The sequence below is a fragment of the Thermobia domestica genome, chromosome 4 (genome assembly GCF_964235325.1).
Source record: "Thermobia domestica chromosome 4, izTheDome1.hap1.1, whole genome shotgun sequence".
Classification (NCBI taxonomy): Eukaryota; Metazoa; Arthropoda; class Insecta; order Zygentoma; family Lepismatidae; genus Thermobia; species Thermobia domestica.
The window spans coordinates 5,183,759-5,297,480 of NC_137457.1; the positions used below are offsets into that span (position 1 = coordinate 5,183,759).

At 36.5% G+C, this 113,722-nt stretch overlaps 2 protein-coding genes across 5 annotated transcripts; both read left to right on the top strand.

Annotated features, from left to right (window-relative positions):
* Window positions 1–6,721: 6,721 nt before the first annotated feature.
* On the top strand, window positions 6,722–19,476 carry LOC145683682 (uncharacterized). 2 transcript variants are annotated; one of them, XM_081755036.1, is made up of 4 exons: window positions 6,722–6,919; window positions 11,173–11,577; window positions 15,192–15,632; window positions 19,152–19,476. In XM_081755036.1, the coding sequence occupies exons 1-4, from the start codon at window positions 6,832–6,834 to the stop codon at window positions 19,196–19,198; spliced, it is 981 nt and encodes a 326-aa protein (XP_081611162.1). In that variant the 5' UTR covers window positions 6,722–6,831; the 3' UTR covers window positions 19,199–19,476. The 2 variants fall into 2 exon arrangements, with proteins under 2 accessions (XP_081611162.1, XP_081611160.1); XM_081755034.1 differs by having other exon boundaries at window positions 6,727–6,919; window positions 19,149–19,476.
* Window positions 19,477–51,516: 32,040 nt separating this feature from the next.
* Window positions 51,517–103,233, top strand: LOC145683683 (uncharacterized). 3 transcript variants are annotated; one of them, XM_081755037.1, is made up of 5 exons: window positions 51,517–51,632; window positions 70,493–70,897; window positions 93,631–94,035; window positions 98,758–99,198; window positions 102,891–103,233. In XM_081755037.1, exons 1-5 carry the CDS (start codon window positions 51,563–51,565, stop codon window positions 102,938–102,940), a joined length of 1,371 nt encoding a protein of 456 aa, XP_081611163.1. In that variant the 5' UTR covers window positions 51,517–51,562; the 3' UTR covers window positions 102,941–103,233. The 3 variants fall into 3 exon arrangements, with proteins under 3 accessions (XP_081611163.1, XP_081611165.1, XP_081611164.1); XM_081755039.1 differs by lacking the exon at window positions 70,493–70,897 and having other exon boundaries at window positions 51,548–51,632; XM_081755038.1 differs by lacking the exons at window positions 51,517–51,632; window positions 70,493–70,897 and adding an exon at window positions 87,193–87,362.
* The last annotated feature ends 10,489 nt before the right edge of the window (window positions 103,234–113,722 follow it).

Consider the following 113,722-nt stretch of genomic DNA (forward strand, 5'->3'; position numbering starts at 1 on the left):
AAAAGGAAATTGTACATGATAAGCAGGGTGACATTAGAAGTTGCAGAACTACTGCAAGTGCGATGTCATATGTAAATGATGTGACGCAATATTTGTAAGACGTTTCGATTGTATAATATCATTAGGTCTGGAAATATTAAGTGTAGTTTTACTTACTTTTAGGATAACAATTAAGATAAATACAATAAAGAGCACATTAAAGGAGACTTTATGTATTCAATTCTTTTATCCTGTCCGTAAGATATTTTTGCCCCGTCCATAAGATTAGTTGATTGTTTTTCAATTTAGTGAAAGTTTTTTTTTTTTTTTTTTTTTTTTTTTTTTTTTTTTTTTTTAGTTAAACGTAGGCCAATATGTAGGGAAACATCTTCAAGAAATCATAAGAAAAATCTAGCCTACTACGATTTTACAACTCGCAGAAAATTAAGCTAAAATCAGTGCATAACAAAACGTGGTCAAAAAAAGTCCCGTTCGTAAAATTAATTACTAATCATTAGTAATGTCCTAAAATTTTTCCGGTATTAATAGTAATAAGACTGTAGCTGCAAAATGCCTTTTGTGATCACTCTGACTTATCGGAAATGTACATTTTAACAAATCAACAATTTTAATTAAATGTCTCGCAGAATTATAGGACAGAATGTCCCGTCCGTAAGAACGGAATGGCTGGTAAATAGATATATCTGTTATTTTTATTGGTTCAACTTCTATTCTTTCATGATTTAAAAAATATCAAAAAGTATATGTAAGCAACATGCCGGAAAATTTGACTAAGAAAAGATTTTATCACATTATATCGTCATATAGTTGAGAACAGGGGTCATTTTCGATGCTGTTATCTTAAATTTTTGAAGCGGTACATTGGTCCAACACTTAAATTTTCGGTTAAAAAAATGCATGGGTGAAAATGCCTAAAGATCAAATTTGTGTGTGTTTTGATCTCATCAAAAATAAAACATATCATATGAATCAGAAGGGTATAGTTTGAGGTTATTGGTGAACAAAGTTACCTTTCGTCAAATTTGATTTGTTGAACTCTGCCTCTAAAAGTGATTGATATGCAACGATTACAATTCCATACTTTAAACTCTAGTGCAACTAATAGTTTAAGGTTATTGGTAGAAAGTTATTATTGGTAAATTTTGATTGGCTTATCAATTTCAAATTCTTCTTTATTACTTTTCGATATTTGTTTCAAACTTCTTTTAGTTTGAAAATTATTGAACCTTAATATTGTAGTTACGACTCATAGTCTAATATCAATTGTAGAAAAAATAAGGACTTAAAACTTAATAGATTATTAGACACCCAACGTTACAGAGGTACTGGTACATACCTTGACCCTATACTATCATACAAAATTTTTAGTTGTGGCAATTTTCAAATTTTAAGGAGTGATCTTATGTACCCGTCCCAAACTTTAAGATAGGAGTATCAATGTATCTATATCCCACGAAGGAGTATAAACCATTATACTTAAAAATATAAGTATATTATGTAATGCAGGCTCATAAAAAAGATACATTAGATTGAAAGCTATGGCATTTACATTTTAGCAATTCTTACGCATGAAATAAGATAAAACGGAACAATCAAACTTATAGAAGATATACGATACTAAGATACCCCTATCGGAGATCTACGGTCACAGAAATTTTCTCAACTCTCAAAATTAATACTGAGGATCCCACGGTGGTAGATCACAAGAGAATGGGAACGAAAGAAACTCTCCAGTGTGTGGATGACTCATCAAAGGTTTTATTGACAAATGCTTAATAAAGAATTTGGACAAACAATACTAGAACAAGGCAGAATGTGAACAAAAGGATTCCTGCAGTATGAAGGTTAACTTGCCGAGGGTTCCACATACAATTGTTTAATAAAGACAATGGATCCTACGATGATAGAACATAGTAGAAGTTGAGACAGAAAACTCTCCAGTATGCGAATCAATTCTCCTAAAGTTTCAAACATACTATGAATCATAGTCTATCACTCTTTTGCTTGCTTTTTGCTCTGTTTGTTTAACTAGACTTTATACAAGTGAGTCATTACGACTCTGGAACAATCTTGAGAGCGAACAAGTGAACTGGGAGATTCATTCCTAGCTACATGGAATGGAATGCGAATACACTTGCATCTTCTTAAACAGAAAAAGCAATCAAAGGGCACACAAGTATTATCAATCTGTGAAATATTACGAGAGAATAACTGTTTATGAAATTACAGTAATACAATCTGAAATATGCAAATTGGTTGAAGTTAAAATATTGTACAGTAATTCTTAACAGTTTTCTTAGTCCTTCCTGGCTAACGTGTGTGGTTGTCCCAGCTTCAAAAGCTGGTGTTGGGTCTCTGACACAGGTTCGAGCACTGTTTCGGATTCGATTTAGGTAGTAGATTCCATTTCACGTAATCTAAGTGCTCTAAGGGATCCTAAATCAAACCATGTTAATAACTTATTATTATTAGTAATGCTAGGCCGAACACAATAACAATAATAACCAAAGTATATAGCCTATTTAATGATTGTACCGAAGTTTCTCCAGGGCTATAAATTATTTTTCTAGAAGACCAAATAAACTGTACAAGAATCAAGTCTCAAACTTGTATACATGCTAGAAAATAAATTCATGTCAGTGTAGAATGGTTTAACTAGTTAACCAGTCAATTCTTCACTAGAATTAGTGCGAGGGTGAGTCAAAACTTGTCCGATATTTTGACACAATTTTTCTTATATTGTTTATAGTGATTTCTATTCTCGTTAATTTTGTTGTTAGGCTGTTGTGGTCTTTCTATGAAAGTTTGATCCTAAGTCCTTCATTTGTGTTCCTTTTGTTGCAGATAGATCATGGCCGCTCCATTAGAAGGTTGCACCAAAGAGGAATAACAAGCAGTAATCTGATCTGTTTTTTGTGGTCGGAAGATGTATCAGGAACCATGATTAATTTGCAGACGATATGCCACTCGCCTGTCTAACATAACCATGTCACGTGCACGTTCAATGTTGTCATTATTTGTGGCCGTAGATGGTCGTTCGGTTCCTTCTTTGTGCGACCATTTTTGAATTTTTCAATCCATTCGTAGACACTCCGTTGTGGCAAGACACTGTTCCCGTATTATGCCCAAAGTCTTTTTAATATACCTTCCGACCACAAAAACCGGATCACTGCTCGTTGTTCCTCTTTGGTGTAAAATTCTAATGGTGTGGCCATAATCTATCTGCAACAAAAGGAAGACAAATGGAGAAATTATGATCAAACTTTCATAGCACGGCCACAACAGCATAACAACAAATTAACGAGAACAGAGATCACTGTCAACAATATAAGAAGAGTTATGTCAAAATGGCGGATAATTTTTGACTTACTCTTGTGTATAGCGCTTGTGTTGTATGTTAAACGATAGATTCATATTCTGTACAGGGCCGTGCCGTGGGGGGCGAGCGGAGCGACGGCCCCGGGCGCCGAAGTAAGGGGGGCGAAAAATTCGGGAGAAAAAAAGAAAAAAAGGAAAAATTGCTTGGAATATATGTATGGGGGCGCCGTCGTATACTCTCGCCCTGGGCGCTGATTTTCCACTGCACGGCCCTGATTCTGTACAAGCTTTGTGTTCAAACAAGACATTATACAGGGTGGACCACTTATCTTGATATGCTTTTGTAACTTTTTAACTAACGTATGAGGCGTGCTTTTTTTAAAAAATAAGTACCGTTTTGAAATTCAGTCACTGAAGCGCTGTGGCCCACATCCTACGCAAGCGCCCTGTATACCTACATCTGTTGGAAGCCGGAGACGTCATTACGGAAACACCTGACCGTAATTTTACGTTTTTACTTCTTGCCCTTATTATTATTATTACTAGATCTATATACACTAAAAGCTATGTTAAAATTGTCTCTCCACTTCTAGATCCAGTACTAGCGAAAAAATAATTTTCTAGCACTTTTTTAAAAGAAGAATTTAGTGTTTTGTCCAGTATTTAGGAAGACCATTGCGGTCTTGATATGTGACTATTACAAATTACACCTTAATTTTATCACATTACATCAATCGAAATATAATTCTGTAGAGGAAGGACATAGTACTTTTTGTAACATGTACAGCAACTTTACTGCCAGAAACGTAAAATTTGCTTTGCGTGACACAAACCGATAAGAAATTCTGCATCTGATGTTTTCCGTGTTTCAGTATAGCACACATCCGTCAAGATTGTGTTTCAGTGGTGAGAAGATGTATCTATTTTAGTTTAAGAGAATAGCTTCAGAATGAAGTTTGCTGTCTCGAGACTGACAATACTGAGTTACAGTTACTACTAGTACTATTGGAATAAATAATAATGTAATTAAATAGTAATAGTATTAACACTAAAGAAACGTAGAATTCTAATCATAGAACCAGTTGTTACGTGATTTGAATGATACAACTGCTAACTAACCTTGTGATAACTACTTCGCATATGAAGTAAAAGGAAAACAGAATTTAGAACTTGAGCATCAGACGAGAAGAGACCTAGGTTTTCCAATAGAAATATATAAATTTTCGAGACTATACGGTCTCATCTTCTGTATCTTTAGTGTGAATAAGCTGAATTACGCAGAGTTTAAAAATGTGTTTTTCTCAAAACACATGTTGGTATAATTCAGGTTGGTTATCAAACAACAGTCAATGTGTCTCGTCTCGAAAGAGCGTCGTGAAAGTGATGGCTCGTCTCGGAAAGTGTATCTGTTTCTATGGGAAGAGCTCAGTCGTATCTTGTATCTCGTCTCGAAAATCCTGACTTGTCTCGTCTCCTTGGGAATCCCAAGTGTCATAGCTTTAATTTGACGTCCATTGCTCATGCCCCTTAGGTTACAGGATACAGTAACGAATGTGAAAAGTATGAAAGTATTGGCGGAATGATAATACCGGACTAAATTGGTGAACCCCAAGAATGCCCATGGTTATGATTTTCTGTCTACCACAAACTAATATCATCATAGATCGAAGCTCGGATCTCTCACAGCAGGGCTGAGTGCTCTACCACGATTTTTTAAGCGGTTGCTCTTATTTTCTCGTTTCTACACTTTCATTATCACCTGGTCTGGCGGGGACATGAACATAGAAAATGCTAAAAACGCTGGTCTAGTGGTTAGAGCGTGTGACTTTAGTGCCTGTGGTTCGGGGTTCTATTCCCGGTGGGAGAGAAGAAGAAAATAATATCACAATAATTCACTTTCGTTAATCATCCGTCCTAAAAGGCATAAACTACGAGTTTCGTTTCATCTTCACGAATACAGAAAAGCCGAGGACGTATAACAAAGATCCTGCTATTCAAACTCTCGGTGGGTTTCGACTCCTGATTGTAAGTCTTACACTTCAGACAGCTTAGCTACACAAAACCCGGCACTTCTGAGTTACAGTTTGCCCTTAAAAAGACATACTATATTTATTGTATTTTCTTCATAATTTCTCGAATGATTGTAGATGGGTCCCGGGTCGAGATTCTGGTGAGGACATTCTGTAGAGAAAGTGCAAACAACTTTCAGGTTAGCTATTTTGAGTGAGGATTTTACTGCGTTTTCCTTATTCACACCAGGCAAATGGGAGTATAGTACCTAACATATAGGTCTCAGGCGGTTTCCTTCCTCTTCTTTCCTCGGATAGTGTGATCAAGCTACGTGATAAGCTAACATGATCATAAATTCTGGAAGCCCAAAATCTAATTTCTAATCCAAATCGAATGATTTGGAAATGAAATGAAATGAAATGAAATCTTTGAGTTTTACATCCTACGGTTATGCCGAGTAAGCTAAAGGAGACAGTGATGATGAGAAACGAAGAAAATGGTGGAAAGAAGAAAGTGGGAGGAAACCGGAGAACCCCAAGAAAACTCACACACCCGATGTTTGTCCATCATAAAGTTCACTTGGTGTGAGCTGGAATTGAACCAGGGACATCATGCACTAGAGGTGAACACTTTACCATGAGTCACCTGGGCCCACGAATGATTTTAGTGTCTCTTCGTGGCCAAGAGACGGGCGTGCAATATCAATCTGTTCTACATTGAATGGGGTGCTTAACTCAAATCAACATTAGCCTCTATTATCGCCTTTCTCCTTGTTCTACCACTGAACCTTATGTCATGTCCCTCATGGTACAGTTTCTCCTTAGCCAATACATCAATCAGTGCTTCTTCTTTTCTTTAAATATATTAGAATAAATAATCATTTTCTCCTCTACTACTAGTAACGCTTTCTTATGCTTTCTCTTGTTTCACTCAACTAATTCTCTTTACCTGAATGTTTCGATTATTATTATTATTATTATTATTATTATTATTATTATTATTATTATTATTATTATTACTAACGTTTATTTTCATCCCGTACTTTTCACAACTTCGGCCCTGAATAGGACCGTTAAATTCAGTTCAATCTAATTCAGTATAATATTGCATATTGTTGTAATGAAAAATATAAAATTAAAGGAAAACAAGATTTTTCCTCAGGTGATCAAATGGGAGAACTATTTGATGGAAAACTATGCTTTGGGAATGTTGACAACATTTTATCATGTTCTGAATTTCTAACATTCTATCAATACTCGATTGCCTTATCTATGAAATGGCGAAGATTTCATTATCCTTATTGCTCCACTTAACGATAGGTTAACGAGGCATAAGACGATATATGATAGTAGCCCTAATACGTTTTTAAGTAGACTTGTTGAAAAAGAGAAATGTCATAATATGGGAAATTCGCTCACTTTTCAGATAATTATTTTGGTGTTGCTTTTTCCTTCAATGCACATCTACAGAAACTTATAAATACTGAACTAATTTTCCTGGAGAATGAGGTCTCAGTTCACGATGTTGGTTGTGTTTTTTTGTGTTGTAGGCGCTGTATACGCAGTACCTCTAAATTTAGCGAATCCTCAAGGTAAGTAGCTATTTACAGAGCGTGGTAAGAGAAATTTATATATTTACAAATAGATCTATAAATTTATTCAGACACAATGAGGGTAATATGATAGTACGAATAAAGAGTCCAGTCCTCATTTGTAGGCCGTGGCAATGAAACATATACAATAAATTCTGTCAGCTTGACCACCTCACTAAGTTGTCCCCGTGCTCATCCTGGCCTGTGTGCATTTTCCCATAAGACATTCGTTACTTATTACTCTGTAAGTTGGCTACCTGTCTATCTTGGAAGTAAGCCGCATTCAAGCATTGTTTACCCTATGATGATAGTGATAAATTTACCTGCGTGTCTTGGCCATGCAAAATACCGTTTTGTTATTTTTCTGAATTTGTTCGTATCCCCATATGACAGGCAGATGTTCCGTATTTGTGACTGGAGATAAAGAAGCATGCATTCCCACGATTTGTTCATGGAGGCCAACAATCAGAACACTACCCTGATAAAGTGATGGTGAAAGAAGATGTGAATAAGAAAAAAACACGTACACGAATTCAGGAAATGGTTGTACGTATTAATTTAACCTGTCTGTTTTGGTAAAACCATTAGCTATATCGGCTCTTTTCATCAGTGGGGAGCTTTAGTAATTCCTGAAAATTCTCAAGGTCAAAGCTAACCATCTCAATTGTCAACTATTGGTACTTGACGGCTTGTCGAAAGGTAACAAAGGTTTTGAGATATGAATTCCCTTAAGATTTTCTTAAAACATCTTTTGCTCCGAGGAAAATACTTGGAGCTCATTTCAAGGTACTACCTACGTATGTTTCTATTTTATGGTTGTTTGTGTTCTGTTTTCAATCCGAATAATTCAATGGTTCAGACTAGTTTTCAGGAAGAGAAAGGTATTACATGTACGAAACATACTGTGTTAATTCGTTCAAGTACTGTATATTGTCATGATTACTCTATATACATTATTTAAAAGTAGCTATCGTGCCATTGCTTATTAAAATTTTACAATCAAGTAATCCTAAAAATCCTATACACCAATCACATTTATTTTCTGTACGTTGGCCACTTTTCAATATAATCGATGGCCAACATAGACAGATTTCAATGTAATAGGTGAAAGGATTGTCGAAGTTCAAGTGCTTATCAGCAGCAAAGATATGTGAGGCGTCGACCTTTAGTTTAAGATACGCATCTCTATATCAATGCTCTTCCACTAGGGGCGTATCCAGAACTCCTTGCACTGAAGGTTTGAGGTTCGACTCCTGGTGGAAAACTATTTAACAATATTGCGGTGATTCAGACCATCGCCGATAGAGTTTAAGTCCACGAATCCTATTGCATCGCTATGATTCGACGTTGATATGCATTATCTGAAGCGATTCACTCAGCACAATTCGCTAGCCGTTTTAGTTAGATACGTTAAAATCTCTATTAAAACCGGAAATGGTAGGAATCCACCAGAACTTCCTGTTTCAATATTGATATAAATAGAGTGACAACGTTAAGAGATTGTGATAAAAAGTTTTATGAAATTAATTTAGCGTTGTAGGAGTATACACTATTTTTCCTCTTAACCCCGTACTTAAACCGGAAGTGATACAAATCAAAGATTTCCGGTCTTAACGTTGATTCTCATAGAATGAAAAGTGTAAGGGATAGCGAGAAGCGATTTTCTGAAATCAATTAAGTGTTCCAAAATATGTTATATCTCCATTCTAACCTCTCTACTAAAGCAGGAAATGGTAGAAATTATTATCCCTTCTGATAAAATATTTATTTATTGTCAACACAACAAACCCAATTACAGTGCTGAATATTACATACTTACATAATTGTAACTTTTGATAACGGCGTTTCTAAATTTGTTATGCTACATATCTTATATATCCAATTCATTATTATATACACACATTCCATTATACAATGCTGTTGTTCTCCATATTGTTGATTTCATCAATATATCATCATCATCATAGGTGTTTTGCTTTTATTGGCAGGTCACTTGCCGCAGCTGAGAAGCTTCCATGCTCTACAATCTTCCGCTAACCTTTTCGTCTTCGCGTATGATCTTTCTGTTTTAATATCATCCATTAATTGTAGTCTCCTTCGCCCCCTCCCTCTCTTTCCCGCCACCATACCGTCTAGGACGTCCCTCATGATCCAACCTCTTCTTAGGCAATGTCCCAACCAGTTTCTCTTCCTCTTCCTAATAATATCTAAAAGTGTTCTTTTCTCACCCACTATTTCTAACACTCTCTCATTCGTTTTCCGCTCTACCCAACTAATTCCTTCCATTCTTCTCCACACCCACATTTCGAAGGCATCAATATATAAGTTTTCGATTTCTTACAGTAACAAAGGGCAGTGTTTTTACGTGTTTTTTTTAAAAAAAAGGAACGTGAAAATTCAGTAAAGAAACTAAGTCAGGATAGTCCAAAATATTCTGAGCTACTTTCTGAATGAATAATAAATCAACCATATAACGTTTTTTTTTTTTTTTTTTTTAACCAACAGTAAGTAATCTTAGAGGATGAAAGTTCTCAAGGATGGTTATATAGCTCGTCATACGTATGATAAATGTAAGTTTCTTTGTGGGTTAGAATTTCAAGAATTCTGCCTGTATTCTTTCTAATTTCTTACGATTTTTTAATTGAGACGGATTCCAAATAGTAGACGCATACCAGAATGCACGAAGATATGCATTGTTTAACTCGTATAATGCTGAACAGTTTTCAAATTCTTTTCCTGGTTTCATTGCGAATCAGAATAACTTGAATGCTTCACTTGGTATATTTACAATGTGACTGTCAAACATTAACATAGCATGATATTTGTCAATTATGTAATCAAAGTAACAAGGTAATTTTTTCCTAGTAAATGAGAACACTTTGCACTTGCTTGCATTGACTCTAAGTTGATTAGAAGAACACCAATTATTAATATGATCTAGACTTTTATGCTATCGTTCAGAGAATTCATTTAAGCATATATTTTTTAGAAATCCACTTATAGTAATTTTTCATGATTAGGAGTGCAGTCAGGTAAGTCATCAACAAAAAAGAGAAACAAAAAGTCCTAAGTTTGAGTCCTGAAGAATCCTAGAAGATGCAATATATTCTTTAGATCTGTATGTATTATAAAGAACGGATTATCTACTATTAGATAGGTATGACGAGAAGAATTTAATCAAGGGCAGTGAAAAGTGAAAGAGGTTCATTTTTTTTTAGTAATTTGTTGTGATTGACTTTATCAAAACATTTTTCAAAGTCAAGAAAAATCACATCTACTTGCCTACCTACGTATAATGAATTCGCTATAAAATCTGCAATAATCGCAAATTTCGTTACTGTGGATCTTTGTGAAACAAATTTGTGCTGTTTCAAATCATGCCAATGAAATTCCGCCATGTGATGTACACGTGAAGCGGTTACTTGTTGATTACAATATTAATATGAAATTGATAAAAACGTATATAATTCTCAGTATCAAGGAAGAAAAGTGACTTAATATGTTACGACATGTTTGTCTTTGAAGAACAGTCATCAATCGTTGAACCCGACGTGGTAGCACCTTAGAGGTATGAAATTCTTCATGAATTATTGTTGACACACTGTCATAACTGAGTCTACTTTGCTGCTAATGTTGCGAATGCTTACTCGTAGGTCTTTCAGGATCAGTTGTTCAATTTTCCTCACTATGGCTTCGTCATCCGTGATTCATGAACGTTCACGTCTTGGTTCATCTCTAAAGATCACGTGACCTGTTTTAAAAATTCTTCTTCCACTTCACGACTGTGTAATCAGGTTTACAATCGTCATCATACACAAACTTCATTTCATGATAAGTCTGCCGCAGTTTGTAATCCATGAAATGCAGAAACTTAATCACACTACAAGCTTCTATGTTGTCTATCGTGCATCTTGCTGACAACTAGCACCACCTTTAGAGAAAGGAAATGACATACATTAATAATTTCTGCCAAAATTTTCATGTTAGGTCTAATGTTTACGAAAGCCAAGTTGATCTACAGTAAATCACTCGAAACTTCTGGTAAATGATTGAACTTTTCCGATATTTCCCTGTATTGAATAATAAACAATACATGAGTTATGGTAAAATGGTAGTTCAATGAAACTTGTACCAAGTTTGGGAGGTAGCGAACTTAGAGGAATCGATAAGTTACAAGACTGATAGTACTCACACACTTCATTCAATATACATTTAACACTGTTTTTTTTTTTTTTCTCAAAATCTTGTTTCAGATGAGGGTCTAACCTTGCTGGCCCAAGATCAACTGACTCTGGATCTTTTACTAACAAACCCAAATGTAACCATAGACCATAAATTTATGCTTTTAGTGAGAACTTTCGTTAATCTCGAAATAGCTGACGTTGATCTACGGTGTCAAGGATATCCAAACATATCAATGATAGACAATGAAATGGAGGAAGGCTTCTTTGGGTGTCAAATTAAAAATTATACAAAGCTTTCGCCAGATAATTTGGAATATTTGTTGTCAGAAGACCAACACACAAATGTAGCAGTTATGGTGACGCTCAGAAATGAAACAAATTCATTGGAGGAGAGAAATAAGAGGAATCCGAATGAACTGTCAATGAAGGGCGAACCTCATCGTCCAAACAGAACACTCTTATTAGGAACGCAAGGTAAGTTTATATAAAAGTATAGGATAAAAACAGATTTTAGTTACTAAAAATTATTTTTATAAACATCTTGTCAATCTTCGTCATCGCAGGTATTCTGTCATTTTTGTCACGCCACTTGCTACAACTAACAAACTTCCATTCACCACGGTGTTCAACTAACCTTTACATCTTCATTTTTCTGCTTTAGCATTATTTATCAATTCTAGCCTCTTTCACCAGTTCTTTGTTTTTCCTGCCACCATATCCTAGCACGTCTCTCATGACAGTTTCTCTACAGTTAATATTCCAAATAGTTTCATTTTCTTTTTACAATTACATCTAAAATTATTTTCCTCTCCTCCACTATCTCTAACAGCTTCTCATTCGTTTTCTGGACCTAGCTGATTGTCTTTATTCTATTCACTCTCACAATTCGAAAGCTTCTATTTTCTCATTGCTTTTGCTTAATGTCTACCTTTCTTCTGCATCTGAAACAATACTTGATGAGTCCTTTTTCTAAACTCTTTAATCGATGACCTATAAAATGAACTTTTCTTCGCATTTCTGTGCTTCATATTCGCATTTTACATCATCACATTAACCCGATGTCCAAAATTCTTCATTTCTTCTATTTATTTCCTTGCTGCTTCTACATTTGCCACCGACCACTTCGATCCATTTGCCATGATATTTGTCTTAAACACTGCGCATGAGTTTCGAACTCACATTTATCGCTTTTATCAGCGGAATAAGACGTATCTTTTCTATATGTGTCTCTCTCCATTAGTCTTATTATTTTGTAAATAATTTTGTCTTGTTTCCGTTGATTTCAGTACCTATTTTTCATTCTAATGACTTTGCCTTAGAGACATTCCGGAACTGCGTAAAATTACGAGCCTTATTACAAATTCTAAGGGTGAAGAAAAATTAAATCGAAATAACCATAGAGCAATGTCGTACTAAGTTAGCTTTTAAAAGTATTTGAAGCTTGTGGACATAACAGGATGGTAAAATATTTGAATTCTATGAATTTTTGTTATAAATGGTAATAACTATATATAGCTTTAAGTTTTAGAAAATGAAGTCCGTAATGTGAGTACACTTTGCACCGAGCAAAATGTGATTTTTACGCTTGGTTCTCGTTATTATATTGTGAAAAAAGATTGAAACGTTTTCATCCGTTTAGTTTAACTTTAGCTTAAGAACGCATATTATGTTTTGACTGTTGGGTATTTATTGTAAGCTACAAAGAATGCAGTGAATCTTTCCAGAAGTAGGTGTTAAAAAGTCAAGTAATACAAACAGAAATATATAAAGTATTCCTTATTTGTAATTTTTTATTATTTTGTATAAAATGTTGAACAAATTTACTGAATATTTTCTGAAATAAGTATATCTATGAAGATGTATAGTAACACTAAACCTTGTAGATACCAGTACTTCGTATTTTTAAAAAAAATATTAAATTTATTTAAGAAAATTTTGTACTATGGTTACGTGGTATACATTTATGTCCAGTTACTTCTAAAAAAACTAAAAGTAATTTCATGTCCGAGCGTTATACACTTGTATAAATAGTACTGTATGATTGAATTTCGGATATATGAAGGCCCATAAATATGCAAATTACCCATAAGAGCCGTTAAAATTAGTGAAATATACATTTAATCGTGGAGAACTTTGCACTTTAATCAATTTTACACAAATCCTGACGGGACACTTTGCGATTGTACCTTGTAAGAAATGATATCTTATTAGTAATGTTGTAGAAAAGAAGGTTCAGAGGCATAGTTTTCTCGTCACTTAAATTATCTATCCAACAATTCATGATACTCTTCAACAAATGGAAAAGAAAGTGAAGATATAATAATGGAAGAATTTAGTGTATCTCAAGGATCCATACTAGCCCCCTTGCTCTTTCTGGTATATTTGAAAGATTCTTTTATCTCCTTAAATTAAAGGATGGAATACTATTACTAATGCCATAATGCGATATACTATATAAAAAACACACAAATGAGAATTTAATAAGATATATTAAAACCCAATATGTCTACCTCACATTCTTGGATGTGTACGAACTCACTGTTTTTAAATAAAATTTACAATTTTACTCGTACTACCTGCTTGTAATACATTGTAAATATACACAGTGATGTAGGCAAACTTTCATTATGGTTAAGTTTAAGATCTCAATATTATAACCTTTCAAGATACACGTGATTTTTAGCAATATACTACGTACAATCTATTCAATGTATACATATATAGTGTGTTTGAAAAAGAATTACCTAGTTTTAATGTGTCCTAGAATCTGTACAAAGTAACATACACTATTCTAGTTTGTGGTGTTTGATCCATCAACTCTCCAAGTTTGTCTCCCCTGCAGTTGGCAGGTCTGCTTGACCTCGAGACGGCACCAGTGCTGTTTTTTTCCTCTATTTCCTCAGTTCAGCCAGACAGTCGTGCAGTGAACAGCAACTTAGCAACGAAGTGTACTCCGCAACAGAAAGTGCAGTGTGTTATTTGGCTTGTGAAAACTGAGTCATTTATAACAGTGCAACGTAATTTTAGACGTCAGCATGGTGGTGAATCACCTACAGCAAAAACTATCTGTCATTGGCTAAAGTCTTTCAAGGAAACCGGTAGTGTTTTAAAAGCAAAATCACTAGGTATATCGAGAGCTTCTGAAGAACCATGAAGCCCAGACTTAACCCCACTGGACTTTTTCTTTTGGGGCCACATAAAAAATGTTGTGTACAGTGAAAAGATCAGAGACATCAATCATTACGGAAAAGAATAGTCGCTGTGGTTGGGACAGTTACACCTGAAATGTTGGTGAATACGTGGCGAGAAGTGGAATATTGTCTCGACGTGTGCAGGGCCACAAATGGATCCCAAGTTGAAGTGTACCGACATTAAACAAAACTTGAAAGAATTATCTTTCATGATATGTACTCACTGATGTAAGTTTTCATTCATTTCTCAATTAAATTTATACTTAAAACTAGGGAGTTCGTTTTCAAACACGCTATATTGTATGTCGTCTTCATAATATATCGATTATTCATATAGGTTGTGATTGTAAACCATCAAGTATAAGTTAGTAAAAATTGATAAGGAGCAGGTAAGTTCTTCTAAGCTTCGTAGTTTCCTTATTTAAATAGTATGATAAGAAAATAATTTTCACAAATTACTTTAACGGAAATTATTAGATTTTTTTTACTAATAGTATACAGTTTCTTTGTGTCTTTCCAGTCATGTCACAGCTTGGTGCTAAGACTACTAAGAATTGAAGGTTGAATTTGCCACTTCCCTCATTTCCACATTAAGAAAAATGTGTTATCAGACCTTTCTGTGACTCACTGTTAAACGTTTTTTTTTTTTTTTTCCCTTTCTGGGACGTAGATAGACAATTTTCTGTAAGTTTGTGGCGTATCGATGCAAATAGTAAATCTAGTGCTACGATTGTCGATAGATTTAAGTCTAGTTGTAAACGATGAAATCATTAGCTTAAGATTTAGATGGTCATTAGAAACAAAATTAGATTGATGTAAATTGTGTCAAACTAAAGTAATTTCAATTGATCTGGGAATGTTGCGAATATTATAAATTTTTCGCACTTTGTTTTGCAGATTCATTTCATGATAAGCAAACGGCAGATGTTAACCTGAAATGTTTGGGGAATCCTGATCTTATACAGAGATATAAGAACATAAATGTTGGTTTCTTCCTTTGCTTAATACATCGTTACAATAAACTGTCGAACTCCACTGTGTTGAATCCAGAAGAATTCAAACAAAACATTGCATTCTTAATTTCTTTTCTGAATTCATCGGACACATCACTTCAAAACGTTAATGAAGCGGTTGTTGCTAGCAGAGGAGAGATGAATGAGGACAACTCGACATCTGAGGAAACACCCAGGTTTTTCATTCCTTTTCTCAAGAGACTGTGGGCAAGAGTGCAGTTCCTGATATTTGGGGATAAATTTTCCCGTTCTGAAGACGTTATGACTTTTACTGCTTCAAATGCATTACACAAAGGGAATCACAATTCTTCAGGGCAAGGAGCGGGTATGTATCATGTTCTATAGCTTTTAGAGCATAAAAACGTTCATAGACGTAGTTTCTGTTAGTTTCAAACAGGTTATTAGATCTCTGAACTATGTTATCATAAATTATGTGATGTCTAATAGAAGGCTTATGCCCGTTCCTCTATCATAACTAAAGAAAGAGAAAGGGAAAAATTATTATTATTATTATTTTTTTTTTTTTTTTTTTGTTGTTGTGAAGTCAGTGTACTCTGAATATGTTTCATCTTCTCACTGAACCCTGTATTGAAACCGAAAGGAACAGCCATCTACTAACTCTTTTGGTTATAATGTTAATCCCCATAGTGCAGAAATAGTAAGACATGGCAAGATATGTTTTACATAATTTGATTCTGTTTTCAAGAATAAATTTTATTAGGATTGCGCAGTAGACTTAGAAGATTGTAGCGTTACAAGGTCCATCTGATACTCTGTATGATAACTCATAAACGAAACGAATTTTTGAGTTATGTTTTTCCAGCAGATATCTAGAACAATTATATCGGTTGAGATCGTTAGTAGAGTCAAAATGCGTTAATTTCTTTGTGGACCATGGTTACTTTAACGCTGAACATATATATCTCCATGTCCCATACATGAATCACGAAAGTTTCGCCTTTGTCATCACTTTTAAACCTCTATTCATATCAGAAATGTTAGAATATATTATTTCCAGTTTTAATACCGATCACCAAAGACCAAATCCCCTAATTTATAGTGAAAAGAGTTTTGCTAATACAGTAAAACCTGCCTTCAACGGACCCTTTATTAAACGGAAAACTGTCTTAAACGGAAATATTTCACGGTCCCGTGAATTTTCCTGTAAAAAACGTGTAAAAGTCCCTTCATTAAGCGGAAACTGTGTTATGTGGACAACGGAAAGCAAAATAAACCTTTAACGGAAAATTCTGAGTTCCGGACTACAGCATTTAGACATCCTGTGAGAGGGGATACACATATATTTACACACATATACTCTCTCTTTATGGTCTATGGAAAACGGAGGTTCCATGCCGCGTTCACAAAATCTCTCCACTGACTTCTATCTTTAACCAGCTATCTGTGATATACATTATACTGTCTGTGATAAATTCTTCGTTCTTTTGTTAAATCTTTTTGGGCATTGTTGACCTTCCCCAACCACTACTCATATTCACCCCCACAATTTGTCCTTAATCCCCTCACCTTAATCAAGAATCATAAGGAAAGTCGGAAAGGAGAAGACGAGATGGAAGATGAGGAGGAATACCGTGTTCCAAAAAGAGATTAGAATAAAGACGTATTAAGATGCTCTTAGAAGTTTGAAAGAACTGCAACAATTTGCCTTTCGAAAAAAATGACTCTGATTTACTTAGTGCAATTTCTCAGGCTAAAGTGTGTGCGGAAAGTAGAGCAGCCAAGCAGCAATGCATACAGAAAACAGTGTTTACTACTGGAAAAAATAAAGAAAGCATGTGCTTAGCATATTTTGTATTAATTTTAAACTTTTTGTGTATTAATTCGTAGAAGAAAGAAATACTGTAATTGAGAAAGGCACGTAGAACATTTTCTCAGTATGTCCATTATAAGCATGTCTTTTAAAACAGACAACGTCTACCTCCATTAAGCGGAAACCTGACTTTAACGGAAATTTTTGCGAGTCCCGCTCGATTCCGCTAAAGACAGGTTTCACTGTATTTGTTTAGAATTTCAAAAATAGATTTAATCACAACTCATAATATGCTATTCTAATAGAAATTTATAGAAATCTACTTAAACGTCTGCTGTCAATATTGATTCCGTTACAACAAAACTAAAAAAAGATATCTAGAAACGGTTATCGCAGTGGCGTATACTGGTCTGATAGCTCGGGCTACCACCAACCTTTATAACAACTGTACATTATTATTATTATTATTATTATTATTATTATTATTATTATTATTATTATTATTATTATTATTATTATTATTATTATTATTATTATTATTCAGTTTTAACGTTATTGTACAGTCTTCAAAATAAGAAAAAATCCTTACAGCACACTTTCCTTTTATCACGTAAATAAATATGAATTTCCCTTTACTAGAAGGACTTACTTTATCTTATTAGTATTACAGAGAAACGATTGTACATTTCTCCCTTCATTTGTTTCATGAAGTATCCCTACATTTTGCTTTGGATAGGTGCTAACCCTACTAACCAGAGTAAATTAAAGCTGTCGGAGTAATAAAGAACGCTGAAATAGGCGATTACCCAACGAAAGAGTCTCTCTCTGTAAGAGCCTTGGCAACAAAACTCACATAGTGAAATAAGTATTTATAACAGTTATGCGAACTATTGCAAAGTAATATAAAGTAACAAAGTAACTTCGGATCCGTAGTTGAAAAAGGAAAAACATGTTTCATTGTATAAATATATTCACAGCTAAACATGAACTGCATGGTAGATATCAAGAATGTTATAAATAGAGGATCTGCCCATATTTATCCTATTAAATCAACGAAGCCCCCCCCCCAAAAAAAAGACCATCGGCACGTCTATTCTCGTTGATTGGTTACTCTCGTTTTCACCATGAGTGTTAGCTCAAAACATTGCAATCTTATCGGGCAGAGCGAGCGAAGTAGGGGTGGCGAAATTGTGACTTATGGCTCCACGATTTGGTTGTATGGGCAGATCCTCTAGTTTATAACATCCTCGATGAATGCTGAATCTTGTCGATGCCAGAGCCTTTCACTGCAGTCTTAGCAACAACAGCCCTTTGACCTGGCATTGTCATGCAGTAGGCGAGCTCAACGCTCATTGGCTGATTCAAAGGACAGCCTGAAATGAACTGACCCATCTAGACAGTTGAAATTGACAGAAATTTTTTTTTCATAGCCATGAACGGCTTAAATTAGATGCTTGATACTTTCACTGTCATGCGGGAAACTCTTCAAATACACTCGGACAAAAGCGGAAAGGCGTATAACAACGCCCCGTACGTAACGTGCTACTAGAAGAAATTTTTCACCATGAAATGTCTGTCTATAGAAGAAGTACCGCAGCTCAGTGGTAGAAGTTTCACCTCTGGTGCATAAGCAATTGGTTCAATTCTAGCTTGCGCCAAGTTTGCCTTGTGATGTCTATGAGTTTACTCGGAGTTCTCTTGTTTCGTCTCATTTCATTTTCCTTTCCACCGTTCCATTGATTCTCATCATCGCCGTCTCGTTTAGCCTACACGACATAACCGTGATACATGAAACTCTGGGATTTCATTCTATTTTTATTTTCAAAGGAGGGAGAAGCATCCCTTCTACCGTTGAGAATATTATGTCCAAAAGATGTGCTATAGTGATTTGAAGATCATCGAAAAATAAGACAATTCTATTGTATCACCTGTTTTGCAATGCCAGGACGACACTAAAGAAATGCTGCCTGAACATATAATGGTTTTCGAGATGTCGAGTTTGCTCTCCAGAATCGCTGGAGATTTGCAATAAAGAAAATTTGTAAGTAAATGTTTTTTCTCTCTTTGTAGCAGGTCAGTCTGTGAACGTAACAAGTAAGGAAATTCATGTGCAAGATTAGTGAGGGATTAAAAAGGATCTTAGAAATTTTATTTTTACTGGAAGCTAGAGTTTGGAATATGTTCTCTTTATGGAGTGTGGAATAGCTTGAGCAGCATTTTATTGTCTAAAAAATTGTACATAGGTATTATGCAATGTAAACCATGGATAAGCACAACTAATCTTTCTGTGGTAGTGGTGGTTAAATGGCTTTTCTATGTATTATTATTATTTGTATGTAATATTTCTAAAAAATGTATTTTTAATTTATTTATACCAATAAACTGAAATTTCAAAATATGTAGATTCCAAAATTATTTTTTTAAAGAGCGCTGATGTACTTACTGACAAATTTATGTACGTACACAACCACAAACTAAGAAATATCAACACTTTTTTAACCACACCTTCAAGACAGACCTGTGGCCAGAACATTGAGACAGGGGATTTGGCTAAGAACCATTTTCTTGGGGGCTAATTTGAACTCATCTTTCATATCATATACATAACAACAGAGAACTTTACGTTTCAGGGAGGTTGAAAGTGGTCGAAGAGCTCAGCCTCCCTACACAACCCCTAACTATGGACCTGCTTTAAGATAGGGTTAGCAGATGTCTATAAATCATCTATTACCAATGACAGAATAAAGTGACAACTCACACGTTATGCTGAAAGTAGAACTGAAGATTTCCAAGCAAAAATCTCAAAAAATTACAGTAGAAGCCACAGGTCCACTTAGTAAATGTACTTCAAAGTTTTAACAAGCGCAAATCGATTTTAATAAAGAGTACAAGGGGCATCTTAATATGAAGAGTAAGGTTCTGTTGTAGACAATTATCGCTCTTCGTGCCAGGTAATGAAAGTAATCCTCAGTGATAATGTGAGATGCCCGTGCTATAAGGGTTCCTTTAGCTTGTAGTCATATTACTGACTACAGATTAGCTTTGTTGACTTCAGGAATGCTAAACTATATTTAAGATGAGACAAGTGTCATTAGTAGAACAGTTCCCTCTTTTTCATAAGAATAAAATGAAAGCCTTCAGTTTAACGCCCTACGAATATGCTCTTGGTGAAACGATAATTAAGGCAAGTGAATGATGATAGAAGAATTGGTGGAATTAAAAATTGGGAGGAAAGGGGGGTATTTCGAAAAGATCCACGGACACGATGTTGTCTACCAGAATTTTACTTGTCCAAGTATCGAACCATGGACCTATGCACTAGAGGTAAACACTTTAAGACTGAACCACTGTTACCCTCCTCCTTCCCCACATACGAAAAAGTAATCTTTGTAACTGGTCAATTTTATATCGGTAGCATTTCACTCGTGTTACCGAATAATACACTCCTGTCACAAGTAATTTCAATTTACAGGGCTTGAAAAATCCACTCGCCTGCTCGCCAGTGGCGACTACTTTCTTACACTTGAATCTAATGAACCAAAAACTTTTTTTATTTCATACAACAAATAAAAAGTGTAATATTGCAATGCATCACCATCGTGAACGATCTTTCTGTAAGAAAAATGTATTGATATGCTTACTATGTCGCAAAAAGTTTTTTGTTTATTTGTATAAACACTGCGAGTGCAAAGTGGTCTGGCTAGTAGATCTTCTAGATCTAGTACTTGAAAGCAAGGTTTTTCAGGCCTTGTTAATTTATTATTTCTAAAGAAAAAAATTAGTTAAACATTTTAAAATTCTGTGGTTACCTTTCAAAATACTGGTATATTGTTTAATGCATGGCAGTCTCATGTACGGCAGGACAATTCTTCTTTTCGTCTATACAGGAATAATTATGACAAATGGCTTCAAACAATGTCAGCAAAACTATCCGGTAACAGTTACTAGTTTGCGTTCACTACTTCTACCATGTTATGTATTTAAGTAACAGCCAACAAGACATTCAGTAAATGTACTTCCACTGGATGTATGATTACAAGAACCACAACCGTCTAGTTACGTTCTCCTCATTACGCATTTGGTGCCATTTGCTGTTAATGTTTGGTAGCAGTTTGCGTAATATTATAGTAACTGGTATCAGACAAATACTATAGTAACTGGTATCAGACATGTTTTGTTGGAGTTTAACCAAACATTGTTCACTTCTTGATACTATATTCGGATTGAGTATAGCCCGCTCCCCCCAGTGACTTTTAACGATTCATATTAGTTCATAATGAATCGGAATCGCATGTTATAAAGATTTAAGATGTAAATCTTGTGGTAAGGAAGCTTTAGTATAAATAGTAGTAGTAGCGGTAGTAGTTATAGAAGTAGAGGTGGTAGTAGTGGTAGTAGCAATATTATTATTAGTAGTAGTGGTAGTAGCAATATTAGTAGTAGTAGTAGGAATGGGTTAGAAGCCCCGCAGGGTTGGTTGGGTTCTGTTCTCGATATAAGTAGTAGTAGTAGTACCGGTATTAGTAGTAGTAGTAGTAGTACCGGTATTAATAGTAGAAGTAGTAGGAGGAGCAATAGTAGTAGTGACTCTTCCGTTCCTGTGACAAAGAACTGGGGGGAGCGGGCTATACACAAGTATTCTTCAGTATCTATTGCTCTACGTTCAGTTACGTTACGTATAACCTTCTTTACCAATTGTGTTCTACAGCATGTATCATACAAGTTGTGTAGAAACACATTTTGGAAGTTGTGTAGAAACATTGGTTAAGTTTCCAAATTGAAATTTTGTTTAAAGAAAAGCATTATCAAAATTCATGAAGTTCTGAAGAAAAAGTAATACAGATGTTGTCCATTGATAAAAATGAAATGAAATTTTTTAGTTTTACGTCCCATAGTTATGCCGCTCTCCATTAAGAAACGAGTGAAAGTGCTTTTGTTCTGTATTCTTAGTTTTCATTGCCTCATTCTTCACAAACTTGACATTTTCTAATAAAACAAAACATTTTGGCATTTAATTTTTGTTTTAAATCGCGGGAGAGAGTGAATTGATTTCCCTCATTGTTGAATGATTTCAATTCCGAGTATGCAATGGTTTATGGGAAATTTTTATAGAACATACACACCCTACTCTATATCTATTCAACATATAATAATTGTTCTAAAAAAATTTACAACATATTTTCTTAATTTCCTGAGAGGTGGGTACACCTAAATTCATTCCTTCGTTCTCAACTAATTTTAAATCGAAGCATAGAAAACCATAGCAAAACCTAAGAAACAAAATAGAGTACCATATTCCACACAAATATATTATTTTTAAAAAATAGAAACTTATTGAGGAATATATTTTTGAATTCGCTGGAAACGTGATTTTTGATTTTCACCCCATCGAAAGTTACCATTAGAAAGCCTGGAAGGAAATGTGTGCCATATTGCTTTAAAATCATATTTGTATATCCTTTATAATGATAAATACCGTGGAGCATTATTCTTAATTTAAGGATAAGGGAAGTAGCAAATTTATCCTTTAATTCTTCACAGTCTTAGCACCATGCAGTGACGTTTTGAAAGACATAAAGAAACTGTATACCATTAGTATCAAAATCCAATAATTTTCCTTACAGTAATTGATGAAAATAAATTTCTTATCATATTATTTAAATAAGGAAACTGCGAAGCTTGGCTGAACGTACTCGCTCCTTATAAACTTATACCAACATATACTTGACGGGTTTCAACCACAATCACTCACAATTGAGATATTATGTAGAAAATATGGAATGTATAAAGGTAACCAACAAATTTCTGTCGCTTCTCGTGGAGGTCTGTATTCAATTGTTCCTTATACCGTGAGTTGAATGCAAATGGAGTTGAGTTGATTTGTAGTTTAGCGTCCCTTTCGATAGCGAGGCTATATGAGACGGGGCCTACTGATGAGCGTGGAATCCTAACCACACGAGCTCCCGCGAATGCAAATGGAGATACGGCGAAGGTCAGTTGTTGGTGTGGGTATATCCAACATACTACGTGCTTGAGGCCGTTCAGTTACACCGTGTACTGGCGTAAGGACAGACTAAATATGGGACCTCCTCAGATCGTATGCTGTACGAGTTCAAACTGGGCTCAAACGCCACTGCAGCGGGGCGGAAGATATGCCAGGCATTAGCAAAAGTTTGTGACTATGCGGCCAGTGCAGCGGTGGTTTAACAAGTTTAAGAACGGTGACGAAATACTCGAAAATGCACCACGTACCGGAAGACCAACTCTTGTACAAATAAAGATCTGTAGGCAGCAAATGAGGCGAACAGTAGCCAGACCTATGAGTAACTAAGACTACAATTCAGTGTGAGTGCACAAAACATTCAGCAACACTTCCATCAACTTGGGAGGCACTACAAGTTGGATCAATGGGTTCCACATGACTTGACTCCGGGCCAGAAGGCAACGCGAGCAGACACCTATGTTTCTTTGCTGTCTCTTCTAGGGAGCCATTTCTGGACTGGGTATTGACATGTGGTGAGAAGTGGGTCCTGTACGAAGCTCTGCGGTGCCGTCATTATTGGTTAGCATTCCATGAACCGGTTCGAAAACAGCCGAAACCAGCACTGCACTAGAAGAAGGTCCTTCTGTGTGTTTAGTGGACTGCTAGCGGCATCGTTCATCTGGAACTGCTACCAACTGGTCAGAGCATCAATAGATCTGTGTATTGTCAGCGGTTTAGCCGTGTTCAAGAAAAACTGAAAACTCTGGAGCCAGTACTTCTGTGACAGGACAACGTTAAGCCCCACGTGGCTAGGATGACCCGGGACACCATTCTACACCTTGGTGGAAAACACTATTGCATCCACCGTAGTCCTCGACATTGCACTATCCAATTATCACCTGTTCCATTCCTTGGATAAAAATCTTGGAGGACACCAGTTCAAATCCCTAATATAGGTTCAAAATGCACTTTTTACCTTCTTCGCTTCACGACTCACCAAATTCTACCGCGATGAAATCCATGGCCTTCCAGAACGTTGGCAGAAGGTCGCCGATGCTGATGGGGACTATTTTTGATCTTCCAGGCACATGTTAGGTGAAATCGATGTTCGAAGATGGTTGGTGAAAAAGCGAAAGCACTACTTAGTTACCTTTATATATGAAAATTAAATAGTTTTTACATAGCATATTGGAAAATGGTTCTGTATGCATGTGCACTGGCATACTAAATAAACGAACGGGCAGTCTGTTGTTTTAAGTTTTAATTTTACTTCCTTAAAAATATATATATACTATATGCTTAGGGATGCACGCGAGACGCGAGAAGTCTCGTCTCGCATTTGCGAGACGAGACACGAGACGAGACTGAAAATTTTATGCGAGACGCGAGACGAGACTAAACCATGCGAGACGAGACGCGAGACGAGACTCAGTTAAGTCTCGCACGAGAAGTCTCGCGAGACTTCTCGCAGTCTCGCAACATTTATGAATTACATGTAATTATATATTTAGTGATTTTACATTTATTGAATATTGTAACTTGAGCGTTAATGCCTCCAGGAACAAAAAAGTGATTGGGGCAATAGACATTTTATGAGATTTATTATTATTCAAGGTTGATTTTCAGAATTAAAGCCTTCTTTAGTTTCTAAACATCATTAAAAAAGAAAAGCTTTGTAAATTGGAAATTTATTACAACAACATGGATTTAGGACTTTATTTTGCGACACAAACACATACACACGGGCGCGCTCGAATACATGAACTTCTGTTTTTTGGTCTGAAAAGCGAATAAAACTCCCTATTGCTGCAAAATGTGATATTTCTGTTGTTTCTGTCTTTTTCACGTTACTACTAGCGATTTATGTTGGGGGATGGCGGGGAAGTCCCCTCTCGTCAAAGTTTATCCCGGGTCCGGCTCGCAGAAATAACATGATATTTTTACATGGAATAAGTATTTTCTTTCTTTATATTTATCAAAAACATCCCCCTCTAGTTCGGAAGTTTAATTCAAACACTGGTTTGGTAGGATGGCCCTATAGGTTTGATGCGAGATGGTAGGAATGGCCCTATATCTGTCAGTAATTTTATTTTCTAGATCTGGCAACACTATATAAGTTGAAAGCGAAAGTTGATAAAATGCGATAACGCAACATTGCTACAAGCGCGAACGAACCAAAAGAATTGGGTCGTATTGTGTTGTAAGGAGTCCTAAATATAACGCCTCCTGCACCTTTTCCCTTCCAGGGACCGTCCACATCAGCAACAATAACCAAGCCCAGATCTCCCCGCTCAGTTCCAACACCTACAACCTCCTATATCACATCTCCTAGAAAGGGAGGTAGGCAACTGTACCACATTAAAAAACGCAGGGCCCCACGCGCAGATGAAGAGCTGGGCTCGTTCGACACGCTGCCATACACGACTAATACAGGACTTCATAATAGTAAACAAAGGAGAACCCAGGAAGATTTAGAGGACTCCCAGAAGGATTATCCGTCCCTTCCTAGACGCAGGATGACACTACAAACGAGGATGAACAACCCACCAAAAACAAGGAAGAATCGTTGGAACACTTTCTTCAGAATCTTTTACGCAGTATCAAAAAATATGCTCTAATTAACTACGGATACCAGCCCGAAACGCACCAGACAAAAGACTCTGAGATATATCGCCAATTACACACATACTTCAGATCATTAGAAAATGGCCAATAAACCAGCGTTCAAATTATTGCAATGGAACTGTAGACAACTAAAGGACAAGGAACCTTCCGTATGGCAAGTATGCAGATGTTTCACTCCTGCTATTCTTCTTCTACAAGAAACTTGGTCTACTCTAACATATCCACCAAAGCTGCCGGAATATAGACTGTACACACAAAATAGGCCAGACGGATATGGAGAAATCGCAGTTGGATTTCACAAACACTCATCCGTTAACGAAATACAATTGGATTTACAACATTCACAGCTGATGTATCCGATACAAGTGCAGGGCTTCAAATACAAACAAATTACCATTCTCAATGTTTACGCTCCCCCAGACAAAGCAATCTCAACAACACTCTGGAAATATTTGTTCACTCAATGTAAGGGTCCTTGTATCATCGCGGGTGATCCCAATACCAAAAGTATCCTATGGGGATCAAAGAATACCAATAGGGCCGCCGATCTGCTGATGGAGGCACTCGATCATCAATCTTTTCTGATTGCAAACGATGGCACAGCAACCCGCATGCCCAACCTCAACGCTCCACCTTCTGCATCTGATTTAACTCTCCTTAGTGTGGATGCTTACTTATATCATACTTGGACGGTCTATGGTTTCACAGGGGGTAGCGATCACTTTCCTATCATCACTACTTTGGCAAATATGGAAAGGATCTCTTCACAAACGCAACCGGGATACGCCGCAACACCTTTCATACCGCTTACCCGTAACAATGATGCATTACGCTATCAGGAATATTTAAAACAGGCTATGCCGCACCTACATACAGCCAACGGAAGCTCCATCTTTCCACTTCTGACGGAGCATATAACAACAGGGGTGCAACAGACAGGGAACGAACGGGACAGCAGCAGGAATAGTATTAAGCACCATACATATCCGTGGTGGGACACACTATGTCAAAAACTGATCAACAAAAGCAGAGCGGCACAGAAACAATTTTTTTTTTTTTTTTTTAGGACAGAACTCCGGAATCCTACTATCACTCGAGACAGGCCCAGGCTCAATTCAAACAACAGATACAGAGGAACAGACGCAAACACTGGCAGACTTTCTGTAACAGCTTACAAGAAGGGACTAGCGCCACATCCATTTCGAAGTACGTTAAGAATGCTCTGACAAAACGTCACCAACATTCTGGATTTCACTCTCCTCACTCCTGGTTGGAGGAATTCCATATACAATTAACAGCACCGTCAGTGTTATATTCGAGAATTGACACATTATCTCACTTTTCTTCTTCCTCACCGTCGACAGCCATCTCTAACATCTCCCAAGCTGAACTCGAAGAAGCGATCCCAAGAGGACGACACACTAGCCCAGGCGCCGACAAAATTTCCAATCAGCATATCCAGGATCTTCCTGCGCAACTTCATACGATATTAATACAAGGTTTCCAATACATATGGACCACCGGCCATATACCACAGTCTTGGAAGCAACATATAGTAGTCCCGATCTTGAAACATAAGAAACCGACTGGCCTGGCCACTAGTTACCGACCTATAACTTTGCTTCCATGTCTCAACAAAGTGTTGGAGAAAATCATACTACAAAAACTGGAATGGCATACCGAATATTATAACACATTCCCCGCCACAATCATTGGAGCGCGGAAAGGTAAAGCTACATTAGACGCCTTAGCTACATTTCTGCTCGAAATTTGGCAAGCATTCCAACACCGGCAATACGTAGCAGCTATCAAATTGGATTTTGATTGAGCATATGACCGTCTAGACTTAGATAGACTGGTTCACCACCTTACCAAGGCCAACATGCCGTCTATATTTATCAGATACGTCCACAATTGGTTAGTAAACCGCATGATCTGCATCAAATACCAAGGGAAAATCACGGCAGCACGTACCACCTCTCAGGGACTCCCGCAAGGATCTTGTCTCAGTCCATTGCTCTTCAACCTCTATATGTTGGAATTTCATAACGCACTCAGGGAACACGTCCGCATTCTCAGTTATTTTGACGAGAATGTTATATGTTCGCGGTTCCTCCTTAACAGAAATACAACGACGCTTACAAGTCGCTCTGAACTTTGTACATCAATGGAACTTCTTGAACGGCATGCATGTAAATTGGACCAAAATAACCTATACCATATTCACACGGAAAAGACAGATAGGTCAAATTCACCTGCAGATTGACAATCTTAGATTGACACAACAGCCGCAGTTTACTTATTTGGGAATCACCTTTGACCAGCGATTAAATTGGAAGTTACAACTTACATCGTTATAGGAGAAGATACGACCGTATATCAACATTATACGAAGTGTTAGTACTAAAAAATGGGGGACGGACGTAGGCTCATTACTTCGCATCTCTCAATAATGTGTGGACGCCATTGTTCTCTACGGAGGTTGTCTATTCCACCTACGCCTGTGAGACTTTGCCAAATACCACTGCGGCTTCAAGCTACCACGCTCCGAACAATATTTTCTTTACCACAAACCGCTCCTACTGACGCATTATTAGAGGGTGCCGGTACAATTCCATTCGCAGTCCACATGGAATACTATGTCTCGAGATTCATTTTGAGAAGGTTAGGAACAACAACATCCACAGTGATTCCGAAACTCGAACTCCTCTACACGCAGAACAGACAGAAAGCATTACCGTATCGACAGATACTTCCATGGTTATATCACGCATATGCAAACCTGCGACGCTGGAAACAAACAATATACCGGAATCCTCGTCTACCTTGTTATAACCTGCAATATCGAACTACATTGCAATCAGCTACACTGGAATTACCGATTTCTACTAACAAACGAACGAATTTACTATGCCCACAGAGCGTGGCTTCCAGATGGGACTCTTACATGGCAGCAAACCATTCTCATCGCGTCCTAATATATACAGATGCTTCCAAACGAATGCAAGCAGGAGTGGCATACGCAGAGGCGAGTATATACATACCTTATTCCCTATACGTTGAAAGACAACGACTAACAAATCAGATGTCAATTTTGCACGCTGAACTATGGGCTATACGAATGGGATTGCGACACGCCATAGAACATAACTACCACAGTTTTGGAATCTGTAGTGACAGTCTTAGCGCCTTAACAAGCCTCCAAACAACGAGCCTATCTAACCGCATGACATGGATCTACGGTAATATCAAACAACAGATCACAAGCATCAAGGACAAAGAACACAGTGTCCTCTTTTTCCACGTACCTGGTCACACTGGCATTCATGGCAATATGGTGGGCGACCGTATTGCAAAGGAAAGTACACAGTTGGATCACATCACTGACATCTTGATTCCCACGGAGAGCCTCCACGCCCAACTCCAAAAACAACGACTGAAAAACTGGAGACGATACCAAGATAAACATAGACACCGAGAAGATAAATACTTTTGGGCAATATTTCCAAGACCCACAACGAAACAGTGGATTACGCCTGCAGGTTGGACGCGAAGACATGTGTGTTTACTTTTTAGATTGTACTTAGGAGTAACCCAAACACCGTATATATTATACCGACAAGGACATCGTAACACACCTCTTTGTTATTGTGCCGAACAAGAAGGGAGACTATCTCATCTCATATTTCAGTGTAAGTTAACTCCAGCTTACTGTACCACCCTATATACTGTAATTCATCATTTCCACCATACCACACCAGTGAATGTTCCCTTTCTCTTAGCAAACAATATTCGAACAGTAGTGTATCACCTCCTGCAATACATAATAATCAACAACATTACGCTTTAATTAGCTCTTGCACTACAGCTAGGTATAACTCTCAAGTGGAATATATCCTCCTGTAAGGACTGCCAATAGTACATCTAACCGATATAGACGAGTATAACTGAACTGCCCAGAAGACTCAGCGTCAGAGCAAAACAATTCCCAGGAAGAAGAAGAAGAAGAAGAGGAGTTCTTTTGTTGTCTACAAGCGCTTTTGGTGGTATAAAAACATCTTTATAATGGAAAATCACCCTTCAAGGAAACGACCAAAACGTGTAAGTGTTGATAGTAGCGACGATATTTTAGAAGAGCCAAATATTGCTGGAGACCACTAAGCTGGAAAACAATGTTGGATCCAGCAACAATTTATGCTGGTTTTGCTGTAAATTATGCTATTAACCCTTTGGGGATCCCATGGTACAATCTGTACCATTCGGGGTGTTTCATGGTACATTGCGTTATAACTCTCCTATTTGAGCTTTTACGTCGTTTTTTCTCAAGTCCAGAGGCATTGTAGAAGACCTTACGTATGGTTTCACATCTTCCTGCGTCGAGACATAGGAGGTGATGACGTCATAATTTTAAAATATATATTTTCTTTTAATATTGCGGGGCCGGTCTATGTTCATTATTTTTTGGCGGGCTTATTTTTACACGTAGAAGATTGAAATTTTGCACAAATATTCAGTCCACCGAGTAGTATTTACCAGACTTTTTCAGATTTCTGCGTTAAAACAGGGGGGATCCAGAGGGTCAAAAAGTTGAAAAAAGGGATATTTTTACCCAAAAATCCCGTTTTTTCTCATTTTCCCGCCTTAGATACATGATGGAGACAAGTGAATGGCCGCCTGAAAGGCAGTTCTATTCTGAAGAGAATGGTGTGCAAACCATGATCCTAGGGTAATTAGGGATGTCTCAGGGAATGTTAAAACTTTCCCTCTGTATATGGGAATATGGGACATTGTCGGTATATATATATATATATATATATATATATATATATATGGCGGGCTTACTTTTGCACCTGGAAAATTGGAATTGTGCATAAACATTCAGCTCACCTAGTAGTATTTATCAGATTTTTTCAGATCTCTGTGTTAAAACATGGGGGTCCAGAGGGGCTAAAAGTTGAAAAAAAGGATATTTAGACCCAAAAAATCCATTTTTTCGGGATTTTCCCGCCTTAGATACATGATGCAGACATGTGAGTCATACCGCCTGAAAGGCAGTTCTAAGCTGAAGAGAATGATGGGCGAAACATGACCCTAGGGTAATTAAGGATGTCTCAGGAAATTTTTTTACCTGAGATCATGGTGTTTTACGGTAATTTGGGGCATGGTGGGAATTTTTGATAAAATTTCTTCCGCCCTTACTATTCAAGATAGAAACTTGAAATTTGGCACACACATTTAGTATACCAAGTACTATTTATCAGATTTTTTTAGATGGGTACGTTTACACAGGGCCGCTCCAGAGGGGCCCAAAGTGCGAGAAAAAATTCCATCCGTAATTTTCCCTTTGACATCATTTTTCCCGCTCCTGGTATATGGTATGAGCATGCAAGTGGTATCATTTGAAAGCCAGCTTCATTCTGAAGAGAATGAGGTATGAACCATGATCCTAGGATAAATAGTGACGATGCAGTAGCTGCTTGACTGAAAGTCTAAAAAATAGCCCAAAAAGCCGGGTACCAGAAAGGGTTAATTTGACGAAAATTAATGGTCCAGGAATCAAATTCCATCACAACTTTTCTTTTAATTTGGAGCGGAGGGGACACAAGTTCGGATACCATGTTGAACTTTAGGTTCCGTCTCCTTAGGATGTAATGAACATTCATCCCATGGAAAGCAATGACAAATCACCAAGGATTCAGCTTGCCTAGGGACTTTTAGGTCAAATACCTGCCTTCGGACAAAATATCACATCATCATTCATTAACAGCCATAGAATAAGACATTGCAAAATTTTGACCAGAATATATGCGAGATTGCGAGACCATGCGAGAAAGTCTCGCGCGAGACGCGAGACGAGACTCACAATTTTATGCGAGACGCGAGACGAGACTTCACATTTGCGAGACGAGACGACACGCGAGACGAGACCAACATTTGAGGGTGCGAGACGAGACGAGACTTTTCCATTTCTAGTCTCGTCTCGACTCGCGTGCATCCCTATATATGCTACTACATATATATACAAAAATCACGCGTGTCCTGAAAGTATATAAGACTGAGAGCTTGAACGTAACCTTGATGAAATTTCCCCGTAGATCACTGTATATAATTTCAATGTATTACAAAGAAGTAGAACGAACAAAATTTTTAATTTTATTTAAGTTTAGGACAATGAGTTCGTACACATCGAAGAATGTGCGGTACACATATATTCTTAGTATATTTCATTGATTCCTCAGTCGTGTCGTTCTATAGAATATTGCACCATCATCGGCAAATAATGGTCATTTCACCTCAAAGTCATTCTAAGATATCAAAAAGAACTGACATTACAATATGAAGCCTTGAGGTACACTACTTCTTCCAGTATTATATCTTCGTATGTTTTCCATTCGTTGAAGAGTGTCGTAAATTGTTGGATAGACATTTTAACTGAGGAGTGAAGTATGCATCTGAACCTTATTTTATCTAACTTTTCTAAACTAATTTATCATATTTTAGTGTATCAAATGTTCTCTTGAGATCTATAAATTGGTTAGCTGTTTACTATAAATTGCTTACTATTGTTTATAACTTCTGTTTCTAATTTTATATCAGTTACAGCACTTAAACTATCGGAAAGTGACAATACTTTACACCAGAAGGGATATCTAGCAACGAATAGGAGAAACCTTTCGTTGTAATGTGTTGGAAAATATTTGTGACGTAGTAATGGCGAGATATATCAGGTGGTAACGTAGAAGATATCTTAAAAATATATATATGGTCGTAATTGAGATGTTACTTGCTATGTGAGAACACTGGAGTTTGATGGAAAGATTTAAACAATAAATAATTCAAAATAAATTTATATCCATCTTAATCTCTACATACTGTGAAGAAGAAAACGATATTTAGTTTGATTCCGAGGTATGTGAAGAGGATATTAGAGTGAGTTATCTCCTAAAAATGCAGAGATAGGTAGCAGGAAAAGAGCAAGGAGCAAGTCTGCTAAGAGTGAAATGAGGTAAGAATTTGGCACATGACGATTTGAAGCTCTGGATATATTGATACGGCTCTCTTTCAGTAGCAATACATCAAAAGTATAGGATTTTACTTCCAAACGTAAAAGAATAATAGTAGGGGAGAGTAGCCAAAATCGCACCACTTTTTACATAAATGGTTTTAATTCGAAACTTTTGAAGAAATTTAAAATGATTTTTTGATCGTATTGAACTTTATAGTTTTCCAATTCTTTTATAGTGATTTCATAACGATATCTTATTATCATGGTAAAAATGATAATATTTTAGAAGCCCGCGATTGGTAAAATTTATGCAACAGGTTTTCAAGAAAACCCACGAGCACGGTGTTTCTCCAGCACAAAGTCCACACGACGCGAGCTGGGATCGAACCAGGACCATCAAGCACCGGTGGTGAGCGCTCTACCACTGAGCCACCGAGCTCCCCACGTATTATTTGAATATCACTCCGTGGGCTGGTGGTGACCATGAGGCAAACGTAGTTGGCACAATGGTCCATCCTCAAAAATGACCATGGGCAGTCAAAGTGTTAAATTTTGATACATATACAATAGGGTGTATATGTTTGATAAGAATTTCCCTTAAACCTTTGCCTACTTATAAATGAAATCATTCGAAAATATGGGATATTAATTTACACTCTCCCGCAATTTAAAATATAAATCAATAGCCTTTTTTAAATACCGTAAAGTTGATGAAGTATGAGAAAATGAAAACCACAAATACACAGTTTCACTCGTTTCTTCAATGAACAGCAATTTTACTAATTTTTCTTTACAACTCCATGAATTTTGTAAATGGTTTTCTTTAAACAAAACTCAATTTTAAAAAAATCTTACGAAATGTTTCTATACGGCTTCCAAAATGTGTTATTAGTCCTGAACAGATATATAACGTCAATCGAATTACAACTTGATTTCCTTTTTCTGATGTTGACAGACAACTTTTTTTTTCAGTTTGTAACATTCCATCGTAACTGTAAATGAAGTCCTGAGATTATCCACTTATTTTAGGACTAGTTGACTAGTAGACTATGAAATCATTAAATGGCTATTAAACACAAACTTAGAACTATGTAAATAATTGTTTTAAACTAAAGCAATTTCAATCGATGTGCAAATATGAAAATTTTGTTTTTTGAATTTTGTTTCATATATCGACTTCCTGAAACGGCAGATATTAACCTAAGGGGTTTGGGGAAGTTCCATTACATTGAGAGCCATAACAACCTTGAACATGATTTCTTCCTTTGCTTCATACAGCATTACAATAAAGTGGCGAGAACCAATGTGTTCAATCTGGAAGAATTAAAAGAAAACTAGGTATTCTTAACTTCCTACGTAAACTCCACGATCACCACGCTTGAAGAAATTAATCAAGTAACCATGTTTTCTACTATTAGTCCACAAAATAAATAATATACCTCGCTTCAGTTAGTTTCAATCAGATTATTAGATTTCCGAGCACCGGCGCAAATATGTCTTCAACATTGGGAAGGGAGGGGTACAAGTAAGTAGTGTTGTAAATAGAAAAAAAACGGTTCGTATTTTTTCAGAAACGTACGTTTTTTTTAGAAAAAAAACATTGCCTCTCGTTTTTTTTCTAAATTTCGTTTTTTTTCAAATAGTTATTTGTAATGCATCTTACGTCTATTTAAGTATGAAATATTTTTATGTAGGTGTAATCACCGTAAAATGCAACATAAATTAAACGCTAGATACTGATACGCTACAAATATTTTACAATTTACATGAATACCATACCTATTAACAATTCGGGTTTCAGCAGTTTTCATCAATATCAACTAAGAAATATAAGTAGAAATGAAATTTTGTTTTTTCGTGAAAGCAGGCCTTTAATAAGTACGAAAATAATGTCACGAACAGTATAAAATTCCAATAACTTGTCTAAAGGTAAAAACTAATACTAATTTGCCTAATAGTATTTTTCTAAATATCATATATAAATAATTTGTCGACTAGATATATATGATATGCAGAGCCGGCTCTACCATATATGCAGTGGTGTATTTACGATTTTGTTTCGGGAGGGGCTTTGCTAACTTTCGGGGGGGGGGCTTTGCCTGAAAATGTGAAAATTCTGCAAAATATTTCATATACTATTTCATATACTTTACTATAGTAAGTAAGATTTCGGGGGAGAGCTTAAGCCGGGAAGCCCTCCTAAATACGCCACTGTATATATGCAACAGGTGCATTTGCGTGGAACGGCAAGCTTGGATGGTCCGGCAAAATCTGTCATAAGTATATTATTTAAATTAAATATTTCTTGTTGGAAACATACTTCATGATGATGGTAGTTACATTTACTGAGCTGACCTTCTATTTGAATACTACATTCATAAATTATGTTTAGGTTGCATTAGTTTAAGGCCACATGGACAATGCTAAAGCAAATGGTCGAATAAATCCGAGCACAAATTGCTTGATTGTTGTCAAATGCAAGAATTCAATTCTCGAATAGTAGTGAATATCAGTTCCATTTCGTATGTTATCACAGTTTTGATATGAAAGTAGTCTTGTTTTTGTCAGAAGCAAGTTCCTTATCATTGAAGATAGAAACAAGTTTTTTTAAAAATGTTAGGAGATGTAGAAGAAAAATCAAGAAATAAAGATAAAAGAGCTAGTTGCACTGGAATTGCAAACTGATACATTGAGATTGAAGCTCGATAGTGAATTCTATAAAAAGGATTACCATCTATCCTCTGCAGGTGTGTTTGCTTTATCTTTCACTATCATAATAGATTCACATTTAAAGAAAAAGAAACATACACAACGGAATTGCAGTTTTAGTAAGCATTTAAGCCTTTCTGAGTGCGACTTCATTTACCCTCCCCTTTGTTGTTCATGCTGGAATAGCATACTTAAAATCATGACTTCTAAGATTTGTTCTTTCTGGAGAAAGGGGGAGGCGGCAAATTATGCCATTGCACGAGGCGTCAAATTGACTAGGACCTGAATATAGGATGACTCAATTTGAAGTAATGCAGGGTGTTTCAAAATTAATATTAGGGTTTTGAAACTTTGTAGTATCTATTACAATTAACTTACAATTATAAATATTATATCACATGAAAGAGCAACTCAAACAGTTTTGTACGCAAGCATGTACATGCATTGTTTCTTCTGTCTGCCGTTAGAAAGAGCAAGTAGCAAAGATGGAGACTAGAGAGCAGAAAGCTTTTTGTGTTTTAATAAAGACTGAACCTGTACAGTGCAACCGTCTGTGTGAAGAATATTAAGGAGACGCTTGCAACTACGTCTTTATTGTTTGCAGTTGCTACAGGTCTAAAACCTACAGACTACGGTTTACATGCCAATTTCGCAAGTGAAATATTCCTGCATAACAATGAAAATTTTCTGGATCGTATCGTCTACAGTGATAAATCGACTTTTCACCTAAGAGCTAATGTGAACACTCATAATGTTTGCATCTGGCAGTCAGCAAATCCTCAGGAGATGGTACAATTGAAACGAAACTCCCCTAAATTGAATGTGTTTTGTGCCATATGGCGGAAAATTTATGGGCCTTTCTCGCCTATCGACTAGATGTGTGCCGTGTGATGAATGAATCTCACATTGAACACTTGTAGTAAAGACTGTTTGAGGTGCTCTTTTACTTGATGCATTGCTCATAATTGTACGTAAAATGTAGTAAGTACTACGAAGACTTAAAACCCCAAAATTTATTTTGAAACACTCGACAATTCTCACCAACAGTGTTGGAACTAAGATGTAAAAAGGAGAGAAAATTTTCCCTATAAAGTTATTGTTTACAATGATATTATTATTAGTCGAGACTATAACTACAACAACAACACGAGTTAGTAGTCAAAAAAAATGTAATCAAATGTGTACTCGGTGGCCCAGGTGTCCAAAATGGCACACACAGGTGTGTCACTTGTTTAATCCGCTCCAGTGTGGACACTAATTAAGATATCAGGATATTGTTCTTGCAAAATGTGGTTGGACTATAGTTTATCATATTAATTTCTTTTTCTTCTGGTGTCGAATTTCCTTCTCAAATTTCACCCCAGTAAAAAATTCGAGAATTTTCTAATTTCCTTTATTTTTTTTCCTTGTAGCTTCCTTCGTTGTAGAAAGATATCCTTAAGACTTGCCAGGTAGATACCTCGGATAGATACCTAACTGTTGACATCAATTGGACGGGCCTGCGCGCAGTGTTGCCAATTAGGGAAATTAAAATTCTCCTATATTTGGGCTAAACATTAGAAATTTTTGTTTATAAATCCGTACCTATACGTTCGAGTGCAAGTCAACTTACGCCAATCGAACATTTGTCCTTACTTAACAAACGAAAGTACAGATCGTTACAATGGGGTAATTAGGGGACGCACGTAAAATTCATATTTAGGTTCTAGCCCTTGATTTTTCTAGTTTTTCCTTACTTTTCTGTTTACCGTAATATCTTTTTGATAATTAGAAGCTTTGTTCCTTAAATATCGCCATAATACTTGTAGGATGTATTAGTGATGTACCAATGTTTAATTTAAGGTAGTTTGCATCTGTCGGGTTGCAGTGTTGCCAGGTACCAAATATTTTAATTCCAGATTTTAGGGGGAAATTTTGGAAAAATTATATGTTTTGTCTCTATTATTTCCCTCTTGTTGGCTATATCGGAACAGACGTACCAGTGTCTGGAAGTATCGTCTTTGCTCTACACAACGCACTATAGAAAGTTTCAATAGGATAATTAAGGGAAGTACAGTTGAGCTTTACAGTGGATCTTGTTCTCTAATTGGAAAGATAACTGTGATTTTTCTTAAGGTAGAATGAGTTTTTTTTTATTGACATGCTTACTTTATTAGATATCATCACAAAACGTGTAGGATATATTAGAGGGATACCAAAGCTTATTTTAAGATAGTTTGTGTGTGTCTGATAGTAGTGTTGCTAGCTACAAAAAATTTTAATTCCAGATTTTAGGGGCAAATTTTGGGAAAAATTCCCTTTTTTATTTCTATTATTTCCTTCTTGTTGGCTACATTCAAACAAATGTACCAGTGTCTAACAGCCTCATCCTTAGCATACACAGCGCACCATAAAAAGTTTCACTAGAACAATTAGGGGAAGTACAGTTGAGGTTTATAATAAACCATGTTTTGGAAATGGTAAGAAAATGGTGAATTTCTGAGGTAGAATGAGATTTTTTTTTTTAATTTCATACTTACTTTGTTATATATCGCCATGATACTTGTAGAATATATTCTTTGAGTACTACGGTTTACTTTCAGATAGTTTTCGTCTGTCTGATGGCAGCGTTTCCAGCCAAACAATTAATTCCCGCTATTAGGTGAAAAGTTCGGAAAATTTCCCTTTTCTCCTCTGTTATTACCCTCTTACTGGCTACATTGAAACAAACGTACCACTACCTGAAAGCTTCCTCCTTGCCCTACAGAACGCACCATAAAAAGTTTCAATAGGATAATTAGAGAAGCTGTACCCCGGCATATTTGATTTTTGCCTTTTAGGTGTAAAAAGTGTCAAAATTTCATGATTTTTTTCTTTCCCTCTTTGAATGGAAGCCAGGGACTTCAGGATTTCACTGTACCTTGTCAACACACCAAAGATTTCTTTAGGTTACTTGAACCCATATAGCAGCAGTGGTGCTAGATACAAAAAAATTTTGAAATTCGGTTAGGGATGTTTTGTAAATTTTCAATCCTACATTTCCCTCAATAATTTCCCACCCGTTGGTAAAACTGCAATGCAACTTACACCAAAAAATAGCCACATCCATTTTCTTAAAAACAAGGCCTTAACCATATCAATCGAATGAATAGTTTTTGAGCAATAAGTCACTAACTGGAAATGTAGGAAAACGCCAAAAATGGCCTGGGACCGAAAGGAATAATCACACAATTTTGCTCGTATAGGTTCGAAGAAACAAACGATTTGTAAGTTACGAGGGCTTCGACTCTAGTTCTGTTGATTCTTTCAATAATCTGCAACATAAATCAATAAATAATAGTTGCCAGAAAAAAAACAGACTTTTGAAAAAAAACATGAAAAAGAACGATGTTTTTTATTGAAAAAAAACTTCACAGAAAAAAAAAACGTTTTTTTACAACGCTACAAGTAAGACCGTCCCATTTTTATATATATATATTAAGTGATGCTCAAGATATTTTTGAAATTGAGAAACAATCCTGTGAAGATTCAGGGAGCAGAGTTATCTTCAACTTTGGGAAGCAGGCAGATTTGAAGCTTATTTTGGGGGGGGGGACATCAATTTCATCTCACTTTCCTTTGTGGCAATCATCACATTTCCTCCCCCAAAAAAACGTATTTCAAATCGGATTATTGGGGGAATTCTCCTCCCAGTTCCAAGATTGGAGGGGACATGACACCCTCATCCCCCTGAATTTACGCCAGTGCTTCCGAGCTATGTTATTCATTAACTATGTAATGTCTCCTAAAACAGCTATACCTGTCGTCTATCATAATTACGTAAAGAGGTGGAGAAAATGATTTCCTGGTATGAAGTCAGCGTACTGTCATCCGAAAAAGAAATCGCATATCCTTTAAGTCTTATACCTGTATTTTCCCCAATAACCCTGTTTTCTTACTGTGTTACTGTTTCTTTGTGCTTTCCTTAGCAAAAAACACTTTACTAACTATAAATTATTTGCAAGTTTTGTCAAAAGTAAAGAAAACTATGAAACTTATGAGCAAAATGCTTTAATTGATATGAAACGTTAGTCATGCAAAACCATTAACTAACGGAAATTCACAAGAAAATTAAGAGTATTTGACACACAGAACAAAACTATGGTCTATCAAAGAAATAGAAAAGGGAACTACGTATTTATTTCGAATGAGCATACGATACATATAAATATGCATTGTGCGAAGCCCAATTACGCATAATAAGTCAATATTGTAACATGACGAGAATTAATTGGTGAAGGGAAAAAATATTTAATTAATCGTGATCATGATCACTTTGTAAATTATTCATATTTTAAATGGAAAATACAATTCAAATCCCAAGCTGGTGCTGTAAGTCATTCATCACAAGAATTAAGGAGATCATGTAGTAACGTAAAATTATGTCCAGATACAACATTTCTTTTAATACCAAATAATACTCTTGTTATGTAGCAATGTCTTGACTCAAAAACATTAACGCTTTCTACTTCAAACAACCAAGAAAATTCTTGTAATTGTTTAAGGCTAGCGGAAATATAATCATGCAACCTAGGGATGCGCACGAGTCGAGACATGTCTCGAATCTCGACTCGACTCGACTCGAATTCGAGTCGAGATTTGAGTAGAGACCCACTTTGTAAAATTCGAGATGAGTCGAGACAAACGTATTTCTCGACTCGAATTTACGAGTCGAGTAGAGACAGCTAGTAAAAATCTCGACTCGACACAAATGTCTCGAAAATTTTTCTATAATTTTTAATAATATTTTGAAGAAAGTACTCACTCAGAAACACTCGGCACGAAAATTTCGGAAACTGCAGGACTTGTCAGGTGTTCGAGGAGTGCTGTGGTGATTGTCTTCAACAAGTGGCGAAACCAGGGGGAAAAGACGTCCAAATGTCGAGGGGTTGGGCGATCCCACCTCATTACAGATGTCGGACGTCGTAGGCTGGGCAGACTGGTAAAACAGGACACGCAGCGAACTGCGTCGGAACTAAGATCAGAGTTTAATGCTGGGCAAAGTACAAGTGTGTCTGAACAAGTGTTGTCAAATTTCCAGGAATTTTGAACCTGTTTTTTAAAAAAACGTTTTTTTCGATTTCTTTCCGGAAAAATTGAAAAAAACGTTTGTGTTTGTATTAGGTTAATTGTACTAGTAATGATATCTGTTTTTCTTTCAAGCACTTGAAAAATGTAAGTTTAAAAATTTCAATATTGCGAATATTAAAAAAATAGCACTCGAAAATAAAACTATTCCAATTATTATCTATATATTAAAATACTTAATTTACGCGTATATGTTTTTCCTCACAGAAACGTTTATATGTTTGTCTCCAATTCTTTCAACAATGAGATCTCGAACCCACAAGGGCTAGAAACGTGCCGTTTTCATTTGTCGATTCCAAATGTTGTGTAAATTGTCAGGTTCTAATTGAATATTTAAAAAAAACATGGCCATTAGTTCTTTATTACATATCTAGAAGTACACTAGAAGTACTGAAATTTTTGAAAAAGTAAAGCATCATACCCTACGAGTTATATATTCCAACATCACATAGTTGTATATAGGGGTTGTATATATGTCAGGCGTTTGTTTCATGGCCAAATGATAATGAAATTGAAGGATAACCATTTCTCTAGTCTAACAAGGAGGGTGTCCGAAGTGTAAATCTCAGATTTCAAAAAAGTTTGTGCAGATCGTTAGGGGGGCTCATAGAATAAAGATTAGCACAAAAAATTTCGGCGGAACCCCATATTTGGGTGGGGCAGTGCCCCATTTGCGATTTTCGGCTTTCGTAGTAAAAATCGGCCTTTTGATTTGAAAATTGACTTATTGTTGTCGACAATCGTTATCATTCGTCTTCATTTGCGTAAAGATACTACAAGTGTGGGTCAGGGATCCCTATGTAAGTGAGGGGTCCGTCTCACTAATGTGATACATGTTCCCGCTTCATTTTGACGAGCTGAATTCAAATATGTCATTAAAAGTTCTTTGTGGAGCCCATGTGCGGCACAGGTCTCTACCTAGTTTCTGGGATGCTGAATCACAAGTTGATAGAGAACTGAAGGCCTTGAAATAGAAGTTTAGCAGAATCAGTGCTTACTGTATGGATTGAAGCCAAAAGAGATTTCATGCCTGCACATGACATGGATGTTCGGAAATGGGCAACTGAAAAAGCGAAAGAAATTAATCTTGAAAACTTTGAGGGTCCCAAAAGTTGATGCACTCGTTTTAAACGGAAACATAATATTGTGTAGCGATAAATAACAAAATCCGTGTCGCGAGCAGACGTTGACATTTGAAAACAAATAGAAACTTCGGCCACATCTTTCCAGTTAGAAGTCAGGGATACGTTACCGGAATTCGATATAGACAATACTTACAATTCCGATCAAAGTGTTTTTGCAATGGAACTGCACTATAATCGTATGTTAGGCATACAAGGTCGGAAAAAAAGTAGAAGCTTCTGCACAATCCAAAAATGCCTTATCTCATAATTATACAATAATACCCCTTATGTCTGCCAATGGAAAATTTGTTGGGCCATTATAGATTGTATTCCCAGAACCGACAGGAAAATTTGGAGCACAGGTCAAGAAAACTTTATTCCAGTCCCCAAATGTTAAGGCTTCTGCATCAAAATCTGGAAAGATGGGTAAGCTGCATTTGGAGGAGTGGATCCGTGACGTTTTATTTCCTAACATAGAGGACAAAGGTATCTTGCTCGTAGATTCATGATCATCTTTTAACGAGAAAGAGACGCATAACACATTCCGGACGAAGAAATTCTATGTAAACAGATTCCACTGGGAGCAACTTGGGCTGTACAACCACTGGATATTTGGGGCTTTAGAATATGGAAGAATTTTGTACAGAAAATGAGAGATTTCGTAATTTTATACCAAATTGATATACAACTTCACCACGTAACAACATTATAAAATTGCAATCGCTAGTTTATGAACAACTATCATTGCCAAGGTACCATGATGTGTTCAAATATAGTCGGTATAAATCCGGATATGTAAATGCGAGGCCGCCAGAATTTGTTAATCCTGTGAGTTTCTCATTTTCCTTAAACAACACTACCATGTGTGATGAGTGCGAAGATATAACACTCCTGAAATGTAGTTGGTGCTGCAAAAGTCTTTCTGCGAAATACTTTTTCGAGCAGTTTCATTTCTGTAAAACACACAATATATAAAGTAAGCACGAATTCTGCCTTTCAGTTCTATTTCAAGCCCTTCAGTTGTCTTTCAACTTGTGATTCGGTATCCCAGAAACTAGGTAGAGACCTGTGCCGCACATGTGCTCCCCAAAAAACTTTTAATGACATATTTGAATTCAGCTCGTCAAAATGAAGGAGCAACATGTATCACGCTTGTGAGGGGGGGCCAAATGGCGGATCAAGCCCGGAGCCGGAAGGAAACCCCCAGTTTTTTTAGTGACAAAAATAATTGAAGCTATTATTTATATCTTCTTGAAAGTTCATAGTAAACTCATGATATAGTATCATAGCCTCGGTTAGGCCTCCCCCAGTTTTTACCTTCTAGATTCGCCTCTGGGGACCCCCCTTCACACACAGGGATCCTCGACCCACAATTGAAGTATTTTACGCAAATGAAGACTAATGATAACGATTGTTGACAACAATAAGTCAATTTTCAAATCAAATGGCCGATTTTTGCTACGAAAGCCGAAAATCGAAAAGGGGCACTGCCCCACCCAAATATGTGGTTCCGCCGAAATTTGTTGTGCCGATCTTTATTCCATGAGCCTCCCTAACGATCTGCACAAACATTTTTTAAATCTGAGATTCACACTTCGGACACCCTCCTTGTAAGATTAATCTTCATTGTTTGGAGAAGGTTTTTTTACCAATAAACACCGTATATCACTGACATAATTAATGGTGTGTGTAATTTATTTACTTATTAAATAATGCATGCAAATGCATGCATACACGATATGTGCATTCAGTAAATGGATAATTGAAAATTTGAATTCAATTATCTAAACAAGCCGGCTATGAGTCTTTTGTTTTAGCCACCAACCCTTTCCTCCTACTAATTTTACAATTAGGATTGAGCTTCTTACCGAATGTGTAGCCTACCGAAGGACCACACAGATGTTATCGAAACGATTGTGCTTTAGTTTCCTTGTATGCTTTGGCAGAAACTTCTGTAGATATCGAAGCCCGCCAGTGAAGCCATATCTAGCATCTTGGTGCTAGATCTAAAATATTTCACTTCTATTTAGCATCTAGTATCTTGACTTTAGCATCTTGGCAAAGTCTAGCATTATTTCATTCTTCCCTCTGGAGAACAGAAAAAGAACGAAAATTTAGATGGTTCATTGACCATAGTTGAAGCGATGGTTGGAGTAATAAAACCAGTTAGTATTTCCGCTGTTGTATTGTTGAATTCACAGAAATGTTCAAAAATAAGCAAAACGTAACTCTGCACAAGTGGGGCGTTTACGGGACAGGTCTGGAGTCTAGGCTGAGAGCTACCAAATTTTGGTCACTGGTACCTTGGTCCAGGCCCCAAGCCAAGATGAATCTTTTTTGTTGAAAATTCGAACCATGGGGTCTCAGGGGGGCGTTTACACGGACATGTAAAAGTGGTAGAAAATGGCCGATATTACTGTCGAATTCATAGTTTTAGCGGTCGCTGAAATCAATGGTTAAACTCTGAACGCTGAAATCAATGGTTAAACTCTGAACTCCAAATTCACCCTATTCGGGCCGGGGGGTACCGTGGGGGCAGATACCGATAAAAGTAAAAGTAATCCAAAATAACCGATATTAGTGTCAAATCCATAGTTTCCGCAGTCGCAGAAATCAATGTGACAAATTCATTAGCGATTATATGAAAATTCAGCTACAATTGTATGCAGGCCGAGAGTCAGCGGGAGGGGGCGTTACTGAGATATGTAAAGTAATCCAAAATAACCTATATTAGCGTCAAATCCATAGTTTTCGCGGTCGCTAAGATCGATGGTTACACTTCCATTAGCGATGATTTGCAAATTCAGCTACAATTGTATGCAGACCGGGAGTCAGCAGGGGGAATACCGAAACGTAAAAATAATACAAAATGACCGATATTATTGTCAATTCCATATTTTTCGAGGTTGCTGGGATCAATGGTGACACTTCCAATAGCGATGATTTGCAAATTCAGCTACAATTGGATGTGGGCCGGGAGTCAGCGGGAGGGGGATACCGAGATATGTAAAAGTAATCCAAAATGACCGATATTAGTGTCAAATTCACAGTTTTCGCGGTCGTTGAGATCAATGGTGACACTTTCACTAGCGATGATTTCCAAATTCAGCTACCATTGCATGCAGGAAGGGGGTCAGCCGGGGAGGGGAATACCGAGAGATGTAAAAATAATCTAAAATGACCGATATTTGTATCAAATCCACAGTTTTCGCGGTCTCTGAGATGAATAGTGACACTTTCGTTACTAATCACTTGCAAATTCAGCTACAATTGGATGTGGGCCGGGAGTCAGCGGGAGGGGGATACCGAAACATGTAAAAGCAATCCAAAATGACCGATATTAGTGTCAAATCCATAGTTCTCGCGGTCGTGAGATTAATGGTGACACTTTCATTAGTTATCATTTGCAAATTCAGCTACCATTGCATGAGGGCCGGGAGTCAGCGGGGGGATACCGAGACATGTAAAAGTAATCCAAAATGATCGATATTAGTGTCAGATCCATAGTTTTTGCGGTCGCCGAAATGAGGGTAATACTTCCACAGGCTTTGACTTTTAAATACTGCATACATGCAAAGAATGCGTATATTCAGCTAATATATATATACTGGTCAAAAAAATTAGGGAATCAGATGAAAACTAATGTAAAACTTCTTACGAATAATGAGACAACACTCTATCTTGTCCAGTTCAGATTAAAATCGACTAGCATGAAGGCACAACGTGAAAACGAACCGTTTGAAACATCTGTGCACGTGATCGGTGATGTAGCGCTACCAGAGATCATTTTGTAGTGTGGCGCTGCCAACACATTCCAGCTCCAGGATACCTTTGTTCTCATTGTGTTTAGTGCGTCACAAATCTACGTAGTGAAATTGCGCAACAACGGAATTTGCCAGAATCGCTGGCATGGTGAGCTATCGGCAGGTTGGAAGCTGGTCAGTCATAGCGGGAGATGGCACATGCCATAGAAGTGGCACAAAGTGTGATTCCCGGTTGTGGAATCGATTTCAAACAACTGGAACTGTTCGAAGAAGACAAGGACAGAGCCGTCCACTAGTAACCAAAGCCAGAGACGATCGTTATCTCTTGTTAACAGCCCGTCGAAACCGGCGTCAGAATGCAACTCTGCTACCTCGAGCCTTCCGAACAGCAACATGACGCACAATATCCACTCAAACGGTCCGCAATCGCCTTCGAGAAGGTTACCTCTACGCACGTAGGCTTATGGTATGTGTCGCATTAACTGCGCGACACCGTGTTGATCGAAGAGCGTAGGCGGAGGAACATCGTGGGTGGGAACGCAATAAATGGGGCAATGTTTAGTTCTCTGACGAGTCTCGATTCAGTGTGGAGCCTGATAATCGACGTGTTTTCATCTGAAGAGAGTGTGGAACATGACACAATCTCATGTTTGTGCGAGAAAGATCCCAGTATCATGGTGGTGGACTGATGGTGTGGGCAGGAATCAGCATTGGTGGGCGTACAGATCTCCACATCATCCGAAATGGCTCTTTGACGGCTCTCAAATAAAGGGATGAGATCCTGAAAATTCTTGTTCTTCCTTATGCTGGTGCCATTGGTGATTCATTCCTTTTATTTATGACAATGCTCGTCCTCACAGAGCTCGGTTAGTGGATAAGATGCTGGATACTGAGGGTATCGCTTGGATGAAGTGGCCAGTATGCTCTCCGGATCTCATTCCAATTGAGCATGTCTGGGACATGCTTGGCAGACGAACTGCCGCAAGGCCAGTGAATCCAACAACCATTCCAGAACTGGAAGTCGCTCTTCTGGGTGAGTGGCACAACATCCCCCAAGAACTCATTGATAATCTGATTGTATCCATGCCAGGCAGGTGCGAGGCTCTGTTGGCTATTCGAAGAGATCATATGACATATTAAGGAACAATCAGTGTTGTTGCCTTACCTGTTTGTGAGCAGTTCAAGAGGTGTACACATAACCGTCCTGTTTCATGAGCTAAGTGAACAAGGTTTTCCGTGTCCCAACACCACTATGTGCCCCATTTTTCTACTATATCTTAAAGCATTCCTTCTTGTATGATATATATGAGTCAAACACGAGCTTATCCATACACTATCTTAAGGTCTTGTGTGATATTTCAGCTGATCCCCTAATTTTTTTGAGCATTTTATATATATAGTGGCGGATCCAGGATATGATCAAGGGAGGGGCTAAACCATACTTTGCAGTTTTATCCCGTATAAAGCAGGATTATTCTAGCCCATTTTATACAGTGTATACTTGAGTATGAAGGGGGTTTTCCCCGTTGGATCCGCCGCTCCAGGAAAGGACCATATGACAAGGTTCATGTCAGTCAATCATTCGCGATATCGATGAAAATACCATTCTATTTCGTACACATTGATTCGAAGGCGCATATCTCCAAAACTAATGAAGATATCAGAGCCATTTAAAAACAGGTAGGTAGCACACATAGTAGACATTAGATACGTAGTATGTTCATTACACTCACAGGTGTTTGTATTCTGGGCAAAATGAGGACATTCATATTCAAATTCTGTCTTGCTTATTTAATTGAAACAGTTCCAACTTGCTTGCTTTGAAAATAATTCAAGCGAGCAGGAAAAGTACAGAGGTATTTTCACAAACTTGTTTATCTTCATTTTTACTCTTGACTAGTTTATGTGTGTGTGTGTGTGTGAGTGTTTATGTCTGACAAACTGTTCTGCAAACTCAAAATATTTTAACACGAACTCGAAATATTTTCACTACCGGTTCTAGCGAACCGGCAGAATTGCACCATTCCATGCAGGTATGTCTCTTTTATAATTTTGATAATGGATTTTTCTTCTGCTGAACTTTTGGAGAACTTGCATAGGTCTTTAAAGAGATTTACTTTTGGTATATAGTTCTTAATTTACCGTAAATGTATTTTTTTCTTGCTGAATTTGTATTTATTTTAGAATAGTGTTTCTGACTCAGGCGATGACGCGACACAGAAAAAAAAGCATCTCCTCAATCATAAATGGGATTCTGGGGCGTAATTTGCGCAATATTTAGAAAATGGTAAACAGAACAAGTTGGAGTTCAGAATGAAGGGCGTCAGGCAGGTCTTCTTATGTTACCCTCCAATCGATAACCAAAAAAATGAATGAAGAGTGGTCCAGGGATCCGCGTCAATGGATTTTGATTTTTTTTTTTTTATTGTGTATTTCTCATTGAGTCACGAAACATTTGTGACCCTCTAACTCACTCTATTTCTTGCCAGAGTTTTGAGGAAGAAGCCTCCGTTGGTCACAGTCTGGTCATAAACGATAATACTAATATAATTTTAGTATTAGTATTATTAATTTATAGCGTTTTATGAAAGTCTAACGTTGTGATGAAGCTTATCGCCCATTTAAATTCCGCTTAAATTAATTTCCAGAAATGAATAATATCTACTGTGCATATTTGTGGCAGTGTAGCAGGGTTAATAATGCAGTTCCTGGATATATTACTATATATAAAACATTTATTTTAAGGTTTATGGTTTTTCCTTTTAAAAAGAACTTTACTAAAGAATGGAATTTACACAACATAAATTATTATCTGTGCTTCGAATTTCCATAACATTCATTCAGTAGACTGTGGAAACACACAATGCTGTAATATAATAGAATTTACATATATTAGTAAGTTAGAAAAAGATATAGTGTGACATACGAGAGACGAACGGTTTCGAACTGCGTAGCATTGAGAGTGCGGTGGTGGGAGGTGGTCGTGGTGTGGATAGTTCTGCTCTGCACAAGACGCCATTTCATTTATTCAGTCACTATGGAGCATTGGGGCTTGCAACGTCGATTGTTTGTCTATGACAGTTTCGTGAAAAGTGTTGAGTCTATCACAACTACGCAGCGATTGTTTCGTGCGCGGTTTAAGGTCGGTCGACATCGAGGTGTTCTGAGCCGTGACACAATCCTCAGATGGGTGAAAAACTTTAGATCGACTGGAAACATACTGGATAAGAAGCATCCTGGCTCGAGACACAGTGTAACGACACCAGAAAATGTAGAAAGGGTAAGGGAAGCGGTAGTCAGAAGCCCAGGAGGGTCAGCTAGACGTCATGTTAGTGAGCTACGAATCAATCATGAATCGGTTAGACGAATTTTGCATAAAGAATTAAAATTCCATCCCTACTAAATGCTCATTGTCCAACAATTTAAGACAACTAATTTTGCTGTGCGTGAATACTTCGCTCACAGAATGCTTGTGATTTTAGGATCGAATGAAAATGAAATTTTATTCTTGAGCGATGAAGTTCATTTCCATTTAAATGGGACCGTGAATAAGCAAAACCTACCTTACTGGGCTCCAGAGCATCTACACCTTATCCCCCAGCGTCCTCCACACTCTGAAAAAGTAACAGTCTGGTGTGCTCTTGGCTCTATTGGCATTCTTGGACCTTATTTTTTCTAATAGAATGGGGCCACCATTACTGTTAATTTGGCTCAACATATTCCTATGCCTGAAACGTTCTTGAAACCAGAACTAAAAAGACGAAGAATCCTCTTAAAAGGTGTTTGTTTCCAGCAGGATGGAGCAACATCACACATCGCGAACACTCAATGACAGTTCTTAGACTCATGTTTCCTGGACAGATTATTTGACGTCTTGGCAATGTTCCTTGCATTCTCAGGTCTCTCGACTTATCAGTGTGTGACTTTTTTCTGTTGGGGTACCTTAAGAGCTGTGTCTATAACCACAAACCACGAACTTTGAACGAGTTGAAGAACGCAATCATTCAAGAAATTACTGCCATCCCTGCAGACATGGTAGTCCGTATGATGGAGGATTTTGAGAAGAGACTTGAGTCCTGCATTCGAAATGATGGACACCACTTTGACGACATTATTTTTCACAAATAACTGAAATGTAAAGTAATGAGCTTTGATTTTGTGTAAATAAACATGCATTAATTTTCAAATTGGCTGAGCATTATTTCATCAAAACCGTCCATCTTCCCTGTGTCACCCTGTACAATCAAAGAGAAGTAGAGAGAGAGACAACAAAAATAAAATGGGAGTAGAAAATAATGAACGGAAGTAGGTTATCTAAATTTCATATATTCTATTTGATAATAGCTATTTAGATAGAAATCAGTACTCTCCAGATTTCCAAATTTTATACTTTATACAATCTTTAGTGATAATCTTTTGTAATCTTTAATAATCTGTGTGATCTTTAGTTCGCATTGTTGCTAGGTATAAACATATTGTTTCAGCGATATACCAGATTATATCGTAATGACTTTAGTATATTTTGCAGATTAAATCCTAGTTCCGCATTTAGTATCCCTACGTTCAGGAAATTAAAACTCTCCGAAAGCAAATTCAAATGTGTTTTTTGGACATTATTATTATTTATAATAATGCAAATACTACTACTACTACTACTACTACTACTACTACTACTACTACTACTAATAATAATAATAATAATAATAATAATAATAATAATAATAATAAGTTCTAATTTTAATTTCGTTCGACCTCAAATCTTGTCTCGCGCATCCCTATCCATCCTGCCTACATAAAATCAATTTTGGATACGAATATTCAATTTCTTTTAACGATAATTGTAATCTACGATACAGATTGAAGTAAGATATTGGCTTGAACTGCTTTATTACCCACTTAACCTTCGTATACTGCAATTATATCTAAGTTTGGCATAAATATTTATTATTATTAGAATGTAAACACTACAGAATATATATTAACACACAATGAGGAAGAACTCAATGCTCGTAGTAATTAACAAATTGGTTGCATGTTTATTTAAAATTAACTCTCTTCAAATCTAAATAATCATTATTAGAAAGAAAGGAAGAGAACCGTTTTGTTGATTTGGACATATTATAAGAGATTGAGGAATGTGTATGTAATTGAACAGAATATGTGAAACTACATATAATGTAGCCGAATGCAAATTATTACTGAACTCAATATGATGTGATTATTCCGTAGAAAATATGAAGACTCGATTTTGTGGCCCCTGATCCAAAAAATAATTATTGGCAAAGATCGCAATCCATTGATTCATTTTGGATCGTTCCTAAAATTCTTGAAATGAAATGTTTCCTTTTTTCATTTATTTTATGAATTGGGGGGGTCCTTGTATAACATGAAACAATATTCTTTGATTTTTTGACTTCTATAATTAGGGCTTTATCCCAGTTGAAGTTCAAAAATAAATAAATAAATGAATAAATACATACTTCGAAACCCCTTACGATTCGAGTTGTTAATAATATGTTTTACCATCGTCCCTTATATCACGTCCCTCACGGTACCATTCCATCTGAGCTAGTGTTTCAATCAGTTTCTTCCTCTTTTTAAATACACTTAGAATAATAATTTTCTCTCCTACTGCTACTAACACTTTGTTTTGTTTTTCCCGTTTGACCCAGCTAACTCTCTTTCCCTTAATCGCCATTCTTTTGTCTTTCTAATATTTATTTTCAGCCCGTAGTTTCCAAAGCTTCGATCCTGAAAAGGACCGCTAAATTCAGTTCAATCGAATTCAGTATAATAAATGCATATTGTTGCTGTGAAAAAGATAAAGGAAAAGGGAATATTTTAGCTGAACAAAACGAAGAACTATCTTATGGGAAACTAATTACTGTGGAAGTCTTGTCAAAATTTTATCATGTCTAAATTTCTAACATTCTATCAGTACTCGATTACCTTAACTATGAAATGATGCAGATTCCCTTATCTTTAAAGCTCTATTTGACAATAGGTTAATGAGGGGTAAAACGATATGTGATTATAGTTTTAATACGTTTTTTTAGTAGATCTGTTGAAAAAGATTATTTGGAAGTTGGTGTTTCCTTGAATTCAAGTCTACAGAAACTTTTAAACACTGAACTAATTTTCCTGGAGAATGAGGTCTCTAGTTCACGATGTTAGTTGTGTTGGTTTCTGTGATAGGCGCTGTTTACGCAGCACCTCCAAATTTAATGAATCCTCAACGTAAGTAGCTATTTAAAAAGCGTGGTAAGAGAAATTTATATATTTAAGAATAGATCTATAAATTTATTCAGAAACAATGAGTGATAATATGATACTACAAATAAAGAGGTAATGCTCCGTTACGGGAAACGGCACTGAAGCACACAATAGGTATACAGATTGTAGAATTTCAGTGTCCTCAGCAGCAAAGCTATGTGAGATATGAATCTATAATTTGAGAGACGCAACTCTATGTCAATGCACTTGTACTCGCGTAGAACCTTGGGAGAGTTTTTAAGGCATTATCGTTCACGAATTCTATTGCATTGCTATGATATGACTTCGGTATACACGTATCTGAATACTCCTACCAGGTTGAAAGCCAAATTATTTGTAGATCTACCGTATAATAGTATAAATATCCTCTTTTTTTAAAAAAAATATCTGCATAAATACATGTAATTAACTCAACATTCTGCTACTTCTTCAACACAGTGACTTATGTAATAGATGATGCCGAAAAAAAACAAATTGAATAATTTCTCCTTGCAGCATTGAGAGGAATCACTAATCTTAATAGCATCTGCAGTGAACAGTGTTTCTATCAATGGGATAGTTTAACCCTTTCCTGTTCTTTCTTGAGTGTAACTCGACAATTTATTTTTGTTTTTTCCAATTGGTCGTCAAACTGACATTCGACATGATATTCACTGTTGATTTCGTCTAATGGCACGTGGTAGTTGTTTGATTTTTTCCCTACTAACTAACTAACTAATTAATTAACTAACTAACTCTATGGCCTATGGAACCCGGAGGTTCAATGCCGCATTCACAAAAGCTCTCCACTGACTTCTATCCTTAGCTAACTGCATCCAGTTTCCACTTTGTATTCCAATCTCTGCGAGATCCATCTTAATATTGTTCTCCCATCTGCGCCTAGGTCTTCCTAATGGTCGTTTTCCGATTGGTCTTCCAGTCAAGACTTTGAAAGCGTTTCTACTTTCTTTCATTCTAGCTACATGACCCGCCCACCTAAGGCTCCTAGACTTGACGACCCTAACAATGTTGGGTAAACCATATAAATTATGTAGTTCCTCGTTATGAACTTTCCTACTACATCTAATGAACAATAACTAAACATTTATGTTGACCCATATTCTAATAGAAAGTTTTAAAGTATGTTTTAAATTAGGAAAATAAATTATTATATACCAAACGCTGCAATTTGGCAAATTTATTGAGAGCTGTTTATTCGAACTCGAGAAATGTAAAAGGACCGCAAACGTTAAGTTCATATGGGGTTTTCTTATATACAATACATAATAATACAAAAAAATTGTAGGTTATACCAAAAAATCATCTCTTGTGTTACGCTTTGAAAACTCTATCGATCTATAGGTAAATGTGGCATCACTGCATGTATGTTTTTGGCTATCAGTCCAGGGATATAAGTCCCCATGCGAGTAGTGACGCGCACGAGTCGAGACAAACGTATTTCTCGACTCGAATTTTCGAGTCGAGACAGCTGGTTAAAATCTCGACTCGACTCGAATGTCTGGAAAATCTTTCCATAATTTTTAATATTATTTTTAAGAAAGTACTCACTCAGAAACACTCGGCAGGAGAATTTTGGAAACTGCAGGACTTGCCAGGTGTTCGAGGAGTGCTGTGGTGATTGTCTTCAACAAGTGGCGAAACCAAGGGGAAACGTCCAAATATCGAGGGGTTGGGCGGCCCGCACCTCATTACAGATGTCGGACGTCGTAGGCTGGGCAGACTGGTAAAACAGAACAGGCAGCGAACTGCGTCGGAACTAAGATCAGAGTTTAATGCTGGGCAAAGTACAAGTGTGTCTGAATTAGTGTTATCAAATTCCCGGAAATTTTGAACCTGTTTTTTTCTAAAGTTGTTTCGATTTTCCGGACAAATTGAAAAAATAAATATGTTTGTATTAGGTTAATTTTACCAGTAATGATGTTTCTTTTTTTTTTAACACGCGAAAAATGAAAGTTCAAAATTTCAATATTGCGAATATTAAAAATTAGTACTCGAAAATAAAACTATTCCAATTATTATCTATATATTAAAATACTAGATTTACGCGTATATTTCTCGTCACAGAAACGTTTATATGTTTGTCTCCAATCCTTTCAATACTGACATCTCGAACCCACAAGTTCTAGAAACGTGCCGTTTTCATTTGTCGATCCCAAATTTTGTGTAAATTGTCCAGTTCTAATTGAATATATTAAAAAAAACATGACTATTTGTTCTTTATTACATTTTTAGGGATACACTAGAAGCATTGTGGGGGCGCGGTGGCTCAGTGGTAGAGCGTTCACCTCCTGTGTTTGGGGTCCCTGGTTCGATCCCAGATCGCGCCGTGTGGACTTTGTGGTGGACAAACACCGTGCTCATGGGTTTTCTCGGGGTTCTCCGGTTTCCTCCCACTTTCTTCATTCCACCATTTTATTCATTTCTCATCATCACCGTCTCCTTTAGCCTAACCGGCATAACCTTGGGACGTAAACTAAAGATTTCATTTCACTAGAAGTACTGAAATTTTTGAAAAAGTAAAGCATCATACCCTAAGAATTATATATTCCAACATCACATATTTGTATATAGGGGTTGTATATCTGTCAGGCGTTTGTTTCATGGCCAAATGATAATGAAAACGAAGGATAACCATTTCTCCAGTCTAAGATTAATCTTCATTGTTTGGAGAGGTTTTTTTTCAATAAACACCGTTTATCACTGACATAATTAATTGTGTGTGTAATTTATTTACTTATTAAATAATGCATGCATACACGCTATGGACATTCAGTAAATGAATACTTGAAAATTTGAATGCAATTATCTATACAAGCCGTCTACGAGTCTTTTTGTTTTGGCCACGGGTGTACTCTCCTTCCACCAATTTTACAATTAGGATTGAGCTTCTTACCGGATGTGTAGCCTACCGAAGGACCACACAGATGTTATCAAAACTATTGTATGCTTTGGCAGAAACTTCTGTAGATATCGAAGCCCGCCAGTGAAGCCATATCTAGGATCTTGGTGCTAGATCTAGCATAATTCACTCCTATTTAGCATCTAATATCTTGACTTTAGCATCTTGGCAAAAATCTCATTCTTTCCTCTGGCGAACAGAAAAAGAACGAAAATTTAGATGGCTCACTGACCGCTGGGAATTATTCCTTAGTTGAAGCGATGGTTGGAATAATAAAACCAGTTAGTATTTCCGCTGTTGTATTGTTGTATTCACAGAAATGTTCAAAAATAAGCAAAACGTGACTCTGCACAAGATGTTTACTTACCCATAATTTTATTATTGTCAACTGAACCCTGAGTGTCTGGGGTGTTTCTGTCCCTTCTCACTTTACAACTTGAGAGGGGAGGGGGTATGATCGTCAAGGGACCACTAGTAGTATACCGCTATAAGAAATGCTTCAGTGCTGCGTCGGAAGCGGCATGTTTTGTATATATTTCTTAAAATGTTATCCATTCATAAGGCACAAATTCCCCCTTCCTCTCCTGATTCTCTTTCCAATACAGAGAACCGACTCTTTAAATGAAGAAAGAACCCTGAACCCTCCCGAAAATGCTAAAATGAATGATGCGTACAAATAACAAATCTGTGGATGAATCAAACAATGCAGATACATGAGAAGGTGATGACGAAGGTAACAGTGCTTGATGCAGCGCAGTCCACCACATGTAAATAGATTTGAAGTGTTCATATTTGTGTATGTGTACGTGTGTATGTGCTTGTTTCTGAGTATTTATATGCGCGTGTGTTTGTAATTGCTATATTAATATACACTGGATTAAGTGAAAGTATAAAATGGATTTGATGACTGCCAAATTGACGTCACCTTGGTAAGTCATTAGTTTTAAATATTTAGTAATATTCAATTAGATTATATTTTAGCGTCGTTTTCAAAAGCAAAGCTCTACAAGACGTGAGCGTACAGTTTAACGCCGGATTTCAAACACATGAGCTCCTACCATGAATCAAACCTCGTCCGAGAAAGGCGCATACGCTAACCACATACTGTAGCAACGGGGAGCTCAACATTTAGTAATATGTATATTAAGTTGTAAAATTATATTAGTTTAATTTTCACTAATATAATCTTCAGAATGTAAAGCATTCGCTAGGCACGTTATCTTGTTTAAAAACAAAAAGCCTATCTCTTATGTTTCCGTCTTGGGGTTGGACTGCGGGATGATAGAAATCCGAAAGATATGTTTTTATTATATTTTGTACAGTAGATCTGTTCCTTCATAATCTCCGTGTTTGATAAGAATGAACCTTCCCGGCTCACGAAAATGTATACGTAATATAACAAACCATGCACATTAAATGCCAGACTAATATAGCAAATATTGAAGATGCACCCCTAGAAAATTTTCTTCGGCCGCCCATGTCTGGAGGTACACAATTTCGCAACTCAGTGGATACGATGTGGTTATATTCAAAGTCCACTGATCTACCCATCAAATTTAAATTTTATAAAAATATTCTCATTGAATATTAACCTGAGGAGAACTATTTTTTTTAATTCGATCGCTAAAGGATTTTTTTTTTTTGTTCACCGGGTCTTGGTAATCGTCCGGCACGAAAACTGAAGTTTCTACAAGTGTTTTCCCAGGAAATTTTTTGAGAAAGGGGTCCTCCAGGAGCGTTATTTAGGGGGTAATTCCTGCGTTTGTTATATACATATATAGATATAGATAGATAAAATATAGATATACTATATATATATATATATATATATATATATATATATATATAAAGATAAGTAGGAGCGGGTCTTTAAAATTAGTTCGGAAAGATAATATGAAAATCTGGCATAATTTGAAAGAATCTATCTAGTCTAATATAAATAAAATAAATAGTTTGTTTGTGTGTTTGTCTGTTTCTATGCGGCCTGGGGACCAGGCGAGTGAACCGAGAGTTACCAAATTTTGGTCAAGGGTACCTTGGTCCAGGCCCCAGATCAAGACGGATCTTTTTTTAAAAAAAAATTCGAACCAGGGAGTCTGAGGGGGCGCTTACAGGGACATGTAAAAGTGGTACAAAATGGCCGATATTACTGTCGAATTCATAGTTTTCGCGGTCGCTAAAATCAATGGTGAAACTCTGATCACATTAACTTCCAAATTCACCCTATTCAGGCCAGGGGTCACCGGGAGGGGGGGTCGGATACCCAGACAAGTAAAAGTAATCCAAAATGACCGATATTAGTGTCAAATCCATAGTTTTCGCGGTCGCTGAAATCAATGGTGACAATTCCATTAGCGATGATATGCAAATTCAGCTACAATTGCATGCGGGCCGGGAGTCAGCGGGGGGAGGGGGATACCGAAACATGTATAAGTATTCCAAAATGACCGATATTAGTGTCAAATCCATAGTTTTCGAGGTCGCTAATATCGATGGTGACACTTCCATTTGCGATTATTTGCAAATTCAGGTATAATTGTATGCGGGCCGGGAGTCAGCAGGGGAACACTGAGACATGTAAAAATAATCCAAAAAGACAACATTAGTGTCAATTCCATAGTTTTCGAGGTCGCTGTAAACGCCCCCCTGAGACCCCCTGGTTGGATTCTGAGACATGTAAAAGTAAACCAAAATGATCGATATTAGGTCAGATTCGATAATACTTTAACAGGCGTTGTCTTCCAAATACTGCCACCATGGGAAGAATTGGTATATTCAGCTGTCTAATATAAATAAAATAAAAGAGTTTGTTTGTGTTTTTCTGTCTGTGTGCGGCCTGGGGACCAGACGAGTGGACCGAGAGTTACCAAATTTTGGTCAGGGGTACCTTGGCCTAGGCTCCAGATCCAGACGAAAAGTTGTTTTCAAATTTCGAACCAGGGGGTCTTAGGGGGGCGTATATCGGAACCAGCTTGGGAACCAGACAAATTGACCGAGAGTTACCAAATTTTAGTCACGAATACCTTGGTCCAGGCTCCAGACCAGAGTTAAACGATTTTGTCAAAATTCGAACCAGGGGGATCTCAGGGGTCGTTTACCGGGACATGTAAAAGTAGTAGAAAATAACCGATATTAGTGTTGAATTCATACTTTTCGCGGTCGCTGAAATCAATGGTGAAACTCCAATCGCATTAATTTCGAAATTCATGCTATGCGCCACAGCGCAAGGGGTCACCGGGGGGGGGGGAATTGAGATATCGAGACACATAAAAGTAATCCACAATGACCGATATTAGTGTCAAATCCATACTTTTCGCGGTCGCTGAGATCAATAGTGACACTTCCATTAGCGATGATTTGCAAATTCAGCTACAATTGTGTGCGGGCCGGGAGTCAGTGGGGGGAGGGGGGATACCGAGACATGTAAAAGTAATACAAAATGACCGATATTAGTATCAAATCCATAATTTTCGCGGTCGCTGAGAAGAATGGTGACACATCCATTAGCGATGATTTGCAAATTCAGCTACCATTGTATGCGGGCCGGGAGTCAGCGGGCGGGGGGGGGGGGCTACCAAGACATGTAAAAGTAATCCAAAATGATCGATTTAGTCTTATATCCATAGTTTTCGCGGTCGCGGAAATGAGGGTAATACTTCCTCAGGCCTTGACTTCCATGCGAAGAATGGGTATATTTAGCTAATATATATATATATATATATATAGATATATAGATATAGATATAGATATATAGATATATATATAGATATATATATATATATATGCTGATCAAAAAAAGTAGGGAATCAGATGAAAACACATGTAAAACTTCTTACGAATAATGTGAGAACACTGTATCTTGTCCAGTTCAGATTAAAATCATAAAGGCCCAACGTGCAAACGAACCGTTTGGGACATGTGTCCACGTTATAAGTGACGTGGCGCTACCATATATCATTTTGTAGTGTGGCGCTGCCAACACATTCGAGCTCCAGGATACCTTTAGTCCAGGAGCATATGTCAATATTTCCTAGTCCGTGCGATTTTGAATGAAGGGATGTAGCGGGTAGGCGGAATATCTTTATTAGGAGGTACCTAATCATGTGGTACCAGGTGGCAAGCCGAAAAATGTGTCAGGGGACCGAGACTGGGGGAAACAAAATGGCCGCCAGTGACAGTGGTCTCTCTGGCTTTAAAGTCCCATAATTTCTACAACTTTTATAATTAAAGCCTTGAAAGTTGTGCAAATATGTAAATAACACATCAAACATTCCATTTTAGAAAAAATTAGTGCAATAGCGACGCCATATTTTAAATATGGCGCCCTTAAATCCCAAAATTCGGTATTATTTATTTCTTTTCTTTATATTCAAACGGAAATAACTCGTAAACTGCCACAGACAGGCGAAATCACCTTGATACAAATGTTGTTGGTCCATATAAGGGCTTTCCAGCGAGGTATATGCCATTTCTGTATTTTTAAAACTAACGGAGCTAGACTAGTTTATGTTACAGTATGTGTATACCTTATAGCTTTTAATATAGTAAAATAAGGCGAAACCTGCATTTGTAAGTTCGTGAGTTTTGTGTGAAGGATCTTTACGGGTTGAGGGAATGCCTTCACTAGAAGGTACCTAATCATGTGGTACAGGTGGCAAGCTGAAAACCGAGGCAGGGAACCGGGAGGAGGAAACAATATGGCTGCCGCTGAAATTCGTCTCTCTGGTTTTAGAGTGCTATAACTTCTAGAAATTATATATTAAAATTTTCGTGATTGTGCAAAAATGTAAATAATACATTATAAATTTTATTTTAGAACAAAATGGAGACACAGCGACTCCATATTTTAAATATGGCGTGCTTTAGTATCAAAATTAGATTATTATTATTCATCCATTTCTTTATATTCAAAGGTAAACAACTTATAAACCGTCACAGGTAGCCGGAATCGGCATGAAATAAAGTTGTAGACCAGACCGGTGGCTTTGAAATGAGAGATTGATGTCGTATCTTTAAAACTAACACAAAATAACTAGTTAATGTAATGGTAGGTGTCAGAATTTGTGGGTTTTAATAGCGAAAGCACAACACAAACATAAACTGTAAAGAAATGCAACATAATTAACCTTGGCTTAACGTACTTCTATCTAATATCTTTAATATGATGCTCTGTAATACAATTAGTTTAGAAATATATCCTTGAATTACACAGTTTTGGATGTAAAAGAGTTACACCTACAGAAAATATTTATTCTTGTGAGAATTTTTTGCAACTAATTAGTATATAGTATTGTTTATAATATAGATTGATTTACTTCATTTAAATTAACCTTGGGGTTTGATTTACTTCATTTATTTATTATTTAGAGAACCCACTTTCTATCTGACCCAATCGGTACCATAAAAAAACACTCAGTTCGTTAGTGGGTTTTTACTACTTGGTTTCTCACCTTAGCATTCCTTACACTGTATTTCTAAGGTTTCTCCCCTAAGATGTCACACCTATAATTTCTCACCTGAGCATTCCTAACACAATATTTTAAATATTTCTATCCTATGATGTAACACTGATGTTTTTACGCCTGAGCATTTCTTACATCATATTTTTAAGGTTTCTCTTCTACGATGTCACACTTATGGTTTCTCACCTGAGCATTCCTTACACTATACTTTTAAGGTTTCTCTCTTATGGTGTCACACCGATAGTTTTTCACCTGAGCATTCCTTATATACTATTTCTAAGGTTTCTCCCTTACGATGTAACTCGTATGGTTTCTCACTAGTCATCGAGAGTTATCACTATCATCTTCTGAATCTTCCCATCGTAAGCCATGGTTTACACACTGATCTTCTTCTCCTCCACAGACACAGTTCCGTACATCGCATGGTCCGAGATTGACATTTGCATGCCAAAGAACATTTACTTACTGTGCAACCGCAGCGAATCAACTGTAATACAGTCTCTGGAGCGCAAGGTAGTGTGCACATCACAGGAACAATATTATTTTCGTCACTGGTTTCTTCTTCCCATCCACAATCTAGTGGGCTTAGCAGATTTGGATGTGATTTTCCGGCACTTTTCCACGATAGTACTTGGAAGTTCACCCTTTTAGTGAAAGGTCTAAGAGCCGCTCTGGTTGGAGGAAGACCTGAGCCTTGAATGTCCCTTTTCGTGAATAGCCACCATCGTAGTTTCCCAATATCTTGAATTTTAGTGTTCGGCACATAAACATTTCAAATGAACTTCTCAATTAGCCTTTCATCATCGTCATTGAACTTACTAGAACCGAGGTTTCCAAGAGATGCAAGCATGACAATTCCAGCATTATAAAATGCTTTCCAAAACATCTTCTTTGACTTCCTTGAAAATGCCCCAGTAATATCACACCCTGAAATAGCATGGAATCCAAGTAAGGCTTCTACTCTAGAAGATCCAAGAGAGGTACGGATAGTATGAATATCTTTCATTCTCTTATTAACTCCAACTCCAGTGACAAACTTCGTATTGGCAGGTAAGTGTCTAGCCACCACACACAAAGATCAAGTATATCAGTATCTTGGGACATTATGTGGATGGTCTGTGCCCCTTGAGACGCTGCATAAAGACTGTGAAGTATTATTTTTGTATCTGCTTCTTCATGAATACTTTTTGACTCATTGATGTCCTTCAATTCTGAAGATTTTGCTTCTGTCCTCGAGCTGGCAACTAAGCTTTTTCCCAACTTACTCGCATGAAGATTTTTTTCTGACAGATAAGCAGTAAATGCATCTTTGGTTTTTGGATGAGATAAAAGATTTTTCATAGTGGCATTTTTTACATTGGCAGAGTCAGATATGTTGTATTCGATTGTTGGGCTGTCTCTTGCTCTTTTCTTCCACATTGACATCTTTAATGACTTATTTCCATACGTATCAAAAACAAGGTGAGTTTCATCGTATTTCAACATTGTTGACTCTATTCTTTTGCAGGATTCTGTAGACAAATCGAGACATGTGTTAACATGCGCCGGCTTTTTCAACGCTTGGAGTTCCGCCATGCAATCAAGAACAGCAACATAGTAAGAAGTACTTGATTTGGATGTGATTGAAGCTTCAGTGCAAGTAATTACGTTTGTTGTTGTATCTCTTTCTTCCAGTTCTACTCTTTCATCTTCCACTGGTGACTTTTTCTCTCTCCAACTTTCTGAACTGATATTTCCATCTTCCTGAAGCAGCAAATCTTCTACAGGTTTCCCATTCCCTTCTGTAGCTTTACCTACATTCTCTAGAATTTTCATAAGAACACTCTTATTTTGGGGCAGAATCATGGATCCATCCAGGTGAAATAGTGAAAGTGGAACTCGTGAAAATTCGAACGTACTAAGAGCAGCCTCTAGATTAATGTCTGTTCGGGATCTTGAAGCAATAACCATTCTTGTAAACAAGGAACGATCAGCTTTAAGCTGTAAGATAGTATCACGCAACCCTGTCTTCACTGTTTTCCGTGCAGACTTACAAAGCTTTAAATTCGCTTTTCTTACGCTTTCCCAAAGATTTGTTCGTTGAAGTCCTTTTTCAGTCATTGCACAACAATCATTCTCAATAGCTTTATTGAAAACTGCCTTTGTATGAACATTTATGAGTTCATTGCCATCGTACGTCACTGGATTAGTGGAATTACACACTGCTGTATAAACTTATCTCAGATCATTTGTTGTCTTTTCGATCTGGAAACTGAAAGCTGATGATGGTCCTTTTTATGGTCACTTTTCATCCCCAACATAGTTTTAGCTTCATCAGATACTCTAGCAAGTTCGGGGGCAATCAAGAAAAATCTTGTTAGTGCGTTTTTCTTCTGAGTTATATTTTTGATGCCTCCCAAAATTTTCATACTCCTCTTTTCATGTTCAAGTGCTTCGCCGGATCCCAAAGCACAAAATGGTATGGCTGATTTATTAACTACCCAATTTATTTTTAGCAACTCAGCCCATACATCTGGATGCATCAGTTTTACCTGCTTCATTTCAGCCAAGTACCAAGATATCATGCTTGAATAGTTGGTCAGGTCAAGAGCGAAGAAATACTTCACAAATTTTTCTAGTACCTTAAGATGAAGCAGCCAATGACCAGTTCTTACAGATCGTATGAAGAGAATCGTAAGATTCACCATTTCCATGTACTGCCACATAACCTTGAATGTCGGACTTTCATGCGACTTTGCAGCTGCAAAATCTCTCATCTTGGAAAGAATATGAAGACGAGCCAATGCTTGTGCCGTATTTTCGTGACTTTTCTTCACTAATTCGTTATTCGAAAGCTGCAAACCTATTATGATGTTATTAATTTCCTGTTCAATCTCTGCTTTATTTTCCACATGCATTTCGAAAAACATATCAGAGAAAAATTTGAAAAGAACCGTTCTCAATGTTATGTGAGCATCCACAGCCCTCCTCACATATTTGCCAGCAATAATTTTAGAAAGTACGTTCTCATCGTAAAGTTCATTCAAAAATGTCTCAAGTCCAGTTTCATCCACAAAAGAACCGATACTTCGTAGCATAGCCATTAGTATATGAAGCTCGCCGGGTCTTAAGATCCATTTCTTCGATTCTTCTTTCTTCGCCATCGATAGTTTCAAAGTAGGTCTGTACAAACCAACATAAAGTGTAACAATTGTCTTTGAATTTGGACCCATAACTGACGTTGAAATATCTTCAAGTCTTTTCATAAACGTATGCTGAGCTGAAGCATTGGTCGGACTGCTATCAATCAAAGGTAGTCGACAAACTCTCGTTTTGGGCATGGTCTTGTTAAGAATCGAATTGTAAGCCGACCATGTCAACACCACAGGAGATTCAGAGTTTGTTGTAGTTCTTCGAGAATATTTCTTATACTGTTCTTCTGAATCTTCAAAATCATCATCAGCATGTGATCGAAGAAATTGCAAACTTGCCATCATATTAACTCAGAACTTTCTTCTGGAGACTTTGCTGAACTTACCAGAGAGGGATTTGACGGTCTTAATGATCCTGAGATGATGCAAGGTAGCATTTTAGACATTGATTCGGGTATCTTCTCGAGTGATCTAGTCGTAGGTTTTCCTGACAAACTGATTTGTGAAGATACATCTTCCTCCTGTTTCTCTTGATAACTAACCATAACAGTACCATGTATAGTCCCTTTACCATATGGCAAGTATTCTTGGAAGTCAATTTTATCTGCCGCGCAATACATAATCCTTCCTGGAACAAGTTCTGATGGTATATAATGTCCACCTGAGGAATCCATACTCTTGATAATTTCATTTGCTATTTGAGTCTCGATACGAAGAATTTTGTTATATTCGATAGACACACCTGCGTGATGTAAAAACTGTACAATAAATTTACTTCGTGTTGCTGAGTGCATAGTGAGCCCAACTGCCACTTGTAATGGTAGATCATGAGTGTGGCGTACAGTGCCTTTAGAGCTTTCTTTTGTATATGCTGCTTGACGAGGAGACAATATTTCGTACATAAACGTCTGTGATAGTCTTTGACTTCTTTCATTGATTACAAAATCTGCGTTTTCACATCCGATTTTATTCTCTCCTTTGCAACACCATTTAAAAAAATGAGAGATCTCCTCTGGAATAGACTTGTTTACATCACTTTCACCCACAGTCCCAATAAACGACCACTTTTCACTTTGGAAAGCATATTTTCTCAAAACGTCTGCTGCTTTAAAAAGAATCTTCATATTTCTCCCAACATCATCAGAATCCTGCTCAGCGTTAGCTAGAGCAATATCGTTTGTAATCTTTAAAGAAATTCTTTGAGGCTCGTTCTTCCTCTTCGGATGGGAAAAAACAACACCAACATTTTCCAATTCTTCCTCTATCAAGGCTTTCAACTGTTTTCTAGTCAGAAGTTTATCGTCACTCAAATTATTGCTTTTAGCAATGGAATTATAAAGTTTCTCTACCTCACCCATTGACGTAACACGACCTTCATGAAGGAATTTGCTTAGTGAATAAATAAATTCTGTTTTGGTAGCCTGTTCACTCACAGAGCTAAGACCAGAATCCTTCTTGCCTTCGCTTTTCCGCAACACGTTAACAACATGAGTATTCCAGCATGACTTGTGATAGGATATATCCTGTGCATGAGCATCTCCAGGATCAATGCAGTTACTTAATCGTATTTTGAACACTTCATTCTTTGACGAACTTACTGCTTCTTTCAAACGACTACCGGATCGATCGTAGGCAATGACATACAGCGGGTTTCTTCGTTTTCCTTCTTCGTCACAGAAGAAACATTTTGTTTTCTCGTAAGTTGGTGTTTGTGATCTTGTAATATATGAGTTTGAAGCCTCCGAGTCTTCATAATGTGTAATGGGGATTTCCTGTTGCTCTTTTTCAAACGATCTTCTAGTTCTTTCCATCATCTTCTTGTGTGTGCAGTTCTTATAGCAATCAGCATGCCATGATGCATTTTCATTTCTTACATTAGATCTTCACTTGTTACTTCACCCAAACGTCTATTCAGTTCAATGTATTCTTTGTCCATCCATTCTGCTCTCAATTTTATACATTGTAGCGCTTTTTCATAATTGGAGGATTTCACAAGTGGTTTCTTTGTTTCCACTTGACAAAAAATACACATGGAATAGATTGTACTTAATTTTATTTTATTCGCCGAAGGAGGTAGCTGCACTTGCAGATGACTTTTGATACCTTTCTCATACTCTTCCATTTTCCTATTTCATTCTACTATACTGTTCATGCCTGCAACAAAGAAAAAATCTTTCAATGCCAAAGAAGTAATAATGAAAATAAAAACTATTATAAAACTTCACAGAGACAGAGACAGAGAGAGAGAGAGAGAGCGGCGGCCATATTGTTTCCCCCTCCCGGTCCCCTGCCATGGTTTTCAGCTTGCCACCTGGTACCACATGATCTAATGAAGGCATTCCTCAACCCGTAAAGGTCCTTCACACAAAACTCACGAACTTACAAATGCAGGTTTCGCCTAATTTTACTAGCCTTATATTAAAAACTGTAAGGTATACACATACTGCAACATAAACTCGTCTAGTTCTGTTAGTTTTAAAGATACAGAAATGGCATATACCTCGTTGGAAAGCCCTTACACGGACCAACAACATTTGTTCCAAGGTAATTTCGCCTATCTGTGGCAGTTTACGAGTTATTTCCGTTTGAATATAAAGAAAAGAAATAAATAATACCGAATTTTGGGATTTAAGGGCGCCATATTTAAAATATGGCGTCGCCATTGCACCAGATTGTTCTAAAATGGAATGTTTGATGTGTTATTTACATATTTGCACAAATTTCAAGGTTTTAATATAAAAGTTGTAGAAATTATAGCACTTTAAAGCCAGAGAGACCACTGTCACTGGCGGCCATTTTGTTTCCCCCAGTCTCGGTCCCCTGACACGGTTTTCGGCTTGCCACCTGATACCACATGATTAGGTACCTCCTAATAAAGATATTTCACTTACCCGCAACATCCCTTCATTCAAAATCCCACGGACTTACAAATGCGCCTGGACTACTTTGTTCTCATTGTGCTTAGTGCGTCACAAATCTACGTAGTGAAATTGCGCAACAACGTGATTTGCCAGAATCGTTGGCATGGCGAGCTATCGGCAGGTTGGAAGCTGGTCAGTCATAGCGGGAAATGGCACATGCCATAGAAGTGGCACAAAGTGTGATTTCCCGGTTGTAGAATCGATTTCAAACAACACAACATCCCCCAAGAACTCATCGATAATCTGATTGAATCCATGCCACGCAGGTGTGTGAGGCTCTGTTGGCTATTCGAAGTGATCATATGACATATTAAGGAACAATCAGTGTTGTTGCCTTGCCTATTTGTGAGCAGTTCGAGAGGTTCACACATAACCGTCTTGTGTCATGAGCCATGTGGACAAGGTTTTCCGTGCCCCAACACCAGTATGTACCTCATTTTTCTAGTGTATCTTAAAGCATTTCTTCTTGTATAATATATATGAGTCAAACACAAGCTTATTCATACACTATCTTAAGGTCTTGTGTGATATTTCAGCTAAACCCCTAATTTTTTGAGCATTGTATACAGTATATATATTGCGAACGCGGCATTGAACCTCCGGGTTCCATAGCGTTTTATATATATATATATATATATATATATATATATATATATATATATATATATATATATATATATATATATATATATATATATATATAGTGGCGGATCCAGGATATGATCAAGAGAGGGGCTAAACCATAGTTTGCAGTTTTATCCAGTGTAAAGCAGGATTGAAGCCCATTTTATGCAGTGTATACTTGAGTGTGAAGGGGGGCCTATAGCCCCCTTCGATCAGCCTCTGTATATATATATATATATATATATATATATATATATATATATATATATGATCGAAAATGGCCTCGAATCCATACTCGCTGAGATGAACAGAGGATGCCGTTTAGATCCACAAATTCAGCCCCATTATTACTGTAATGGGGATGGTGACATGTAAAGATAATTGAAAATTATCGATATTAATGTCAAATTCATAATTTTGGGGCTCCACAAGTTCATTGGTGACAGTTTTGGTGCCCTTTGTGTCCAAAATGAAACGTATTCTCCTCGTGCGAAGAACGGATATTCTGCTAGTCTGTAATAATAACTAACGGAAGTTTCACTTCTCGCTGCTCAAATTTACTCACTTGTGCGGTATATGTGTGTAAAGTAGAATTAAAATATGTTGCTTTAAGTATTTTTCCGTTAGCGAAATACATTTTATATACAGTAGGACGTCGATAATCCTAACGTCAAAAATCCGAACGCTGTCCCTGGAAGCTTTTTACATTTTGTCTTAACGCTAGCGATAAAGAAACAATAGCGTGTCCATCGACGTTGTGTCAAGTCAGTGTTTTTACAAAAGTTCATTTATATGTAATTGTTTATCATGTATTTTTATTTTTATTTTTTTCTTAGGCCTATAATTTTGAAGTGTGACTTACAAGAACAGTGTTATTTAGAGTACAAGCAGGTTCTTCAGAAACATTAAATGTAAGTAGCCTTACGTACGGTACTGTAATTACTGTATGTATTGAATAACCACTGTATCGATAGAAGAACATACCGTACAGTACATGTAAGCCTAAATGGCATTTTCTTGCTCATTTTCGAAAATCCGAACAATCTGAAAATTCGAACTACCTGTGGTCCCAATTACTTCGGATTTTCGACTTACCACTATATATGTTGCAGACATGTTACAGCAAGTAAGATTGCTAACATCAGGCCAACAAATAGTTTTTAAACTATATTTTCCTGTTTTTGCCAATATGTCCGAACAAATGTTTTTTTCTAATGGTTTCAAAATTTCCGGAATTTTACATAGAACAATGAAGATATCTCTATGAAATATAGGTTTGCTTTAACATATTAACTAAAATGATTCTGTGATTAACAAAAATGATGATTCTGATAATACCCAAATTTTCCGTTTTTTCCCCAGCTCGGAAAAACCGTAAAAAATGTTTTTTTTTTTACCCAAAATTTCAGTTTTTTCACAGGCCTTCATAACAATAGTCCGAACACACAGTGCACCGAACACTCCTAACGATGGCAAATGTTAACACCACGACATCGGCAACTACAATTGAAATGAACACGTGACCATCGCCACTAGACCTTGGCACAATGTCAGAGCGTTGCATTGTCTGATGAATCCCAATATCTTCTTCATCATGACGATGTGAGGGTGCGAATACGCCGTGTTCCAAGGGAACAGCTAATTGACATCTGTACTGCGGGACGGAGACAAACTGGCTGCGGCTTAATTATTACCTGGGGAATATTCAGGTTAGCATCCATTGTGTCTAGTGGAGCTCGAGCAAGGCACCATGACGGCCATGGCGTCGCACGCTGCTTGCAGACTACGTACACATCTTCATGACGGCCATGTTTCCCATCGGTAGTGGTATTTTTCGACAAGATTATGCACCATGTCACAAAGCCAGGAGTATGATGGAGTAGTTCGAGGAACACAGGAGCGAGTTCCAAGTGATGTGCTGGCCCCCAAACTCTCCGGATCTGAACCCAATCGATCACATCTGGGATGTGATTGAACGTCACGTGAGGGCGCATCACCCCCTTCGCGGAATTTACGGGAATTGGATGACTTGTGTGTGGATATGTGGTGCCAACTCTCTCCAGCGACCCACCGAGGAACATTGCGACCATGCTAAGACGCATTGCCGTTGTTATTCGTGCCAAAAGGTGGACATACTAACAATTAGGTAGTTAGTCATAATGGTATGGCTAATGTGTGTGTATATTTTAACTCGTATATTTTGTCTCGACTCGAATTCGAGTCGAGTCGAGGTAGAGACTGTCGAGTCGAGACAGCAACATATTTTCGAGTCGAGACAACATTTTCTCGAGACGAGTCGAGACAGGCTTAAATCTCGACTCGACTCGACTCGTGCGCATCCCTACATGCGAGCATTTCATGTTTTTAGTAGCTACTCGGATTTCCCTCATAACATATCTATCATAACCTTGTTGTGTCATAATTGCGCAAAACACCGTATTAAAACCGGAAGAGTCAGAAATCAACTACTTCCGGTGTTAACGTTGATTACTATAGAGTGAAAACTGAAATGCATTGCGAGAGGTGATTTTCTGTACTCAATTAGTTGTTCCAAATTATATTTTATTTCCGCTCTTACCTCTGTACTAAAACAGGAAGTGGTAGAAATTATCATCCCTTCCTGTTTAAAGAATAATTTTGATAAAATAACAACGAAATTTCGTTACCTGGTGCACACGTGACGCTGTTACTTGGTACTTGCTATATTCGTACGAAATTGATTATAAATTATACACTCTCTATTCTCAGTGAAGAAAAGGAACTCAACATGTCACGCCATATATGTCTTTGAAGAATGACAATCACAGAACCGAACGTGCTGATACCTTATACATGTGAAATTCTTCATGATTTATTCTTGACTACTAGTATAACTGAATCCATTATTCTGCACAATGATATGGATGGTTCTTAGCCAATCTTCCAGAACGACCTCCTCGAGTTTCCTTACTCTGTCGTTGTCGTTCAGGTCTTGACCCATCTGTAAGGGACATGTGACCTGTTCGAAAATTCCTTTTCCACTTGACGACAAGGTCATGAAGCGGGCAATCATTAAGATACATAGTCTTCATTTCATCATGAATCTTCTTCTTCTTCTTCTTCTGGTATCTGACGGGTCTACAGGTATAGAGTTCCGGATTTCAGTTGAGAACCCCTGCCTCTTATTTGAGCTGAATAAGCATTAGTAGTACACGCATAGGAGCTGATGTTGAAGAGCAACTGTCCCACCTTCGTGATGTATGTCTGTTAGCTCTCAGAGATGAAACTGAGTGGTGGTCCTGATGTTTTGCATTTATATGAAGAACTAGTGGCACTGACGATGATTGGTTCTTGAGTGAGCCAATGGTGGTTGTCTGAAGTGGCCCTCATAATGGTGGTGGTCCTAAGTGCAGTGTGTTGTAACCTTTCAATTGCAGACACTTAAACCACACTACGAGCTTCTATATTCTTCATCGTGCACCTTATTGACAATTAGCGCCACCTGTATATAAAATAACTGCCTTACATTAATAATTTTCTTCAAAATTTTCTTGTTAGGTCTAATGCTTACACAAGAAAAGTTGATTTAAATGAGTCGATAACTTCTGCTGGATAATTGAAATTTTCTTATACCTTCCCGTACAGATAACATGCTTTGCATGAGTTATGATAAAATGTAAGTTCATGTAATGTAGCGATCTTAGAGAAATGGATAAGTTAACAAGTTTTACAGTACTCATACTCTTCATCCAATATACGTTCAACACATTTTAAATTTTATTTTTTTCTTTTAAAACTTATTTTTCAGATAAAGACGTAAACTCACTGGTCCAAGGAATCATTGATTTTTTTTTTTTACAAACAATCAAGAATAAGAACACAGACCAGGGATTTCCGTTCGTAGACCTCAATTCCAATTTCCTCGAAGCAGTAGACTTTGATCTACAGTCTGAAGGGTATCCACATTCAAAAATACAGAATGATATAGAAGAAGGCTTTTTTGTGTGTCAAATTAAAAATTTTACAAATCTTTCGTCCGCTAATAATTTACAATATTTCCTGACTCAAGATCCAGACAGAAATATAGCAATTATGGAGATATTCAGGAATAAAACAAATTCCTTGGAGGAAGAAAATAAGGAAAATCTAAATGAACAGTCTACGCATGGCGAATTTCATGTTTCGAACAGAACACCTTTATTGGCAATGCTGGGTAAGTTGGTATTTATATTAGAAGCAGATTTTAGTTATGGTAAAACATTTTTCATAAATATTTTGTCAATCGTCATCATAGGTATTCTATCGTTGTAGCAGATCACTTGCTGCAACTAAGAATCTTCCATTCTTCATAGTTTTCAAATAACCTTTTCGTCTTCATATTTGACTTTTGTGCTTTAATACCGTCTATCACTATTATTGTTTTTCCGCTCTTCTTCTTTTTCCTGCCACCGTACCCTCGAGCATGACAGTTCCTTTCAAGCGCTAGTTCCATATAGTTTCTCTTAGCCTTTTCAATTACATCTGAACTTGTTCTCTCCACCACTATTTCTAAAACTTTCTCATTCTCTTTTCGTTCACCGTCTCCTTTAGCCTAACCGGCATAATAGTGGGACGTAAAACTCAAAGATTTAATTTTTTCATTTTTCTTTTCGTTCAACCTAGCTAATTCTCGCAATTCTTTTTCAGTCGCAGATTTCAAAAGCTTCCATATTTCTTTCATCGATTTTGTGTAATGCCATTGTTTTTCCTGCATATCAAATAATACTAAACTTTATGAATCCTTTTTCTAAACATTTTTCTAAACCTACAAAATAAACTTCCCCTCTTTCTTAATACTTCTTTCGCCATTCCTATCCTTGCGTTTACTTCACATTCGCACTTCATTTCACCAATAATAGTAATTTCAACCCTAGTATCGAAAACCATTAGGAAGAACTAGGCACAGACGGAAGGACAATATTAAGATAGATCTCGCAGAGATAGGAATACAAAGTACAATTTGGATCCAATTGGCTAAGGAGAGAAGTAAGTGGAGAGCTTTTGTGGGGCTCCATAGGCCATAGAGTTAGTTAGTATCGAAAACTCTTCCCCTCTTGTATTTTTTTCCTTTACTGGCTTCTACATTTGACATCTACGGCATGAGTGTTGTCTTAATAAGCTTATCTTGTGCGGACTGTTGTCTTAATAAGCTGTCTTCATTATGTAAGCTCTTCTTTCCTATTTCTTCTAGATAAATGATAAATAATAACACTTTAGAACCACGGTATTTAAAACTAAATATATATATATATTTATGTTTGGTTTTGAAGTAATTGGGCGTATATTTCGTTTCAGGCTTTCTAATGATCCATTTCGATGGAGTGAAAATCAGTAAAGCATTTTTGGTTGAAAACAGATGGTGAATTTCCTTATTCCCCAGAATTGAAAAATATGTTCCATAATAAATTAGATTCTTGAAAAAATGTTAGATTTTGATGCACTATTTTACTCTATTTTCCTTCTTAAGCTTCGCCGTGATCTCCAATGCTTTATTTTAAAATTAGTCAACAAAGATAGAATGAGCTTAGGTTTGTCCGCAGCGATTAAGAAAATATGTTTGACAGTTTTGATAACAAATATTAGATTTTTAATAGATTTAGAATAGGGTGTGTATATTCTATAATAATTTTTCAAAAAAACATTTCACACTTGGGCTTGAAATCATTCAGCAATGAGAGAAATCAATTCACTCTCTCTAGCGATTTAAAACAAAAATTAGTAGCCACCATCTTGCCAAAATGTTTTGCAGAACTTCTCTTGTTTTTATTAGAAACCGCCAAGTTGGTGAAGTATGAGACAATGAAAACTAATAACACAGAACACAAGCACACTTTCACTCGTTTCTTCACCGCACAGAATCAATGCTATTTTTTCTTCACAACTCCCATGAGATTCGTAAAAGTTCTTCAAACAAAATTTCAATTGGTAAACTATTACCAAAGGTCTCTATACGACTTTCAAAATGTGTTGCAAACCGGAACTGATGCATGACATCAAACAAATTACAATTTGTTTTCCGTTCACTGATGTAGACACACAACTTTTTCCCAAGTTTATGGTGTGTTGGTGTAACTATTAAATCAAGTCCTGAAATTGTCGATTACTATAATTAAGATTAGTCCATGCTATCAAACCATTAAATTAAAATTTAAATGGACAATTAACACAAATTTAGTTCGATGCAATTGTATCAAACTAAAGTAATTTCAATCAATGCCCAAATGTTGTGATTTTTTTTTGTTTTTGTTTTGTTTTGTTTTGTTTCAGAGGTCCACTTCCTGAAATGGCAGATATTAACCTGAGATATTTAGGAAACATGGTGAGAGATGACAATACAGAATTTGCTTTATTCGTTTGCTTAATACAACATTACAATAAACTAGCGAGCAACGATGTGTTGACTCTGGAAGGATTTAAAAATAACGCTGCATTCTTAACTTCTTATGTAAACTCCTCGATCACCGCGGTTGAAAAAATTAATCAAGCGGCTGATACGTACCCTGCTTTCTAATTTTAGAGCAGAAAAAAAATCATATACCTGGCTTCATTTAGTTTCAAACACTTTACTAGAATTCTGATCTATGTTACACATTAATTATGTAATATGTTATAGAATGTCTATCCTAATCTAACTTTCACAGTTAAGGAAAGAGATAGGAGAAACGATTTCTTGGCATGAAGTCAGTGTATCATCATTCGCATTTAATGTAACTCCTACATTTTCCTCAATAACCCTATTTTCTTAATGTGTTATTGCTTCTTTATTTTCCTTTGCAAAACACTTCAGGGACTAAAAATTATGTACAATGTTTTTGCAAAACTAAAGAAAACTAAGAAACAAGAAACAATAATCTATATGAAACGTTAATTGTGCAAAACTATTACCAAGTGGAAAATCACTGGAAAATTACGGGAAACTAACAGTCACTCCGCACAGAACAAAGATCTGAAGTTTATCAAAAAATAAAACAGAAAACTTCGTATTTCTTGAATAAGCACACAAGATATATATGTACCATGTATATATATTGTGGGAAGTCTCATTACGCATAGTAAGTCAATATTGTAACATGACGAGAATTAATTGGTGAAGGGGTAAGATATTTAATTAATCATGTTCATCACACTTTGTAAATTATTCATATTTTAAATGAAAAATAAAAATTCAAATCCCAAACTGGTGCTGTAGTTCATTCACATTTCTTCAGAACAATTAAAGAAATCATGTACTAACATATAACTCTGTGTGCAGACAGAACATTCCCTCTAATAAGAAATAATACTCATGTGTTAATTCAAAACTATTGACGCTTCCTACTTCAAGCCATCAAGAAAATTCTTCTAATTGTTTAAAGTAAGCGAAAAAATAATATTCACACCATCAAAACTAGCAAGAGAAGGTAGGTAGACTAAAATGGTAGAGAACTAGTGACAATGTGCTAGTATCTAAAGAAAAGACAAGAACTTCTCCGTTATCCATGCTGAACGAATTTTGGTGAGTACAGAGGTGGTCCATGACTTCATAAACACATTGCCCATATTCAACTTTAACTGCAAATCTTTCTTGTCGTCAGTCTTATTCTTAATTGACCAGTTTTGGATATTAAATTAATGTGATGTATCTAGTTTTTATTTAGTGAATTAAGACATTACCAACTTGATGCATTTCTTGCAACTATCTGAAATTAATGGGTAGTTCATTAAGATCATATACTCTATAGCCCCCATAATTAAACTATGTTCATTAATTTCCGAACTACAAAACTGGGTATATGCGTGTGTCCGTATCCGGGTTCGATTCCAACTAGTGACACATGAGAATATATTCAATATAATAAAGTAATAAGAATACAAAACAAATTACTTTTACTCCAGGTGGATATGTATGCCTAGATCATTTCTAATAAAAGTATTAAAACGCACTTGCTTTATAAGTTACTTGTGATGTCAAGTGCGATTAGCAAGACGTTTGATATAGTAGTGAAGAGTGGCGGTTCTGTTCCCACTCCGGAATTATTTTCAATTATTGTATTACTTGACAGTCAAATGATAATTGCAGTATTATAGAAGGAATATTGCGAAACTGGTCATATCTATGAGAATTATTAAATTTCTAAAGGAGTGGAAACTGCTTTTCCCAGTCAGGGAAAGCAGTAATTATGTCCCTCTTTTTCTCTACAAACATAGTACTGTATATCACGTGTAGTATATAAAATATATTAAATTCTGAAACCGGTCTGTAGAACTTTACATATTGTTTTCTCTGTGAAACAGATGTTTGTTTAGCTTTAGTGAAAAATTTTATCTGTGGCATAAACGTTGAACGTTGCAAAGAGTAGTAATAGAATGAATTAATTTCTTTATACCGGCCAAAACAGAGAGCTCTTACTTTTAAAGAAAGCAGTGCGAAATACAGAGGAAACAAACAAAACTGGAAACCTTCCTGAGCCAGCAGTCACAGAATAGTACATTATATTAGAAATATTCCCACTAAACTTGTCTTGTGCACTAGAGTTACGTACAACGTCAATATAAAGAGTCTGTTAGTGTAAAGCTGCCTCAAGGAAAGTTGAACAGATTATTACATTAGATCTTAGCACTCAGTAAATAGTTGTGCAGTATTCGCTTCAACTCAAACAGCACATATCGAAATAAGGGTTGTCAGCAAATAAAAACTATTATTTTAAGAGCTGTTGGAGCAACCAATCGCACATGACGTTTCACAGTTTTAACTAATAGTGGGTGTTCATTCAAGGTGTAACTCTTGTAAAGGGCACAAGTCTGAAATGGCTGGATAGTGAAAATAGATTGTTAAGCTAGGAAGGTTATTGCGCTTTACAAGATGGAGAAAGATGTGAAGTTCTAACAAGTGCAGCACAGAGGTGGATAAAACACTTTCGAGGGACTGGAGAAAGTATGAATGCAAGTTGCGTAAAACGTTGTGTGGCATTACAAAAGCGAGATGCTACTCTTATTGCTGAAGCTCAACGTCATCCCCACATAACCGCAAGATAACTTCGGCAGGAATCAGCTTTTAGCAAGTTCGCGAGATACTGCAATATGACGTCTTATGGAAGCTAATCTTTAAGTCCGTCGTATTTTTGTGAACGAATTTCTCCTGAAGAGCATAAAAGACGACGGCTTGAATTTGCAGAAAAATGTGAATCTTGGTTGGAGAAATGTTGTCTACATGGGCGAGTGCAGATTTCTTCCTCAAATAACAGTCCAGTAGTCGCGCATCGTCCGAGAGACTCCAGGCATGATCCCAAATATCTTTTCCACAATGTCACTGTGGTTGCGTATCGGAATCTGCATGGGGTTATCATTATATCACAGTGTCTTGGAGACTCCATAGGGTACAGAAGTATATTAAAGGTGAGCAATATTTACAAATCCTTCGGGATGTTATGTTTTTTTCTGTGTATTTTCTATCCCGAGTGAGTAATCCAATTCCAGCACGACAGGTCTTCGCTCCGTATGTGTCTACTAGTTCAGAATTGTTTCTCGCAGCAGGCTGATCTAAAGGTTCTAGATTGACCTCCGCGTGAAGCCGATATGAATATAATTGAAACAATATAGGCAGATGTCAAAAGGGTGATAAGGGTGAACTGGCCTAATCCGTCTCCACCCACAGAGACTGCTTTATGGAACATCATTGCAGATGCTGGAAAGAATTCGCTCTCAGTCATCACTGTCTTCATAGATTTACAGAAAACATGCCAAAAAGGCTCCAGGTAGTAATAAATATAGGAGGCTACTGGGACTCCTATTAAATATCTACATATAAACAGTTCTTTCCAGAGCTAGGTATTTACTTCCGTTATTTTCCTTTTTAGGTATGGCAAGGAAAAAGGTATTTATAAGTCACTTTCACCGTTTCAATGAAAGCGGAAAAGCAAACTAACTTGGATAGGATTCGATCGTGAGAACCTGCGTGTTGTAAACTCTCACTTTAACCTGAGCCATGGAGGATCGTTAGGAAATGTTCCTTGTAAAAGATATGAGTAAAGAACGCAGTCCCTTTTATATTTTCGACACAAAGACTAGCTTTACGTAATGCTTTCTAAGAAAGACTTTTAATAAATAAAGGAATTAGTTTCAACATAGTGTCAGAACAGAGAGGGTTATAAACTCTGAAATTCTTAATAAGAAGAGGAAAATTACCGGAGTTACAGATACAATCGATAAAGTAAAAAGATTTAAATGACAGTCAATTAGGTATAACATAAGAAGAAATGAAAATGTATGATATGGGAAGATAATATAGTAGTGTGCCGGTGGTGAGCCATAAGTTGTAGCTTAGAATACTTATTAAATGAATGCAACCAAATGGGGATGAAACTGATGCACAACACGATACTTAACTGTAAAATTGTGGTTGAATTTAGATAAAGTTTAAATGTTTCTAATTTTGAAAAATGACTAGTTGTGGGAAATAGGTGAGAAAGAGAAAGGATATAATTAAGAAATGAAGGAAGAGAATTAGCCTGATATTTTGTTATGATTGGTGTTGTTTTGGTTATTTGAATGATGAAGGGTTTTCCCTGGAGGAACTTGAATGTTTTGTAACGGCCAACAACTGAAACTTAATTCTGTTGGATTGCTAGGGGCGTTGAACTTTTTTTTGTGATACGTCTTTGCGATAGTATTTATTTTTTACCTTTATTTTATTATTTTGCTGACAAACTCAAAAGTGTTTGCGGCAATGAACTGGCAGAATGGTATTTTTTGGACATGGAGTTGGTTGTCTTTTAATGGTGGGATTTGCTTGCCTTTAATTATTTTGCACCTTTTTTAATTTTGTGGGGAATACCTTTTGTTGATGTGTTTTTCGTAGTTTTGTTTGGCTGAAAAATAATCACTTTGGAGTTTAATAAATGGAAAAGTATTAGGCTATGCTTGAAGGTATGCGGAAAGGCAATCAGAAAATTAGTTGTGTTTATTAATAAATATATGTTTACAGAGGCTGTCTGAAAATGTACAATTTCAATAGAAGTTTTTTTTTCGATGAATTTTAAAGAGAGTTTATAGTTTTGTTGTTAATAAATGCAATTTAATAAAATAATACAATTTAGCGAATTAAGTTAGTAATTTACACAATTATTTTATGGTTACTTTACATCTAACACACAGCTACTTTACAGTAGGTATAGGAATATATGAGGTAATCGGAAAAGAGAAGAAAAGTAGTACAATTATAATTGTTTAGCTCTTTCATAACTTTATTTTTTCTAAATGTTTTAAAGTATTATTCAGATTTGAAAATATTATTAGTCCATAGCTGAGAGAATGTTTCTCCAACTTTTCGTCAGAATATTCTGTATTGAGCAGTACTCTAAAGAGGAAAAGGAGTATTTTTAATTCTGGAAGATGACTCCTGTTTGTTCTTGTTATCTTCTTTCAAAGGGACTTTTAGCTGTCGATCCCATCCTTTTAATTATTTCACTTCAAATGTCATGGAATTTACTCTAAAATTGTGGAACATTCATCAACGGATATGGCACTGATTAGAACTCACAAAACTTAACATACTTAGTTTAGTATTATTAGTGAGAGGGGCGCTTTAATGCGACACAGATTTCAGGTTCGACAGTTGAAATCGAATTTCCTCTCAAATTTACACAATCCACTACCGCTACAACTACTACCGTCACTACAACAACAACTACTACTACAACGATAACTACCATTACTACTATTAGTACTATATATACTACTGCATGGTTCCAGAAGATTCTGAGGCCCTATTCGTTTTATTCGACTAAACTTAGGTTTCAGTGTAATCGAGAGTGTCACTATTCATCTCAGTGGTCCCGAAAACCATGGACGTGACCCAAATATCGTTGATTCTCGATTATTTTTACATGGTTCCCCTTACAATCCCTGCCTCTAGGGGTGTCCAACGACCACAATATTCGTTTCCAGATTGTAGATATGTGTGTAGTGTAAGTTGAATGTTAGATGACATTACTTCATGTGTTTTAGAGTTATGCTGGAGTTAGAGTTATGCTCATAAATACATAATTACAGTATTCTGAGTTTTCTTTTTAGTAGGCTATATAGTTTATGATATTTAAATATTATCCGGAAAAGCCAAATATGGAAAACAAATAGTATACGAGGTGTGGCAATTAAATGACGAGAGTGGTGTCATAAATATGATGTTTAGCAAAGAAAGTTACAATTGACTGTTATCCCCTTCAATATACTCCCCCTCCCCTATCTATACACCGCTGCATACGTGCATTCCATTGTTCAAAGCAATGCTTTAGGTCATCAGATGTCACCCTGTTCATCAACTCTGCCGTTTTTCGTTTCACCTCTTCCACAGACTGAAAATGTGTTCACTTCAATGCACTTTACACATTTGGGAATAGATAAAAGTCACAGGGAGCCAGGTCTGGGGAATACGGAGGACGGTTGAGCACAGGAATGCACTTGGATGCTAAAAACTGCTTCACAGAAAGGGTATTATGGGCAGACGCTTGTCTTGGTGGAGGATCCGTGGATCGTTCTTCCATAAATTCGGTCTCTTCTTCCTTATTCTTTCCCTCAGCTTGATTAGGACTACTTTCTAGTAGGTCTAATTCACCATTTGATCCATTCAGTTATGATGATACCCCCTGATATCAAAAAAACGATGAGCATTGCCTTCACTTTCGATTTGCTTATTCGTGCTTTTTTTTTTATTTTTGGCGATGTGGGAGTCTTCCAGTGCATGGATTGACGTTTAGTCTCCAGGTCATCCATGTTTCATCACATGTGATGACACGTGTTAGCAAGTCTGGTTCTGCTTTGAGTCGTTCCACAACGTCACAGCAAATGGTCTTTCGAATGCATTTTTGTTCCTGAGAGAGGTTCTTTGGGACAATTTTTGCACAAACTTTTGTAATGTTTAAATTGTCATGCAAAATTTGTCTTACTGTATCTTTGTTAATGTTCGTCATGTCTGGTATCATCCAAATGCTCAGACGTCTGTCTTTCCGCACAAGTTTATTAATTTTTTGAACATTTTCGTCAGATCTTGAACTCAAAGGGCGGCCGAGTCGTTCATCATCTTCAACCCCCTCCCTACCTTCTAAAAATCGTTTGTGCCATTCGAAAACTCGCGCACGTGACATAGCATTATCACCGTACACCTCTTTTAACATTGCACAACATTCCGTCGTCTTTTTTTTTAAATTTCACCAGAAGTTTGATGTTAATGCGCTGCTCAACTTTACTGTTCACCATGATTCCAGCATTAGCACAGAACACTGTCCTCTTCAAGCAAGCCTGCAAAGAAAAGAAAAGCTTTCAAAATCATGAAACAAACGTGGCTGCTCATGAAGGTTCGAAATCAACAACACATCATTAGCTACCTCCCTTTACGATCCTGCGCGACAGGAGGTGGGCAGTGCTATTTAATTGCCACACCTCGTATGATTGAAAACCGTAGGTAACAGACTAATGTTCTTCTTCTTCGTGAAACTGCTGTAACAAATTTCACAACTGCTTATCAATATGCATCAATATGCAGTATGAAACATTGCAATGAATTTCATGGGAATTGGTTTTCTGTGGTCTCGGGTCAAATTCTCAGTGGAGTAGGAAGCTTCGGATTATTTTAGACACTAAGTACAAAAGCTTCAAGAAAAAGAGCATTTACGAACATTTATTTCTCTTCTAGAATATTTAATTATATAATGATTACTTCTTGTTTTTCTTATTTTATTTAGCTTTTCCCCATAATATTTTACCTAATTATTATTATTATTAAGTATTTTGCTTTCGGCAGGTCCTGGGACTAATGAGGACTTTTTTTTTTAATTTTAGATTTGGGCCTGGAAATGTTTCTCACACGTTTCTCGATCTTCAGTTTCCTCTTCCTATTAATTTAACCAATATAATAAATAAAACATTATCTGGTGCTCGCAAGATAAACTGAATTGCAAAGAAATCCCTAAATCTTCCACAATACACTTTTCAGTTTAAAGTAACTACTTTAGTGAACCATGCAAATTTCTACATACACTTCAAACTAATTTTCCCTTATGTTATAAACGAATCAAAAATTAGTGTAGTGGTTTAAGTACAAAACTTGTGAGGAAAAGGCCCTAGAATCGAATTCAGGAAGTGAACATAAAAAATTTCGTAATTTCCAGAATTATACATTTCCCACATAATAACGCGACTATATATATTCCAGCATTGTGAGCAGAGCAGTGAAGCAACAGTAATCGAGCTGACTTACACTGTTAAAAATATTTTCTTAAATCTGAGAAACCATTTCTTATCTGTGCACCAAAAATATCTTTTCTTAGAAACAAGAATTTGAAACTCTCATTAATGAGAAATGAAGAAAAGTAGGTAAGGTTATCTAAAGTGGAACGAGAAAATATACTGTTACTTTCCTTATGAATGAGAATTGCCAAATCTCATTTCTAAGAAAATATTGTCTCGGTGCACAGATAAGAAACGGTTTCTCAATAGAGTGCTTACTGTCTGTACAACTGTTAAACTAAGATTAATCATAAGGCACGGCTTTAGTACGAACTATGAAGATAAGAGTCGTTGTCATTAATATGGTTACAACCTTGTTTTCATCCCCATTTTATCTATCTATGTTTTTTTTTTTTTTTTTTAATTTTTTTTTTTGATATGTATAAAATAATCTTCCTGACCAAAAATTCTGGAAACACAGATGGACACGGCTAATAAACGTGACTAAGGTTTTAAGCGTGACTGTTCATCTGATTTTGCTTTCCCAAGCACTTCAAGACAGAAGTTTATGTTTTTCTAAAAGAAGTTTCTTTCCTATATTGAATGAATAAACTTTCTGGAGTCGGGGTCGAACTGTCGCTCAGTGATTCTAATTTCAACAGTAATACTAAAACCACTTGACTACGAAGGCAACGTATGAGAAAATGCGTTGTAATATTGCTAATAGAATTGCTCCAAGCGCAGGTTCATACTTGGAGTTTTCTTTCGTTTTTAGTCATTATTGGAACTGTGCATGAAGTGTGAATTGTATGGTCATCTCGGAAATATGTATTTTTCTCTTCTTTAAACTTAATAGGCCTTACCTAGAGTCGTTCTGACGCGTGATTAGTGCCATATTAAACATTTCAACTAACATATGTTTCCTGCAGTATTGAGACCTTTAGTATAACGCTAATCATACGTCAAAACGACTCTGCATAAGGCGGAATATCTTTGTGAAAGTCCCTAATACCTGTGCACTGTGTAGAATCATTTTCCCTCTAATTCCTTTACGTAATGATCTGACCGACTAAAATTTCATAACAACAAAGGCTTCTTGGTAATAATTTTCTTATGTTGCTTTATTTTTTATTAAAATCATAAATAATTATTCATTACTGCACTATAATTACGAACTATTAAACAGAAGTTGTTACGATATCCCTATTATAAGAGATATCATGAATCGGCTTTATCCAAAACAATTTCATATGTCAAATTATTAAAAGTGTTTAATTGCATGTCATTGATTGATAGACGTAAAAGTTTAAATCAGAATTTTTTTACATAATTCAAAAAACGGAATAATGAATAATTGTCTTTTTTTAAAAAATAGATTTAATGTTAGACAATGCAATTTGAGATCAAGGGTTTTATTAAGAAACTAGTTGAATATACCCATGCTTCGCACGGGGGCTGCATTTGGAAGTCAATGCCTGTGGGAGTATCACCATTGATCTCAGTGACCGCGAAAACTATGGATTTGATACTAATATCGGTCATTTTGAGCTTTTTTTTTTTTTTTTTTTTTTTTTTACATGTCTCGATATCCCTCCTCCCTGCTGACTCCCGGCCCGTATACAATTGTAACTGAATTTGCAAGTCATAGCTAATGGAAATGTCACCATTGATTTCAGCCACCGCGAAAACTATGGATTTGACACTAATATCGGTCATTTCCTATTACTTTTACATGTCCCGGTAAACGACCCCCAGAGACTCCCTGGTTCGAATTTTGACAAAAACGTTTAACTTTGGTCTGGAACCTGGACCAACGTGTTCGTGACTAAAGTTTGGTAACACTCGGTCAATTTGTCTGGTTCCCAAGCCGGTTCCGGTAAACGCACCCCCTGAGACCCCCTGGTTCGAAATAAATAAAAAAAAAAATGCTTCGTCTTGATCTTGGGCCTGGGCCAAGGTACCCTTGACCAAAATTTGGAAACTCTCGAACCACTCGTCTGGTCCCCAGGCCGCACACAGATAGACAGACAGACAAACACATAAACAAACTCTTTATTTTATTTATAATAGAAGATAACGTACCCAGAATTGTTTCTTTACAAAACATTTGTTACGTAAAATATGCAAGAGGTATAATAAATTATCTACTAAGAAAATTGTGTATCTCACGAAGCATTCAACTTAGGAAACTGAAATTCAGCACTCTTTATTTAAAATAAACAGAACGTGTTCTAGCATCATTTTAAAATTATATTTTATAGGGGGGGGGGCGCTTTCTATACATGAGTAATTGGTAGTGGATTGATATGTAAAAATAATCGAAAACGATCGACATTAATGTCGAATCCATAGCTTTTAGAGTCGCTGAGATGAATAGTGACAATCCAAAATTTATTTTTCTTGTTTAGCTCTCATGCTGTTTCGTTTAATTTAGTGTTATTTGTTTAAAAAGGATCATTCTATTTCAATCCTATATTTTTCTTCTCACAGAAAAAGTACTACTTAATAATATTTTTTAAAAAAATCTGCAGTACCATGTTTTGTGCGTATTGACAGAAATTTCAATGGATAAAGCAATTTCGGTTTTTTTTTTTTTTTATTTTTTTATTTTTTTTATGAGCAGCGTTACAGAACGGATTAAGTTCGTAACACCTGGTTCCAGTACATACTAATTTTATTCATTTGCAGAAATATTTTTCGAGATTATCTAGTGTTAGGTGCTAGGAAGTTCGTATTTTTTATCTAATTGCAAGCTAATAAATTTTCTATCTATTTTGAGTTATCCTTAAGTGTTTTACATAGTCAGAATTTTAAGAACTTTTTGACGAAAACTTCAATTTCGTGTGCTCATTTGAAATATAACCTACCTATTAAATGAATAACTAGGTTAGTTAGTCCAGATCAGCCACATTTGAAATAGAATTAATTGAGAAACAAAAACTACATTGCTTCGCCTTTTATATCCAGTGCTTTCTATTATAGTAATTGGCGAAACTTGTACTTATTATATGGAGTGTTCATAGTATAAGGCAATGAAGCCTTAAAGTTGTGAAAACCAAACATAAAGTTTGTGATTCAAAAATTTCATCCTATTTTTCACAAAAAGGTATCTGTAATTCAACAAGGATATAATTCACTATGATAATTATGTTGAAATTTATCGAATTTGGCCCATGACAAATATTTTACAGTTGGCCCATGACAGTTTGTATCTTAAAAGGTCAAATGCATAGGTATTGCAACAGAGTGGTGTATGACCGATTGACCGTATAAATTCAAACTACAATTAGTGATCATTTCATAGCCTTATTTTATTACAAGTGTAAGATCTTTAGTTATGGATTATGGTTCAGAATTGGGTTTTGGTGGGTGTTGGTTCAGTATGAGTCATGGTGAGTGATGGTTCGAAGTGCTTCATGGTGAGTGGTAGATCAGATTGAATCACGTTGGATGGTGGGTCATTGTGGGTCGTGGGTTAGAATAGGTTACGATTGGCGGAGTCAGTGAATCGTGGGTCAAGTTTTCATTGATTAACGCCATCTCTGATCTCGAAAATGTGTCGGGAAGTGATGTCTCCTCTTGAAAAGTGTACGTTTATCTTTAGGAAGAGTTCTGTTGTGTCTTGTATTCCGTCACGAAAATTCTTTCTCGTCTAGCCTCCTGGGGGGTTTGGGTACAAAACCTCGCGGCGACAACCTCGCGGTCCAAAATCTCGCCTAGCCAAAACCTTGCCTGTCCAAAACCTCGCGGTCCAAAATCTCGTCTGCCAAAACTTCGCGGTCCTGATCTCTGGACACAGAATCTCGCATGGTCTAAATTAAGCAAGATGTAGTGTCGCCTGGGAAGAAATGTCGTCAGGATAAAACCTCTTCACGACGATTTCTTCAATGTAGAATGTTCTGTATATTACTATATATATATATATATATATATATTTAGTACTAATACATAATTACATTAAAATAATGACAAGAAAATATTCTAACGCGTGTTTTGGAAACCTGTATATATAAAAATGAAAATGACTATGTTTATGACATCATACCTCTTGAACTACCAGACCGATCTCGATGAAATTTTCAACATAGATGAGGTTCGGGCCTGGAATGTCTTTTGTAATTTCACTTTGACGGCATAATGAAGCGGAGGGGGAGATATATAAAAATAAATAAAACTTAATAACTCTTGAACCAAGAGACCAATCTCGATCGAATTTGAAAGACAGATCAGCTTACCGCCTGGAATGGTTTTTATCATTTCACTTTGACGGGAAGGCGGAGGGGAAGGAGGAAACATAGAAATACATAAAAATAAAAGTGGCTGCGTTTGTGACTTAATAACTTTTGAACCACCCGACCGGTCTCGATCAAATTTTCAATATAGATGGGGTTTGAGCCTGAGATGGGAGCCTTAGAAAATTGTAACAAGCTTGAATAATATTTATGAAAGTATGAAATAATATTTAAGTTTTTACGTCCCTCGATTATGTCTTGTAGGTTAGAGGAGATGTAGATGATCAGGATGAAGGAAATGATGGAATGAAGAAAGTGGGGGGAAACGCGAATACCCCAAGAAAGCCCCCACACACGATGTTTTGTATCTTCTTCTTCTTCTTCTTCTTCTTTATTATTATTATTATTATTATTATCATTTGTAATATGGAATTGCATATTAAGAAACTCATTGGGTAAATTTTAAGGAAAGGTTTCATTCCATAAGTTTTTGGCCAAGCAAAATTTTGGTCGGTAAGATTTTTGACGGCGAAGTTTTGAACAGGGAAGATTTTGGGTCACGAGTTTCGGGCAGCGGGGTTTTGGCCATATGAGATTTTGGGCGGCGAGGTTTTGTCCACGAAAGGTTTTGGCCGGCGAGGTTTTGGCCACCCGAGGTTTTGGCCTGGCGAGGTCTTGTCCCGCGAGGTTTTGGGCGGCGAGGTTTTGGCCATATCTTCTCCTGGGGAACTCCTGGTGTCATAACTGTAATCTAACGATACACATTTATGCCCATTAGCCTAAAGGAGACGATATTTTAACAAAAATGAATGATTATGGAAGAATTGGTGAAATTATAATGTGGTACTAAATTAATAATCTTTATCATCACGATATATATATATATATATTTTAATGAAAGATCAATTACCACAACTGAAAACTTCCAAGGACTATGGTCTTCAGCTAACCTCTTCATCTATACTTTTCTCAGCGCCGTTCATCAATAGTATCTTCCTATCGTCCCCTTTCTCTTTGTTCTATCACCGTCCCTCATATCACGTCCCTCATGGTACGGTTCCTTCTCAACAAATATTTCAATTATTGTTCCTTCCTCTTTTTAAATACATTTAGAATAATCATTTTCCATCTACTAATACTAACAATTTTTTATTCCTGATTTTGCCCAACACAAACTCATATTGCCAGATATCGAGGCACGGATCTCTCACAACACAGATGAGCGGTCTATCAACTTTTAAAACACTTTCTCTTATTTATTTCGTTCCTGTGTTTGTGTTTCATTAACTGACAGAAAGCTTTCGACCGAGTCAATTGGACCAAACTTCTGAAAATACTTAAGGAGATCGACGAATCATTTGCAACCTGTACCTACGACAACGACTAAAGTTGTACTTGAATGAAGGAGAAACCTGAATGGTGGAGACTGGAAGAGGAGTCAGACAAGGGTGCAGCATGTCTCTCCAATTATTGAACATTTACAATGAATGTTTAATGAAGGAATCATTAATTAAACTGTAAATTTCAAAATTGGAAGGCAGATTAATAACAAGATCACCTATGCAAATAATACAGTTAGTATAGCTATAAGCAAAGAAGGACTACATATAATTGACAAAATATTTTACACTTAGAAACTATATGGAATACGTTTACTTTCATCTCGTACTTTTTACAGTTTCGGTCCTGAAAATGGCCGTTAAATTCAGTTCAATCTAATTCACTATAATATAAGTTGCTATGAAAAAGATAAAATTGAAGGAAAAGGAGACATTTTGACCCGAACAAAAAAGATAACTATCTGATGGGAAACTAATTACTTTGGAAGTCTTGTCAATATTTTATCATGTCTAAATTTCTAGCATTCTATCAGTACTCTATTACGTTAAGTGTGAAAGAATGCATATTTCATTATCTTTAATGCTCTATTTGACGATAGTTTAACGAGGCATATGTGATGATAGCTCTAATACGTTTTTAAGTAGACCTGTTGAATAAGAGAGCTTTCATAACGTGGAAAATTCTATTCCTTTTTAGATAATTATTTTGAAGTTGCTTTTTCCTTGTCTCACATCTACAGAAACTTATAAATACTGTGCTAGTTTTCCTCCAAAGTGAAATTTCAATTCACGATGTTGGTTGTTTTGTTGTTTGTGATAGCTGCCGTATATGCAGCACCTCCAAATTTAGGGAATGTTCCTCAAGGTAAGTAGCTATTTGAAAAGAGTGCTAAGGGAAATTTATATATTTTAAAATTAATCTATAAATTTATTCAGAAATAGTGAGTGATAATATGATAATACAAATAAAGAAGAACTCTTCATTCGTAGTGGATGGCAATGAAGCACACAATAAGTGTAAAGATTGTCGAAGTTCAGCGTCTTTTTAAACAGGAAATGTGAGACGTGGGCCTATGGCTTAAGATACGAATTTCGGTATCAATGCTTCTGCAATAGGATTGAACTCAAGACCTCTTGCGGGGTTACGGTGGCTCAGTGATAGAGCATTCAGCTTTGATGCTTAAGGCCATTGTTTCAATCTGAGCTGGCACCAAGTGAGTTTTGTGGTGAACAAATACCGTGTGTGTTTTTTTCTCTGGGTTCTCCCGTTTCCTCCCACTTTCTTCATTCTACCATTTCATCCATTTCTCATCATCATCGTCTCTTTTAGACTAGCCAGCATAATCTTGATACGTAAAACTTAAAGATTTCATTTTTTATTTTTTTTCCAAAGCCTCTTGCACTGAAGGTTTGAGATTCGATCCCCGGTGGGATAATATTTAACGCACTCTGCTGATTCAGACTCCACACTGAACTTTAACTCCATGTGTCGTACTGCTTTGCTACGATTCGATTTCGGTATGCAAGTACAAGCAGTGTTTCACTCACGTACAATTCTGCAGCCGTTTTTGGCAGATACGTGAAGCGTTATTACCAGCTTGCAAGCCAAAATATTTGTAGGTCTACCATATTGTGCAGCAAACACCCTTATTTTTATTAAAATACCTAGATAAATATATGTAATAATTATTTGTATTTCCCTCAACATTCTGCTACTTCTACATTATAGGCATACGTAATAGATGATGCGGAAATAGAACAAATGAAATAATTTCTAGTTGCAGCACTGAGAGGAACCATAAATCTCAATAGCATTATCAGTATACAGGGTTTCTATCAATCGGATAGTTCAAGCCTTTTCGGTCTTTTTTCAAGCGTATGTGACGTTTATTGTTCATTTCAATCCGAGATGAAATCCGTACTAGATTTGATATTCACAGTTGATATTGTTTAATGGGGAATGTTAATTGTTTCATTATTTTCTTGCTACTACATCTAGTGAACAATAATTAAGCCGTGTTGTGTTGACCGTGTTTTAATAGGTAGCCTTAATGGTGTTTGTTTTAAGTCTGGAAAATAAATTGTCATATATCAATCACTGCAATCTGGCAAATTTACTGAGGCCTGTTCAAACGAACTCGGGAAATAAAAAAGGACCACAAAGGTTTAAGTTCATATGGGTGTTTGTTATATACAATCAGTAGCGTATTTACGATTTTGTTTCTTGGGTCTTTGCTAACTTTCGGGGGGTTAAGCTCGGAAGCCCCCTAAATATACTGTATAAATCCACTGTATACAATACATAATAATACAAAAAGAAATTTGCAGATTACACCAAAAATTCTTCTCTTCCTAAAGCTTTCAAAAGTCTGTAGATCTACAGATAAATCTGGCAACTCTGCAGGTATATTTTTGTATGTTAATCCAGGGATGTTAGTTCACATGCCAGCATGTCTTGTTTTGATAGTTCTGTGTCTTTCCCCTGATTTCTCCCCTGATCCCTGTGTCTTTCCCCAAGCCAGTGAGGCACTGTTGAGGGATAGAAGGCTTTTGTCGAATCTGCTGCTCCTCGACAAGGCTAGAATAACTAACTCAGGTATTCATAAATTCTGCTAACGCTTTCCTGGGGTCAGTGGCGTTATCCTAAAATGCTGGTCTTTTGTACGTGACATTATGTGGTAGGGAACGGCCTAAGTGCGTTTGCACACGGCAACGATAATATCGGTGGAAGCACCGATAATGTCAGAGGTGAAATCGACTTCAATGTACTCAAATCTTAGCTTGCACACGCCACCGATATTATAGGCCGATCCTCCGACACGCAGATGCTGTTGGCCAAGCCCCCGATATTGTCGGCGGTATCGCCGACTCCAATTTTGTTAGGGGCAATGTTTTCTTATGATTGGATGCATATGCGGCCGATAATGTCGGCCGGCCAGTGGGTTAGATGAAGAGAGTGAGTGACAAGGCGCTGTGTATTTTTGTTTCGTTTCTTGTCTTCGGAATTTTGTTGTTTCCATTTTTCTATTACAATTGTATAATAATATTATTATTATCTTGTCCTATAAACAACTTCGGAACAGCGTATTATTTTTTTACAGTCTCTGTTTTGGAGTAGGTAATTCCCTTTATTAAATAAGTATAAAATGTGGGAAGTCTGAAGAGTACTGGTTTCCCTCTAAATAGCTATTACCAAATAGAATATAGGAAATTTAGATAACCAATTCCTTGATTATTTCCACTCCCTTTTTTGTTTTTGTTCTTTCTCTCTCTCTCTCTCTCACACACACACACACTCTTTGATGGTATATTTTTGTAAGCTATTAGTGCATTTAAATTTTTATACATTCTGAAAATTAATTTAAGCGTAATTTTCAAAGTTTGATACACTGTGAACATAAGCATATGGAAAAAATCCTGATTATTATTACTTTCTTTTATTTTCATCAGAATTGTGTGCAGATCACTTTTCCCGGTTCCACTCAATAAGCAATGATTGAATAGAATATTTGTTGACACGTCAAAGTAGAATTATTATTATTTTGAAACGAAACCAGCACAATCAAACACTCTTTCCAAAGCTCCAAGGACTAGTTATTTGTAACTTGATGCTTCACTTGTTGCAGATTTTTTCTCTTACTTCCAAAACTATCCCAAATCCCCCATTTTAAAAAATAATTTGTGGAATGGCAATTGAAATCAAAGATCAAAGCTATGTATCCAAGTTTTCCCTCTCCCTTTGTACAGGGATCAACCACTGATAGAGTTCTGCAGTTTAGCTACAGTGACTGGTTGAAAAGGTTGTGTATTATTGAATTCTTACCTTTCTAGTTTTGCTTAGATTTCTAGAGATGGCAGGAATTTTTCCATTCGATATTTTAACCTTTATTGAACTTGTGGAATATAGACCTTGCGTATGGGATAAGATAACAGACTCTTTCAAGGACAGAATTGAAAAACAAAAATCATGGCGAGAAGTTTATGCAAGCCTTGCCCAGGATTTTGAGTTCATGGATAAAAGGAAACGAGAAACCACAGGTATGTATGCAACAGCGCAAATCTGTCTTCAACAGGGGAGGGGGACGGGTAATATATATAGCGATATTCAAAATATTTCTGTAATCGAGAAACAATGCGTGGAGGATCAGGGGAGCAGAGTTGTCTTCAACATTGGGAGGCAGGCAGATTTGAGGCTTATTCTGAGTGGACATTAATTTCATCTCACTTTCCTTTCTGGCGACTGGACACAAATAATCAAATTTCTCTCCGAAAGAAACACATTTCAAATCGGATTATTGAGGGGGGGGGCAATTCCCTCAGTTCTAAGATTGGAGGGAACATGTCCCCTTCATCCCTCCGGGATTTGCACCAGTGCATGTATGGAGCAATGTAAAAGAGAATTACTAATTCGAATCTTATTATTTATCTACTATGACATTAGTGTTAATTGCATGGAAAACAAAATAATAAACAAACAATATGTAACAGTGTTTCAACAAAAATTAAAACTAATATAGTTTGCATTGTACCGCAGCATCAATTCTCATCGAAACGAAAATAATATGTTTATGGCATCAATTTAAAACGGCACTGTTAAATCTAAACATGTTTAGGCACAGGACTATTTTTTCTAAGTTTTGTACCGTCCTCCACACCTCTTCAGAACAGTTTTTGTAGTCCTTGTTTTAAAAAATAATTTTCCCAATTATTATTTTTTTAAATTTGTTTTCATATATGGAGAAGATTTTTTTGTGTATGTCGCTTACTTCGGTCATCACCGACACCGATATTATCGGGGCTTCCTCCGATTTTGTCGGTATCGTGTGCAAATTGGCCAATAATTGTATAGGGTTCACATTCACACTGTGGCTGTGGTCGGAGTCCACGTTAGTACCAGGTTCTATCTATCTTTACCTTGTTGTTGCATAAAGACGGAAAGAACAATACTCAAAACCAGGGGCGGATCCAGGACGAATTTCTGGGCGCCGGGGCGGTGGGTTGTAATACTGCTACTTAGAGCTACTTTTAAGAGTTCCAAACTCTGGTACTTGTTTTATTTATGTATAAAATAAGAAAGTTTCCTCTTCATGTGGGGGGGAGGCTATCGCCCCGATCGCCTTTACTGGATCCGCCCTTCTCAAGACCTACTAATACTTATCTCACCTTGCAACGCTTACCTTTACAAGTAAACAAAAAAAATGTCGAACATTGACCTAAGACGTCCAAGAGTTCATGCACAATCTATGACGTAGAATTCCTGTCTATTAATGACTAGACACATCTTCAACTTTATGTGTAATACCAACAGTATTGGATTCGAAATTCTCATCATCATTATTCGGCCTCCAGTTGTACTCTGTAGTAGCCTATTACAAAGTCCTAGAATCTAAATGTAGGATGATTTACTCTGCTAAGTCGCAGAGCAAAAATATCAATTGATAAAGAAGTGTGGCTTTTTGGAATCGGTTAACCATCCCAACAGTACATTGTATTTCCATTCCGAACTCTCTATTCAAACTTCTACCCTCATAAATCATCCATAACTTCAGGTTTCAATATTTCTTTGCATAAAGCAAAACTATAACAGATAGTGTAAAGCAGTTACTTACAATTGATTTGGCGTTCTAAGAATAGGCACTAGCTTCTGTTTCAATCCTCTATTCAAACCAGAAGTGGTTGAAAACAACCACTTCCGGTTTTGTCGTTCATCATTATAGAGGAAAAACGATAACAGATAGCAAGAAGCGCTTTTCTGCAATAAATTAGGTATCTCAAAATTGTATTCCATCTCCACTCTAATATATCTAATAAAACCGGAAATAGCATAAAATGAACCAACGTTGATTGCTATAATGTAGATATCTTAATTGATAGAATGAAGCTGTTTTCTGCAATCAATTACACTTCTCAACAATCCGTTTCACTTCCATTCGTAATTCTATATTAAAACCGAAAATGGTAAAAAATCTAATACAACTTCCGGTTTCAAAATTGATCTAGATACAGCAAAAACATTAAGAGGTTGCGACAAGTTTGTTTTTTTTAAGAAATCAAGTTATCTTTCTAGAAATAGGTACCGTACTATTTTCTCCGTTTAAAACGTATTCAAACCGGAAGTGGTACAAATCAAATGCTTCCGGTTTTAACCTTGATTCTAAGATAATTTGGCGAGGAGCTATTTCTGTCATAATTAAGTTTTTTAAATATATTTTATCTCCACTCTAACGCCTTTACTAAAACTGGAAATGGTAGAAATCTCTTATCCCTTTCAGTTCAAATAATTAATAATAATAATTGGTGTACACGTGACTATGCTACTTATTAATTACTATATAAATATGAAATCGATTAAGAAGTATGCATTTTCCAATCCCAGGGAAGAAAAGATACTCAATATGCCACGTCATGTTTTACCTTGAAGAAAAATCATCAATAAATTACCGATCCCAACATGCTAGTGACTCATACATGTGAAATCATTCATTTTCACACATTCCCATAGCTGAGTCCACTTTGCTGTATAATATTATGAATACTTATTCATTGGTCTTCCAGGATCAGCTGTACGACTTTCCTCACTCGGGCGTCCTCGTTTTCGTGATTCATGGATGTTAAAGTCTTTAAGGGACATGCGATTTGAAAATTCCTCTTCCATTTTACAATAGAGTCATAAGACGGGCAGTCACCACCATACACAAGGTTCATTTCATTATGATTCTGCCGGTCGTTGTAACCAATCAACCTCAGAAACTTAATCACACTACGAGCTTTTATGTTCTCCATCGTGCATCTTACTAGCAACTAGTTCCACCTTTTAAGAAAGTAAATGACACATATGAATAATTTTCTCCAAAATTTTCTTGTTGAGTTTAATGTTTACCCAAGCCCAGTTGATCTAAATCACTCGATAACTTCCGGAGGATAATTAAAATTTTCTGATACTTCCCCGTTTAGAGTAATAAACAGTGCATGAGTTATGGTAAAATGCAAGTTCAATAAAACTTGTATCAAGTTGGGCAGGTAGCCAACTTAGAGAAAAGGCTAAGTTAACAAGTTTAATAGTATTCACACACATCATTCAATATACGTTCAACACTTTTCAAAATTATTCTTTTTTAAAATCTTTTTTCCAGGCGAGGACATAAACTTGCTGGTCCAAAATCAACTTACCTTGGATCTTTTACAAGCAACCCCAAATGTGACAATAGACCACAAATTTATGCTCTTAATGAGAACTTTTGTTGGTCTCGAAATGGCAGACGTTGACCTACGTTGTCAAGGATATCCAAACATATCAATGATAGACAATGAAATGGAGGAAGGCTTCTTTGGATGCCAAATTAAAAATTATACAAAACTTTCGCCAGATAATTTGGAATATTTGCTGTCAGAAGACCAACACACAAGTGTTGCAGTTATGGTGACGTTCAGAAATAAAACAACTTCATTGGAGGAGGGAAATAAGGGAACTCCGAATGAACTGTCAGTGGAGGGTGAACTTCATCGTCCTAACAGGACACTCTTATTGGGAATGCAAGGTAAGTTGATACTTATATTAGAACCAGGTTCTAGTTACGGTAAAAATTATTTTCGTATATATTTTGTTAATGGTCATTATCAAAGTTATTCTGCCACTTTTGATAGATCTTGCTACAACTAAGAATCTTCCATCATCACGAACTTCAACTGACCTTTTCGTCTTCACGTACGAGTTTTCTGCTTTAATACCGTCTCTCAATTGTTGCCTCTTTCGCCCCTTCTTTTTCCTGCTACCATACCCTCCATCGTGAAAGTTCCTTTTTAGCCCTGGTTCCAAATAGATTCTCTTTTCGATTAGATCTAAAATTGTTCTCCTCTCCCCTACTATTTCTACTACTTTCTCATTCGTTTTCCGTTCGACCTAGCTATTTTTCTGCATTCTTCTTCATTGCCACAATTCGAAAGCTTCCATCTTTTTTGTCCATGTTTCTCCTGCATATTAAACAATACTTCACACTATACGCTTTTTCTAAACTCCTTAATCGAGAATCTAAAAAATAAACTCTTATCCTTGCTTATATTTCACATTCGTATTTCATATCATCAGTAATAATGTATAGTACCCTGATATCTAAAATTCCTAACCTCATCTATTTCTTTCCTTGTTGCTTCTACGTTTGATATCGATCGCTTGAGTACATTAACCATCAATTTTGTCAAATACTGCGCATGAGGTTCGAACTCACACTTATCGCTTTGAAGAACTAAATAAGGCGTACTGTATCATATATATCTCCGTCATTAGCCTTTTTATTTTATATATATATATATATATATATATATATATATATATATATATATATATATATATATATATATATATATATATATATATATATATATATATATTTGTTTCGTTTCCGTTAAAAATTTAATTAAGTACGTATTTTTCGTTCTAATGCCTTTATTTTAGAGACATTCCGGAACTGTGTAAAATTAAGAACGTTATTGTAAATTCTAAGGACCACTATAAATTAAATCCAAATAACCATAGAGCAATATCGTACTAAGTTTGATTTTAAAAGTACTATAAAAATGTTGACATAATAGAATAATAAAATATTTGGATTCTATGAATTTCTGTTGTAAATATTATTAATTATATGTAGCTAGAAAATCAAGTACCGTAATGTGAGTATCTTTGCACCGAATATTCGAGCAAAACATGACTTTTATTCATACTTCAGCGAAACATTTCTTCCGTTCGGTGCAAAATAACCCTTGCTAGTGTAAAGCATAGTCATTCCACAATAGTTTAAATGCTATAGCTGATATAGCAATAGAAATACCAGAAAGTAAAAACTATAATAACCTAGCTGCTAGATTATTTATTAATCTGAAGAAGGTATTTGATGCACTGAAATACGATTATTACTTTAAAAATGGTAAAGAAAATAGGTTTTAGAGGCATGGTTTAAAGTATTTACGAGCATTTTGCTATACTCTTCAACAAAAATAAAAGAAAGTCACGATATAATAATTGAAATATCTAGTGTACCTCAAAGCTCCATATTGTGACCCTTGCTCTTTCTCATATATATTTGAATGATTTTTTTTCATCTGCTTAAATTAAGATGTGAAGTGTTGCTTATGATAATGCAATATTCTATTAAAAGACACAATTAAGAATTCACTAAAATATACTAAGGAGCTATGTCTACCTCACATTCTCGGATGTGCATGAACTCATTGTCTCTGAAATCTAAATAAAGTTAAAAATTTTGCTCGTACTACCTGCTTGCAACACAGAACAATGTCCGTACTCTTTACTTTTGAAGTCAATTAAATATTCCCTTCATAATATCTCGATCGTCTCTTATTGATTATGGTTGAAAACAGTCAAGTATAAGTTGGTAGAAGTGGATACAAAGATGGGGAAGTTTCTCCAAGTTTCGGAGTTTCCTTATTTAAATAATATGGTAAGAAAATATTTTTTCTGAATAACTTTCACCGTAATTATTGGATTTTGATCAAAGTAGTACACAGTATACTTGAGACTTTCCAATCATCTCACTGCTTTCTGTTAAGACTACCAAGAAGCAAAGGATGAATTTGCTGCTTCCCTCATCCCCACATTAAGAAAAGTGTTCCGCGGTATTTTTCATTAAAAAGGATACATATAAGGTACTTGATGCAAATAAGGCCCACCTAAATATAAATGCTTTATTACTTAAATACTTATGATGTAATAGACAAAAATTTATATGCATTTTTTGTCAATGTTTTATCTATCTTATGGTACCGGTATATTTACTTTAACTTAAACAATGGACTAAATGTAAGAAAAACGTATTGAAAGAGAAACGTACAAAATGGCCTTATTACCCGCATGGTAGGCAAATAAGGCCCACCATTTGAAAAATAAAATTTTACGATCTGAGAGACAACTGGAACTCAATTAACACCTAACATTTTTAAAACACTTCAAATACTAATAATAAAGCGATATTTAGTAACAATATGGATATGAAATAATAAGGATATAATTAATCTCCCTTGTGTTATGCAGTCGTTAGTTAAGTCGTGGCAACTAACTGAATTTTGAAGAATAAGCTTGGACATATAATAAATAAATCATCATTGGGAACAGACTTCACACTAAGTTTCAACAATATTTACACTTGATAACAGTTGTAGCAATTGAATTCTTCATCATTGGTGTCGACCAAGCAAATCCATTCGTTATGTACCCATACACCACACTCTTTACAGCTTCGCATGTCACCAATCCATTCTTTGTCGTATAATGAACGATACCATGATACCTCGAACGCTTAGAACCTCATGAAAGTGTGCTTAGAGTATACCCAAAAACAGTGAGTGGTATGAACCATTCGTATGCATTAAAAATTGAAATTTACATTATGAAAGATGCCAACACAGAACTCGAAGCTGCGAACCCCCATAGTCAACAACTAGACCCGAATACGATAGACTTCAGAGGCTGGCACTGACCAAGCAAGAATAACAAAGTAACACAGATTCAAGTTGAGAGTTTCTAAGTATTTAACAATGCATACACGTGTTGTGGGGTAATAAGGGCCAATAGATTTTTGGTGGGAATTATTTACCGATCATGTACTCATCTTTTCATAAATCATTATTTACAAACATGTTTCGAACTAAAACGAAGTATCTACTATACCAAAAACTAAACACTATGATCCTCACAAATATACAAGATGTTTCGGGTTAGCTTTATTATACACAGAAAAAAATGAACTTAACTTTGCCCCCCTAAATTATATCAGCGCATGGAAACTGGCTTCTCTATGCTTCAATACTACCAGTATTCCGTCTAACCAGCACAAGAAGATTAACTCTCTCAAGCAGGCATTGTGTGACAAATCGCTCATTTTGGTGTCAGATTTCTCCTACAGTGATTCTAACCTACGAAATTTTGCACTGGGCCTTAATTGCCGCAAGTATTTTATACGAGCATTGAAAAATATATTCCACTTTCTTTTTTAAAAAATAATAGATTTTGCTGGAATATGGTGCTCTATTTTCTCTATTATGATTCATTATCATCTTCAATGCTTCGGTTTAAAATTAGTCAAGAAAATGAGAACCAGCTTAAATTTACCCGCCTCCCTGGCGATTAAGGAAACATGTTCGACAGTTTACATAACAATTACTGGATTTTAAGTAGATACAGACTAGGCAATGTATGTTCTATCAGACTTTTTCATAAGTCATTGCCTACTTCCCTCTATCCGAAAGCTTCCATCTTTTTTGTCCATGTTTCTCCTGCATATTAAACAATACTTCACACTATACGCTTTTTCTAAACTCCTTAATCGGGAATCTAAAAAAAAATAAACTCTTATCCTTGATTGTATTTCACATTCGCATTTCACATCATCAGTAATAATGTATCTAAAATTTCTAATCTCATCTATTTCTTTCCTTGTTGCTTCTACATTTGATATCGATCACTTGAGTCCATTAACCATGAATTTTGTCTCAAATACTAGGCATGAGGTTCTGCTCTTTCTCCTCATATATTAATTTTTATTCAACCGTTATTAAGAGGTTGAAATTATTCAGCAATGAAGATATTTAATTTACTCTCGCGCACGCGCGCGATTTAAAATAAAAATTACTAGCCCCTGTACTCCCGAAATGTTTCTTAAAACTTCCCCCATTTTTGTTAAATACTGTCATGTTAGAGAAGTATGAAACAATGAAAGTTACGAATGAACAAAAGAACACACTTCACCCGTTTCTTCAATAAACAGCATGATTACTAATGTTTCTTCATAACTCCATGGACTTTGTTAATGTTTCTCTTGAAACAAAATTTCACTTTGAAAACTGTTACCAAAGTTTCTACAAATCTTCCTACGTTCTGTGACGCACTGTTACTACCTTTTTTTTCCTTTATGGGATCTAGATAAATAATTTTCTGCAAGTTTCTGGCATATCTACGCAACTAGTAAATCTAGTCCTGAAATTGTCGACTTATTTAAGACCAGTTATATTATATGAAATCATCAAGTTAAAATTTAAATTACGATTTTAAAGACAAAATTAAATTGTCTAGAACAAGTAATTTCAATCGACCTGGAAGTGTGGCTAAAATTATTATTATTATTATTATTATTATTATTATTATTATTATTATTATTATTATTATTATTATTATTATTATTATTATTATTATTATTATTATTATTATCATCATTATTATTATTATTATTATTCGTTTTGTTTTACAGGTCCATTTCGTGATTTGCAAGCGGCAGATATTAACCTGAAATGTTTAGGAAATCCTGATCTCATACAGAAACATAAGAACATAGATCTTGGTTTCTTCCTTTGTTTAATACACAGTTACAATAAACTGACAAACACCAATGTACAGGAGCCAGAAGAATTCAAGCAGAATGTGGCGTTCTTAATTTCTTTCCTAAATTCCTCGGACACTTCGCTTCAAAACATTAATCAACCGATTGTTGATAGCAGAGGAGAGATGAATGAGGACAAATCGAGATCTGAGGAATCACCAAGATTTTTCACGAACTTTTTCAAGACTCTGTGGGCAAAATTGCAGTACTGGATATTTGGAACTCCATATTACCGTTCTGAAGATGTTATGCCTTTTACTGCTGCAGATGCATTACATAAGGGCGATCACCATTCTTCAGGGCAAGTAGTCGGTATGTATTTATGTTGTTTAGCTGGTAGAGCATAAAAAATGTGATAGACCGAGCTTCAGTTAGTTTCAAAGAGTTATTATACTTCTGAACTATGTTATATATTGTCTTAATTATGTGATATCTTATTGAACGGTTATGTCTGTTCATACCACACTTATTGAAAGAGAAAGGGAAAATTATTTCTTGGTTTGGAGGCAGTATACTCTTAATATGTTTGATCTTCTCCCTTAACCCTCTATTTAAACCAGTGGCGTATTTAAGGAAGGGCTTAAGCCCCCCTCCCGGCCGAAATTTTATTTACTATTTTAAAGTAAGTGAAATATCTTTCAGAATTTTCACATTTCGAGGAATAAAGTTAGCGAACCCCTAAGGAACAAAATCGAAAATACGTCACTGATTTAAACCAAAAATAACATTCAACTACTCAACCCCTTTACTTACTGATCCTATTGTGCAGAAATAGTGAGACATAACTAGATATTTTTTCCTTAATTTCATTGTACCTTCAAGAATAAATATTATTAGACCCACACGTACAGACTTAACAAGATCGAATTGTTACTACGTCCGGCTGTTGCTCTATGTGACAACACCTGAACAAAAGTGAATTTTTGAGTTCTGCCTTTGGAATACATAACTAGTGAAATTATCTCTTAACGGAGTCAATATGTTAACATCTTAATGTAGTAGTTCTCAAAATAGAGTCCACGACGCCTAAAAATTGAATTGTGTTGTAATAAAATGAAACTCTGAGCTCTTACACAAGAAGTTGTTTCTTCAGTTTCTTCAGTTACTAAAAGAGAAAGCAATTAGAAATTATGCTTACGTTTGTAAATTTAAATGTTTTCGTACTTTACTAAATTTCTGCCATGAAGCCGGTAAACCGTCATGTAGGACTTCTTCAAGTGAGAGAAATTCCTTCTATGTTAGGGCACTTTTTCAAAAGCAGTTGTACATTAACCGCACGACGCATTGGAATTTCATGGATTTCATCTTCAAGCGGTGGAAAGCTCCCAGCACCACTACCAATTCCATTTAAAAAGAAAAAAAGAAAGTAAATGTTAGTCATTTTTATGCTTATAAACATCAAGGCTTCCGCCCCAATTCTGGAATTTCTAAAAATATGTTCCTATATCCGCCACTGGAGTAACTCTTCGATCAGCTTGCATGCCGTTAACGTAAAATTGTTTTGGAAGATAGATCGAAACAGAGAAATAAGAACGTTACTTTGATTCAATGAATTTGTGGAAAGATAAAAAGTACCAAAATTACATACACACTCAACCAGTGGCATATTTACGATTTTGTTTCGGGAGGGGCTTTGCTAACTTTCGAGGGGGGTGCCTTGCCTGAAAATGTGAAAATTCTGCAAGATATTTCATATATTTTACTATAGTAAGTAAGATTTCGGGAGGGGCTTAAGCCCGGAAGCCCCCCCCCCCTAAATACGCCACTGCACACGACGTTGGTTTTGAAACAACACTTCCTTTCCAACAATGTTAAGAACAACTCTGAAACAATAATATTGCGCTGTGGTCTTATTATTGTTGAAGCAAAATCGTCTTAATGTAGAGTCAGACCTACGACTGATGGTGACAAAACTTATTCCAGATCAATGCAATTATGGAAAAACAAAGAATTTCATTCCTCACATTAGTGACACTACATTTGAGAACATTGTTTATCAAGTAGATTTCCTTTCTTTCAAGAAATATATTAATTTTCAGTCTTGAAAGTTACTGTTTTCAATTGAATTTTCGTTCACTAGGAAAGAATATTAAGTATCTTTAGAAGTTTGCCAGTGGCGTATTTACGATTTTGTTTCGGAAGGCTTTGCTATCTTTATTCCTGGAAATGTGAAAATTGTACAAGATATTTCATTTACGTACTATAAATAGTAAATAAAATTTCGGGGCGGCTTAAGCCCGGAATCCCCCCTTAAATACGCCTCTGCTTATTGCATTATTTTTCTTGGTCTTTTTCTTGTCAGTGGTAATTCTAATTAGTATTATATTTTTTAATACCATCTGAAATTTCGTTTAAGACACGACGTGTGACTAGAATGATATATTAAAGCATAAAATGAATGTGTATAGAGAGGACGTCGTGGTACATGCGATCCCTAAATCAATCCTAGCTCACACCAAGTGGACCTTACGGTGTGCATCACTTTGCTTCGAGTTCTCTCGTTTCCTCCCAGTTTTTTCCATTCCTTCTCATCATCATCGTGTTCTTTGTGTACACGATGTGACCATGAGACGTGAAAATGATAGATTTCATTTCATTTTCATTTTCAATGTCTTGTCTACAATTGAGACCAGGCTAACCTTAGTGTTATGGCAAGTGATCAAGGAATCCGCCCATGTTTCTTCATTTTTGGAAAGCAGTTGTGTAACACCGAGAGCCAAGCAGTTTCATACATCTCCAAGTTCGAGTTCAGCACCTGAATGGTCAATAATAACCTTCATTCCCCCTGACGTCACCAGCTGACAGCTACATACAAACATTTAGGAAAAGAGTTCGTTTCTTATTCATTCTTTGCTGCCTACAAGGAAATCCTTGTATTTACAAAACTTTTTGCAAAAAAAAAAAAAAAAAAGAAAAAAAAAGAAAAAGAAAGAAAAGAAAAGAAAAAAAAGAAAAAAAAACTGTGGCAGTAGTTTCCCGAAACTTTCATCCCTGTCCTCACCTTCTTGCTATGCTTCATGTCTACAAGTCTTACACATGCTGCTTTTAAGTTTAATTATGATGAGATGATGTGCTTTCTCAATGAATTTGTATCTTACTGATCCTTACATTCATATGTCAACATACAGACATTGTCCTCTTCGATCGTTTACGTGCCACTCGTCGCAGCGACAAGGAGGTATTGGCAGCCATAAACAAGAATTTTGACGTCAATGACCAATTTTTCCTGGATTCTGAAATGTAACACCTACAAGCTCGGTTCCCAAGCCTGGCCACTTTCTGTTGGGTCAGCTGAAGGATGTAATAAGGGCGTTGTCTGCTTCGATTTGGAGTAATTGACAAACTTTGTGTGACAAACTTTGTACGAGTAACAGGATGTTTCTTCCGTCTTTACGCTTATGACGCTAAAGGGATGTTCGGGTCAAAAGCAATTGAGAGAGCATGATTTTGGTCATTTCTTGGCCATTTTCGATCTGATGATTTGTCATTCGTGTTTGGGCACTTCTTAGTCGTTCTGTATCGATGATCGTCTTTTGAGCGAGAGCACTTACGAAGGAAACTCCTTAGCTCTTCGGTACCATTGGACTTCAACATCATCCTACAGCACCAGTGAGAGAGAGGGTCATGGGACAATAACTTCGTTGATACTGTTTTTTAAATAAAGTGTTATTCCCAGCTCTACATCTTAACTCTACCAATCAATAGTCTTTATCTGAATCATGCATTTTACTTAACGAAAACTTACACTTTTATCGTCTCGTTTCATTAGGATGTGCAAAGAACGTGCTATAGTGGTTTTAAGGTCATCGAAAAATAAGACAACTGTAGCTGTGTGTGCAAATTCAGTATCACAGAATGTTCTCCAATATCAGGGTGACACCAGAAAATTCTTAAATGAACAGGTAATGGGCCTACGAGACGTTGGTTTTTATTTTCGAGAATAGCTGGAGATTCGCAATGAAGAACATTTGTAACTAATCGATTTTTTTCTCTCTTCCTTGCAGGTCACTCTGTAGACGTAACAAGTAATGAAATTCATGTGCACGATAAGTGATTGGATTAAACAGGACTTTCTTAAGATTTTTTTTTTTTTTTTTTTTTTTTTTTACTGGAACTTAGAATTTTAAGTGTTTTCAATTTACGGACTGTGGAATAATATGGACAACGTTGTGTTCTTTCAGAAAATATTGTACATAGGTAATATGTAATTTAAATCTTCCATAAACACCTTTCTGGTTATCCTTTTCTTTTTAAATAATTGTTAACGAAATTATGTGTGACTTTTAATTCATCTAAAGAATGTATTATTAATTTATTTATAACAATAAACTGATTTTTCTTTTTAACTGCACTGATCTATTTAGTAACAAATTTATGTACTTACATTACTACCACAAAGCAAGAAATATTCCCGCATTTTTAATCATACCTTGGAGACAGGCTCGTACCCAGAACACTAATACAGGAGAAGGGACCAATAACCATTTTCTTAGGGGCTAATTTGAATTCATATTATACTTTATACATAACAATAAAGAACTTTAAGTCAGATGTGACCAGGAGACTGGGTTTAGTTTCCAAAACTGTGTACAGATGTCAGCAATATTCCACATTAAAGGAGACGCACATATAAAAGAATGTTCACATTAAAAAAAAATAAATAAAAAAAGTGGCCAAAGAGTTAAGATAGGGTTAGCAGGAGGTCCTGTTTTGCCTGAACACGTCCTCTTTATTTTGGACCTAAAAAAGGTCCGGACAAGCTTTGAGATCGTAATCCTTTTCCTTTTCGTGTGAAGAGCGGTTGTTCTGCTACCACACAATATACAGGGTGTAACAAAAAAGGTACGGCAAAATTTCAAGAGTGGACTCTTTATGGGTAGACAAGCAGAAAAGTTAATATGAATATACGTCGGGAAATGCGTCGTTGCAGAGTTATGGCCATTGAGCCAGCTGACAGTGTAAAATAGTCACATTCTGGTTGCCCCTCAATGTGACTCAAGTTAAACATCAACAACTCAGCCTCTAATTAAACTAGAAAGATAATTTTGGTATTAATATATTCCTGAAGAACGAAGCTTTCTTCCAGTATGCATTTTATGTACGTGGAGGTACAACGGAGGAGGCGAGAAGGTGAAGTATGTGCTTTTATAATATCATTTTTTACGAGGGAGGAAGACACGGCAAAATTTCATCGGTGGATTCCTAATGGGTAGACAAGCGAAAAGTTCATGTGACCATATGTCGGGAGTTATTGAGTTTTATTAAAGTTTAAATTGAGGCAAATTAAGGGACGACCAGAATGTGACTATTTCATACCTTTAGGCGGCTCAATGATCGTAACTCTGTAACGATGCAATTCTCGACATATTGTCATACGAACTTTTCTGCTTGTCTACCCATAAGGAATAAACCCCTGAAATTTTGCCGTACCTTTTTGTTACACCCTGTATATCTATTGTAAAATATTATTAAAATCCGTTATATGGTAAGCCTATTAGAAAACAAAGTTTGAAATAATCAGATGTCATTGGATTGAGACTTTTTCCCTAAGTTCCTTAGTACTTCTAGATTTCAAAATTACGTCATGCATAAGTACTGAAAATTTTCGAGTATATGAAATAAGAATTAACATCAAAAGTTGATTATAATATTCCGTGAAAACACACAGATCAGAGCCTAACTCTGAGAGTTTGAGAAAGTTAATCATTTCAAATAACTGCAAAGTCTTTTGAAGAGAGACGTTTACTGTACAAAAGAGATCAGTTAAAGAAGTACCGTAGCCAAATTAGTAATTCAATAACAACAGATTACTACTAACTAGTAAGATGAACACTGGATTACAAAGAAACTGGTCAAGTGATATATATACGAAATCTGTGGTGTACGCAGAAATTTGTCAAGGGGGAGGGGGAATTCAAGCTTCGAAGTTCATATGATTTTAGGTATTTGAAATATATGTATCTTAATATTATAAATGTTATTTTTGCATATCCTCTTTGTCATGGGGGTTAAAACTTAGAAACTCTCCTTGAGTACGCCACTGAATGGAATAATGGACTCTATGGTTCGGAGACTTGAAATATTTAGAGAGCTTAGAAATGTGGTGTTCAAAAAGATGGAGAAGCTAAAATGGACGGAGAGAAAAAGAAACGCAGATGCTTTAACACCGGTACAAGAGAAAGGGTCGTCTTTAACTAGCATCCTTCGTACATTCTAAGTCAGTGCTAGGTAAGTTACTTGTAAAATTGTAACGCTTACAAGTTACTTTACTTTCGCTTAAAATGTAACGCGTTACATGCTCCAAAAAAGTAACTGTTACCCTACTTCGAAAGTAACGCGTTACTTTTAGGGCCGAAAGTTTGAATATGCAAAAAAAAAAAAAAAAGTTACTACTTGAATTTTCCGTACTACTACTACTATTACCGCTATTATTATTATTATTATTATTATTATTATTATTATTATTATTATTATTAGTAGTAGTAGTAGTAGTAGTAGTAGTAGTAGTAGTAGTAGTAGTAGTAGTAGTAGTAGTAGTAGTAGTAGTATTACCTAAGCTTTGAGAAAAAGTATTCTTTCAGATGTTCGAATGGTAAAATATTTTCGTTCTCCATCTTTATAAAAGCAACACCCACCAAAGTAAAATAGACTACCATCGCACTCACTGAATGTATTTATTTGAAGCTATCGAAATTTATGACAAAATCTTCCAGCTACTTGCAATGAGTACACGTGATTTCCTTGAGGCTGTACTCATCTTTCAGAAACTGAAATGGCAGTAAGATCTTATCTGTTTCTCTGTGTGTCGGTCGGTGACTGACTATCGGTTACTGACGTAATTCATGCTCCATTCCTCGATTCTGAGAAATTTACTTATAGGAAAGAAACATTTGTTCCCGAAAAAAAAAATACATATATTGTATAATATTTACACATCCGAAACGTGACGCAAAAATAACGCGAACTAGGCGCGTTACTTAAAAATTTGTAACGCGTTACCGTTATAATTACTTTGGAAAAATTAACGCGTTACTAGGAAGCGTTACTTCCCAAGACTGTTCTAAATACAGTACCCACTATTTTGTACCCATTAATTTAGCAGGTACATGGTATCCAAAAGGTATCAGATACAATATACCTGTGATTTCTTAGGTACGTACAAATATATTTCATGGGTACAAAATCGATTACTTTCATGGGCACAAAACCTAATTTCATGGGTACCTGTACTTATTTGATAAATACTCAGTTAATACCAGTACATATTCTAGATCACAACACAAAACAACAATTGCTATTATAGCTTGAAATTTAAGCATTTCCCAGTCAACATTAAAACCCACAACCATTCTGATTGAAGTTAATGTGGTAAAAATGTGACGGCGCTCTGCATAGAACTTCGGTCGGTCTGGAATAGGGATGCGCACGAGTCGAGTCGAGACAGAATTTTCCTGCGAAAATTCGAGTCGAGACACATCTCATCCAATAGAAAAATATACATTTTTCGAGTCGAGACATCAGTTTTACAGCACATTTTCGAGACGAGACAGCCTCAAATCTTGTCTCGTGCGCATCCGTAGTCTGGAAAAACTTTATTAATATAACGTGAGTCTGTTGGCATTTTACAACTAGAAATATTGGTTTAATTTAATTTAAAAAAGAACTCTTAAATGAAAACAAGGGTCATGTGACGCATCACCTTAAGACTAGATTTTCAATAGAAATTTATAGGCAATCCAACTAGATTGGAAACATCCTTCGAAGAGATTGCTTTCTTCAAATAGCGATAAAGGGAACGATTGACGGAAATCAAAAAATTGAAAAAAACAGAACTGATTGATGGTTTGAAAAATCAGATGACAATATTCAGATTAAAATAGGAAGCTAAATATTAGAAAATTTGGAAAAATCATTTCCAGACTCAAACTTAAGGAGAAAAAAGTTCTTCCCTACTAGTCCCAACACATGCCGGCAGAAAATAATAATAATAATAATAATAATAATAATAATAATAATAATAATAATAATAATAATAATAATAATAATAATAATAATAATAATAATAATAATAACTAACTCTATGGCCTATTTAACCCGGAGATTCAATGCCGCGTTCACAAAATCTCTCCACTGGCTTCTATCCTTAGCTAACTGCATCCAGTTTCTACTTTGTATTCCAATCTCTGAGAGACCCATCTTAATATTGTGCTCCCATCTGCGCCTAGGTCTTCCTAATGGTTGTTTTCTGATTGGTCTTCCAGTTAAGAGTTTGAAAGCGTTTTACTTTCTTCCATTCTAGCTACATGACTTGCCCACCTAAGCCGCCTAGACTTGACGACCCTAACAATGTTGGGTAAACCGTATAAATTGTGTAGTTCCTCGTTATGATGATGATGATGATGATAATAATAATAATAATAATAATAATAATAATAATAATAATAATAATAATAATAATAATAATAATAATAATAATAAGCTTCAGCTCCCTTTTAACTCCCAATATTTTCTTCTATTTTCAAATCATTCATCAGTTATATTCTTCTTCTTCCTATTCCTCGCTTTCTTTCCATCTTTCCTTCTATGGCGGTATGAAGAAGACAATTTTTTTCGCGAGATGTTGATAATTTTACTTTATCCTAATGATAAGATCATATAAAGAGTTTACAGATTATTATGCATTTTTGCTGAGATGTCTAACCTCGCAAGACCGACATGACCGTGCGAGTACATTTGAGCATTGAAAGAATAAATTGTGACACATCTATCCTTCACGAGCTACGTGGCTTAGCTGTCTACCACCCGTATGTTCTGCATTGGGTCCCTGGCTAGATTTAAGATGTAGCCATAGTTTTTTTCCTTCACGTGCAATTGCATTACGTAAATGTTATTTTCTTGATGGCCCACGCCCCATAGTGGGCTGAATCCCAAAAAAGCTTATCAAAAGTTTAAAAACAAATCGATTTTTAGAATTTTTAGGACTTAGGCAGGGGCGGATCTAAAAGTTAAAAACCGAGGACAGCCAGAACCCACACGATGAGTCTATCATTAATCTATATTTTAAAATTAAAAGTGGCTATGTTTGTGACCCTTAATCTCTTGAACCACCAGCCCGATCTCGATCAAATTTTTGACGTAGATGCAGTTCTGCCCTGGGAGTCATTTTAGCTATTCACTTTGACGGTAGAACTTAGGGGAGGGGGAGGAGAGAAATTATAAAAAATAAATAAAACTTAATAACTCTTGAATCAAACGAAAAATCTCGATCAAATTTTCAACATATATGAGGTTTCGTACCTGGGATGGATTTGGCCATTTCACTTTGACGGAACAACGTAGCGGAGGGGGAGAAGGGGAGATATACAAAAATCAATAAATATAAAAATAAAAGTGACTATGTTCGTGAGTTAATAACTCTTGAACCACCCGATCGATCTCAATCAAATTTTCAACATAGATGAAGTTCAAACCTGGGAAGTTTTTATTATTTCATCTTGACGGTAGATCTTAAGGGAGGGGAGGGGAGGAGGGGAAATATATGTAAATGAATAAAAATTAATAACGCTTGAACCCCCCGATCGATCTCGATCAAACTTTCAACATAGATAAGGCTCGGACATAGGATGTTTTCATCATTTTACTTTGACGATACAATGTAGGGGAGAGGAAGGGGGACATATAAGTAAAAAAAAAATAAAAAATAAAAGTGACTGTGTTTGTGACTTCATCACGCTTAAATCACCCGTCCGATCTCTATCAAATTATCAACATAAATGAGGTTCGGTTCTAGGGTGAGTTTTATCATATCACTTTGACGATAGAACTTAGGGGAAGGGGAGAAGGAGGAAGATGAATTACATAATAAAACTTAATAACTCTTGAACCAAACGATAATTCTCGATTAAATTTTTAACATAGATGAGGTTCGGGCCTGAGATGTTTTTATCACCTCACTTCGATGATAGAACTTAGGGGATGGGGATATATATAAAAATAAATTAAATAATAACTTAGGGGGCGCGGTGGCTCAGTGGTAGAGCGTTCACCTCCGGTGCTTGGGGTCCCTGGTTGTGGGACTTTGTAGTGGACAAACACCGTGCTCGTGAGTTTTCTCGGGGTTTTCCCGTTTCCTCCCACTTTCTTCATTCCACAATTTCACTCAACTCTCATCATCACCGTCTCCTTTAGCCTACCCGGCATAACCGTGGGACGTAAAACTTAAAGAATTCAAAATGAAATAATAACTCTTAAGCCACCGGACCGATCTCGATCAAATTTTCAATCTAGATGAAGTTAGAATCTGAGATGTTTCTTGTCATATCACATTGACTGTGTAATTTCAGGGAGGGGGAGGAGACATTTGAAAATAATCGAAAATGACCGATATTAGTATCGAATCTATAGTTTTTGGGGTCATTGAGATGAACAGTGACACTTCTGATGCCGTTTAAATCCAAATTCAGCCCCACAACGTAGCGAAGGGAGAGAGGAAGATATGTAAAAATGATCGAAATGACCAATATTGTTGTCGAATTCATAGTTTTCGGGGTTGCTGAGATGAACAATGATACTTGTGATGCCGTGTTCCGAAACATGGAGAGGGGAGAGGGATATATATAAAAATAATTGAAAATGATCAATATCAAAGAGCGCTTTAGTAATAGTAAAACGTGAGTGATTAACGTAACATATTACTATTTTTTCTTAATTTAACCCAGTGAAGCGGGTAATTGTTGCTAGTATACTATCAACTTTGAAAAATACATATATAAACAATAGCTTAAATTATTTTTGTCATTCAAAAAACTGTGGGCCTAGGCCTCCCGACCCAGGGCTACATCCGCCACTGGTCTTAGGACGTATAGTAGAATGTTTGAGGTATTAAATTTCGTGAATTTTTTTTTATTTTATTTTATTTTTTTTAAATTGCTAGCCGAAGGCTAGCTCCCTTGCGAGGGTTACGCCCTCTATCCGGGGTGAGTGATGAAAGTATTGGGGTAGTAAGGAGATTGGAGCTGGTCTATGGGATGTAGGAGAACTGGAACATCATGTATTTAAGTAACACTTTATTATATTTCAACTTTATTTCATTTTATTATAGTATCCATCAGACATTATGATCTTGTGATCATAATCATAAGGGCAGGAAAAGATGATGGTGAGGTGCACTTCACAGGACAAACACAAACAATTTGTTAAAAAGACGAATGCTGGTTATCTTCTTGTCCAGGGGCTACTCTGGACAGTGATGAAGACATATGAAGCCCTGTTAGTATAATGGATTTACAGTGCAGTAAATGTGGGTGAAACATGATGGGGAAGATGATCGGAAGAATAGGCAGATGCGATAAAATGGTCGGGGTGATCAGGTGGAAGAGTTTTGAGATAAAGGGAGAAGAGCAGAGATAAAGGACAGGTGATGAAATTATAACCCAGATCGTAGTTGCGATCGATATCCATCGTGTCCACAAGTAGAGGGTGCCGTTGCTGAAAGCGGGTAGTTATGAACCTGAGCCTTAATTTTTCGATGTGATGAAGTAGGGTAGGAAACGTTATGCGGTCATACAACTCCTGCGTTGGACTCGGAAGCTTGATTCGGTATGCTAGACGAAAAGCCTGTCGTTCGAGCACTTTTAATTTGTTGTAGAAGTAAGGTAATGCTCTAACCCAGGCGGGATGTCCATATGTTAAGACGGGGCGCAAAAATACCTTGTAGGTATTGAGTACTGTAGAAGGCTGTAATCCCCATGTGGTACCTATAAGACGTTTAAGAAGGTTTAAACGATTATAGGCCTTGCGAGTGATTTCTTTAAGATGTGGGCGCCAAGTTAGATGATGGTCGATAGTGAGACCGAGGTAAGTGACCTGTTTAGTGGGTTGAATTCGTGTACCGTCGACACTGATGTTAAGAAGATACGGATTTTTCTGTACTCGAGAGCGCTTGCGAGGTGGAATAAAGACAATTGTCTGCGTCTTAGTGGAGTTTATGTGAAGTCGCCACTTATTGCACCATCGAAAGAAGGAGTCAATTGCTATGCTGAGAGAGGACTTAATCTGTTGAATGGTTCGGGCTGTACAGAGAAAAGCAGGGTCATCAGCATATTGGAAAGTGTGCACATTGAGAGGAAGTGTCGGCATGTCAGCTACAAACAGAAGATATAGTAGGGGTGAGAGAGCAGAGCCTTGGGGTACACCAGAGTGAATAAAAATCGGATGAGAGAAGGAGCTATTGATGGTTACATAAGAGAGGCGGTTAGAAAGAAAGTGAAATATGAATCGGAGATAAGAAAGCGGAAGTCGGAAGCGGTGTAGTTTGAACAGAAGAGCTAAATGCCAAACTTTATCAAAAGCTTTTTCGAGATCGAAAAGGATGAGACACGACGGTCGAGCAGTATTATAATGATTGGTAATGAGATTTAAGAGTCTGAGCAGTTGATGCTAAAATTAGGTCTAAATCCAGCCTGATGCACAGGAAGCAAATTATGGGTAGAGAGATGGAGATGAAGTCTGGCGACGATGATGCGCTCGAGAATCTTGCTAAATACGGAGGTTAGCTGTATTGGACGGTAAGATGCCACAGAATCTGGAGGTTTGTTAGGTTTCAGAAACATTAAAGTAGAGGACGTTTTCCAGTCTGAGGGGAAGTAGCCGGTACGAAGTACAAATGTATAGACATAAGAAAGAAGAAGAAGAAGACAGTATGGTGCTTCTTTGATGTGGCGATAAGTTATCCGATCCAAACCAGGAGCTGTATTACGCTTGCGATTCACGACAGACGAAATATCATCAGTAGAGATAGGAGCGGTGAGAGGATTATTGTCGGGAAGACTATGAGTGTCACTCGGTTGTAAGTAAGGTGCTGATAGGTTCAAGATGTCCGTGGGATGCCTCCGGGGAAAGTCTGGTGAAAAAGGAGTGAATGTAGTTTGCAGGTGGTCGGCAAAAGCGTTGGCTTTATCTTCATCTGTTTGTAGCGGACAGTCATTAAGAAGCAATGGATAAGGCGTCCTGGTAAGCTTGCCCGTCAGCAGATTAAAGCGTTTCCAGTACTTAGTTGGGTGCGAAGTTTCTGCCAATGTGTTGCAAGTCTTGACCCAGGTCCGGAGTTTATATGCCTTAACATAGTTTCGGACTGTGCGCTGGAGTTTGCGATGATGCTGCAGTGCTTCCAAGTTCCCAGTGCGCTGAAACTCTTGGAAAAATGCGCGGGAGCGGTGTATAAGAGGTAGATAACTTGGTGGTAGGCGTGGTTGGAACCGGGAGATTTCAGTGGTTGGTATATGAAGTTCGGACGCATGACGGATAGAGTAGGTGATATCAGAAATGCAATTATACAGAGCATCTTCTGTGGTAGGCGGCTCAAGATTGGCTAAATCGGCAGTGATGGTTGAGCGATAATTTTCCCAATTTGCTTGGTCAAAACGTGGGACACGCCGAGATTCTGGTAAGGTTCGAGGACTATGAGTCTGTGGTTGATCAATGTGAAGTTTGATGGGTAGATGATCGCTACCAATGGAATCTAGTACCTCGAGAGTACATCGTTGGGAAAGGTTGACAGATGAAATCACTACGTCTGGTGTGGTTTCAGTGATAGGTCGAGTAGGTTTTGGTATGTCAAAGATATGGCCTGTGGTATGACTGGTGATGAAGTTAAGGAAACGTTGTTTCTGGTTAGCTGAACGGCTATGAATATTAATATCTGCCATAATGATATAATATTTAAAGTTATTAGAGATATACTGAAAAAAGGAGAGGGGGATTGGGTGTCCAGGGCACACATATATGGTGGCTATAGTGACATAAAGGGAGTGAAAATAGAGGGTGATAATGAGGTGCTCCGGTATGTTATATAAGGCAGGGTGGTATTGGCGATGACTAATGGAAGGATGAAAGCCAACAGCCACTCCCCCATTTGCTCGGCGTGCAGCTACCGTAGAATCACAACGTAGTAATGTATATCTAGGTATTTTAAAAGACATAGCTGGTGTGAGGTGAGTTTCGTTAATGAGGAAGGCTTGAATAGATTCTTCTAAGAGAAGCTGTTCGAAAAGAGTATAATGAGTAGCGAGGGATCGAATATTAACAAATAAGAGCGAAATACCCATGATTACGGTGCAGTAGAAGGGTTGGAAGTTTCTGCGGAGGCATGTTCTTCGAATGGAGTGACATGAAAATACACGTGTGGCCCAGAGTAGGTAGCTTGAAAGGAACATTTAAAGATCAGGCGAGCAGAGTGATTGACCACCCCGAGAATGTGTTGTCGAAGAAAAGGATGAATGTTTTGCATTGCGATAGTGAAAAAAGATAGTAATTGTTGGAGAGTAATAGGTTCGTCGATAGCTGGTGGTGGTAGCGCTTGCTGAGTTGGCGGTAAAACAGGTCGCAAAGGAACCGTGAGTTCCGGGCTGAGAGGCTCAGCTGTAGGTTTTGCTTTGCATCGATAACTATACGTCGGATGCTGCTCTGGACATGTGGAGCATTTAGGTGGTTTAGCTAAGTTGGTGCATGCCTTAGTATCGTGGGCACCGCTACAGTATCCACATTTGCTAGGTAGCGTACATTTTGAAGTCGGGTGGGAATTGTACGCTTGACAGCGCTCGCATCGCAATGGTAAAGCTGGAGGTGATTTTGATGGCTCGACGCGATGCTTTCTTTTATAAATGAAAGCGCCATAAGTTAGCAAGTCATCGATGGTGGTTTCGGAATTAGTAAGGACTCGTACCATGTATGTGGCTCCATGGTCGTTTTTAATACGTATGCACTTAAGTATAGAGTGCCCCTCTTGAGTGAGTTCTTCCTGAATCTCATCGTCTGTCAGGGAAGGATCCACCCCCCT

What these genes read in the sequence shown, in the direction of transcription:
- LOC145683682 (XM_081755034.1), top strand. Translation starts at nt 6,832, where the DNA reads ATGAGGTCTCAGTTCACGATGTTGGTTGTGTTTTTTTGTGTTGTAGGC. An exon ending in ACTCTTATTAGGAACGCAAG is followed by an intron (nt 11,578 to 15,191) that starts GTAAGTTTATAT and finishes TTTGTTTTGCAG; the next exon opens with ATTCATTTCATGATAAGCAA. An exon ending in TTCTTCAGGGCAAGGAGCGG is followed by an intron (nt 15,633 to 19,148) that starts GTATGTATCATG and finishes CTCTCTTTGTAG; the next exon opens with CAGGTCAGTCTGTGAACGTA.
- LOC145683683 (XM_081755037.1), top strand. Translation starts at nt 51,563, where the DNA reads ATGTTAGTTGTGTTGGTTTCTGTGATAGGCGCTGTTTACGCAGCACCT. An exon ending in AAATTTAATGAATCCTCAAC is followed by an intron (nt 51,633 to 70,492) that starts GTAAGTAGCTAT and finishes CTTATTTTTCAG; the next exon opens with ATAAAGACGTAAACTCACTG. An exon ending in TTCTTCAGGGCAAGTAGTCG is followed by an intron (nt 99,199 to 102,890) that starts GTATGTATTTAT and finishes TCTTCCTTGCAG; the next exon opens with GTCACTCTGTAGACGTAACA.